The sequence below is a fragment of the Argopecten irradians genome, chromosome 3 (assembly GCF_041381155.1).
Source record: "Argopecten irradians isolate NY chromosome 3, Ai_NY, whole genome shotgun sequence".
Lineage (NCBI taxonomy): Eukaryota > Metazoa > Mollusca > Bivalvia > Pectinida > Pectinidae > Argopecten > Argopecten irradians.
This window is the reverse complement of record NC_091136.1, coordinates 52,399,158-52,543,336: the sequence shown is the minus strand read 5'-3', so window position 1 is coordinate 52,543,336 and position 144,179 is coordinate 52,399,158. Positions and strand designations below refer to the sequence as shown.

Here is a 144,179-nt window from a genome sequence, read left to right as displayed (position 1 = left end):
CACCCTATTTACATCAGTAGATCCTCACCCAAAACACAAGGAAGTGACTATACGTACACTACAAAACTGGGCAACGTTAATACCTTATTTAAACCTTGTTATGTTTACAAATGACAGTGAGATAGCAAAACAGTGCCGTGAGCACGGCTGGGCGGTATTGCCCGTGACACACGTTGGTGTTGACGGACTGCCAGTGTTAAAGACAATGTTCCAACAAGTGATGAACAACTTCAGCACTCCTTACTACGGGTTTGCTAATGGTGATATACTCTTCACGGATACATTACTAATGAGTCTGTCATCTTCTCTGAAGCATTTCAACCATGACGAAAACGTAATGCTGACTGGAAGAAGGATAAACGTTCCTCATCTGAGTACAAAAGAAATTGCATCTTATAAATACATGGAAAATGCTGCCAGAGAAAGGGGTAAACTATTTGTTATTTCATCTGAGGATTATTTCATCACAACTAAACATTTTGCATGGCACACCGTTCCAAATTTCGTTATAGGAAGACCAGCGTACGATAATTGGATTGTTGCACATGCGCGATGTAACCATTTAAAAGTTGTTGATACGACCAACACAATTCTAGCTATTCACCAAACTACTGACGAAGGAAATAAAAATGGGCATGCGCACAAATCGGCAAACTATAATGACGCGTTATTGATAAGTTTGCATGCTCCTCGTGACTACGTGAAGGGTTTTATCATATGTCTAGAATGGTACTCGTATGAAAACCTGTGCGGTGATATAGAAATTACGAGACGAGAAACGATTCCCCCGTCGTGTGCATGTTGAGATATAAGTTAAGCCATCGCAATGATGTAATAAAATTAAAACTAGGAGGGTGTTATGGCAGTCGGCAGCCAGTAACTCCAAGAGTTCTTAGGCAATGAAACAACTGTGTGTTATTTTAAAACGGTAATTTATTCACGTGATACATGGAATGGCTATTACATCTTACTATCTAAATAGTTGAATTGGACAATGAAATTATTATTGCTTTATACCTGTCGTTTTATTATTTCTGATTGATGTTTCCCACTGCCTTTGGTCAATATGGGGCCGCTGTGGTCAAGTGGTTATAAAAGGTGTCTCGACATCTTGCCACAAGCCTGACCGTTGGACGGTGGTTTTTCTCCGGATACTCAGGCTTTCCTCCACCAACAAACTTGACACGTACTTACTTGATCCTGACTGTTAATAGGACGTTACATTAACAAAACCCCAAATACTTTATAAATATAATATCCTTACCTTATATTACTTACGCAATATAACTTCAGGTGTTTTGCATTTAGTGTTACTGGCTGATTCACCATCAGTACCATGAATAGATTTTAAAAGAATCCCGTACATTTTACATGTCTTAGTTTGATACTTGTAAACATGGTTTGAGTTTTCATTTTGAAATTTTACGAGACTTTTTTTTTATTTTCAATTTTTGCTGTCATGCACATTCGTATGGCATACGCAATCATTTACATGCAAGATATTGTTATATAGACTATAATATATGCTACCTGCATTAGAGGGTGACAGCGCCTAGTGTCACCCCGAGGTTATCATTGTCACCCGAAGCGAAGCCGAGGGTGACACTGACATTCCGAGGGATGACACTAGGCACTGTCAGCCTCCAATGCAGATAGTATTCATTTCATTATACCAAAAGTCTAGAAACAAAGCTAGAACTACTTTTCAAGTATTTGCATTTGAAATATTTTACTTATTTTAGCTAAAGTAGAAAACTCACCGTCGACAGTAAAATATCTTATTATACCTCAAGTGAAAATCCTGCATTCTGATTGGTCGAGAAATATTCGGTATTTTACACTATCACACGGCAGGTAACATTAGAACAATAGGAAACAATAGACACGTTCGTAGCAACCCCCTAGCAACGGGTGATAGTGTGTTTTTGACAGTGCAAAATATTAACCGCCCGGAAAAAAATGCGCACTCGTTTCTTTTTTCGACGCCATCTTTGTTTTTTGAAGCGACGCTTCAAAATTTATCTGGAGCTATTTAGTAAAAGTATTGCCAAATTAGTCTGTTTATCAATAAAAATATCATATTAAGGACGGAGTCTTTTCGCTTACCGTCAAAGCGCTATATGTTGGTTTTATGAACCCGTTGGTGATTAGGTGAACGGAAGACATGCGATTTCAAGCGTCTTCATGACGTTGCTAATGTTGTAAACAGACGACGGGACGAAACCAAAATTCATTGAGATTTAAAAAAAAACGTCAAGATTTAAACAAACGCAGGAGACAAGACAACAAGAATTTTCACTAAATGCTTATTGTGAGTATTCTTTTTTATAATGCAGTGATAGCGCTACTGAGTAGAAGCTGATACATGTATGCTATTCTACTGCCGACGGTGACTGTTCGACTTTTGCTAAAATCAGTTAAAATATTTCAATATATTACAAATACTTGAAAACTAGTTTTCTTTCTAGACTTTTGGTATAATAAAATAAATACTACCTGCATTAGAGTGTGACAGTGCATATTATTATACCTCAAGTAAGAAACCTGCATTCTGATTGGTCGAGAGATATTTGGTATTTAACACTATCACACGGCACGTATAATTAGAACAAAAGGAAACAATAGACACGTTCGTAGCAACCCCCTAGCAACGGGTGAGTGTATTTTTGACTGCAAATAGTAACCGCCCGAAAAAGATGCGCACTCGTTTCTTATTTCGACGCATCTTTGTTTTTTGAAGCGACGCGTCAAAATTTATCTGGAGCTATTTAGTAATAGTTTTGCTAAATTAGTCTGTTTATCAATAAAAATATCACATTAAGGATGGAGCTTTCCGTTCACGTCTTTTCGCTTACCGTCAAAGTGCTATATGTTGGTTTTTATGAACCCGTCGGTGATTAGGTGAACGGAAGGCATGCGATTTCAAGCGTCCCGTGACGTTGCTAATGTTGTAAACAGACGACGGGACGAAATCAAAATTGAGATTTAAAAAACGTTAAGATTTAAACAAACGCAGGAGACAAGACAACAAGAATTTTCACTAAATGCTTATTGTGAGTATTCTTTTTTATAATGCAGTGATAGTTAGCGCTACTGAGTAGAAGCTGATATGTTATTCTACTGCCAACGGTGACTGTTCGACTTTTGCTAAAATCAGTTAAAATGTTTCAATATATTGCAAATACTTGAAAACTAGTTTTCTTTCTAGACTTTTGGTACAATAAAATAAATTCTACCTGCATTAGAGTGTGACAGTGCCTATAGTGTCACCCCTCGGAATATCACTGTCACCCTCGGCACACTAGGCACTGTCACCTTCTAATGCAGGAAGTATTTATATAATATTACCATTGTATTGTAAAAAAAGAATACTCACAATAATGGATTCAGTGAAATATTCTTTTTGTCTTGTCTCCTGCGTTTGTCAAAATTTTAACGTTTTTGTAAATTTCAATGAAGCAACGTCACGAAGACGCTTGTAATCGCCTGTCTTCCGTTCACCTAACCACCGACGGGATTAATAAAAAACCAACATACAGCGCTTGGGCGGTAAGCGAAAGGTGTAAACGGAAAGCTCCATACTTAATTTGAAAAAAAATGATTAACAGACTAATTTGGCAAATGTGTTACTTAAAAAGTCCAGATAAATTTTAAAGCGTCGCTTCAAAAAACAAAGATGGCGTCGAAAAAAGAAACGAGTGCACATGTTTTTCGAGCGGTTGATATTATGCACTGTCAAAAATACACTATGACCCGTTGCTAGGGGGTTATTACGAATGTGTCTACTGTCTCCAATTGTTATTATGCTAACTATCGTGTGAAATTGTAAAATACCAATTATCTATCGACAAATCAGAATGCAGGATTCTCACTTGAAGTATAATGAATAAAACAATTAACATTATTTATGAAAGGTTTTGCACAAAAAGCAAAATATATAAAGAAACATTATTGAAAGAACTTTAAGCAGGTAACAAAACAGAGGAGAAACGCTTTATTTAGTCCGAAAATTAGAGTTTAATTCCATCCATCGCATAATCAGCTATATTATACTGTATTATTCAAGTATAATAGAAAAAAAACTATGAATAACAACTAATGTACATGTATTTCAATTACCTTGCCTTATTCATTATGAAGTCAAAAACTAATACCAATTTCATTCCTTAAATAATTCTTCTAAAACTCCATCAATAAAGCTCCACTTTCGATGTTTAGCATTTTATTTCTTATTTGAAAAGGTATATAACCCATACATTTCTACATTTATATACATGTAAAGATAATATTTTTTTTAAATGTGTATTTTCCAATCACTGATTCTACGAAACACGTTTGAATAAGTATCTGATTCTTTCAATCGATTTATCATATAGATTCATCATATATAATCGGCATGTTCACAACACGTCATGTTTCACTGTGTATCAGAAGAAGCAACACTAGACATCCTTTGTAAATACAATGACGTTTAGTTAAACACTTCACATTAAATACTTACACAATCACGAATACAATATAAGAATGACGCTCAAGGGTGATTTTATTTTTTCTTGCCATTAAATTGACTAGAAACAACACATTAATTATAAAACTTAGTTTGAAATAAGACTTGTTTTGAATATTTCGTGTGGTGAACACTCTAATGTTGTCAATGAAATCTAAAATGCACCCAATGATAGAAACTGAATACTCCATTGTTAGGTAATACACGTGTTTTTAGTGCTTAATTTAAGCACGTGGATCATATTATTATGGCGCCTTCTCCATTTCCCGTTGACTTGTCCTACGTGTCCTACGAGAATGTCCCCGAACACAGACAAAGTGACGAACTGGTGATGTCGGTTAATTTCCACCACTCTACCTTCCGGATCACAATTAGGACCGTATCTTTGCACTCTGAACCTTGAGCGTTCCTCGACAGCGTAAAACTTATAACTAGCCCTCATAGCTCCTGTTATCGTCCAGGTGGCATTCTGAAGGGAACAGATAGGTACATGTGGTGATGAGGTATCGAAGACCGTGGGGCGATTGGTAAATAAGCTAGGAAAGGCTGGAACATCGACAAAAATTCGTTCGGAGCCTTATTCTGTGCGAAAAACAGATACATGTTGTTGATCTGATGCTGTAAAGTTCTGTAGTTGAGTCCCGTTTACATCATACATAAACAAATAAGGTGTACAACCAATGAATAGCACGTCATTGACGACAGAAAAGGGAATGCTGCATGCGAATTCCTACGGAAAGTTTTCGTAAAATACTATGACTGTTCCCATGGTCATTTTCCAAAGGCCTACTTCAGCTATGATGTAATTGCCGTTAAGGTTTTTCATACGTACAAACACTATGAATTCCTTCCAGTGTGCCAGGGAGTTTGGTTCCAGGGGTAAAACGTTGAATTTTTTTGGAATGCACCCCTCAAACTGTAAACTCGGATTTCGTAATTCTCGGCGTCAGCAACTGCGATAGAACTGTCGGGTAGAACAGCCATGTGAATGAGTGCACACTGGATGTGGTCGGGGCATGCGTTGAATTTACTGTATCTGTATACGCCCTCTGCCCAGGAATCTGCAATGAATACAACAACATTGAAACACTTTTGATAAACCTATGTACTGTATGTACATATTAATTAATGCACTGTTTTCTGTTTGTTAGAATGCGAAGATCATGACAAATCCAACAACTGGATGGATAATTCAAAGATATCAAAATGCAATATATACAATTGTAGAAACATTCAATACCAGATCCATTGTATAAATGTCCATCACGCCTGCAGTGACCAATCTGTTTTGATTTGTTGTTAACAAACTTTTTATGAAGGCAACTAATCTTACCAATTGGTCCTTCGAACATTTCCGTTGTGTCTTCGCTTCACAACGTTACATGTACCAACTAACTTGACTTTAATTTTTGTATGATTAATTTTTCTTGGGTTTCATACCAAATCTGGCTTTCTGATTGGCCAATACTTTTTTTGCATACATTTAAATCCGAGAATGGCGCGAAACCTCGACGTTATCGTGACGTCACAATAGAGACATTGACGTTGCGTATTGATTCGGAAAAATGCGTAGAAAAATCACTAGAACGGTACATTTAAACGCACTTTATTTTATCAAATAAAATATGAAATTAATTATAACTATTGGTGTCACTATTTAAAGTTATATTGCTGCTTATTTCACTGTAACGATATGTAAATTAAACATTTGATATTTAAACATTGACATGTAACTTGATGATTTAGCTCCCCAAAAGCATATGTCGGCCTATAAGAGAGCCGAAATCTAGGAATCATATATTTCTGGTTTTGAATAAAGCGCCTACAATCACCGCCATGTTCAGTGACTTCGGGTTTTGTCGGATTCCGAATCGTATCGCGTGGCTGACGTTCGACACGACCTGCACGTGGTGAGACAGGTAAATAGCGTAAGCGCACATATCTTTGTTTACGTTTTCCTTCTGGCTAATATGAGCAAATCATGCTGGTATATGTCCAAAGATTGAGTATTTGAAACATCCAATTTACACGTTGCCGTAAAATATTGTGTGTATCAAATATTGTAAAGTGCGAGCATTATTCTCTTTGTAGATAGAGTCTGCTGAGGTCGATCACATGTTTTGTTTATATGAAAAATTGTTGACATTTTCTCTTGGTTTCACAACTCTCGATTTACTTCGAGATTGTCGCGACGATGTTCGGAAGAGTTCGGAATGATTCGGCATCTTTCGAGCCTATTTTTCACGTGTACACGTTAAAAAGATTTTTTACTTTTATAATTAAATATACTTCCAGTGCTGCAACTTTATAAAAAGGTGGTAAAATTAGAAAGTTTGAAACTCAGACAGACGGAGAAAAATATGTATAACACTTAAACAGTTTTCAATATGACAAAAAGAGCGAAAGTTATAGACCATACAACTTTAAAAAAAATGGTTGCAAATTTTTCTGAGAATCCGCTAAGCGGATTCACACAGTTTGCAAACATCATATTTAATACCCCAATAAAATTAAAAAAAAAAAAAAGTGACATTAGAAGCCACACCAATTTGAAAAATAGTTCTTCGGAATTTTTGGGAAAAAAGGTGGGGCGAGAGGGTGTTTTGTTTTGTTTTTTTTTAATTTTCATTTTGGAAAATGGAGCGAAATGGAGCGAGCGGTATAAAAATGAGAATATGATGTATAAAAACATATGCACAAGGCCAAATCCATTATAGTTGTGTTTTATGTACATGCAGGTTGTAGCATTTTAGTTTTGAGAGTCAAATGAAAAGATATAAATAACATTTTTGGCCTCTGTGCTATTGAATTGTCTGAGAGACTAAGTTGTTGTCTGAAGAATGTTGTACAAGTTCATGTGCAAAGATCTAAAGATTTACAATATTGGGAACCTGTAAAATTTTACCACACCAAATAGAACAAAAGCTGTGCATTTGCGTACATGAAAATACTTTTTTTAAATGTAAGTTTAAAGTATACAAATGTGATAATTAGAATATTTAAGAGTCACACAAAATCAAATGTATATATATTAATATTAAAAGTGTAGATACAATCCTGGCTAGTTATTTGAGTATTGGCAGACTTCTCACAAAACTGTTCATAAGAGCAAAGCTCTTTCGATGCGCTTTGCGCGTCGAATATCGAAGCTCTGTTCCGGTAACATGTACGTAAGCAAAAGTAGTCTACATATTGAGATCAATGACCTGCATGCATGAATGACTAAAACTTTTTCGTACTTCCAGTTTAACCTGTTCCGGTTGTGCGTTGCTCCAGTACTGCCCTCCCCAGTAAATATATATCTAACTAATGCAAATGCATAACAGGAGTCATTAAAAAACTTTATTTTTTTAATTATTTTTCAAATAATAATAATAATAACACTTTGAAAATTAAAAGCTATGGAATGCAGTCAAAATATCTACCAAGCGAAGATGAGCACAAGGAATCATGATATCACATCACATCAACAAATGGCGCAAAATCATAGGATTTGCGTACGCGGCATTCCAGACCTTGCATGGACACAGAGAAATCCGAATCCTTAAGTTCATTTCTTTGAGTTTAGGCTAGACAATTATTTTATCATATACTGCTATAGTTTAAAGTACGTCCTTTTATTTCTAAATTATGTCTTCTAGCTACATGAAATAGAAACTAAAATAAACAAGCAGAGGTGATCGCTCTTCCCATGCCATGCATGATTCATATTATTATGCATCATATTAATTTAATTACATTAATTCTTGTTTTAGTTTCTGTGATCTTGCTTTCATCTTTGAAAATAAAACAATCAACACAAAAGCATTCTAAACTTGGAAGGAGATAAATTCTATGTATTGATGTTGTTGGCATGATATGAAGCCAAAGTAAAAAAAAAATAAATATTGAATGTGATGTCAATTATCAGAAAAGAATATAGGTTCGCGATTTTAAGTATTGGATTATCTATGACGCATGTAATTTTACGTCAACCACATCAATCATTTTCGTCATTTGCTTTTATAGAATCGAACAAGTCTTTAAACGTCCATTTACTCGGGCATTCTGTTACAGTACAGGGAATAACAACATCTCTGTCAAAAGTTCTCACAGTTGCAACGTAAACACCCGCCAAATTTTCATTCGTTTTTTCTTAATCTGGTTCCCTTTTGCGCTAATACTTTCGATTCAACCGGTTCAAGCGCTCAGGTGATTAGGATTTCGGCGTATCTAAAGAACAAACCAGAAACGGGAAGGGAAAAATGGACTTTCGTTCTTCGGATTTTCGGGCAGCTGAAATAGAGGCGGTACATTTTTTTCAATTTTTTTTCTAACTTTTCCATTGATTCATCAAATACACACCGTTTATGTCCTAATGTCAACTAATGAATATATAATTTGAAGATGTTAATGTTTGAAATATCTCATAGACATCAGGTAAAAAGACGATGTAATTGTAGAACTCTTCTTTTTTGAAATGTAAATATAATTGTTATTTTTTTGTTGTTCACTGGTGTATAAACGGCATTTTGTTACAGATATATTTCAACATGGCGCGCTGAAGAATAGTGTGTTCATTCGGAAAAGTGTTAAATAAGCGCTTCATTTTACCAAATCAAAACGATTACGTCACGTCTACTATAAGGCGGGTCAAATGGGATGTTGGTTGTGTTTCACAGACCTTTGCTATAGGGGATATTTGACCAGAAATAGAGGATATCTTTGAAGTAACAATTTTACCCAATTAACTATATCAACAAAGCAGCAATTGCACTATCGATGCGAGTTAAATGCTCAGTATAATCAATTAATGTGTCACAGTTTTTAGTGATAAAATAATAATGGGCTATACATATAAAAACAACGATCGGAAAAGAACATATAGAAGACATATATACCTTTTCTGTAACGTCTTCGTCTTCTGATATCTGGTTCCCTCTATCGTGTGTAATTAGTAACTTCATTGTCGTTAATTGTCCGATGAGGAGCACATGACGACATATCTCCTTGACCTTGAACGTTCTGTAGAGGGTCATTGTCTGTGTCGTTAATCTGTTGTAGCGTGGTGTGACGTAAGTGGAGATCACCTGAAGACCCCGGTAATACGATTAGTCATCTTCACCTAACATATCTAGGGTACTCAGTGTACCCAGTATTTCTTGAATGTTTATCCATTGAACTGGGACGTCATCTTGGTAGTTTACAAGATCAGTAAGCGCAGATGAACAGTATTAAAGCCTTTGTCTTTTTTATTCTGAATTTAACTGCGCGAGTATCTCCAGTGGCATAATACATATACATGTAACGATAAGAATGAGTATATAGTTTGAGACTGGAATCGTCGGTTATGCACGGCCTAGTTTTTTTATATAAAAGTGATATTCACAATTATGATGGCACACAAATGGTGAGGGTAAATGAAGGTTAAATTGATACAGCTGTTGAATAGACCAACAGTGTTTTAAGATAAGTCCTGTGGGAGATCACTTGTTGTTTTACTGTTATATACAAATACTAAGCATGCATGTAAACACAGCGGAAATCCGACACGTCCATTTTGGCATGAAAAGTCTTTTACGCAGCCTTGATTTCAGTCATGGTTATTTATAACGCTTTTACAACATACGCTTTTGATGAACGTAAAGGCAAATTAGACTTCTTTTACGTCCCTCTGTCTTGAATCGTAACCTCTATGAGGATCTTTTTGTATCATTAGATTTCAAATAAATACAATTTGTTATGTAAAACAATAAAGCAATTGGACCACATTGAATGGTAAAATAAACAGGCGCAACTTATCTATAGACAATGCACGAACATCAATAAGCTATTATCATAATGAATAATTAGAAAGGAATGTTGATATTGAATACCGAAAGATATAAATATCCTATTTAATCCATTTAAATGTCAATAAATCCAATATTTGTTATTACATTGTACATATATGTTGACAGGGATATTACTGTACGATGCAGTCGGATTGCACTGTAATGTAGGCAGCTTTATCAGCAGTTAGGTGGAGAAACTATAGGGCTCCCTAGGCACCGAAATGATTGACATAGATCTTTATTCTCACTACCGAGTCTCACAGAGGATCTGCTGACAACATTAAGGATCACTTTCAGGTGACATATCAACACTGACAACTTATACTACATCCACATCCAAACTTCTTTACCAAAAGATGAAATAGTTCGTAGAGCTGTCAGAATCATTTATGTATATAAAATAATTTCAGTTGGTGTACCTTAATTAAAAACATGTATATGAACTAGAGGAAGTATAAAGGTCATCAGAACGTGATATTGGAATAAGATATAAGGATCTGTATTTTGGTCATATTGTCAAAGCACACGTGTCATCACCTCACATATACACGACAGTACATTGGACACCTCCCTTAAATCATTCGCTGTCTATTCGATCTATAAAACACTCACCAAATAACAAACTAAGAAGTTATTTGAGATATCTGCAGTCGTCATGATTAATTCAGACTAGCTTAATACAGTGCATCGAGTTGAAATATCGCGGCATATACTCAACGTCTCTATTGCGAAAGTAAAGCATATTGAGATAATCTCTTATTCCGTATATCTAGTTCTATCATTAATGCCCAGAACAGAAAACACCACATGAAATTTTATGTACACTTGAACGCTAAAACGTTCAATGAAGAATGGTTGAAATTAATATTAGAGATCCTTCCTAAGAGATGTAAGGGATTTAAACTCAGTAAACGCCAAAATTGATCAAAAACATATATTTTTTATTAAACAAAACCAACGATCTGGTAATAAAACAGTTATATTGCATATTTTCAGCCTACCAGCTTACATATACACACTATTCATCCATTCCTTCCTACACTACAACATAAGGATTTCACCAACGTTTAACATTAAGGACAGTGCATACTTTCGTACAATTCATTTTACACAATGTAATGCGTTTTGTGATTAGGTGCAAATAACATTAAAATAGTTCAACAGTGTAACTTTATTCGCGTAAATGAAATATCGATGAAATAACTAAAGTCTTATTAGCTTGAATAGTTGTTTACTGGTGTATTCATACACTATGCAAACTTCAAATGAAAAAAAAGTATTGAGCACCAATGTATATGAATATGGACTGCAGTATATTGCATAATAATATAACATATTAATAATGCCATTCTAATTAATCTTAAATGGAAATCATACTTTTACTATTACTTTAAACATGAAACGTATACCAATAATACATCGTACGATTTATGCACAAACATAGTTCATGTAAAATGGTATATTTAATAGCATAATGGCAAGACCTTATTTAACATTGATGAACTTTATATGCATTGTGAAGTTGAGTATAACAAAGTGTTACATGATAAAACCATTGACAATACTCCATTCAAATCATTATCTATTCCGCAGATTGTTTTCCATGAACTAATTGGTAGAATTCTGAATGTGGGTTTTTGAGAAGATTGTCCGGAGAGTCCATTTCGGCCACTTGACCCTGGTCCATCACCAATACTCTGTTACTGTCCATTATGGTGTTGATACGGTGCGCAATGGTCAGTACCGTACTGTTGACGAACTCCTTACGGATCGTTTCTTGTATCAATTTGTCTGTCTCCAGATCTACACTGGCGGTAGCTTCATCAATACACAAAACCTTTGCCTTAGTGAGGAGTGCCCTAGCTAAGCACATGAGTTGTTTCTGACCTACAGAAAAATGACGCCCTTTCTCTCCCACTTCCCCCTCGAGTCCTCCCAACCTGTCGACAGGCACACGGAGATGACATCTGTCCAGAACAGCCCATAGTTCCTCGTCAGTATACGAGGAGGTGGGGTCAAGGTTCACTCTGACGGACCCGCTAAATAGGAATGGATCCTGAGGAATCACAGCCAGGTGGCGTCTGGAAAAATAAGTTTCAATATTTCATTCAATTGCAAAACAATGTTTATTTCTCACAAATATATAATTCATTAAAATGTATTATCCCGTTTTATATGCATTATATACGTTAATGCAACAAAGGTTAACCCTAAAGATGTTATGTTCTTAACAATATACATTCAAATGATGTGCCGTTAGTTGACAAATATATCAATAAAATAAACCCTTTTAAGGAGTGACAATTACCTGACATCCTTTAGATCCAGTTGTTGTATATCCACACCATCAATTGTGATATTTCCTGAGCTGATTTCTACTGTACGAAACAGTGTCTGGAAGAAGCTGGATTTCCCGGAGCCTGTCCGTCCCACAATTCCCACCTTTTCTGCCGGCCTTGTGCTGAACATGAGGCCTTTGAGGACGTTAGGTAATCCTTCGCGGTATTTCATGAAGACATTAGTATAGCTGATAACTCCCGCAGAAGGCCAAGCCGGGGACGACTGTAACATTAAACAAAAATATATTGAAATAAGATATTTCTGTTACTGAATTAACAAGATCTTTCATTTTGTAAGTCAACGTCCCTCTCAAACCTAATAATCTCACCAACATCATCATACTGATCTTTCTCTTCAATCCAACGAATCATATTACATATGTAAGGTTATTTCTCTCCGTATATCGTTATAATGACTCACCTCTGTTCCTTCCCATTGTTCGCTAGGCGTTTCCTCTATATACTGTTGGACTCTCTCTACACTGACCATTTGTTTCTCTGTTTCTGTGACACAGTTCACCATTCCGTTTAATAGTCCAGACAGAGAGAGGATATAGGATATGGCAAGTCCGACAACTCCTGAAATTAAAAATAATGTTTATAGATATAGAAATCGTTATTGTTTTCATTTCCATTTGTCTAACCAAGTATCTCTATCTGTATGTTACTTTGAATGTAATCTTTCCTATTTACAGAAAATATATGTTTATTTTACAACAAAGAACCACAGGGGAAAAATCAAATTTAATTTTAGATAATCATACCTGGATCGATGCCATACATATTGTGTTGAATTACAGCCAATGTAGCTATTCCAGTAACCATGACGATACCAAACATTTGAGTGCGGATCCAAAGCCACATTCCAAGATTATGGGATGTATAATGTGTCTTTAACCAGTTGCTCACGCGCATAATGTGCTGGTCTGTGAATCTGAAAAAATACAACAATGATATTAAAATAGTGATATATATTTAAGTATTCATTTTACAACATAGTAATTATATTACATTAAAATTAAGATAATTCAGTAGGTTTTTACAAAATAGTAATTATATAACATTAAAAGTAAAACTTTCGCTTGTTGTACATTATAGAAATTACATATCATTACTTTAGAAATTAATACAATCACTATTTGTAATCAATCAAAATCTGAACATTAGCACTTTAAACCAGTGGATACGTACCTCTCAGCTTCACGGAAAGCTCGAATAGTGACCAACCCAGACACTGTCTCCGAAAAGTGAGAGAAAATTGGTGAACGGTTAAGACTTGCAATTCGTCTGACTTCACGAGAGGTATGGCGATACTTTTCCTGAAAATGCATGAAGATACGTGATCAATACTGATCTTAAAATGGTTTAACATTTTAAAAATAAAAATTAAATTTGTCACTAACAAAGTCAAATTAACACGTGATATAACCATTGATGGTCAATTTCGTTTGTTTGAATGTTGAATTAAGAATTAACTGTATGACCAGATACTGATAATTGTGTCAAAGAGGTAATTTACCTGCAGCCGATGATAGATAGAGCCCATGGGTATGATGATAGCTATAAACCAAGGCATTCCGTAACAAACCATGGTTAGAGTACCAACAACGTCAGAAATCTGGCTCAGAACCACCATAACCATGTGACTGATCGAGTCGTCGATGGTTCCCATGTCTGATGAAAATCGGTTAAGTATCCGTCCAACAGGAGTGACGTCATAGAAGGACATTGGCGCCTAAAACAGAAGCGTGTTTATTAGAACCAAGATAAAAAGATGTCAAACTAAACTTGTTCGAGAATTAAAATATTGAAATATAAAATGGAACTCCAATAACAAAATAATTATCTTGTAGTTACAATTATATAATTGTATAGATAGTAACTTACTTTAAACATAGTGTTGAGTAGATTCCTATGCATTGTTCTAGCTATATTCATCCCACTGTAGGCAAACAGAATCTCCCTGGTAAGAGAGAAGAGGGAGTAGACAGCGGAGAGACACGCGTAGACCACCATGTAGTAGACAAGGCTTGTTTGTCTGACTGTATCAACCGGCATTGTGTCATAACGTTCGTGGAAACTGTAACAAAATTAATATGGTAATTTTTGAGGATGCATGAATATACTCTAGAGACATATTACAAATTAAAATATTTTATTTCAAATATAATTAATGTAAAATGGCAAAAGGCAATCTTTAAGTTTGTATAATTTCTTTTTAAAATCAGTACCTACCTGTTTGGTGTTGTCATGTTGTCATAGAAACATTGATATCCAGAGGAATTGACAACATCAGAGTTAGAGTTGGACACCCAGTGAGTCAGCCACCAGTCTTTCATAACCTCTGATACTGAAATAAATATCAAAGTCATCAATAAACAAAGTAATCATTAACCCCAATGTATCAATCCTATCATAAGATGCTCCAAATATTGAACATGGCGATATTGCAGAGGCTATTTTCATGTACTTCATTTTATGTTTTATTTCAACCGTGTCCAACTTACCTCGCATAAAGACGATGGACAGTATCATAGTCAGCGCAATCCATGTACTTATCGCTGCAAAGTAGGCTTTGTATACTCCGAACTTCACCTCTCCCGTTTCCTTGGTTTCATCTCCCAGTTTTCCGTCGTTTTCATTGTTGTCCTTTTGTTCTATATCCAGGCTTTCTTCTTTATCCGATGATTTACGCTCGGCAAATTTTACATCACTGAGTACCTCAGACGGGCGACCTAGTAAATGATATGGAAAATGGAATGTAAGAGATTTCATTTCACAAAAACATTGCAATCTTAACTCATATATCAGAAAGTAAATCGCAACAATTTTTTTTAATTTAAGACTCACCCATTTTGGATATTACTCCATCATCCATGACGATGACTAGATCGGCTTCTCCAAGGAAACTGGTGTGATGGGTACACAAAATTCTGGTTTTATTTTTCAATAATCCCATGATGCACTTGTCATACATATGTTGTGCCACGTGGGCGTCCACTGCTGCTAAGGGGTCGTCAAGGAGATACACATCCTTATCCTGGAAAGATAACATGAGGGTGTAAGAGGGGTAAGTAAGATATCTTGTGATAGAAAATTAAGCACTACAATTTACAAATTGTATTTTGTTCTGAAAATTAACCAATTACAATTTGAACATACCTGATATAGTGCCCTTGCTAACGCCAGCCTCGCCTTCTGACCTCCACTCAATGTAACACCGTTTTCACCAACTTCGGTTTTGTCGCCTGCCGGTAACATCTGCCAGTAAACGGGGAATAATTAAATCAAGTTTTATATCAACCTATTGTAATGCAATTATGTTAACATTATCACGACATAAACTGCGAAAAATACCAACAAAACAAACATAAGATACAAAAAATATGTATTAGAACCTCAATATCCTTCTTGAGAGAGGCAGCATCCAGAACAGCGGCGTATTTCTTTGCGTTGAAAGCACGACCAAATGTAACGTTATCTCTAACTGTGGCCTGTTGTATCCAGGGTTCCTGGTCCGTCAGAGCAAAGCCGTTTTGGAGGTTTGATACGGTGATGTTCCCTTCTTTTCTAGACATCTCTGCAAGAATGGCGTTCAGCAAGGAGCTTTTCCCTGAACCAACTTTGCCAATTACTCCTATGAACTGGCCCTGAAATGAAGCATACTTACGTTAATATATAGTATAAAGTATACCAAGAACACGTATTGTTTACGCGTTGGTATCATGGCTTTGCTTTAATCTTATCTCTCTATTCAGTCCCCTATAAAAAAACTCACCTGTTTTATATCCACAGAGATATCACGTAGACAAAGAGTTCCGGTTGTAGTGGTTGTCTCCCCTGAACTACTGGTAGACTCCTCTGTTGTTTCTGTTTTCTCGTTGCCGTCTTTCTTTTCACCTTCCCATGTAAACCTTCCTGTATTCACTGATATCACGTTTCCTGTTTCATCTGATTCTGTAACAAGTGATTTTAAATTAATGTTATAATTGTTTACTTAATCAGAAATCGGTCAGCGAAAATGCATTACAAATTTTCCTGATAACCTTATATAATGTTTTTCCCTTTGTTTGACGACACTTACCTTGCAATTTTGCGTAATAAGTTTTCAGGTCGATGTCCTTCAAGGCCACGAATTTCTCAATCCTTCCGAGGGAAATGACTGCTTCTGTTATGGCGTTGAAGACCCAAGGGAGATGGTTGAGTGAGCCTAAAAGTTTTAGGAACAGTGCCAGACTCGCAAACATTTTAGCGGCGGTCAGAGTATTGCCCATCATGGAATAAGCGCTGAATGTCAGGACAGTCATAAAGATAGGGGTCAAGGTCCACAAATATCCGGTGATAGCCCCAAGAATCTTTCTTTGCTTGATGATTTTTAACTCCGAGTCACGAAGCTTCTCAATCATCTTCTTGAAGTGGTCTTCCCACGTGTACAGCTTGATTATCTTTATTCCACCGAGCACCTCGTTCATCAACTGTAGGAGAAAATATTTTGAATCAAAGTAAAAGTAAATAAATTGAAATGCAAAAACATGCAAATAAATTTATAAAAAAGACGGAAATAATACAAATACATTTTTTATATCTTACCTTTGTTCTTTTGTCCTTTTCGTCCATCAACACCTTTCCGAGAGCTATCTGTTTCGTTGACATCATCTTGTTAATTGGGACGAGTACGAGAGCAACTACCAGTCCTCCCAGCATGGCGACCCCAACCAGTTGATACAGGATATACATACATATCATGGTCTCAAATGGCAGGCTCCAGAGAGCGTGAAAACAATGGCAGAAACCCATCATTCGGTCGGTATCAGTTCCAAGGAAATTCACAATCTCGCCAGTGCTGAATTTTGATAACGATACTGTGCTGATCTGTAAGGCTTTCTTATAAATGGATGTCATTATTGAAATTCTTACTCTGAAAAAGGTATGCATGCGAATGAAGTGGAATCTACTGTCTAGAAGAGCTTTTCCGAAGCCTGATAAAAACAATAAGAAGGCATAGCGATATCCGATGTGTGACGGTTCATCTCCATTTTCGAAAAATGATATCAATAAACCAAGAGATATTGGACCTGTTACATTAACAAATTCACCAATCAACTCTAGAATTCCACAATACACAAAGAATTCCATTGCATAAGCTTTGAATAACGCCTGAAGTAATGTGGTCTTTGTCTTCTTAGTTCTGAGATCATCGTCTGGTTGGAACCGTTTTGAGAACGCCTCCTGTACTTTCTTCACGTCCAGACTTTTCGGTAAGTGAAACATGTCCTCAGATGACAGACTGGCCGCTTTATGTCCTTTGTTCAGTATAGGATGTACCCAGTGATATGTCACCCTGGACAACAGGGACACTTCGTCCTCATTTACCGGGTAAGTAGCAAGGTCCGGCTTTTGTTTCTGTGATTCTTTTGGATCCTCGTCTTGATTTTCAGTTGACCACCTTTTTGAAAATCTATAGATGATGAACAGACTGATAAGAGCCAACAAGATATTGACTATGGTAGATGTTTCAAAGTGAAATGGATCTTGTGTATCGATCATCTCCGGATCTACGGGATTGTAACTGTGTAACTCTGTAATGGGTCCATTGATGTCCTTGTGGAATGTGAAGTTATCACCCATCTCAATATTTTCCTTGATACTCAAAGTGCTCCAAAACGAATATTCCATAGTCGTTACCTGGAAATATATTTCATCGTTATAATGCAAATGCCTCAAATAATGATATTTAAGGAAAAAGCTAAAAATTAGTTATTAATGAATGAAATTGATAAAATACTAATGATAACTTTATTACATACTTTTAGTGTAAAGTCCCAATGTTAATATTGGCTGGCTTTTTAATATCAATATATGTACATGTATATTATTATTATATATGTACTTACGTAGGTATTTCGTGCTGCTAATTCTTGTTTCTTTCTCGTGTTGAAGGCTAATAGATGTTTCTTGGTCTACACCAGCCAAGCTGAATGACCCAACTTCTGTAATTGTCCATTTTATATACCATTTTCTGGCAGAAATTCCGGATTTCAACACGCGGTTTGATTTACCTGGGTATGGAATAAGGGGAATTTATTTCCTCTATAAATAGATACTGTACTACTCTAGCTCGTACGTAGTGTCTGTGTGACGTAGTTACTGTACCTTTAAATAGATTGTCCACCAGATCGACCTATAGGTATATCAATGGAGATTTAAAACCGCGTGGACTGGGGACATGGTTACTGTTTACATGTGTTATTAGAAACTGCTGCTCCCGATACACATTACAAACGAAGCTTTCCTCGGTATTTCCCAGGGAAAGGTTAATGAAATGAAATTGTGAATAATCTTATGTAAAAAGCTGAGTGTAATATTTGATTTGATATGAGATTTCGAAGGTGTGATTCCTAACCCTAAGCTATTGTACATATTTCAAAAGCTCATTCATCCGTATGGCAACCTTATAAAAGCACTTATATTAGTTATAATAATAATTTACAAGGTAAACTGTTACGGCAAATGCTACGACATTTTCACCAATGGGTTCCTGCATATTTACTGGACGTATAAATATACTTATTTTTGTGTGTTTGTTTGTTGGTTTTGTAAATCTGGACAGTTACTTGCTGTTCAAGTGTTTATTCATTTAACTTGAATGAATTAGATATATTTATCAGGAATATAGTTTTATTCAACCACGGACCTATTAAATGATATACTGATATTTGTTTAACCGGGCGAAAAACGAGTGTAACATTTTGTTCAAACCACGTTCTGGAGGATATCTGACGTTTTTCAGCTGTGCATACTACATTGATCAACTGTATGATTATTATCATAATTAAATGCAATCCAACCTATCGTACGTTGTACACCTATATAGATCTGATGAGGTGTGTATAGCTTGTTGTTGTTACCCATATCGGTCATCGGGAATCACATGGAAAACCCGGGGAAAGTAATCTATTATATCCCAACGTCATTAACGGGGCCAAGTGGAGCTTCATTATATACCTGCTTAAAGTGGCATTAAACTACAATAGACGTGGGTAGAACGGTCGGCTATCGCGTCATCCTGGTATTAATTTGGTTTAGGATTTAAACGGATTAAAAATCTGAATGAATATCATTGCTTTATCTAATGCTAAATTTGTTGCGTTTGTCCAAACAAACAAGAAATTATAGAAAGTGTTTTGCAAAGTTTTATATAACAACTGCATATTATTAAGATTTACGTTAGAGTGAATTGGTAAACCTTTTGTATCGTGTACGTGAGTACTTAATGCATGTATATATGGAGTATACTTAAATCTTAAATCTGTGATATCTGTTCAATAGACATTTCCCTGCGAAGTTGAATGTACATGTATTCCGTGTACAGATACAAAATAAACAAACTTAATTTTCGCATAGATAACAATATACTGAATTTCCTAACCGACAAGCAGTCAGCATAAGAATCATACTAGCCTTAACATAGCCAGCGGTAGCATTATACTAGCCTTAACATAGCCAGCGGTAGCGTCATACTAGCCTTAACATAGCCAGCGGTAGCATCATACTAGCCTTAACATAGCCAGCGGTAGCATCATACTAGCCTTAACATAGCCAGCGGTAGCGTCATACTAGCCTTAACATAGCCAGCGGTAGCGTCATACTAGCCTTAACATAGCCAGCGGTAGCGTCATACTAGCCTTAACATAGCCAGCGGTAGCATCATACTAGCCTTAACATAGCCAGCGGTACGTCCTTAACAGCCAGGGTCATATAGCCTTAACATAGCCAGCGTAGCCATACTAGCCTTAACATAGCCAGCGGTAGCTCATACTAGCCTTAACATAGCCAGCGGTAGCTCAACTAGCCTTAACATAGCCAGCGGTAGCTCATACTGGCCTTAACATAGCCAGCGGTAGCACATACTAGCCTTAACATAGCCGCGGTAGCCCAGCCTTAACATAGCAGCGGTAGCTTGTGTAATATGTCGACATAACATAGCCAGCGGTAGCGTCATACTAGCCTTACATAGCCAGCGGTAGCGTCATACTAGCCTTAACATAGCCAGCGGTAGCGTCATACTAGCCTTAACATAGCCAGCGGTAGCGTCATACTAGCCTTAACATAGCCAGCGGTAGCATCATACTAGCCTTAACATAGCCAGCGGTAGCATCATACTAGCCTTAACATAGCCAGCGGTAGCATCATACTAGCCTTAACATAGCCAGCGGTAGCATCTTACTAGCCTTAACATAGCCAGCGGTAGCATCATACTAGCCTTAACATAGCCAGCGGTAGCATCATACTAGCCTTCAATGAAAACGGTATTAAACTATAGTATATCAGCTTTCATAGTTATGTATGTAGTTTGAAACTAGTTTTTTTACTAGGCAAATTATGAATTATTGAGAGAGTCTAAATCGCTTATATTTAGTGATATTAATTTAAGTATACAGTACTGTACTTCCACTGGCAATAAGAATCAATTCAGATTGAAAATTGTGTCAATCTGATATTTTATCATATCCGGCCATATCTTAACCGTCGACACTTACAAGCCTCTTTTGTATTGTCCTTGCATATTTGGATCATACTTAATTTATGTAATGGATCATTGATATCCTTACACTTTCAATTTGATTCAATTTAATTTAATTTAACTTAAGGGGTATTTAGACATCGTCGATGTAATTTAGAACAAACTAGCCCACCAGGTAACTGTCAATGAATGGGTGGTATTAGCGTGACTCATCAATGATCAGTGCCATGGACTTTGAAGGGGTTTACCTGGAGAAACCAGAGGAATTATCACTATCAAGGACATGTCATTCAGTAAAGTATTAACACTAGACCAGTGGAGAGTAAACATTCGTGGGGGTTTAAAATATGTAGACTGGTCAATATCGCCTTTTCATATCAAAACGATCTCCTACTGTCCATGTTCAATCACAGGTAACTTGATTTGATCTGTATTACGATGAACAATATACTTTTAAAGTGAATAGTCGGGCAAAGAAATCCAGTCTAAATGCGTTCATTGGCCTTCCAAAAGTTCTCACATATTAATACGACGGCCAAGTTCTGCTTAGTTTCGCAGTTCTGACCATTAAAGTAAAGAAAAGTTGAAAGCATTGAAAGCGAGGCTCCGTGGAAATGTAACCACGGACATAGTGAGCCGGGAGGACGTTTTAGAATTTCCATACTTTAAATTAATTTCTTCGTACGCAGACAGATTTTGACGAGATATTTTATTTTTCCATTTCATAAGAAATTATACTGGATACATTCACACCATTTTTACCGGCTTTCGCCATCCTTGCCCGACTGTTCACTTTAATAATGCATAACTGTAAGTCTTTTATTCAAACACATCAGCGTATTCTATACTTTTTTTCTAAAATAAATTGCATCCTCTACTGTATTGGTAAGACAATGGAAGAGATTAAGGAAATCTTTCACACTTTTGGGGAGAGACAGGAGAATCCCATCCCTTATGTTGTTAAACACTCGACTTTTTTGTTGACAAGTCTGACAACTTTAGAATCTTATGCCGACGGTTGAGATCTGGTGAATCGGGTGAAATTCCTTATTTCTTACTTGGTTTCCTACACGAATTGTCATCGTCATTGCATTCGTGATGTCATGCTACTTTTTACCGTGACATCATACATTTGTTGAGAAAGTGCCAGGATTTCATGTAACTATTCTTTACCCTAGAGTGCGTTAGAAACATCTCACAATGCAGATATCCCTGTCTGGAGTTTGAGGTAATTACCCTGTAAACAAAATGTCCACATCTATTTTAATGCTGACCCTGGTACTTGTTATTTGACTAAAGTGGCTTTCGGCTATGTTTTGTATGATAAAAGGTAATTTTTAAGTATGACAGAAATTAATTATGTACAGAAAATTCTTATCTGATCATTTAATTGTTACTACTCACAGTAGTAATGGGCAAAATGACAGGCGTAAGGAAAACCGCCTTAGTAAACATCCTCGCGACAATGAAGCTGGTCAGAATTCTTAAACAATACGATATTGGGCGCTTATTTTATTTTAGCGCCTTTCATGCAAGTAGAGAATATGATAGCGTTAATTGCTTTAAATTTGTGAAAACGTATTCAAAATAAGTAAATAACAGTATAGTTCATCATTCACAGGAAAGCGAAATAATGACATTACTGAATACAATAGTAAGTAATATTATGATATAAACATATGGGTGTCCAGCCATTAATTTCAAATATGAAAGCAAATACTGATTTCTTTCGCTTCAGTAGCAAATACTCATTTTCATGTGATAAGTTATCGAACCGAATTGCAGAAAAATAGTGTGTGTTAAATACCGTTTTACAGAAAATATAACAACAAGTAATCGTAACCTTTTTGTGATATTTGAAAAAAAAATATAATATAGAGCACGACTGAATTGATTCCTTGACAAATCTATGCTATTTTACAGAGTGTTATATCATGACAGACGTTTTCGAACTGTCATTTAAAAACGTGTGTTTTACCCGCGTTTGTTGTTTGTGCGATTATCTAGCAACGACTTATCGATTCCTTCGTTAATCGAAATCGATTGTCATTATAAACAATTTCTATTTTAGATGAATCTCATAAGGAAGTATTATTCAAGACGCACTACACAAGTTACAACATAATACAGGTTATCAGGTTGATAACAAAACGACCTTTTAATAATTAACATATATCTATCGACTACTATTCAGTGGATTTACCTATTAATTCCAGATACACATATATTTTATCTACCTAAAATATGTAATTGTTATCACGTGTAAAAAGTGCGATGACATTTTTTATCATGTCTTAATTCCAAATATCCATCAGTGAAGAAATGTTCTTTGTAATAACGTCATTTTCCTGGTTCTTGAATATAAAGTGTGTCACCCAACACATGTATTTTCTTACCTGTACACATAGCTACCCTCCTAATGTGAACACATATATCATGACGTCACTGTTGTGAAATGGTGACCTGTATTTTCTAACTTGTGCTACAAGTACGTCCCCATATATTGCTAACGAAAGAATCCGATGTTTCCTCTTGACCTCTATGACGGTACCCAGTGCTTCACAATTAGGTCCATACTTCTTTACTCGGAACTTCTCAGATTCATCAACGATGTAAAGAATGCCGTCAACACTGACTGATCCTGCCGCTGCTTTTGTGACGTTCGGTGGTGAACACAGGGGCCCATTCCAAAAGTCGATCACCATGGTCCCATTCAAACCCATATCATTCATGGGTGGGGTATCCAGTAAAATATGATCTGCTCCTGCTTCGGAGTGAAATATGGAAATCTTTCCTTGGTGGAACGTGGAGAAATTACTGAGCCGTGTGCCGTTAACGTCGTACATGAACAAATACGGGCTACACCCGACGAATATCACATCATTCACGACCACCATAGGACTGCAACAGGGAAGGGTCCAATAATAAAACTCATCGAAAAACTCAACCAACGTCTTTACCATCATTCTCCGCAAGTCCACCTCAGCAATCATATAATTCCCGTCAAGATTATTCATACGTACAAATACTATGAATCCCCGGGAGTGTGTTATATGTCTTGGTTTTAGTGGTAAGACACTCAGTTTTCTCAGTAAGACACCCTGCATGCTGAAAAGTCGTATTTCATAATTGTCTGCGTCAGAGACTGCGATAGAACCATCTGGGAGAACTGCCATGTAAGTGAACAAGCACCGGAAGTGGTTTTGGCATAAGTTAAATTGACTTGTCCTGTACACACCCTGTTCCCAAGAATCTGAAATTAATATTACAGCATTATCTTTTAAAAAGGTATTCTATGGCCAAATACTTACATGCCATACACATAATTATCTCCTTACAGATTTTAGAGCAGTTTGATAGAATATGTACACTTCCCACTTTCTAACAAATGTGGGATACAAAAATACACTTCCATACGAGTAGCATTTCGAGTTCACTAGACATTGCTTGGAATGGCATGCCATCTTTGGAGAAGAATAAGAATGGTTCGACTTGTAATTGATTATAATTATTCTGCCTTATGATATATGTTGTAAATATGCTCCAAACTATACATCTTTACTACTCTCTTAGAATCGTTCAAGATCACTTTAAATGAGGAATGTTTGGAATATTCATATATAAGCTTTAATTATGAAGCATTTTGATTGAAAGTTATTTGTATATTTTTTCAAGCAAATGCTCTTACCTCGCCTGTATCCTCTTATGGGACCTCTTGGTTCCCGCCATTGTTCAGGGTTTTCATATTCATTTCTTAATGACTGCCGGAAAACACATGGTGCTATAACATGAACGTGTTGACCTTCCTGTGGAGTGTCATCTGCAATGTCATCAATATGTCGTAACGTTATCTGACGGAGATTCACATCAACAATCGATGTGTTGTTCAACCCGTCTAGAAGGTTTCGGTATTGTGAGAGTTCATCTTCGACCAACGTGCCCAGGCTATCCAGAGTATGTAAGATATTCTGTACTCCAATCTCGTGGCCAGAAGCTTCGGGATGACCATCAATCAGGTCAGAAATCGCCGTTAAGCAATCTGCAAGTTCATCCAACTTCTGATTCTTTGCTAGAACAAATTCGGAATTTTCTTCTCCACTTACTGTTGTTAGCATGACGGAATCGAGGAAAAGGATAATAATAGCTAAAACTTGCATGATGTACATCCCATTCGCCCTGACTGCCGTTGTTATGTAATCTGTGATATTGTGTGGACCTATTGGTATACGAAATTATAATTAGGAGGTTGGTGTGTGTATAATGTATATAAACAAAATTATACAGACAGACATTTGTTTATTGTCTGTTGTCAACACAGGCAAGACATTTGTAACACAGCTGGCAACTTAGGTCTACATGATTTCTGCTTATGTCTATACTAATTCGGTTATTGAGCAGGTGATGTTTAGAAATATCACGTTCATTTGATGATCCGCCACCAGACCTGGGACAAATCAGCATGCCTGGCAAGTAGTTAAAATACTGGCACCTAGGGTTGGAAAGACCTTTTTAGAAGTATCATTATTTGATCTGTAGCAAGAAGTTGTCACTGTATAGTTTGTTAGTAAATATCATAAGAATCTCATTTATTTGGATATGAAGGTCCGATATTCTATCCGAGGGTCACAAAATGTAGTAAAACCCGAAGCTTGACAAGGGTTTTATTTTTTTGTGTGTTTCCGAGGGATTATGCATGGGATAAATCAATATCACGCCCGTAGGTATGAGAGAATAGTGATGTTAACTATATATTTAAAATAAAATATTGATTGATTGACTATATAATTAAGGATAAAATTAATTACATTTTCTATGTTAAGTTTGGAATCCAATGAAAATGCTTGTAACAAGCCGGTTTGAATTACAATGTTGCATAACGTCTCAATATTGCACATGAACCTATTTTCTTTGATTATTTAAGCATTGATGTCACTATTTTTTAATTTTATCGGGGTATGAAAAAAAAATTGTTTGCAAACTGTGTGAATCCGTGTAGCGGATTCTCACAAAAGTTTGCAAACAATTTTTTTTTCATACCCCGATAAAATTAAAAAATAGTGACATCAATACTTATAATTAATTTTATACTGTATTTGATAAAATGAAGTATGTTTAAATGTAACATTATAGTGGTTTTTCAAGGGATTATTTTTTTTCCGAATCAATACGCAACGTCAATGTCTCTATTGTGACGTCACGATAACGTCGGGGTTTTGCGCCATTCTCGGATTTTTTTTTCATAGTGGTATGCAAAAAAAAAATATTGGCCAATCAGAAAGCCAGATTTTGTATAAAAAACAAAGAAAAATTAATTATATCATAGTGAGAAATTTTGTTTGCAAACTGTGTGAATCCGTGTAACGGATTCTCACAAAAGTTTGCAAACAAAGTTTATTTCATACCCGTATGAAGTTATAAAATAGTAACATCAATGCTTATAATTATTTTTTTTTCAGACTACTTGATAACATAGAATACGTTTAAACGTACGATTCTATTGGTTTTCCAATGGATTATGTTTTCTAAATCAATACGCAATGTCGACGTCTATATTGTGACGTCATGATTACGTCGGATTTTCGCGCCATTCTCGGATTTTTTCTTCATAGTATATGAAGAAGAAGAATCTGCCAATCAGAGAGTTGGATTTAGCAGGAAAACAAATTAAAGTTAATACTTAATTAGTTCCCCTCATATAGACGGCAATTATTATTATCCAGCTATTATGTGAAGGCTTAAAGACCTACGTCGCCGACGAATGGTATTTTTTATCTATTGCAAATAGGAGTAGATTAATCAGTATTTTTCCACTGTACCAAAATTCACTTACTTTACACAATTACCACCATTGAAAAGTTTGAGTTTCTTGTTTCACAAATAATTACATACGAACCGAAAAAATTTCATGACACTATATGCCCGATATGGAAAAAGGTACTGATTGCACAGGCAACAAAAGCAAAAACAAATTATTTTATATGTTGTTGTTTTCTTTCGTGTTAATATATAGAGATTGAACAGTGTTTTGATTGCGTTAAAGGTGGTATGAACGCAATGGGATACAGACATATTCAATGTAGCGCGTTAGCGCTACATGTAGAATATGTCTGTATCCCATTGCGTTCATACCACCTTTAACGCAATCAAAACACTGTTCAATCTATATATTTACATAAATAAATTTACTTTTACGTAAAATTTAAAACGGTGATGGTTGCTAAGTTGGGTAACTACGGTAGTCAGGATGACCGAAGATATAGTTCCGACTGTTGAATGTTATAGCTGCAGTTTGGTTTGAAATACAACAATGACACTTTTCAATTATTTTCAACATATATTTTTTTTCAATTTGATACTATATCAATAATGTCCATTTCGAATAAAAATTAAGATAACCAAGGCGGAACGACTACCGGTATGTATCGTTGTCAGGGTAGGGATGCGGTCCGAAGTGGAGCGAGCCGCCATATTTGATTTTCAACCGAAGAAAGTGACTGTGATTTAGCCTTTTGATGGTATGACCGTTGAGCTGCTGAATGTTTGTCATGTATGTATCGGTCTAAGAACGCGATTTAGACTAAATTTTTCATAGTCATGACTTTTATTTTATTGTACGGAGGATAGACAAGTGTTTGCGTGTGTGTAGGCCTATTTTGAATGCCAAGACGCCCCCATTAAAGCTGATGATACTGTTTCGGATAGGCTACCTGTAATGTTTTTTTTTTCTGGAAACCTGTATATGATCTGTTAACCTATTGTTCGCTTAGACGCTCCCAGAATTGTTCACCGACAATAAGATGTTCTGTATACACATGTACAACTGACGTAACTATGGGATTCCCCGAACATTCCTTAGGAAAGTCCCCGGTTGTAGCCCTGACCAGCGATTCATTTTGTAGTTTATTACCGTTACAATGCTTGAACACATATTTTGTTTTGATGTCAAATACATATCTAATTGGATGTAATAAAAACTCTTTATTGTTATTTTAAAATCCGTCAACTTATGACGCAAAATCTTATCGAAGCGTGAACTAGAAGTAGTCCGAACCTGCACTGCTTTTTTATTCATACGTCATTGCGTTTACGCTAATTTGAACGCAACTCCCCTCCCGTTGACTATATAGGGACATATGTAAATATATATATTTATTACATAATTTGTTTACACCAATCTATATATGAGGAAATATAATATTTTCAACTATCATCCCGACCGTTCAATAAAACCTTGTTATATTGCACAGTTCGAAGTTATATTGCACGCTCCCATGGAAACGTTATATTGCACGGTTCGAGATGTTATATTGCACGGCTTTAGGAACACCTCGCTGTTGTTGTCTAGTTTTGTAGAAAACTTCCGAGGAATCGCGCGTAACAGTGAGTTACGTTATTATGACGTCACAAAGGTTCACGCTCAATTTCGCGCTAACTTAATGGATCTTGAATCAAGCACGTCATGTAGACGTTTATCGAGTAGAGGACTGATACGATGAATGAGTTAAATTAAAAGGCTGCATGCAGGTCTAATAATGTTAAAGAAGACAATAAGACATCCAAACCGGAGTTACAACCTGACGTTCGTGTGCTATACGTCAAACTTCAATAGGATTTGAAGTTTTTCTGTACAGTGCGGCGTTGATGATTTTGTTAAGTGATTGTCATATTCGTTTTATAACAATATTCAACTAAAAACTGGTGATTATGTAATAAAACAAATATTCCATGGGTTACTGTGCTCTAGTTCATAATATTTACCCCTCGGTGGTGGTAATCAACAAATATTATATTGCACTCGGCCTTCGGCCTTGTGCAATATAACATTTGTTGATTACCACCACATCGGGTTAAATATTATGAACTAGAGCACAGTAACCCATGAAATATTTGTATAATATACACGATTAAACATCAACTATAGTCCAAATGATAAATATCATTTATGCTCTGTCGGCGGTGGAGGATCTTTAATGTGCGGTAAATTGGTACATAATTTTTTTTATTCCTATATTGATTAAACTGTAGGTCAAGATTAACGATACCTCTTTGTGTTTTTTTCTCCTAATTTATCGGAATATCTAAGCAGGGCGAGGTGGGCGTCTCGTTAGAACACATTTTCACATGATGTTGTCGGAGTTATCTTTCTTGAATTAGAATTTTACAAAATGAAAGAAAACAAAATTGAGTGCGAGAAGGAATACAAAACGTTTTATTATGATACTTGTGACATTCATGTTGAATTAATTGACTCCAAGATGTGAAACTATCATATCGAGCTAAAGCAAACATAATAACAAAACATCTGAAATAGATATCAGAATATTAGAATGTGTTCACCTATCCAGGTAAGCATTGCTATTCCTCTCATACCTACACGTGTAATACTGGCTACGCCACAGCGTCAATAAAATTACTATTTTCTAGGTGCCATTTTAAACATATTTTTCAGAAACAAGGGTGGGTTAACTTTAAAAGATACAAACAACGGAATTTTCGTTGAAAATATCATGTAAATTTCATGTATGGAGAACCGAATTGCAGTTGCGGTTTTTTTCGAGTTCATTTTAAAATGGCGGAGAAAAATAGTAGTAAAATTGCAATAAAATGTCGAGGTATGAGAGAAAAATACTCTTCCATACGTGGATATGAATGATAAGGATATTCTTTCCGAGGGTCACAAAATGTTGTAAAGCCCTCGGCAAGCCTCGGATTTTACAACATTTTGTTACCCTCTGGTAGAATATCCCTTTCCTTTATATCCACATATGAAAGAGTCTTATAATCTGTCATGATATGGGCACTACGATTAATTGCTATATTGAGTCTAAACAATATTTTCAGTACATGACTGCAATTTACATGTATAAGAGTATATTATGTTAGGTCAGCTTGTATTACCTCTTCCCATACTTTGGTATCCCTCAATATCTCTGTTACTATTCTTGACATACATTTACATTTGTATGTAGAAAAATACTATCGAAGGATAATGAATTGACCATTATTGATAATGTTCTTATATCATATTGTAGCATACTCTAAACCTCATATTTTGAGGCATTTTAGTCCAACGTTTTAAAGCCTAACAATTTTTTGTGGATATGTGATTTTCCCCCAGTAAATCATCACTGAATGTTTTTAGGTATAGAATATAAGTACTTGGAATTTATACAAATACATACATTTAGGAAACTCAACAACCAGCGAAATAAACAAAGATACGTCATACGGACACACACGTTGGTTTACATTATTATGTCACCATGTCAATGTACACTCAAAACTATTTACTAGTATAGACAACATGACATGAGTATTGCAAGGTGAATATGCATGTATTTTCTGAAGTAAAGGAAACCCCAGTACAGCACGTTTATATCGAACACGCTTATAACGAACACACTTATAACGAACACGCTTATTACGAAGTTATTTCATTGGTTCCAGGGGTTCCTAATAATCGTGTTTTACTGTAATTTATTACATAACATTCTATTTACAATTAATTCAATATACGAACAATGTACAAGGTGTAATAACCGATTTAATTAAGAATCAATGTTTATCTAAGTAAAACAGATACTTTAATTTGAGTTAAATAATGGTACTATTACGTATACTTACAAGTATTCAACATCACACAAGCTATATCATAGTGCACAAGGAATTGCTTTTATTAGAAGAGTAAGTCGACTGTGCTTCAAAAATTACCAAATGAACCTAAAGTAACAACAGTTCCAAATCATTGAATGGTAAAAACTGATTAAAAGAGCGCACCTTATTGTTAATTAATCGTTGGATTGCAAATTATATTCTTTATAGATATCATAATGATATTTTCATTATGTAATTTGCATCCACCAATTGCCATGACTTATTAAAATGTTGTATTAATTAATAGGTATTGTTATATGCTAAAAATGGGAAAAATAATAATAATAGATAATTTAAAAGAACTATACGATTGATATAATACTACTGTAAAACTATGTAATCAGTCTGTTGTTGATTTATGACATACAGGTAAATAGAATAATAGCTAACATCTTTTTTCCATTTAAAAAAAAAATATCAAGCCAGATGATTGCCTATTCTGGCCTTCCATGTACTGATACCAAAACGCTGGTTGTTTTTGTAAATAACGTGTACTATAATATGTGAATTTCCACGAAGACATACCCTTGACATACTGCAATAGGAAATTACTGTATGTTGGCCAACTATTTGTGCGATGATGCCCGCTTTTGAAGATACTTTATAAAATAGCACAGAATGAAGAACAGATGTATTAAGTTTCAAAATATAACAGTTTCTTCGGGGATTTACTGAAACGATATTATATCACAATTTCACTAGACATTTTGGTATGCAACACGAATGGTTTGTACAATATATACATGTTTTAACATTGTGATATAACCACTTTATTCATATTTGATTTGTTAGGGAACCCAATTTAATCATACAATCAGTAACATTGTTTTCCTTTCCTGTGTGTCTCCAGAAAGGAATATTTGATATTGAAGCAGAAGAAGTCACGCGATCATGTCCAGCTGTAGGCCATATTACAGTGTCAGAATTCATCGTCTGAGGAATTCGTGAGTAGTATAACTTGATCATTCTGGTTAGAGTACCTCTGGAAAAGAGAAAATGATGCATAAAATAAACGAAACACGAACATAAAATTATATAGATATAAATTTCGATTTATCTTTCATTTCGGTCATATATACACTTAAATAAGACTGGGACCCCTATCTCTGAATTACGTGCTGGATTCCATAACTAGCTTGTGCGTGAGGAAAAGTTGACTGAAACCATAACTAACAAGGCTTTAAAAGCGTACTGTTAACAGCAATAAAACAACTCTCCCGATATCGGCGTTTTTGTTCTAATCTATTGTAAATAACAATCAAGATCTGGTGTGTCAGGGAGGAACGAAGTTTATTTGAGGTGTGTTCCGCACCTTCACAGTTAAACTGATTTGCAGTTACTTTTGACATTGTTTGTAAAACGACATTAAACATCATGGCCCAGGTCGTCTAACTCTACATTTAATCCCGATTTGTTACTAAAGAGAGGAAACAATCAATTGGTGATATAGGAGAGCTAGGGGAATATTACATCTGGATGAGTGTCACCAGTAACGCTGTAACACACACTACTCACGGGGTATTCGATAACCTTATCCCAGGCTGCATTGAAGGAGAATATCTTATTAGGAACCTATTGGGCTTCTACCGCCCTACCGCCTGTTTTAATTTTAATGTTTTCATTCGCATAAAAGAGTATTATTTCCAAGCAAACCGTTAATGATACGTTTATACAACCTTCTGTTTTGTGTATCGGACTTGTTAAAATCAGAAGATTTCCTTTTTTCAATTTATGAAAAATATTAGTCAACATGCAACTTTCATAATTCAATCACCAAATATAAGAGTGCATATGTGTATGAGTCATTAGAATATAATTAATCTTCATGAAATAATTATCTGATTTGATAGAAATTTATGATTAAACATTCGAAACAAGACAAATGCTTATATCATTCAAGTTCATCGAAGAGTGAAAGTAGTTTTGGGAGCTTAATAATAACATAATCGGTCAAAAGTCTTTACATTAAAAAACGATAGTATTCATTAAACCCAAAACGCTAAATCACTAATACACGATTGTGTTCGTCCTGGATTGTTTACTGTATTGTCTGCCTTCTCATTCCAGAGATCTGGTATCTGTATTACTGGATGTATCATGAATCATAATGATAGCTTCATAAGACACATGGAATGTGATATTCCAAAATAATGAAGGGACTCATATGCCCGAAATCAATAATAGGCAGTGACTAGTTTATATCAATATGTTTATATTGAATCAGCCTGTAAATTTGCTTGTTGAATCGGAAATGTTATTCCAGGAGGATACATATTCTGTTTCGTATTTCAAACATTATTTCAGTTGAATTGCCATTACAGCTCTCGGAAAGAACCCTGTCTTTGATAATGTAATCAGTAGTGCTCTATTTTGACATTTATATCATAAATATTTTTCGGGGTCACCTTGAATGCCACTGGATTCCCAAAGGTACCGTCTTTATTACACAGTTTTGTTATGTGCCATGTGATCAACTGATGATAATTTTAAAATTGTAATGTATCACGATAATTGTTATGATTACCTTTTGTATAGTTTCCCGGATTTCTTGCATTTTCCTCTCGTTTCGATGACAGAACCGAACCACGTAAGCCATGGAGATAATGCACACGGCACCAATGATACCGATCCCTATAGGAACGAGCACAGTGATCAGGTATTTCTTGTCCTGCAATAAACGGATTTGAAAATGTAAAATAAAATACAGGTAAATCATTTCATTGATTGCTTAATATCTATTGCAAACTGTGTACCGGTATTCTGATTCTGAGTGAACAGCTATCGTGAGAATATATTGATAGTTGAACATTTGTTTGTAAGCATAACGCCATATCTTCTAAGAGAAAACAATATTAATTTGCGCATAAACCAATGACGTAACAACATTGTAAGAATGGTAACCTGTTAAAAGAGGACGGTGATCATCACGATGCAAAGAAATAAATACTTTTCAACTTGTGAAACGTATTTGCTAAAGCTTTTTAATTAGAAACAGGGATTCAAATGGTCATGGTATGATTTTGCTCTAAATTTATGTTTTGCGCCATATGGATTGTGACTTTTTTACCATTCTTTAAACGATACTAGCTTATATCTTCGTTAATTCGATCATAAATCCTCACCAAATATATGTGATAAGCGAAGTAAAGCAATCGGTGATATTGAATAAAATATAATATCAATTTTAGGCCAAAGTTTATTAGATTCTTTTATTTTATACTATCATGGTCAAATATTAAAAATACGAAATACACAGTATTTAATAGGACTGAGGAGGCTGATTTAACCTGAAGAGAAAATTGGATGCAGACAAATTACTGAGAAAATTGGTAATAGCCCTGAGAAATCCACATAAGCGTTTGCATGTTAAATTTGTTTTTCATATTTAATGCGTATTCAAGAAAGCACAATTTAAAATGCAGTTCTATATATACATAATTGTTATCTTTAAATATATTGACTGCTTTCTTCAACAAACACCCACATTTTGGATCCAAAACTCTGATCAATAAAAAAACCACTCCTCGTCAGTGAAAATCATATCAGATTGAATAAGGAAATTAATATTGCAATCATGATAAAATTCGTTCTAAAAATTAAGATAAATTGTCGTCAATAATTGAGGTCTCTAAGGAATTCCATCCAATTTTGAAATGAGCTACGTCCTCTTCAGCATTCTTTAGGGTGCCCAAACAGAATAATTAAGTCATATTTTGAAAGCAAATTGGATTTACGAAGATAAAGTGCCAATTACTATAAACATTGACTGAAATGGGTACTATAGTTGATACAATTCAGAAATACATTTACAAAGGGAAATTTATTAATAGCATAATTTGCAATTTATTTCTTTAATTGTGAATATTATTATCGCCTACAATGCTGAACCCACCTTCCAAATCAGGCTTCCGAATGGTCCATCTTCGATTGGGACTGAAAGTAGAAACAGTAGCATTAAATATCATTGCCCAATATTGATTGTGAACACCAATAAATACGATAAGAGGAGAGGATGGAAATTTATACATGATACATGAAGAATGACTCTTATCCCAATGTATTGTGAAATTGCGAAACAAAGCCTGTAAGACATCCTCAATATTCGACAGCTCTTATTCATATTTATATTTATGGCACAAGGTATTACAATTTATTGATAAGGATGTAATATCTTGTCAGGTGATGTTGTTTGTCGTGTGAGATATTTCTTTCAATACAAGTCATGATTAATTCGGGCATAGCATTTGTTCTTCTCGAAAACAATGCTTTTGGAATATTCATAATTGAATAAAGTTAACAACTAAGGAAACATAGGGGTAAAAACACTACTCAGTGAAGGCTTATATTGGTATATTTTGAAGGCAATGTATCCAATCAAATATAATATATCAATTTGACCAGATATGATTGGTGTTTGCAAATAGATACTTAAGAATCAAACACGTATTTAAGGCATTTGATAAGATGATAAATTTTCTTTAAAATCGTGGGTATGTTATGAGTGCGTGACAGTGATATTTCTTAATTCAATTAAAGTTGATTATACATGTACTTATCAGCTCAACCCTAAGGACAAATGCAAGACGCTAATGCGAATATGAAAGAATGGAGAAATTATCTTAAATCAGTGAATTAGTCAATAAGATATCTTTGATTGCTTTGAGATATATATCAAGTCGCAGTTTTGACATACAGATATGAGACGTGACCATGAAATTCCTACAAAGTTCCAGATAATAATTTCGTGTCGTTGTTCGATTTGTTTTTGGAATTGATGATTGCATCCTGTATGAAGCAATATGATAAACAAAACACTTTTAAACGTTACGGATTTGATTCTAGATTAGATATTTTTTCTAAATATTGAACACATTAGCCTTAGACTGAGCCCATAAGTAAAGAGATTAAATCAAATGTACCTGATCTTACGTGAGCTAATGATACAATGGCCTAATTAGGTATCCTTAACACCAAGTGTTTCAATCATACTCAGAATTTGGATCATTAACAATCACCTAATCCCTTCCTAAATCAAGACAACCCTATCTGGTGTTCTAGAAATCACTGATAATAATCTGAGACCACTTCAAACTGAACTATTTGAGGTCACAAAAACATGCTTCACTATCTCTACATGGGTTCGGTAATGATTGAGTTTTATTGCACATGTTTTCTTGATGTGAGTAATAGACAAACGCAAAACTAGATCAATGCAGCCTAATATAAGTTTATGGCGATACGACTTAAAATTGTTACATGTATTTATACGATGATTTTCATAATCTTTCATTAACGATTATGAAAATTAAAACAAGTTCAGTCCATAAATAGATTTCAACATGTAATTTGTCGAAACATTGACAGCTAGCCGAACGAGGTACACAAAAGAAACAAAGAAGGAAAGAAAAACGCTTTGGCAAAGTATTAAACCCTTAGATAGATGTTGTGAATGTTGTGTATAAACAGCTGTTTTGTCCTTCTAGGACTCGTCAGCAATGGGTATGGGAATTGTAGACATTGTAAAAGTATGGCATTGAATTAGTTAGTTGACTCTTTCGGTGATTATAACGTCATGTTATTCCACACCGAAATATCCCGTATTTTCACATTACAGAGTTATCTACCCTAGCTGGTAAGTATTGATTGTGACATCATGTTTGCGATCGTAACGTCATACTTTTCGGAGAAATCTATGTGAATTGCGCTCACATAATAATGACGTAACAATAAATACCTACCCGCAACTCTGCAATATGCAAAGGCGGAATAACGTCACAAACAGGGAAGACCTTCCTGTACTCCATGTCACGCTTACTACGCATGCGTAAATATGTCGATGCTGGATGTCGGCTGTTTCCATAACATCGACACTATCCGACGGAATATAAACTTGATCCCTTGATTCAACATTATATAATTTCTTGTCTTGGTACACTTCTATAGCTGGGAACGGACATGAAAAGAATATGATTAATGCGTTCGAAAAAAGCACTATTGCGTGGGAATGAAATGATTATAGCATTAGAACCAAATGCAATGTTTGACATTTGGTTATGGCAGATGATACATTCTACAATAACATCTTAATCAATTTCCTTTGTAATTAGACATAAAAGGTATTTTTCTTTCTTAAATTAATTGACTAATTATTGATCACAGATAACGTTTGATGTAATACGATTGCACACATTCAAATTGAAATATTGAAACATAATAACACACTGTATTTAATTCGTATATATGATATCTAAAAGTACTTATAATGTTAGTTTTGCGGTGCATATGAATATAAACATTTAATACCACGAATCAGCTTTAAAGTTAAGGGAAAAGTAAAGGATAAGGTAACGTTTAATACGTTGAAGGTCATACCATATCACTATCATACCATTCATATCACACTAAGCTCAATGCTATTTGGTTTCCATGCAATGTTATTTCGTTCCCATGCAACTTTTCCAGACACCGTATTATTGCGTTCGAACAAAATATTACTGTGTTCGAACAAAATATCAGTTGCGTTCAAACGAAATAATATAGATCTTATGATTATGAAGTGTTTCATGCGCATTATTATTCCATTCCTAAGTAATATTACTGTCCGTGTCCAGCTACCGTAGGTTACGACATAGCCAAGGTAAAACAAAGCAGGTAGTTTATGAATATAAACCTCATTTTTATTGTCCAAATACAATAACATACAAAATAGGTTATTTCATAATTGCTAATTTTAAAAAATCGGTCAAGTAGTTTTCGAACTGTGCCTTTTATAAAAGTTTGAAAAACCACCATTTTGTTTTTCGACGATGGCCCAAAAAATTAAAAAGAACCAAACATCCAGTTCAAGGCATCATAAAATAAAGAAATAATCATGTTCTGATATAGTTACTCCAGTTTTGACTCAAGTAATCTATGATTAAAATAACTAAACCACCATTTCTCTTCGGGAAGAAAAACTCCAAGTACAATACTCCACCTTAAAGGACTGTTTATTTCAAAAAGACACTCTGGGCCGAACATTTCATTGAGATGTGTAAGTTTCGAAGCCTTCTGTCTCTATAGAAAACCCATGGTCATACTTCTGTGTATAAACAGGAAAAAGACGCATCCCGAAATCAATATTTTCTTTTTTTTTCTTTGTATGGTTGATTTACTTCTAACTAAATGTTTGAAGCTCTTTAACAATCACATAAAGACAAACATATCAGACTCTTGGGATTCCGTTGTGAAATCAATGTCATGATCAAATATCTTTGCCTCAATATTGTCTATAGGCACACCCTAGACATTGTCGATATTCACAAATACAATTGCAACTTATTTGATCTTTAATCGTCGCCATAATATTGTTTGGCAATTACATCCGACTTTACAGTCATAGAAAATATGTTTTGTTCATCAAAAGATACCAGTTTGCCATCGAACTCATAATAACTGTATCCATGCCCTGTTGGTGCCAAAGAGCGGTTTAATGAACTTGATTTCCGAATGACAATGGATCCGATTTCTCTTAAGACAGGAAAATCACGCAACAAGGCAATTGTCCCTTCGAACAGTTTGAATAGCTGATTTTGGATTTTTTTGTGTGCAATCTTTTTGAACACCAAAATAGCTTGGCAATATTTTGCTTTGAGCAAAGGGCAGTAAATGTAATTTACATTTCTATTCCGGCAGTTCGTTATCGTCCGAAGCTTGCATTCCCTCATTTTAATATCAATTTAAAAGAAAATTGAACTGTCACTTTCAATTTTTATAACTGACAAAAAAGACTGGAGGCCTCAAGACATATGACAAATGCCTTGTACGATTTTCCCATACCGAAACCAAACATAAACGAGAACAAAATCAATTCGCTTTCTGTATTACGTTTATTATCTATATTCCGCCACTGAATTAATTTCGTTGGCAATATTCTGACTCGAATGACAAAGACTGTGTGGATAGGCAGACAAACTGTATTTCCTAAATATGTTAATTTGTCTTTGTAAACGGTGCCGTTTGTCCACAAAAATGACTATATTAGCAGTAGGAAACAATTTTACATTCTGCAGTGGCAAAATCATAAGGCCAAAAGACATTTTATTTCTTAAGAAATCAACTATCCTGACTTCCAAGGCCATGACCAAATATATGTGTCTGCCAGAGGATTAAAAATCTAAGACATTTGCAGACAACATGAAATGTAAACACAGACTGTTGTTGACATTCATTTTTAGTGCCATTAAAGTCTTGTGTTGATTACAGTAATCTGATATTTTGAATTATATCAAAATGGTGGAGATGTCGTATATAGCGGCTGTTACATTTTGATCTACAGTCGTGTGCCAAAAGTCTTCGTAATTTTTATTTTTCCCTATATATTCTATGTATTTTTTACATTTTTTCTTAGATTTTTCCTGATCTCATCTAAATGCGGATTTTAATCAAATTTGGCATACTTGTAGAAAATTATCTACACTTTCAGTTAATAATATTTACATAATTTTCCTTTCTGTACTTTTTGAGAAAACCGTATTTCATTACCACGCAATATTATTTCGTTGCCATTTTGGTAAAAACAAAGAAGGAAATGACGTCATAAGTGTAAGTAGTGCGCAAAAAGATACATGTTTTGAAAACAAAACATCGGAAAATTATACAAAAATTATGAGCTGAAAGTGTAGATAATTTTCTACAAGTATGCCAAAATATAAAGACGCGTTGAATCAGCCTATTGTATAGTAGTTATCCTGAGTTAATAGTACTCTCACCCGCACTTCTCCCAGTCGTGTGACATGTAAAAGAGTACTGAATCGTCCTCGTGCCATTCAGCTATCATTTGGAGCCGTCCACGTTGAGCTAAAGTAGCTATTATTGTCTCTCATGGCTACAAAGGTGCCCATTAATATTCGCCATTACTGAAACCTTTCGATTGATAAACCCAGGTTTCTAGGAATGTCAGTCAGATTGCCACCAGAGATGGCAAAAGTAAGTGATTTTGATACATTAATAAATACGTAGAGTTTTAATGGTATACCAAGTCAACACGTTACCATAATGTCAATGTAATGTTCCAGAATCAGGTCGACAGAACGCGTTCTACTGAATTCAATATGCATCGATCACAGTGGAACGCATGCGCGATTATTTCATTTAGATTTCCCGAGGCGATCTTTCATTGTGGAATCTAAAGACTTAAAAGACATAAATACGAATGTTGAAAGACACTATAAAATACGATTTTACAGTCCCATCGGGAACACCACGAACTATTATGTGGCTTGTATCATTCAAACATTAGATCTAGGTTTAGTGGCCTAAGAAAGCTTCAAAGTACCAGAGAAGAAGAAAAACAACAACAACAACAACAACTTATCTTGGATTTGATCAATCAGAGGCGCCGTAGGTGTTAACACACTTAAGTGTGTAAAAATAAATGATAACCAACTGCTATGGAATTTATCCCATAGGTTTTCAATTGTGAAACGTGCATAGTTGTATAATAAAAACCAATTTACACCATACGCTGACAATTAGGCAAATGACATATTTAATTAGATATTGGTCACAGGAGTACTTGCACAACGACTACTGTTATTTTGTATTATGACGGAGTTTTATCTACAATTTTAAGAAGTCTTTTTTGTTATATTTAAAGAAGGCATTGAATGTAGTATGCACTTGGTCGAACGATAATTGGAAGTCTATTTCAAGTGTTCTGATACCGGCACTTTGTACAAAAGGTTTGGATCAACCAGGAGTGGTCAGAAGTATCTTCTGGCGTGTAAAACATGCATTAAGACCATCACGTTGTTCAATTAGTCTACAGGAGACATTTGTTCCATGAAGATTCGACCATGTGTATCAGTTGGGACATGGGCGGTTATTAATGTGTGTTACGCACGGTACCCTGATGGATGTGACCGTAATCTTCGTTATAGCCAAAAGAGGATTAAGCTTCTATGTATTCAATACAGGCTATTATGTCGTCGGAAAAGAATAGACGAAGCATTATAACTACATGGTACAGATCCTCCAGGGTTTCGTCGGTAAATTCTTTAGAACATTCGGGAACACTTTGGGATTTCTCTTGATTATAGGGTATTGTGATTCTATCGTAAACTTGTGTAAGGAGAAGCTTCGAATGTAATGCTTGTAGACATCGAGTGCCTGGCTAGGTACAGTTGGTCTCACAGTAATTCAATGAAGACATGTATAATGCAAGAAAATATTAAACTGAAGCTATAGTTCTATTCTGTTTGTTACTAGGTGATTTTTGATGTGGACACTATGTTTGTATCGTGTTTGATTTATTATGTTTGTATTAGTGTTTTTTCTTGTTTACAGTTTCACATTTATCATTTTGTAGATGGCGACCCTAATTGTGAAATCACCAATTGCTCTCTTTGAGAAATTCACTACTTCCCATTGCTTACGTTTACGTGTATTTTGTTTAACGACCTATGAACGGCAATGGTCATCAAAGATGCTCCACCGCCGACAGAGCATAAACGGTACTGCTTCACCGCCGACAGAGCATAAAAGGTACTCATCATTAAAGATGCACCACCGCCGACATCATAAAAAATAAACAATATTCCTCCTTTGAACTGTAATTTCTGTATAATCATGTAAGAATACGTTACATAAAAAAATATGAAATGATTTGTTTTGCTGTTGGTAAATGGATGCGCAATCAGTACTTCAATCCATATAGAGCATAGTGCCATGGACTTATATTTGGGACGTATTTTTTTAATTATCTTGAAAATTTTCATCTTGAAGTAAAATAAGAAGCTCAAACTTTTCAATAACGGGAATGGTTATTGTAGGCAACTTTTGTAACTGAGGTATAATATTAATTCGTCTGGTCTTGTTTTTAATAGAGAAAACGATGTTACTCGTCAGCGGTGTAGCATCTTTAAAGAGCGTACTAGGTTAGTGCGATGGAGGAAAGTCGAGATACCCCGAGAATAACCACCGACTACGCCCAGTACCTACCCCATGTTGGTTTCGCATTTAAAGCAACATTTTATCTATCATATTGACTTTGGAGTAGACGTAACCGCTGCATGTACATGACAATTATGTGAAATAAAATGAAATCCTGTGAAATGTTATGGAGATATAACACAAAAATCTGAGTGTACTCTAAATAAACCGCGAAGCGGTTTATGATGAGAGTACACTCAGATTTTTGTGTTATATCTCCATAACATAAAAAATCTATTCAAATTAATTCTTATAATTCAATTTACTAAAGATAATCTCTTCAACATTTAAAATTCATTTTGGGACTCTTTTGTCTATGAAATTATTACGCCGTCATCTCAGCCAATCAGAAGCGGCGTTAAAACGAACGCCATTTTTTCCTTTATGGGCTGAAAAGTAAATTTTTAAGCAATGGAAATGCAACAAAACATATTATTGTGAAATAAAATGAAATCTGTGAAACAGGCAACAAAATATATCTTCTTAGATGAACGGATTAAATTTTAAAATGATACGTTTCATTGTTTTTAAAGAAACTTTTCGTCCAAACAATTAATTGTCCTATGAGTATTTTGTTCATCACATCTATAATTTGGCACATTTTGACAATTCATAACACTCGGGTTTGCCTTTTAATTAGTGATATAGTTCCGGTCAGTGAATGCCTCACGTGACATTTAATATCAACAGACCTTTGTTTCATATTATTTGGTTTTTTTTTATATCAACTGGTTTTACTTTAGTTCGCTGGCGACTTCCTGAATAGTAATACAGCTGTATGGTACATCGATTTCAAATTGGAACGATATGACTGCATTATATATCATAGACCAACAATTAAAGACGAGACAAATCTAAAATCATTTCAAACTAAAATAAAATGAAATCTAGGGAAGCCATTTTATAACATTAGAACGCTGACACTTTAAATTGCATTTAAACATGCAAAGATGTTGCGTTGCGGAGCCAAAGACATTCGATTTGCGTTTGCAATAACGTTCCAAATTCACTCCCAATTAGCTTTTATCGTCGAATTAGCATATGAATAAGACAATCTAAATGCCATTAGTGAGTAAAAGTCAGCGAACAAACACAATTCTATATGCCATATAGGGTATATCTGAATCGATGGTTTACCGAGAACTAAGTTTTATTTAAAAGTCTATGCGAATTTATCAAACTGTTTATTGAATTCGCTATACGTATTGGACTGCAGAACAAATACTTTAACCGCAGCGTTCACGTTACATGATTGTGTAAATTATTGCGTTTCTTCATATAACTGGATAGAAATAGGACACAGATAGACCAATAGTTTCTGAAATGGGAAACAGTGGCAGGGTTTCGGTGAAAATACAAGAAGAAGACACTGCTAGTAAAATAAATTTTACATAACGAGTGGTTGTTGGATATGGAATTTATTCCACACGAGTGAGTAATTTTTCAAAAGTTACAAAAGACATTAGCTTTAGAGAATGTCTTTTGTAACTTTTAAAAAATAACTTACGAGTGTGGAATAAATTCCATATCCAATAACCACGAGTCGTGTGACCTGTTTCTACCACAATTATATCCGTTTTTAACTAATAGAAATACGACGAGGATAAGGTAACGTTGGTTTGCAAAGATATGCAAATAAGATGTAGTGATATTTTAATAAAAAAGGGGGTGGGGGCACTAATTAATATTCAAAAGTTATCTTTTGCTAAAGATTCCATTCATATAAAAGTCTTTAAATTGGGGAAAACTTTAGGATGAAATATTTCTCATTTAACGTATTACTAAAGTTATTTTTTTCAAGGTTACTTAAAATATAACACTCTTTGTCGGAATATAAAAAACATGCGCACGGCAGAGCCGTGGCGTTTACTTTCCGCCAAATAATCATTACTCCATTGTAGTCAAGTTCAAGTCCATTTTATACTAATTTACTCTACCAAAGTCAACAGTATTAAGATCCTTTTCCGTCAAAACGAGTAACGAAGATTATACTTCACATAAAAAACGTCACGTTTTTGACACATGCAACGACCTCGACGCATACTGTACGCTTTCCAACAGCAGTTTTGACGTCAGGCGGCGATCATAAAATACATTGTAGCCTGACGTCACGCGATTATTGATGACGTTTACAAATGACGACGTTGCACTGAGAAAAAAGTAGTTCGGTCAAAGTTCATCGTGTCAGCCAATCAGAATGCGCACAGAGTTTATACCACGTGTGGTATAAACAAATTGTTAATCAACAGCTGCATCGTTTATCTGATACACTGAAAGTTGAATAACAGCGCCTATAATTGTGGTAAATGACATAATCTTTGGTGTTGTCAGGATAAGAAACTCAGATGATATCATTGTTATTAGGAATAGATTTACGCACTGACTCATGAGGATAGTATAAACTAGTAGTAGTATGACATCTACGTACATAAAACGTATAATTTATTTTCGCATTTAGTATACTGTATTGTCAGCATTTGTTGTTGGTTTATTAATTTAAAGCACATATCCAACAACGAGAGACTAGAGAGTTGTGATCGTTTAAAAATATATCAATCGTCTTTATTTGGAGTACCACTATGAAATACTAGTAATTATATTGTCCGGTCTAAGTAAGCACTCCCTACGACTCAATCGGTATACTTCTGGGTGGTCATGATTGCATTTATATACCTATTTCGGACATAATCGAAATCTTATTTCCCGAGCAAATCGTCGGATCCCTGGACACCCTAGTAGACAGGCTATGTTCAATCAGTGTTCCTGCTAAACAATTTAATCATCGCCTCGCGTAATAATTTGACCGGATATGGATTTTACATGATTTTTTTTCTAAATAACAAGATTTGCAAAGACGCTGGTGACAGGACCCTCGACAATTATACAAATTGGACAGTCGGTTTATTTACGTGTCCAATGTAAATCGTGCTTTTACTCAGAGAGGGGATACGTGATTTTGACTCTGGCATAATTTGACCTGCCCTTAACGTGTTAGATAAATACAGTTTGGACCAGCGTAAAGGTCAATATAATCCATATGGGCCAGTTATAATCTGGTCATGACGACCAAAAGCCTCGGAAATGATAAACGATCGATTACAAGTGATTTATTTCGTACGTAGCAGGCTGTAATTGGAAAGACGAGGATGATGCTATATATATATGTGTGTTGGGTGATAGACAATAAAGCCCAGCCAGACTGCGTGATCTCAAGATGTATTTCACCGACAATCTGGTCATAGTATAACTCGGCTTTTGTGTAACTGTTTACATCCTTTTAAATATACATTAAGATACATATAAAGTCAACTGTGTTTGTGGTTGAGGATGTTTGGGGGTCAATGACATACGATAGTCAGTCTCACAGAATCGCGAAATATCAATCTGTTGTATAACGCTGAGAAGAAAGCATTCTTGAATTTGCATGAAAATGACACATTCAAACATGCAACAACAACAACAAAAAAGATTTCGTTTGAGGAAATGGGGTTGAGGTAATGCCTGCATCAACGATTGACTTTTTTGTAACGATATACTTTTCCAGTCAACAATTATTTTCTCATTAAAATATTTCATCATGATTTTGTTCGTATTTACGCCATTTGTATTTTGTTTAGAGTTTTGATTGCAATTATGGACTCATGACGTTACGTTCATTTGTTATAAGTCTGATGTATGTATATATACTGGGAAAATTGTTTGGGACAGGTATATTTTGTCTATTTATTGACACAAATTGCAGGCACATGTGTTTCCGTGAATTCGGTCAGCACGATATAGATGTTTGTAAGGTTAAAGTGGAGACATGTGTCATACAAAACCTCATTGTTTTAATATATTTAATACCACAAGAGACACTGCTTACCGCAGATTTCCAATTACTCTCCGAAAATATATCTTTTCTATATACCACTGCGTTCACACGTCTGCGAAGACATAATAAACGTTTGATATATTAGGGTAAGAACAACACCAAGGACATGCAGGCATCGATATCTACTGTAATTCCTTGATATATAGAAGCCAGAGAGACAGGTTCGGTTGTTTGACTCCGATAAATCATGACTCTTGTAACCTGTATCAAAAGATGGATGCGCCACCATATCCCTTCTCTGAAAGTTCTAAATATAGATGTGTATCAGAAATTGGTATCGGTCCAAACCTATAAGAACACGATTCCTTTCACATTCATGTACTTTTCTAAGTGATAATTGTCTTATTTGTATCCTATTACTAGAAAGAAAGTCCAAAAGTAAGACGGAAGTCTTTGTGTCTATATATATTTTATCGATTTTATACAATTGCCCAATATGACCTTAGGTTTTTGTAATAAAAATGATCGCGAACAGGTTATCATTAATGTGTACACCACGAATTATAAAACAATATCTCTTTACGTTGAACGAATTAATAAAATAAGGCATAACTATTTATGCTTTCTTAGAGCCACCGTTACTAGCCTTCCGCAGACGAACACGTGTAAAAGACCTTGTAGTGAGCAGCAAACTTCCTCCTCTTGCTCCTGTTGCACAAACGGGTTCATTCAAGACATGCAACAATAAACGGTGCATGATGTGTCCATACACACATTTGAATGTGCTATCAACAACAATGTATTCAACATCCGACAGAACCTGACGTGCAAATCAAGCAATGTCATCTACCTCCTCTCGTGTAGGAAATGCACAATGAAATACGTTGGGGAAACCGGTGGTCCACTCAACGTCAGAAACAACAATCACCGCTGGTCCATCAAATAGATCAAACATGACTATCCGGTTGTCAGACATTTCAACTTACCCAGCCATAGTTGGAAAGACATGCATGTGATTGCAATTGAGCACTGTTCCTACTGGACACAAAGCAAGCTTCGATCGAGAGAGAGACCCAGGATTACTTATCTACAGACCCGCTATCCCAAAGACATTAACGAACGATAAATATATACATTTGAAAAATAAACATATTCCTGAAGAGCCATCATGAAATGGTGAATGTACAAGAGGAAAGTCGTTGACTTTTATTTTTTATACATTTATATATATATATATATATATACAAATTGACATACACTTTTATTATCCTTTGCATATGCTATTCGACAAAAGGCAACTAATTTAGGACTTTGCTCTTTTGCCCACACACCGAGGCGACTAAATTTGCATCATATACAATATCGCCACACATTTTACGTCACACGTGGTACGCTTTCCAGTCATCGCTCATATTTTAGCGTTCTGCCGAACAGTATGGCTACATTTTTGTAGATTCGGCCTTCGGCTGCCACTTGCCGGAGGGTAAAATTGCGCTTCATTGTGCTGTTAAGTTAAATATTTGTTTAATTTCTTTGTCCCGCATTACTGTTCGTATCATATTATGTAATCCTGTTCGTTTTGTGTGTCTTGATGACAGGGGCAGATCGTCTCGAAAATTTGACAATTTTTTTGTCCACACGGTTGGAATTACTTCCTTGTCCCATGCTTTCTAAATATACATACATAAACTTGTATATAATATCATTTAATATGAATTCATTAAATGGGGTGATATCCGGATGTATTTAATGTTCCTTTAAGAATAAATATAACGTATATTGATAAATGATACAACCCTTACCAGGATGGTAATAACAACAGTTGTCATTGTGTATAAATAACTAGAATGTTTGCCTTTGATATTCTTAAGGCGATTGGAAGCAAATAGGAACTCGTATGTGTGACATACCTTGCCTGAGAAGAGAAACCGTATGTGTGACGTATTTTGCCTGTGAAGAGAACCCGTATGTGTGACGCACCTCTCCTGGGAAAAGAACCCGTATGTATGATGTACCTAGCCTGAGAAGAGAAACCCGTATGTGTGACGTACAATGTACTTTGCCTGAGAAGAGAATCCGTATGTGTGACGTACCTAGTCAGGGAAAAGAATCCGTATGAGTGATGTAGCTAGCCTAGGAAGAGAACCCGAGTGTCTTACTTAGACTTGGAACATAACCCGTATGTGTGATGTATCTAGTTTGGGAAAAGAACCTGTATGTGTATCGTAGCTAGCCTAGAAAGAGAACCCGTATGTGTGACGTACCTAACCTAGGCAGATAACCCTATGTTTTAATATCTAGAAACCCAGTAGGTGTTTTTACCTTGACCTGTACTAAGACTTAAGTAAGTGGAAAATTGTACTTATGGCTTATCCAGACTAAGATTAGAAGATTCGGTGTGGTAGAGTGAACTCGAAAATTTGACGTACCTAGACTAAGATGGTGGAGAGAACCCGTATGTGTTCGGCTCCTGGCCCGCTTTGCTAGCCACATATTTCTTACGACATTTGGATGGGGAGTTGTCCATGGAAATGGTTTCCTTTTGTTGCTAGACGACGCCACAGTAGACGTCGACACTGAATGAAAAGTTGTTGACGGTGAAAGAGACGTTGAATTATTTGTAGAAGTGTTGTTCTCCGTGACAGAGTGTGGAATTGCTTTGGATGTGACATTAATGTCCAGGGGAGCTGTAATGTTAACTGTAGTCTTATTGCTGTCTAAATCCATTGCCGTGTTAACCATCGAGGTGTTCTCCCGTACAATATCCGACTCAGTCGTCGGGCTCACACTATTAAGTCTTGGGGAAACTCCTGCTGCGTTGAGTGACGTGTCTTTGTTCGCAACAGTTGCGGCAGTACTGTTTCCAGATGAAACTGTCTTTGTATAATCAACCGTGGAACTTTTATTTTCTGTCATTTTATCGATAAAACCTGTTATGTTTTCTGCTTCTGGTAAAGGATTTGTCGTCAAATCCCATAGCGATGAGTTCTTTTTGATGGTCGAATGTGTTTGTGTCAGAAATTTCTTTGTGATCTTTGGCAAAATTGACGGCTTGTAAGAACTATCTGTTGAGAAAGCAGATGTTGTTTCATAGTTTTCTGTTTCATTAATCCTTTCTATCACACTGAACACAGTAGAGGACTCGAGGATGTCTGGTCGTGATGTGCTGTTTGTCTCTTTCTCTCCAGCCACTTCCGGTACAGTCTTTGAACTTATCCAAGATGGCAGCAACCACAGTTGGCATAACACGCTACACCACATATAAATACCCATGATTGCTCTTTCTTCCCGTCACCTCATTATTAAACCTGAAACAGAAAGTATTATGCGCATTACCATATATTTCAGAAATACTGAAAAACGTATAATCTTATATCTTTTACGGCAAAATTCATTATTAAATGTAAACCGAAGTGTGTACGCTTTTGATAACATTTGAACAAATTAATCTACATAAGCTATGCATACAACCTGTCGTATGTTTATCTTGATAATCACTATTATCAACTACAACAAAATTGAAATGCTAAAAAGAAATCTAGTAAACCTCGTTATGTTGATTCGAAAATATTCGAGTTCTGTATATTACATGTACAAACATTCTTGGCTAATGTGGTGAGTACAGGTCGAAATAAACACGTCTCTAATATTGTAGAAACTAAATCAGAACGCCCCCTTTATCAGTACCAACACAGAAAACCCATCAGCTGTCAATCCGCTAGAAGGACGCTGTCAATGTTAATGATTTCCAACGGAAGATAATTTGTATCAATCACTAAAACAGCGTAAGCCTAATTCTTTGCTATCCCTTGGTCCTTTACGTGACTTCCGGAGTCTATCTAGGTGTCCATTCATCGGAAATAGCTTCAGTTTGTTGTAGCTTATTTGGTTTACAAAGAAAATGTAAACACACACTTTCAAGAATTCTTATAGATTTCCAGGTGTACTTTATCCTGATAAATCCCTTGTTTCCCTCGAGAGTAATTATGACTTTATTAATTAGGGATTATTTGAAAAGATGTTTTATATTAAATATGATACATGTATATGATGTTATAGCACAGTAACTAGACAATGCTTTTATGCTGATTTTACATATATACTCCAATTTTTAGACCGTTTTTATAAATCGGTATATCAGCAAACTGAAGGCGAAGTTATGTTTACAGTAAAGATGATAACGAAACAATCAAAATTAAATTACATAAGAGGAAGATAAGTACACTGAACTAGTTTCGTCATGTAAAAACGATATTTCTTTATATGTAAATGTGTTTAGATAGTAAATGTTCATGGAAAACTACGATCCCAGTTTTTTGCCTTTCAATATTATCATGTTTTGTTGAAATGACGTCTTTTCCTTATATAGAACTAGAAGTTAAATCTATTTTTCACAAGTTCTTTAGTGATTGGCAGACAGACGTCAAACTCCATAGCTATATCCGTCTTTTTTTTATTTCTATTATCATTATTTTATTCATAGATCATGAGAGGCTTTGTACACCATGGCTACACAACGAATGCTGAATATGGTACAACTAGTACCCCGCTCAATAAAATAAAAGTACAAAGGTAAATACAGTGGTAGCACATTCAGTGATTCCACGTCCTCTCTGACTGTTCAATCCTGGCATCAGATAACATCGCCTTCGTAGGTTCACTTAAATTAATTATTCCTTAAACTATCTGGGTAGTCCTGTAGAATAATATCACGCTAGAAATAGGTGAGCGTTAGGCGCCATCTGAAATTCCAAAGAAGTAAGCCTATATAAGTAAGCCCTTGTGTGCTGGAATTGTCGATAAAGATTACAACTACTCATCCTCGTGTCAGGATTGACCACTTGCGTGCCCGCCAACTATCTGATAATACCTTATGCATAACAATGCAATCCAATGATTGTTTTGTACAAACATACATAATGTGATGGGACCACAGGCTGTATGACTCTCGGTTAGGGTTTGAGCAGAGTTTCTTGTCTCCTTAGGACCATTTCAGGTACAGTATGATCTACCAGATGTGACCGCAATAGTCTAAGCCTTGAACTGACTAATTGCCAATTTTATGTCACATTCTCTTACAAGTCTAAGGCAATTAGTGGTGCGAATGTGACGGTCAACAGACTGACAGTATCCCGATGTACTTCTCGCACATGTAGCGGAAATGATTCTGATAAGATATCTGAATGACCTTTTTGCATTTTCACACTTTTAGGGATAGTAAAAAGCAATCTATTGCGAAACTTTCAAGTTTTGATCTTTAACAGAACAACGGCTTTTTATATGAACTCCCCTGCATTTTATTTTTATTTTCAAAAGTAAGAAAAATGTGTACGATAATACAATCACTACCGGACTTTAGGAAATGTATGTAATACTTTACGGTAATTGATTTTTGACAAAATGCGTTTGACGAATTGCATGTTTCGGTAAAGAATGTCTGTTAATTGTACCTGTCTTATCATTTTATACATCATGATGTCACAGTAAATAAAATCAACTCAAGTACAAATAGGGAAAAAATAATATATTCATGTTTGCTGAAGTAGACATAAATAAACTTCCGAAAAACATTTCTTTTAATACAAGCAAATTATAAAAAAAATCTTAACTTTTGAGAATCTTAATCTTATTCACTTTTGAAAGTTGATTTAACATTTTAACTTGTTTCTCCTGAGGGGAAACGTCATAAAAACATGTATTTCGAAAATGCACGAATGCATATTTTCTATTTCAATTATTATTTGTTTGCTTGACAAATGGACTTGCAAAGAACAAAGAAGTCACAAATTTCATGAGTCAGCAATACATTAAACAAGTTTCTGTAGAATGATTTATAAAACACATTTCTGTGCGACTGCAGAAAACTGAACTCGTGAAAAACGATTAAACATCAGCCAACGATTTCAAGAAAATACATTTTGCTGATAAAACGCCTAATTTCTTTTATGTTTGCCTGTTTTTAACCTTCTTTTGATACGTATTCGGAGATGAATAATTTTTCTTGTCAAACTTATATACACGCCTTATCTCCTACAGGATTTAACTCACCAAATAAACCTTGGAGACAATTCCCAAAGGTTATAAGTCATCGAAAGCACCTATCTGAATCTTTAAAATAACACCAATCAAAGGAAACACCTACATATGTATCCGTAAACCTGAAAGATGGCTATTACCTGCAATATGACAACTACCCTTCCTCAGACTTTTCACATTTATATTACAACTGATTCATCTATTTATCTGATTTGCTGTAAATCAGTATAGCTGTATTACATCATTACTGGATATGAAGGTATGGATATTCTGACCGAGGTTCACAAAAATGTTGCAAAACCCTCAGCAAGACTTTGCAACATTATGTGATATTGAGAGAAGAATATCCATATCCTTCATATCCACATATAAAAGAGTATTTTGCTATCATACCTCAACGCATCTTCGATACTCCAGGGTTTCCGATCACGTACGATCTCTTCACCCCTGGACTATCTAATAGTAAAATGGGAGGCAACAGAACACAACATGTATTTTAGTTGTTTGATGTACATCAAAAGAGCCGTATATAACTGTACACTATTGTACACTATCCGATAATATCCCATTTTGTGTTTTACTTTACCCTGTGTCAGAGAAAATCATCTGAATCGTTTGATATCATCCAGAACGTTATCTGGTGAATTTATTGATTAGGTGTATGTCTGTGTATCTTTCGTCAGTTCCTCTTAAAGTGAATCAGTATAGTATATGGATATTTGGATTTGAATTTGGGAGCAAAGCCAAAGCACTTGAAATGGTTCGATACAAGACTAACCTGTATGCCAAAATTGTAAAACTATAAAAGTGCACGCCATGATCCGGATTGATATCAATAACATGTAAATGGCATTAGAAAGAAACCAGTGACGAACCGGTATTGAATTATGATTCCAAATCGAAACCGTACATAGTGCGACAAATCTAATTTATGTAATTCCTGGTAAAACCCATAGAACAGTACATACAAGTACAGAGTGATTTCATTTCTTAATTATTGCGTTCTACTGTTACCTTAACTATATTATGAAGGGTACATAAAAACACCAGTATTTAGTTTGATGAGCACTTTTAGACGATGCATTATGAACTATCAGTACACTGTAATCTAATTAATACCAATAAAGTGACAATCTGTCACCACGTGGTCACGTATTCCAGGAATAGTACAAGCAGGCGTGTAGCTAGGATAATTATAACTACACATTTACGCATGCAGATGTGACTATACAGACTTTAAACAACCATATAGTTATACCATTCTCCTCATATATAGGGTAATTCTACTCCTATTTATCAGTATTATCAATAGTCCAGAAGGAAGGAATTGTATGGATTAAAATCTTATTCTTTAAAGGTTAGGTATACAAAAATCGGGAAAAGTTAATATGTTTCCATTTGTTCTTATCTTTTTGGAGCTTTATGTTGTTGGTTTTGACATTGGATTATGGCCTTGGAGATAGCGACATTCGATTTCGACCTCTCATTGATGTTGTAGAGTTTGTCCTATATGAGGCAGAGGAGTATAACCTGACAACATGGTGTCGTTACCCTGTATTGATAGATCACTGGTGACACACATATCAACACTGTATATATTTGGAAAGTTAATGGCATTTTCTTGTAAACGTTCGATCGCTGTCGACAAAACGGCCAGCAGCATGCCGAAACTGATCAATCTTTTTCGAGATTTCTAAATCAGTCACCGCCAGAAACAATTGATATTTGTTCTAAAAATCAACATAATTTTACTCATATTGCTATGTTAAAATACATGTATTGCTGTTGATAAGAAGAATTTTGAACTAAGAAACTCTTTTGTCTTATTCCAATCGGTTAAATTTCTTCGTTAATCTGGCTGTATTTACAATTTCAATACAAATCATTCGGTACAGGATATTTTGATTATGAAGGCATTAATAGAAAAAAACCCACCCAACTGCATGTTGAAGTCAGAAGATAATGGTTTTTTTCTCTCTCTCTCTTTCTCTATGGAAGTGAAACACAATTCACCAGTTAGCAAACATGTGAGGATTCGCTTAAACACCAATATTGATACAAATGACATCCAATTAAGAAATATTATAGTATAGTCTTGCTGCAACTAAGTTATATTAATGTTAAACATGTATTAATGCATGAGGCAAACATACTGGAAATTCCATCAAATGCCAAAGTATGAATGTAGGGTGCAGGGGAAAGATGATTCATTTGAAACACTTGATGAAAAAAAATTGAAATCTACACTTTGTAAGTTGTTTCTTAAAGTTTTTTTTTACATCGCATGTGTTGATTCCAATCTGTGTATTCTTTTTTATTTAAGATATTAAGCATGTCATAGAGTATGACACAGGTTTGACAAATTTGTATTTCTCATTCATTTTTCATACTTAGTTATGTAATATACAATCATCAAATGTATTTGCAATAATTCAATTCCATGTATCTGATAATCAAAAATCACACCTTGATCGATGCTGTTATTCATGTAGCGAACTAACCTACATAATATTTTGTATTAATTTAGCACCATATTCTTATTTTCTATGACTAATACATACATATCTAAGTCTGATGCTTCAATCAAGAGCTTGCTATTTATAGATAGAGCACCACACACCATTATTAAGACGAAAACTGTAATAGTATATATAAGAACCAAACTTCTGTAGCCTTAAACAATAAAGGAATATGTTGTACAAGCAACCGCGTGCTACAAAATATGATATATAATGTTCAACAAAACATTAATATCCGCAACAGTCTGAGTCTGGCCAGCAAAACAAACGTCGATCGAAATCAGACGCACTAAAGTGACACAAGTTCGCCCCATGGGTCAAGAATTATCACGACTATGATTTAACAGTCTTTGGTATTAATCCTATTGAAGAACGTTCACATCAAGTCATCAATGAAACGTTTTATTTTTTACTCGATATCAAATGCGCTTTGTCAAAATGTTGGCCAGGGAAAGCTTTTGATAATTCTGTCTAAGCCATGTTTGGCTGGCCTTTTATCACCTAGATACTCCAAAAAATATCTGTCAAATCTTTTCTTTGAGTTCAGGTTCGTTATTACTAGCTAATTGATAGTTATTGACAAGTTATATTTAAAAGGCAGTAAGCTAAGATATGAAAACGAGTATCATTAGTTGGTTAGCCTCCGCCTTCCACTAAGGATGGGCTCTTTGATGGAAACGTGGTAGGCGTAGACGAGTGGTTTGCAAAAACACATTACTGAACAAAGCTGTGCTATTTTTATCTTTCTAGTGTTGAGTCGAAAATAAAATTGATTTAAATTGAATTAAGGGCATCAACGATCAAAAGTGTTTCCTTGAAAGGAAAAATTCTATTTTTGGAAACTGCTGAAATGTTTATTGTGTATAATGCATGGCATGTTGTGAAAGCAACAAAACGACAACTATATAGAAATTTCGTTTCTATATTGGTCATGTTAATGTAGAAAGTGCATTAAAATATCAAATGTGTGGTTAGTGGTATCCCGTTAAGACAGTAACACACGTCCATGCATTCGTGGGCCTAACAACGATGAAATGCGCGGTGTAAATAATGCCGTATTTGTCGTTTTACATCACTGTTCTACACGTGATACCAGGAACTCTCCTAAACTTTCCACTGATATGTCTAGACATAAATTTCCGACAACGTTGTAAATATTCCTCTTGCGACTTTACCTTACAATAAATCAAAATCATTGCGGAATAAACATTTTAAAAAAAGAAGATAGACGGAGATGAAACATCGTCTAGCAGATAGCGATGTTGGGTTGATCTCCCCGAGTAGGCGATGACATGAGGGTGACAAGCTGACACTGAGGGGGTGATGGATGACCATCCCAACTCCCTGGTCAAATGTGGTGGGTCGATCCGTTGTCACTTACCATGGCCGTAACCACGGCCGAGCCTATGTACTCTACCAGATGCTTCTGTCTTAACTTTAGATAAATGACATCACCCTAGCGACTGTTCACCAATATGTCTAAGATCGAAACGCCTGACAGTTTGACATGTTCTGCAGACATAGACCTGCTCTTCGTAATTGGTTTGTTACATCGTAGTATCGATGTCATTCTTCGTTTTAACAATGTACCTTGTAGCAAAAAATTCCTATCATATATCTCTAAGTGGAGAAACATATCTTGTACGTCAAGTTGGGAAACACTTACTAGTTGAGATTAATAAAATGACATCCATCTGCTTCAAACTAAACGCCCCCACTCTGTCATGTGAATCAAATCAGGTATTAGAAATAAACTATTGTACGTGTCGTTCATAGACGATGGTCGATAATTCTGGTGTTTTAAGGTAAAACCAGTACAATATACCAACTCTGGCACGATGTTCGTTGTATAATAAAAATGTACAATACGGTACCAACCAATAAAATGGCATCACTCCCCAAGTCCACGTGACTCTAAACCACGGATCAGGACTTAACAAACATGTATGGCAGTGGGTCGGAACTGCTACAGGAACTAAACTTTAACATGATATATACACAAGGGGTATTGTTTCAACATCGCATTCTATTTTATTATTAAGAAACTAAATAATCCATTTTGTGGCTTTATATATATACAGTATAGAATGTTATATACAATCTCTCTCCCTCTCTCTCTTTATAAATATACAATATAGAATGTTATATACAATCTCTCTCCCTCTCTCTCTTTATAAATATACAATATAGAATGTTATGTACTATCTCTCTCCCTCTCTATATATTTATAGTATAGAATGTTATATACTATCTCTCTCCCTCTCTCTATATTTATAGTATAGAATGTTATATACGATTTCTCTCCCTTCCTCTCTCTATATTTACAGTATAAAATGTTATATACTATCTCTCTCCCTCTCTCTATATTTATAGTATAGAATGTTATATACAATTTCTCTCCCTCCCTCTTTCTATATTTACAGTAAAAATGTTATATACTATCTCTCTCCCTCCCTCTCTTTATATTTACAGTATAAAATGTTATATTCTATCTCTCTCCCTCTCTCTCTTACTCTATATATATATATATATATATATATATATACAGTATAGAATGTTATATAATTTCGCTATCAACAAGTAAGCAACAGTGGTTTAAATCACGGGGACGTAGCCTTTTTATTGGAGTTAAATTTATGTCTGTAAAAACTTATCTCAGCATTGTGTCACGTGTAATGTACACAATCTAATGTATTGTTTTTATCATCAAAGAATTGATCTAAATGTGAAAGAATAGTGATTTTTGAAAAAGATAAATAAAGAAGTAAATATAAAAATTATATATATATATATATATATATATGTATTTATCATTGAAAGAAGAGACTCTGTATTTTTCAATACTGCCTCTATTGATTTTGGTAGTCTTGCCTACAGAGATTTTGCCTAGGACAGGCATCGCCTGTGAATCAGAATGTAATCTTTTCTTCATTTTGCCGTTCTCTTAAATTTGATGTAGATATTTCATATTATTGTCTGTTATGTTGCTATGAACGTTATAATACGGTTGTCATACCTTTAATGAGCCATTTTTATGTTTAAAGTCAAATAAACTAAACATTTCATACGCTATCTCGGTTCTGCTTTTGAAAAACACAAAAATGGAAACAACCAGAAGTCACCGTCGTAAGATTACAGATACATACATGTTACTGTTCATTTTTATCTATTTATTCATACTTCAGTCGCAATATATTATATATCAAACGTTACACGTCACTGCCATGTCTTTAAAAAGATGAATCATGGCAGTTATAACAGTTGCCTGTTTTGTAGCGCTGTTATAAATTCTAGACGACAAATCATATAATCACACATGACCTAGAGGTCTTCCTTACATAGCTAGACCGTCTCTGATCTGTCACATTCTTGCTTCCGATAGATAGTAAATTGAATTAGCTAACAATTCAAATATTGCACAATTGGTAATGGTTTCTGCTAGTTGCAAGTTTTCTCATTTGACTAATTGAAATATATGTAGTGTGGTAGAACTTGCAGTTTGACATTTTCTATATTAGAGCTATTGGCCTTGACTATGTCAGTTGTTTACAGGCATATACATAATACCTGAAATGAGACTTTTAACTTAAGAATTCCAATTATTAGCACACCATATGTCTAAAATCAAGTAAAGAACACAATGGTGTTGTCAAAAATTAAACATATATTCCAATTCAATTTTAAACTTAATTAAAATCAAATTCCAGAAATGTACGAAATTCTAAGACACCTCTAAATGTTATGGTCTATAATTTCAATAATTATCCTCAATCTATGCGTATTTACTTTTAGAATTTAATGATAACACCATATACTAAAATAACAGACCTAAACTTGAGCCGATTATATCTGTCAAAAATGGTTTCACGAGGCAGACATGTTGTTTGCATAAGAATAGTTCGTATGAGGCCATTTAGGGTAAATTGCGTGAAGAAGTTATAACAAATAACAATAATCCTACTTTCTGAACTATTAACGATGATGGTATTGATATATTTATTGGGATAATGTATTGCAAAACACGAAAATACCACTCACTACATTTTCAACACACAATCATAACCTGTGGTACACCCTTGGAAATGTCAACAACGCACCTGTTACATTTCTGTCAATTGGACAATGAACTTATTTTTTTCTGTGGAACGGTGGGAAATATGGCATATGATTGCTTGCTTAATCTATGCATCACAAACATATACTTGTAATTAATTGTCATGTTACATTATGTCTTACAATTAAAATCCGTAAACCGGAAATGGCTGCCCAATGTGTCATCGCAAAAATAAGATCATGTGTTAACGATAAACTCATATTGGGTTAACATTTGACGCTGAAATAAAGTGAAGTATAAATAAATAAAACACGGCAAATAAACATGCTGCTGTGATTAGTCGTTTCACTGGATATTTCCCTATTTTAATGACATAAACGGCAATATGGGCGAGAAGAAAGTGAAAGTAAAAAGCATGCCGACGACAGACACGTAATTGTGAATGCCGGCATGTGTTGATTGCAAAGTATTTACGTTATTTGTTATCGGGAAACGGTCATCCTTTGATATGTCAAGGGATTTGTTCAAGATTGGTATAGTTTCTGTTGTATTAGGTTTTTACTTCCAGCCACATGTTCCGTCCCATATTGCTTGTGTGTACGGCAAATGTGTCCGAAAGTCAAACGAAGTGTTTTTGGTTTACAAATATGCATTATAATGTTGAATTTCAAACAGTTTTTAACACCGACAAAAGTTTTATTTTTGTGCAGTTGATAGCTTGTTTGACAAATTACGTTTCACAACCTACAAAATGGCGATAGTGTCGTCCAATAGCCCTAAATAAAACCTATCATATTAGAGTAAGTGTTAGGATACGATATGGCAACTGTAGCCCTCAAATTGTCTTCTTCTCGGAAAAGGAGCCAAATAATTAGAAGTACATACGTAATCGGATAGAAGCGGGGAGGGAGGTTGTGGGGTTGCAGGGGTTAGAGTATATCATTTATATGTAGCATGTAATGGACATAAAAAACGAGTAATGCGTTTGCTACTAAAGTTATTCTGCTAATTCCAATTTCGATGACAAAATTGTTGTTTACATTAACACGAGTGCAATGTGGTTTTACAAATAATATATTTGTTCCTACAATATAGAATACATCATATAGATATGAATAAATATTTATCATTAACAGATCTACAATGACACATTTTTGTCCGCTTTTAAAAGCAATCTTAGCAATGGTTGACATGCAGATGCTGCCATACTTAAACTAATGGTGACTGTATACAATAGAGTACACGTATGGAATAGTTTAGAGGCGAGGTTGGTCCTCTGTCTCGACTTTAGCTTCAATACCAACATATCGTGACTTCCCTCAGCGAACTACTAATGTCTATGATTATACATCGACGATAAAAATATTGACGTCAAAAAGCACTCGATCGATAAGATCTACAAAGCAGAAATGTATCTAAATGACATTATATCGTGCCTATTGCTATATAATTGGGCAATGTCTGCAATGTTCTACTGCAGCTAACTTCCGAAACATTTGTTGAACCAGGTTTCGTCATTATGAAACAAACTTGATAAGAACGGCTGACTCGATACAGTGAGTTCTTGTTGTGGAGGAGAGATACAAAGCTTCAGAGATATTATACCCTTTATATTAATCTCATTGGGCATCCTGATATGATCATTTTATTTGTGTTAGGTCCTGTTCCCATGATATTGATAACACATGAAAGTTATGCAAAAATAGGATTTATATCAAAATTGAATCAAAGATGTTTAACAACAGTTTTTGCTTTCGATCTCAACAAATGACTAAAAAAGGTCAAATATTGAGTCATATTGAAATAACCATGTTCCATACGATATAACCCACATTGCAGTTTCATTCGATAATGTAATCGATGTTAAATAGTTGTATCGTACATGTAATGATGTGGCTGTCAAACAAATGTCTACATCTATCCGTATGTCCGTTGACAGTATACCTAATATTGATACATTAAGTTTAAATATATGTTAAATTGTCGAAAAATGTTTGATTCACTATGTGTTTTCCTATTTAAAATGTTAAAAAAACCTAAATGGTAATCAAAAATCAATATGACCATTTGTTCTTTTTACAATATATATTAAACATAATGTACATAATTACGAGTAACCTTTAGCTATGTGATTCGGTATCAACACGTTGACTGGCATACATATTCTGTAATGTTGATATAACGGCATTCTATTACATTATTATAATGCAGATTATTTTTAAGATGGAAAGGTTTCTCGCTTAATGTCGCTGGAATATTATCAAGTCAAGCGTTATTTTCACTACAACAGTAGATCTCTAAGTTAACATTTTTTTATAACAGCCAATCTTGTTGTGATAAGGAAGCTTTAAATCTCACATTAAGGAGAATGGAAAAGACGATAGAAGGTCCAAAGTATTCGCTGAAGGTTCATTAATAACTCACCGGAATGAGTCAGGTCGGTCGGTATCGTTTCGTGTTGCGGCTCTAGAAGTTCCGTGTTCACTATCACTATTGTTGCGTCGTTTTTCTATTGACTGAATCAGTAGAAGCGGAAGATTACACAGTGCACCGAATTGTCCTAGATTAATTACCTTAGTGTCGAGAGAGAATCATACAGATTTCTCAATAAATATGTTTGTCAGACACAGTGGGATAATCAATGGGAATTCCTGACTTCCATCCGAGAATTGCGTCTATGGGATGTGGCTGTGTGTTTTCATAGTTAACCTTAAATGCATTAATTCATGCAGAAATCCACCTCCAAACACTTGATGGAGACCATATGCAATTATTATGACGCATGTAATTAACTCCAGAGTGGCTGGAAGTGACTAAATGGTTTAAAAATATTTCAACAGTTGCCAAACGTAACTACGTCAATGCTATTGTTGCAGTATATTGCTGTTAAGATTTCCCATATTGATCCAAAAATACATTTTGCATCGCATTTTAAAGAAAAAAGTGTTGCATTTTATCTACGTTTGAAAGGTTAGCAACACTTAGGCTTTGAATTACTGAGCCGTAATTCTGTTCGTATATTCATATTTAGAGAGAAAGATAGAGAGAGGGGGGGAGAGAGATTGTATATAACATTCTTAGAGCGAGGGGGGAGATTTATTGTATATAACATTCTATACTGTATATATATATATATATAGAGAGAGAGAGAGAGAGGGAGAGAAATTGAATATGACATTTTATACTGTATATATATAGAGAGAGAGAAGGAGAGGGAGATAGATTGCAATATATTCGGAAATGAGCGTCTCGTGTCAATCACTCAAATTGACAACGACGTCAGCAGCGTCTGATGATCAGCTGTCTCACGAAGGGGCCGCGGGAGAGGCCTTGACGATATTGTCTGGGGTTAGTTTAGATATGATTGAACACTTCTAATGTTCGTTATTGCAAATGTCACTTTCGATACTTTCTCTGAATAGCGTCATGTTCCGCGATATTCTCAGCAATTTCTTCAGTATTGATATGGGGTTTGTTGATTAAGAGCTTATGAGAGGATAACCAATGCAACACAAAGTGTCAGGTATTTACATGATCAACCGATAGCGAAATTCGAGGGGAATGAAATGAGTTTATCTTTACGTAACTAGTAATTGGCTTCGCCCAATTTTGTCGAAATGCATTGGTAGTTGTTTTCATTAGTCTTCAGCTTGGTAGTGAGCAGATTCTGACGCTTTTACACGTTTTATAAGCCAAAGCCCGTGTCCTATTGGTGGCATTGATAAACTAACTTCGAGCTAAAATCTAATTACTAATTATTTCCGTCCTTGAATCGTGATTAAGACGAAGTCAAACGTGACACAATTAGTGCTAATTTTAAGACATTCAGATATCAATGAAGAAACACAGATCCCCAAGAAGTGAGATGGTAAACAAGAGTGGTTCCATGGCTGTTGGATACCCAATTAGCGTTGAATATGTTTACCAACGCAACTTTAAACGTGAAAAGGGTATTCTGAATTGCTAATCCATTATCAACGCACATATCTCGTATCTAAAGACTGGAATGTTTTCATCAAAATTTAAGTAATTCAGTTTTTATAGCAAAACTAGTTAGTGTACCATTACTTCTCGCTTATTATAACAAACATTCCTTCTTTAGATCGAATTACTTGCATATACATTTAACAAACTGACATTGACGTCATAAGATTCTTGTCTACATAGGATTCTTGTCTACATAATAAGGTCCAAAGTTGAATACACGAAGTCCATACTGCTATAATTAGATAACTACTTGTTCTTTATAATACTTATTATTTGCATTGAAGAGACCATTAAGTCATCATAATGTTCAGAACCAATAAGAAAGTAATTGAAGACAAGAAAAAGCCTTGTTAGGGGAGTAGAAACGCTTACCGGTATTCTGCAGTTATATAATAATAATGTAATGGTACTATGTATTATTTAGACTTCAACACCTCTTGGTTTCCGGGAAATGGGATCGGATTAGGTGCGCTTCAGTATAGACAATGTGCAACAGATTTTGCACTTTATTTTACATCTTGAATTGGAGGATATTGTTCTGTGTCAATGGGAATGGGGATGTTATACTTAAATTCACATTAGCGACTGCTGTGATATTTTAAAGTTGATTTGAAATGTGTTTTACCTAATATATTGTAGCAATGATAATGTCAGTGAATAAAAAAAATGCATGTACAAATAATAAACTGTTTGCTATAGCTTTAATTTCTTTCATATCAAACTTAAATTATAACATTATCATTTCTATTTGCACATTTCCTTTATTATGTTTTTAATTATTAGTTACTTCTTTGTTTGTCTGTAAAAATTGTCAGTTTTTCATGGTTTTCAATAGGGATTGGATACCGTTCTGGTTTTGTTATATAAACAAGTAGTGAATTCTAATACTGTAATTGACATCTGGAATAGTTCATCGAACTATAACACCAGATTTACGCTGGACGATTAATGCCGCAACGTTAGTCTGTGATCATATGGTTGATGGACAGACGACAATATGTCCAGCCATTGTGTTGGTAATTGACTACCGTCCAGTGCGTCTTAGGTAAATTAAAGGAGTAAATACATCAACGTAGACGTGACCTTACGATAATGGCACCTTATATACAGCATCCATTCTTCACCGTGACAATCCCGAAATCAAATTATCCGAGAATGCACCGAGGTTGTCTTTCCAAATAAAAGCCTATCTAAAGCAATAACTTGGGTGAAATAAAAACCGTAAGTGATAAACACAAGGCCATCAATTAGACGTATGTCCTATCAGCAACACAAGGAATGTATCTCGTTATCTTCAACATAGTAGAAAAGACATTCAATGTAACACCGTTATACCGACGAAATGCACATAAGTGTGATAAACAATCATTATTTGATAAAGGTTTTTGCTTCATATCAACGTAATACTTATATCCAGGTAACGAAATTATTAATGTTCCCTCTGCTTTTTAAGAAAGTATATCTGAGATATAGTCTATTGAGATACATGTATCTATCAAACGCCAAATTGGTATAAAAATGCATGAAAGGAGACATGCATATTCAATGTTATTGTCTTAACATAAACAAAGACGGATGTCTCCATTTGCAACATTAAAATAATTTTTTAATTAAAACAAAAATTGATTTAATGGAAAATATTGAAGCAATTGCGTTGCAAATATTTGAAAGGGAACTATAATTCTGAAATCAATGACCAGTAACAGAACAGGATTGGAATTAGAAGAAAAGATTTCTATTCATATTCTGTCTGCATACTATTGTCATGGAAATGTGAGTGTAGGGAGACGAAATATAAAATAAGGATTAACCAGGTATTGACTGAAATCAGTGCATGCGTGATAGGAAATCAATAGCTACAAAAATGTGTCATAGGAGCATTAAATCAACAACTCCGAAAATGTATCAACAACACCAAAAAAATGTGTGATAGGAGCATGAAATCAATAGCTCCAAAAATGTGTGATAGGAGCATGAAATCAATAGCTCCAAAAATGTGTGATAGGAGCATTAAATCAATAACTCCAAAAATGTGTGATAGGAGCATTAAATCAATAGCTCCAAAAATGTGTGATAGAAACATTTAATCAATAGCTCCAAAAATGTGTGATAGAAGCATTTAATCAATAACTCCAAAAATGTGTGATAGGAGCATTTTAAGCAATAACTCCAAAAATGTGTGATAGGAGCATTTAATCAATAGCTCCAAAAATGTGTGATAGAAACATTTAATCAATAGCTCCAAAAATGTGTGATAGGAGCATTTTAAGCAATAGCTCCAAAAATGTGTGATAGGAGCATTTAATCAATAATTTCAAAAATGTGTGATAGGAGCATTTAATCAATAGCTCCAAAAATGTGTGATAGGAGCATTTAATCAATAATTTCAAAAATGTGTGATAGGAGCAAGTAATCAATAACTCCAAAAATGTGTGATAGGAGCATTTTAAGCAATAACTCCAAAAATGTGTGATAGAAACATTTAATCAATAGCTCCAAAAATGTGTGATAGAAGCATTGTAAGCAATAACTCCAAAATTTGTGATAGGAGCATTTAAGCGATAGCTCCAATAATGTGTGATAGGAGCAAGTAATCAATAACTCCAAAAATGTGTGATAGGAGCATTAAGCAATAACACCAAAAATGAACTAATTAATTTTTTTCAGGATATTAAAAAAAAAAATTCTGATGTAGACTAAGGTCGCATTTCACTATCACTAAAAGAGATATAAAATGAGACAAGGTTGGGTTTATATTGATTTCAGTTTTAGATGGTTGAAGAAGCATTTCAAGGCTAGCAAACCAGACCCATGATTAAAACCTCATTTTATTGCCGTCAGTAGTTTTAATCGATGAAAACGGACAGTTAAATATCGTTTGAAACAGTAATTAAAGTTGAAGCTTGAGGACACATAGTGATTTCCATCTGATATAAATTATGCAACGGTTATAACAAATGCATATGGAATTTATTTTTGCAACCAATAATATGTAACTTTTAAATGTTTTGGGTAAGCAGTTGTACAGTATGTAAGATTTACATAGATCTATGGTAACTGACAGAACATCTTTATGATTGAAAAATAATAGTTTTGCTGTTTGAACTATTTTAACAAAAAATATTTTAAAGTTTATTTTACTTAAAACACTACTTGCTCAGATATTCATGATTATTCAGACTATTCCTTGCATTCAATTCTGTGTATTTTAAGTATCATAACCAAAAACAATACCATTATTTGTAAGGTATGACAATGTGTATTAATTTTATTTAACGACTTCCTTTTCAAAATAGAAATGTACATAATAAAACGCGTCCGCCATTTGTAGACTAATTCATATATCTAAATGGATATGAACCAATCAAAAGCTTCACTAGAATGAGAAAACACATATCCCATACCATATATACAATACATTTGTTAAATAAAAGTATACTGTATCTGCAAACCCCGACATATATCAATGGGAACTCTAAAGGTGAAATCGAAATTCGAGTGAACCATATATCTCATGACAGGTATATGAATGAGTAAAATGTTCCACATAACTACCCTTTCTTTCCGATTATTTACATCCACGGTTAAGTTAGCTTTCTCTTCCCTGCAATACAATATTACTGAAATGGAAGCCAGGGCTATCATAGAGATCAATGGTAGAGAAGAGATCTAGAAACCTCCCCTGTGTTATAGGTTGTCTTACAATGGCAGATAAGTGTGTAAAATGGCGACAATTATATGCATCGCTAAATAAATACGTTCAGTGAATCCTTGGATAGGTGAGTTGGTTCGAAATGTTACCTGACGATCATTCAGGAAAATATGATAAAAGATCGACGAATAAAATCAGTAAAGACCAATGTAGCAACCAGGATTGTCACGTTTTGTATGTGTATCTAGTCGTGGTAGTGATAGGGTATATAAAGATTGGCTACATCACCATATCCCAGAAGGATCTGGCATTATACATTAGCATTAATGATTAGTGGCATAGAGACGAACCAGTGGGATTTATGTCCAGTGATCACTCGCTGTAACTGTCAATCGAACCTTTACACAGACCTGCCTGGAAAAATTCTAAACGTTTTCATTCCAATGGTTTGTATTTGTACCGGTGGAACTATTCACCAACATCTCGCTAAAATGTCAATTTCGATAAAAACAACGACTGTCAAAGTACTAGAGAAAAGGAGAAAACAGACGACTTAAAAACTTACCCAAATATTCCTGACTTCTCGACTGTGAACCTCTTGACTAGAAAGGTGGTTCTGTAGTACGTAATATATTGCGGAGGGGTGCATGACAGACGAGAGCGATGGTAGAGACATGAAAGGTAGGAGTGATGCTGTAGGGAAGAGAGGGGTGATAGGTGATCAAGTACCAGCCAAGATATTAAACACATAAAAATGTTTCCTCGGGGAAAGTGAAAGTGATAAAGAATTTGCCGATGTCATTTTAATACCGAAAGGAACTAAAATCCATCTACTAACACCTACAGATTGTTGTAAACGTCTTTTATGGTAAAATAAAATATATTTGTTCTTAAGCTCCTACTCTTGAATTCTGACGTTGCCAGGAAATGCCATCTGCCCAACTTGTATCCACACTGCCATCTGAGTATAACTATTGAGGTGAACCAGATGAGCACTCACCTTCCCTAGTCGCAATATCCAAAGACAATTAATTTGTAAGACGTTAGCTAATATTTATAGCGCCGCAAAATGAATTCACGAGATTTTTAACCGTTTACAAATTATCTTTAACAATGTAAGGCTACATTTTTCTTTTGAATTGAGTCAGTCGATATGGATCCTTAAAACGCACAGGTATAGCAGTTAATTCGTTTGACAAATAATTCTCAGATCCACATGTAATTACAATGTACACTTGGCAGCAGAAAAATTGTCCTGAATGGATATGGATACAATAAAAAAATAGCATGGCAGAATTTACATGTTTTCATAAGAAGTCTTCTTAATTTCATTTCATTGATACATATTTCATGCTGATTTACTGTAACGATTTGTCGCTTAAACATTTAATATTTGAACATGGAGTGTAACTTGATGATTTAGCTCCCTAAAACATATGTCGGCCAATAAGAGAGCCGAAAAATAGGGATACTAGGATATAATCCTGGTTTTGAATAAAGCGCCTTCAATCACCGCCATGTTCAGTACCTTCGGGTTATGTTGGAATTCCGAATCGTATCACGTGACTGACGTCCATACGACCTGGTGGTCCAGGTGACTAGCCGAAACGCACATGTGTTTGTTTATGTTTTCCTTATGATTAATACGAGCAATTCGTGCTGGTATATGTCCATAGAGCGAGTATTTTTCTCATTCACACATTGCCGTAATTCAATATATTTTGTATCAAATATTGTAATGTGCGAGCATTATTTTCTTTGTAGATCCAGTCTGTTGAGGTCGACCACATGTTTTGTTTACGAAAAATTGTTGCAATTTTCAACTGGATTCACAACTTTCGTGTTATTTCGAAATTGTCGCGACGAGGTTCGGAAGAGTTCGGAATGATTCGGCATCTTTCGAGCCTATTTTTCACGTGTACAAGTCAAAGTTTTTTGCTCTTTTTTTTTCTTTAAAATACCTTCTGTGCTGCAACTTTATAAAAAAGTGATAAAATTAGAAAATCTAAACCCCGGACAGACGGGAATAAATGTGTATAACACTTAAACAGTTTTCAGTATGACAAAAAGAGCGAAGGTGATAAACCATGCAACTTTAACAATCAATGGATACAAATCATCAACATGTTATCAAAAACTAAACTAAGAAATAAAATGTAGATAAACGTTATAATATAAGCCGGTTGAAGACATGAGAATTCCGCCGAGTTATAAGACACAGATACAGACAGGTCAGCAGCTTACAATCAAGCACATGTAGGTACTATGTATTAAATACCAATTAAACACACGACAATAGACATCAAAAGAAATGGCACCATGACATATTAACGGACATTGTCGATCAATACCATCTATACAAACTTCTGTTGTGTACACAGAGGGATTTCCAAATCACCTCCGGGGAAGGTCTACCTCCCTAAGATAAGGTCAACAGAGCACAATAACAATAGCCTCTGTTTCGCCAAAAGCAAATTACAAAGGAACACAAGGAAAGTTTTTCTTCTATCATTAGGTTATCGTAGTGACTTAGTTTGTAATATTTATAGTCTCTAATAATTAAATCCAAGAAAAGCGAACGTTCTGCGTGTATTCCATGATCCAGACAAAATGCAAAGGTTGGCAGATTGTTACTGAAAAAGGCCTTCTAGAAAATAAAAAAACTCAGAATCCTTCCTAAAGAACTTCTAAAAATGACACATCATGATTATCAACCGTATTTGAATTTTGAATTTCGTTTTAAAACGGTATGAGAAAAACTTTCAAATGTCAAACATTGGAGGTGTCAATGACATTGCAATTATAATGCCGCCGCAAAATTCCGCGGCCGCTTTGGTTGCTTACCAATCGAAAACATAACTGACATTCCCTTCTATTTTGAGACGAGACTATCTACAATATCGTGACAATATGACCTATTACTGTGTTTCTGAATACCTCTTGATTCAATGTAGGAATAATTGAACATACCAACCAACATTAGGTAAAAATCAGCACTACATCTTAATATGGGCCTCAGGTATAACTACGTCAAGGTCGGTGTCATTCCTACACAAAAGCAGTGAATCATAAATGACTTTAAATCGGTACTGCTACAGGCATGATTTAATACATTGTAGTAGAATATACCGACCTTGAAAGTTGTAAACATGCGTTAATTTCAGTTGAAGGGTATTGTTTTGTTCCAAAGACAATGAAGTAGAACTTTCTGTGTCGTGTTACGGGTTGTGTCAGTCTATCTGTTACATTATTTGAATGACATAATACATAGGATAGCTGGAGTTATCCCTTGAGACTAAGGTAAACACGTTTAGAATTCTTTGTGTTGTTAGATCGATGCGATGGCATGTCACAAAATGAATCTTATACATAAGGTATGTCTCATTATGACAATTTAGCCTACCCTCTACCCATGTCAGTGGAAGGACTTTAGATATCATCTATACTCTATGTATGACTTAAACAGATGTTTTGTAGCTTTTTTGTTAATAATTAACCGTAACATTTCGTTAGCTGTCTGGCATAAGCAAATTACTTGCATCATTATATAACATTGACTTAGCTTCAATTCTTTTCATAGGATTGTTCTAAAATTTCATTCCATTTGATAGAAATGTAAAGGATTTGTTTGATATTCCTGTTCAAGAGGTTAAAACACTATGTTTCTCTTTCTCCAGTGAAATGGATATGATAATTACCAAATATTATCTTATGCTTTCTGTTCATCTTGAATATGTACTTCAATACAATGTACATTAGAAGTGCTCAAGTTCAACTCCTAAAGCTAGCGACAGGGTTATACTTTCTCGGAAAACACAGGAAGTATCATAATTTCTTTGTTAAATATTATAAAAATCAAAGTACTGAAAGTACTTAAGGGGTTGGATACCATTTTCCATATTACAGATGTGGTTATTTCTTTGAATAAATTCATACGTTTTTTCACAGAAAGATATAGTTTTTACATTTCTTTTCATTTTGATGGCTTCATGCAGCAGAATTTTTTGGTATTTTTCTTGATAAAAACAGGAGCACACAAATTAAAACTTTTATTCTTTTTCAAAAGTTACATAACAACATAACCAGCATTGAAAAGTCTGAGTTTCTTATTTTATTTCAAGATAAAAATGTGGCACTATGTCTTATATGGAATGAAGTACTGATTGCGCATGCCAGAATTAAAATTAATTATCTTATATTATTTTTTGTGTTAATTAGACATATATAGATACATGATTGATCACCAATTATCGTTCAAATGATGAGTATCGTCTATGCTCTGTCGGGATGGAGCGTCTTTAAGAATAAGGCAACAGTTCCAAAAACATAGAATTCATACAAAACTTATTGAACCAAATTCAGTTTTACCAAAAGAAGAATAGCAAAAAGTGTTTTTGAAATCAAACACATAACTATTTTGGAACGTTCTGATGTGCTTGTAGGATGTTGTAGAAAGAAAAAAAAAATTCAAAAACATTTCCATCTATCCGATTGAAAATTGGTATACATTGAACACCTATTTCTGACACAATTCTATCAAATTTTAGAGTTTACTCAGTAATATTTAAGAATTGAGTTACATGTATTAAACTACAGACAAATGATTTTGAGTGTGACTTTTAAAGGGAAAGTAAAAAGGATTAAGTGAAACGGTGCAATGACAATTAGGTTGTTATTAAAATCAAATAATTTCTATTGAAAGTTTAGCAGTCGATGTAACTGTAACTGTGGATGTTGATGTTACAAATTTATGGTAAAATTGGTTACGGTAATACATATGGGGAATAAAAAGCCCTTTTCCAGTCAGTTCTAGTCAAGTCTAAGGCTTCCATTTAGCTGAGACTGCGTAATTACCTCCCCTCTTTAAAGCAATAAATTGACTGTGTTGTTCCCTTAGGATTCCTATCTAAGGCCTCTGTGCTTTTATTAGGTGAGTATTTATGACCCCCCCCCTTCCTTTCTCCAAGAGCAGTGTATCCACCTGTGGCTAGATAGGGATTCATTGACCAGACGTATGTGACGGAAGCGGAGAAGGTCATCAATCATATCAATTTAGAGGTAGATGCATGGGGCCGGTACAGGTGTAATATATATACAGAAGGGCCTATACTTATACCTGTTGAGTCATTATTATATATATTTAATGAATATCTCTCCTACACATTTTCATTGCCTTTTAGTTTCTATCATCCAATGGCATTCTCTATGTAAAGCTGACAAATTAAGTCATAACATAACCTTGGACCTCTGCACCTTGGTTCACCATAGTGTGTTCTACACGTGTGGGAATTCTTCTGGGGATGTTATTTTCAGATATATATAAATATAATGAGGATTGCTCTAAGAAAATCACTATAAAACATAACAAAAATAAAAGATATACAAAATTAATATAAATTTTATCAGACTATGTTTTTTGTTTCAACCGTATCACGGCAAAATTGATAGAATGTGTATAAATGGGTCAAAACGGAAAAATCGTTTCAATATAAAAGTATTTATGATATTTCGTTGTGATGCAAACCTGCCAATCGGTTAAAATGTGTTTTTAGCACAAAGAGAAAGACTATGACAAAAGAACTATATCTTGCCTCGTAACGTTTCATTTATTGTAGGTTTGTGCTAAAATTGTCTCCCAAATTTTGCCAACGATCCCAATAGGGCTGAAAAAGGCGCAAAGGGCCTTTATCCAACCCCAAAAACCATAAGAACAATTATCTGCAATAATTTATTTTCAAATATTTACAGCCAGTGGTGAATTGATAGTATAAACCCCGTTGATTTCAACCAAAGGCTACTCAACTTTATTTCTCGATAGATTGAGTATGTCACGCGCAATTTGGAGCCGCGCGGATGAATTTATGATGGTCCAAATCAGATACTTGTTTTCAGTATCGAACGTACGTTCGATGAACATGTACATGTATCAAAATAGGTTTGAACACATATTATATGTACGTGTGTAAATACAAATGTAGAAAAGTTACATTGTTTATGTCACTACCTCTTTGAGCGTATGATAAATAAACAATGTTGAACAATGTACAGTTTTGCACATTCCGATGACGTTGCAATGTTTACATGTTGTGTGTCGGTGAGTGTGTGTTGTTCGCTACAACATGTAGATCTACATCCTATTTGTATTTTTAACATCTTTGGTTGTACGCAAATGGATAAGATATGTCAGGACAACATCAGTCTTTCAGTTGCATAACTTTAACCAAAACGACCTAGCACGATAATGCATTTTTGTTCACCTCGGGGGACAGACAAGTCCTGTACGTTATCTACTGTGAATCGGCGAGAGTAGGCCTTACATACACAATGTACGTTTGGGTGTTTCGAAATATCAATGAAACGGAATCCTTCAATTGTAGCTTTACAATACTTGTTATAGATATCTCTAATATTTACTGAAGTGTTTGAAACAACAATATAAATATAAGCTAACATTGTGAGAGTGGTAAACGTTTACAGTAGTGGGCCTACCTGTGTTTGTACATGTTCATCGAAACGACGTCGTCCGATACATTTGAAAATCTCCAAAATCCGGAAATAATGACATGGAACTATGTAAACATCCGTGTATTCAAGTAATTTCAAACGTGAACTGATTAAGAAGAACTCAAGTGATCACAAAATTGAAGAAACTCTCTGTTTGTCACACCTCCTTGACACAGGCGGTTTGAATCGGACGCCGCGTCACAACTACGTTAAATATCCTGCCACGTTATGAATTGTGTAAGCGTGTGTAATCATACGAAGTAAAAGATTAAAACCAAACGGCTTTGCACCATGGTGTTTTTACCAAAGATAAATAAAACGATTTATAGTTCCATACCGGGGAACCCCAGATATATGCATCATAAGACGGAACTCATTTTATTTGTATGTTCATTGATAAATTGGCGGGAATTTCCGCCACTTCGAGTGGCTGTTCCAAATGCCTGTCGGAACTAAACGATATAATTCAATTTTAGTCTTATAAATGCCATAAACACTATTAAGGGTAAATTTTGAGTTATGAAAATAATAGTTAAGACTGTAAATATAAGGATTAAAGTCTCTTTCTGGTGGTTCTATCGAAGGATAAAGTTGAGTAGGGTATCGATATAATAGTTAAGACTGTAAGACTGCTTCGCGGTCCATTCCAAATATCGATACCCTACTCAACTTTATCCTTCGATAGAACCACCAGAAAGAGACTTTAATCCTTAAAAGGATTGACTTACGTCTTATTTAAATCTATGATCATTTAACTATATAACTAAGTGCCAGAGTTGAACAAAAGTTGAGGACCCGGAGAAAGACTAACGGCCTACGATTATCAACTGACAACTTTTCTGCGAGTTCAAAACCTACGTGGAGAGTTGATAGGTATTAACCGTAGGACGATGGTCTCTCTTTGAGTTCCCGGATCCTCCGGCTTTTGTCGATTCCACGTAGAGATGGAGGACTAGTGGTTTGATACGATTGTTATTGTATAGAACATTGTGTATAAGTATTTTAACACACATCACTGTGTTCATTACTGTCACAATGTAGATAGTTCTAGTACGTTAAACATTACGATAGATAGCAGTTATTTATGACATCCCCCTGTGTGACTTCTCAGGCATCCCATGTGCTCATTCTGTCACATACTGTCACGTACGACGTCCAAACTTCAACTGAAGCGTGCATGCAAAGATAGCATATGGTTGCAATTTAAATCAATAGATCTCTGTTGTATTTCAAATGAACATGAAACAAAGGCACGAGACCAAATGTAGTCTCGGAATTGAAACACATTTTACCTCTAAATTCTGACAAAAATTATTTTCATTTGTTAAATGAATCTTTTTACTTCTCAATTTCCTGTGGGGAATAATTCAATGACAAAGGTCTCTTGAGTATTGTACGAAAGTTGAGACCTGTAAAAGATAGGAAAAGGTAACAACCGCCATGGGTGTTCCAATGACGTTTATATTACAAGAAATAGAGATACAGATAGTTCCTGCCAGATGATATCTTACATCATAACAATGTGCTATCGTGACATTGGTGAAGCACGACGCTGTGTAGTTACGTAAACCGCCTATATCTGATACATGTCTACCATGACCTATAGTCAAAAGATGTTGATTTTACTCGATCTTTAATCAGTCATGACACAGAACCTTTATTGACATAACTAAAGCTATCTAATGAACTCGCAGAATTATACCAGCACGTGCAGAACGGTTATCTGATGACGCCCGTTTCCAGGGAAAAATCACGATTGACACCTTCTGATACTTGATCAGATGAATTGCTACTATATTTTACACTTAGTTGTTTTTCTCCGATGTTGTCCGTGAACCATAAGATTTCTTACGACATTGCCTTTTTACCAGAAATCGTATTGAGTACAGACCTTTCTGGTGGTGTTGTTCATTTCATTACAATTATGCAGTTTAAAGAAAGCTTAGAAAATCTTGAAAATGACAATGCGAGACCTATATCATTATAATACTCAGTATATATTTAGCATTTATTAAATATTTTCTAAACATATAAAATTGAATGGAAAGACACTACAAAATTGATATATCATATAGGAATCTGTAATTACATGTGTGAAAACTAGTGGGGATGAGATTATGATTTAAATGTCAAAATTTCCTTTCACGTTTAATTGTGCGTTGTTTTCTCGTCAATATTTTCAATCTTGAGTAAACATCAATAGTGGATGACAGGGAAGACTGTGATGCTCATAATTGAGAGAAGCAAATACTAATTTGGCAATTTCACAATTCTCGGGGGATTTGTCAGTAATTGCACTTTACAGTACCACCCACAAGATTTTGTAATAGTCCGGTTCTATTTTGGATTCGGTTACAGTTATATCTGAAAATTCCACTTCCAATAAATTAATGTAACACACAGAGTCTATTTTAAAGCATCTGTTTACTCATAGGTTCGATGAAATATAATGAAGGCATCAGCCACCACTAACGTCATTTATATAAGCAATTAAACATGTTTATTTAATGTGCTTACCGCTGACAAAGCATAAACGAAACTAATTATTTGAATATTAACTAAAGTTTAATTGTGTATACATGTGTCTGATAAGCACAAAAATACATATAAAATAATTCATTTTGATCTTGGTGCATGCGTAATCTGTACGTTATTCCATATAGAATGTAGTCAGCCATGGATTTTTGTTGGAACGCAACGAATTATTTTTGATATTTTTATCTTAAAGTAAAACAAGAAGGTCAAACTTTTCAATGGTTATAATGATGTAAAGTAAGTAAGTAAAATTGTATTTTATAAGTATTTTTATCACATGTTTCGTACACCCAGTATACGGTAAACGTGTGACGGTTTTGTAAACAATATATATATTTTTTACATATCAGTATACACCTTGTATGTACAAACGAAATGTTTTGTTTTCCTCACTAGTTACTATACATCCTCTTTCACTGCCAATACTTGAAATTGTTGTAGTTTGACATAATTATTTTTGATACCAATAAACTATTGCTAATGACGACCAATCACTCATTTCAATTGGTTTTTAAGTTATCATTTCATAATGAAAATATAACATCGCCGTTTGTTAAGCCGCATCTGATTGGGTTACTTAATGGCGTAGCGATATCTGAGAGAAAGGAGTTCCTCAAGAAATTTGGAATTTCACTGGACGAGATTAGATTATTAAATAAGGATTAACTAAACCAGCGTTTTATGTTATGTAGTTATAGAAAACAAAAAAGTGTACTCCCAATTAAAACTAATACTCAGTTTAATTAGATATTTGTGTAATATTCTCTGCAACATAAACTTATTCAAATTTATCCGTAAAAAATATAAATTAACGTATCATATCCGTTCAAGCCATTGTACTACGGAGAGGAAACACAATTCTGTTATATTATGTAAAGATGCAAATGGTAATGTAGGAAAGAAATTTCATTTGATGAAGTTCATTGATATTGAATTCTTAGTCTCCGTTTTTAAAAGTCGGATTCGCGCGCCTACATGCCATAGGATTGGTTTCAATCACAAAGAAAATAAAGAGAAAGACTTCAAAATAATCTGGATAAGCACGGTAACAAGAAACCTAAAGAAATGGCTTAAAATATAGCTCTTTAATTTTTTTTATTTTGGAATTACCTGCGCAGGAAGCAAGAAAACCGTGTCTGTTACACGCAGCAATTATACTGCCAGAAAGCAGAGATGTGAAGTTATAAACAGGTTTAGGAACACGAAAACCTAGAGAATTCGAAGTTTTCCGGAGTCGTGTATCTCGCCGATGCATTATTAGTAAGAATTAATTGATAGCATAGGTTTACTTTCTGGTATGAACTGTTTGACAGTATTGTAAATATTGGCACATGTAAGGACTATTCCATGATACAGTGCGTCTTCATGTGGGGGTCAAGTATCCGACACGGCGAGTTTGATCTGTGCACTTGTCATAATGTGTAGTTACATAATTCATTACTAAAAGGTTAACCTTGCGTTCACAATTTAAAGTTATGTCCACTCCTAATTTCTAATGTGTGCTACGGGATTCATTCCTTATGAAATCTAACTGGAGAGTTATGTTTTTTACCCCCCCCCCCCCCCCCGCCCTTATCACGTAATACATAATATTATAATGGGATAAGCATGCATCATTATATAACATTGGACTCACCTTTACATCAGCCTCATATCTGCTATGACGCCGGACTTCATTGTCTATGTGTATACTGCTACTCTATAACCCATCATCACCTTTACTAGAACCAACAATAACGAGATAACAAGAATACATTAATTCCCTTCTCGTCTTTAGATGTTAGTTTTAAATAGAATAAATGATGAAATGCATGTGTAAGCATACCTAACTAAAGGTGTAATCATTGTTACTCGTCCCATGTCGACATGGATTGAGAAACAGTTGTACAGCTATTGAATAAGATATTACTATGGAATGATGAAGTGCATGTACGTCTGCATGCATAGCAATAGTGTTATGTTAGACATATACAATGCAAAATTATCCGAGTTGTGATGCCATGCTTTTCATTTTTGTTTGTTTACTGGATGTTAATATTAACTGTGCCAGTTAGTCTGCTGCTAAGAGCAGTTAAATATGCCATCAATCAACAACTGACAACTTGCAAAATTAGTTTCCTAGTTTCACACAAACTCTCACTTTCTTTGTAAATATGTCAGTGTGAGGCATGTTAATGTAATGTCTGAGTAGAGAACATAACTTTTATCTGGGATATTTACAGTTTTTGTACATCCAAGTTGAGTTCAGAAAGGCCACGGAACTTTATTGTGACAAAAAACTAATTCCGACATGGAACAATCACAATCTATTTCTACATCAAATTTAGACCCGGTTTCTATTTTGATGTGTGTAGTGAAAACAGTGAAACTACTTGTCGTGAACAAGTCTTTGTCTTCCATATTGTGTGCAACCTAAATCATGTCGGCAAATAGAGGGGAAAATAATGCTAATATTTTGTCCTCAAAGTTAAACTCTATCACTATTGATATTCTACCGTCCTCCTGACGTCCTTAGAACGACAGCCATACAGTATTTCATGAAAAGTAAAGCTATTGTTCCGAGAACAGACGTGTTTCTGAAGCAGACATTGTGGTTGAAAAAAGTAACTTCTTGACGGAGGAACGGATATTCATAGTAAGAGAAAGATATTACATTTTTAGAATCCAGTTTGTTAAATGATAGGGTAAACAGTATTCCAGTAGGCCCTATCTAATTACACGAAGATGGTCAGCTTTTTTGTGTGTGTGTGTGTGGGGGGGGGGGGGGGGGGGGGGGGGGGTGGGGGTGTGTGTGTGTGTCTCGTCTTTAAACAAAAGTTACTAGCTTCCTGTTGAGCTCGAAAGCTATCATCATGATTTAACCAGATTGCTATTGACTATGTTCGGTCGTGACATTGCTTGCCGATTTACAAAGTCGTTACGGCGACACTTTAAAAGGTATCCGTTTAAGTTACAAGTAATTATCGTATATGTTTCTCTGCATTGATTGGAAATTGTTAAGCTTATTCATCACATCATAATATATGAGATTATCCAGATAGAGTTGTTGCTGTTGTTGTTTTGTTTTGGTTTATTGTTTGTTTGTTTTTGGTTGGGTTTTTTCTTGGTTTTTTTTTTAAATTATTTTATTTTCTGGTATTGGTATTTGCATTCTGAATCCCAAATCACAAGCTGATTAAGTCTCAGTCACTTGATAACTAAATAGTCTGGTATACGATATGGGAGACAGCTTAGTAACTAAAAACTATGACACAATTTCTCTATATAACGATACGTTAACAAGACATTAAAATGGATGGTTATTAACAAGATGTCTTTATTCAATCAGCACATATTACGGCCATAGAAAGTGTACTTCGATCCAGATACCAATGTTGATATCGGGTTATGGTGGGAGTTTGGAGTTATTACAAAATGAATGCACTTTTACCCAGAAAGCAATTTTAAACTATAGAACCATAATAAAATGTCTTAAAACGATGATATCATTGTAATGGCAGCTCCTTTATCGACAACTCATTACCACACAATGGCCTTCGTGTCAACACAACGAGAACGGTTTACTCGACAAAACAATATTACATTTAATTGAAAAAAAACTATGTTAATCAAGTTCTGCAAATGCAGTTTATAAGAAAGTTAATTATTGCTCGCAGTGCCGCTGAGATGTCGACGCAAACAAAACATGTAATGGGAAAATCTGCATTCCTGCCATTTATAGTTATAAAGAATACGTTTTAAAATACATTGTTACATTGTGTTTTATTGCAAGATGTATTTATTTAGCTAACCGCATGTAGTTTTGCACAATTTTGTTTATATATCTCCAAAAGCCATACAGAAAATGCTATTATAATGATGAGAATAAAAAATCAATCACTTACAAAGAAAAACAACTTATTTGAGTTTGATTTGCGTTTAGGTTCTCAATTTCTTTGGCAATCAAATCATTTCAGATTTTACTTTTTGCGAAATAAACACACATCATATTGATAACTGACAATTATTGCGTACTGTTCTGTGAATGTCAAATCAGCTGTTACATACAATATAACGAACCTCGAATTCAATATTGACATGCTCTTGAAAACAAAGTCTTGACAGTGGCAGCTCAATTCTGATTAACTGATAAGATCACGGAATCTTGTTAACATTTAATGCTATGCATTTTCATTTGAAACCTTTTGCAAATTAAAAAAAAATGTACCCTTAAAATTTGGAATAATATTCGGTGCAGTGCATTATGCGGTTTTATTCCCTAACTGAAATAATCTATCGTTCATCGCTGAGGGCAATATTTAAAACAAATAACACAAAGTGCATTTAATTCTTCATCGATGGTATGTAACCTACTCTTGGCCAGTAATGTTTTGTTTTATTGTGCTTGATATTGTCTCACATTCCCCGGGGATACACATCCTTGTAAACATGTAAGAATTCCATCATGACGAAGGTTTACACCAATGGCCTCAATGAAAACCACAGAATCTATAACCTCTCGGACACGTGTATGTTTTGCCTCCGAGTTTCAAACGAAACAATTGTATACAGTGTCGTAGTTAAAACAATACAGAAAATAATGGAAATAAAACTCTTTCGGCATGGTGGTAGGCTTACCTGACAAGAAATGTGAGAGTTAGCAATGCATATCTCACATGTTCATTATTCATTTCTAAATAAATAGAGATAATTACAAATGTCCAAAATCTTTAATCTTGTGTAACTATTAGTTTTACATCTTATATTACAGTTCATATCACCGATGTTGACGACAATTGCCGAACATAACTTGAAAATAAGACTTTATTTTCAGATATAGGATCATATCTTTATGTATACTCGCTTCGATATAACCTTTCTTTGCTGCGTGAAGATGGTGTTTGTTAAGACTCTCTTGACGATTGTTATGTGATAAGTATTAATACCACCATCCGGTAACGTCCAGACATTTTCATTTCGCTCCTGTCTGCCTGCCATTCTTGTTTATACACAACATTATACGGCTGCTGACGAATACAGCCATTCCGTATATATGATTCCAGATAACCAATAAATAATTATTACTTCCTATTGTGATGCTGATAAAAGGTTGTCACCTATTTTGAGTCTGATGAAAACCTACAGATGCCGTCGTAAATTTCCGTATAATCTCAGACGGACCTCTGGCCGTGTATGTATTTATACAGCCGACCATTCCTTTATGCAAATATGTACTTTGCAAACCAAATAAATAACCAGATATATCCATTCGTATATGTATTATATAGGGATTGGATTTCGTTTTTATGTTTGCCATGCTTGTATGGAGCAATTCCTCTAAGAATATATTCTATGGGGCGCGTTTTATTTACACTCACACGACTTTTTATTTAAATTTTATGCAATAAAATCGTCATTTGAAAGTGACGTAATTATTCAATAAAAGTCGGTCAAAAGTGGGAGGAGCTTACTCAATTGAACAGCGAATGATGACACTTCACGTAAGGTAGAATTATTCATCCGCGACGACAAAAAAGTTCAATATTTTAGTGTAAAATAAACATGACAAACAAAGTAAATTTCAGAGATAATTTTATTTAATCAGATCAGAACTTTAAATATATATTCAATTTTGCTAAAAGTTAATATATAGCGTAATAACATAAAGAATTTGTACACGGCCACATGTGTGAACTCGGTGACCGTTAGGCTATTGTGCAGCGAGGCGAAGCTGACGCACCCTTACACACTTGAATTTGCCGAAGTTGTCAAAACACCGATTTTCAAGTAGCTCAATGTGTTTGAGATGTCGTCTGACTTGACGATATTACATCCTTGTGAGCCATGTGATTATATAATCTACGCTTAGATCCATGTCGCCATCGATAGATTTCACCTGTGTTCGATGGATACAATGTATTTGTGGTGATGCGTAACTGTCAACACGTGGATTATTAGCGGTGCATGTTTTATAATACACATGATTAAATTCTCAAAGAACAAAGACAAGAGGATATGTTTATAACTGACCTCTATCAGAGGGTCTCACGCCCGTCCACCTCAAAGGCTCGATCGTAGGACGAACATAGGCACAGAGGTAATGTTTACATTTGACACCCATCATTTTTAACAAAAATGAAAGCACGTCGCCCCGGTCGGGATATTTTTACGTTTCTTTATACAATTGTTAATTCAAAAATTGTTTGAATCATATATAAATATAAAACATGTATATATTGTTTACATTTTTCCAAAATTCTATGAAAAACAACAATATACACGTAATGTTGCGTCAAAATGTAAACAAAGCCATGTGTTTCTTTTAAAAAAAGTAGTCCTTTTACGTTGCACAGAACATTTTCATACGCAAGTTCAAAGTTCAATGTTACCATGCAGTTATGGTAAACAAAATCGGCTAGTATTAGCGTATAGTGACCAAGCCTAGCAAGTGTAAATATAAGTCTGTGGAAACTATTTTCGCAGGCATGTTCACTATGTGATATGTGAAATTTTTGCTTCAGTGGTTACAAGACCCATTAATGGAGACAATCATACTCAAGATGATACCAAAGAATGGGGATCGGTAATGGTTTTATGGTTCGTGTGTACCTCAGAGTGTCCATATTTGGGGGTACCATCATATTTAGTGATACATTCCTTGATTAGTCATAGCATCCTTGATTGTCCATACCTGGTGTTACCATTCTTGATTATCCATACTCGGTGATATCATCCTTGATTGTCATACTTAGTGATACCATCCATGATTATCCATACTCGGTGATATCATCCTTGATTGTCATACTTAGTGATACCATCCATGATTATCCATACTCGGTGATACCATCCTTGATTATCCATACTTGGTGATACCATCCTTGATTATCCATACTTGGTGATACCATCCTTGATTATCCATACTTGGTGATACCATCCTTGATTATCCATACTCGGTGATACCATCCTTGATTATCCATACTTGGTGATACCATCCTTGATTATCCATACTCGGTGATACATCCTTGATCCTTGTATACCATCCATGATATCCATACTCGGTGATATCATCCTTGATTGTCATACTTGTGATACCATCCATGATTACCATACTCGGTGATATCATCCTTGATTGTCATACTTGGTGATACCATCCATGATTACCATACTCGGTGATATCATCCTTGATTGTCATACTTAGGTGATACCTAATACCTCCATGATTATCCATACTCGGTGATATCATCCTTGATTGTCATACTTGGTGATACCATCCATGATTATCCATACTCGGTGATATCATCCTTGATTGTCATACTTGGTGATACCATCCATGATTATCCATACTCGGTGATACATCCTTGATTATCCATACTTGGTGATACCATCCTTGATTACCATCTATTCAATATACATCCTTGATTATCCATACTGTGATACCATCCATGATTATCCATACTCGGTGATACCATCCTTGATTATCCATACTTGGTGATACCATCCTTGATTATCCATACTCGGTGATACCATCCTTGATTGTCATACTTGGTGATACCATCCTTGATTATCCATACTCGGTGATACCATCCTTGATTATCCATACTTGGTGATACCATCCATGATTATCCATACTCGGTGATACCATCCTTGATTATCCATACTTGGTGATACCATCCTTGATTATCCATACTTGGTGATACCATCCATGATTATCCATACTCGGTGATACCATCCTTGATTATCCTTGGTGATACTTTGTTTCATACTTGATACCATCCTTGATTATCCATACTGGTGATACTCCTGATTATCCATACTGTGATACCATGATTATCCATACTGGTGATACCATCCTGATTATCCATACTGGTGATACCATCCTGATTATCCATACTTGTGATACCATCCTTGATTATCCATATCCATACTTGGTGATACCATCCTTGATTATCCATACTTGGTGATACCATCCTTGATTATCCATACTTGGTGATACCATCCTTGATTATCCATACTTGGTGATACCATCCTTGATTATCCATACTCGGTGATACCATCCTTGATTATCCATACTTGGTGATACCATCCTTGATTATCCATACTCTGATACCATCCTGATTATCCATACTCGGTGATTACCATCCTTGATTATCCATACTTGGTGATACCATCCTTGATTATCCATACTTGGTGATACCATCCTTGATTATCCATACTCGGTGATACCATCCTTGATTATCCATACTTGGTGATACCATCCTTGATTATCCATACTCGGTGATACCATCCTTGATTGTCATACTTGGTGATACCATCCTTTACATTGGTTGTACCACGGATACGAAGTAGTATTGACATTCATCTCTTCTATCAATCAAATTCAGATTTCTTTTAAACATTTTGCATTTACAGCTTTGAAATTTAAAATGAGATGGTGATCATTTTATCATCGCATTTTAGTCAGTTTATTGAACACTATATCAGTACACGATAAAGAGTGAAACAAAGGGAAGTCACTCTGTTGTTGTTATAAATCATAGTGGATGGTTTTGGATAAACTAAAATTATTTATTGTTTTAATGTTTTGCTAGAGATCACCGTAATGTTCATTGAACAAGAAAACGCGAATCAAACTTATAATGGTAAAAAGGTATATAGACTGGAACCATCAGCAGTAGAAATTTACGTATGTTTTTCATATAGACTTTCTTACAGTGAAAATATGTGGTTTTAAGTAAAGTTTCATTGAGACCAACGTTTATTTGTCAATAAGTGAATAGATATTTCTTTGATGTGTTTGACTAATACTATACGTATTCATTTAAACGACATCAAACCAATCAGCGGAGTTATGCTGCATTAGTTAAATACTACTTGACGTTCAGTAAGCGCACTACACTTTTAAAAATGTCATTTTAATTTCTGAAATAATACACTTACCGTCACGTCAGTGTGGCTACGTTACCTTGAGGTGCACCGATCCTGCCAAATCGTATCTGATTTAAACAGATATGCATAATTGCGTTATTCCGAATATAAACAAAACGCCCAAAACCTTTAAACGAACACTACTTTTGTGTGGGCGGAGTTATTATCGCATAGCTCCATGATATTTAATTTCAAGCCATATGCTCAGCATCACAAGTATAGCGTTCGTCGAATGATGTATCCAAAACCGGTAGAAGGTCCTTACAACACAGACAATTTAAAATAGATACTGTTTTACTCATAAAGAGAGTTCAATACCCGATATTAACATTTGGTACGACGTTTTATTGGAAGTTAATCGATGTTTCATGATCCAGGTATGTTCACACATTTGATGGGTTCTAATATTGTGTCATCTTAAAATCATATGGCAGTATTTTGGATCGTGTTCCATTTATACCTTGACTCGCTAAATCAATACGCGCGAGCCAGACATTCTTGCGGCCATAAACGATCTAATCCAGTATAAATTTTGTCATATTTACAACCACACGAAATTAACAAAACGTCAAAACATAATTCATCTCAATATGGCTTTGTGTTTTTGACGCCTCTGACGGGCAATTTGGACTTCTTTGTTATAAATATCGGTAATACTACTTTAAGATAATTCCATTTCTACCTTTATCTTAAATATCTTAAATCGTCTACCGTAAACATACCTATAAACTTCAAACCAATCTAATGAATATAAAAATGGCAAAAAGGTATATATATTTTTTTAGTATAAAGCATAAAATCACATTCTTGGTTTCAATGATAAAAAAATAGATAAACATTTCTTGTTACATTTGCGATAATGTCTTTGCTATATATATGTAATTCAAGATCTGTTAAAAACTCCCTACAGTAAACTAAAGTTGTTATGGTTTTAGTCCCTGTCTTATGCTTGATTCCACTTCATTTTAGACTTCCTAACCGTGTCCTAAAGACCATGGTTCTAACGTTTATGAATATAACAATAGATGGATGAATGGTGCGTATTGTCAAATGTCTTAAGATTTAATATCCGCCGGAGATGTCATATTTGCTCTAGTTTCCCATGTTATCTTGACGTTGATATTTCGTTGTAAGAATTCTTACTAAAGGTTACAATAATGAGCTAACAGACTTTATAAAACGATAGATGGTGTATTTACTTTCGTTTTGAATTAAGACATTAAACAAATTCGTAAATTCATGTCGTATCACTATACCACTTAAACCGGTGTTAAGAAAAGAAAAGAGGTAATGTCTAGAATTTAGGGTGAAACCTAAATCTTGACTAAATAGTAAACAACGGAAAAAAATGAACAACCGATGAATATTTCCCCACAAATGGTTTTCTGCTATTTTCTATTTCGAGGGACAGCAATATTGAATACGAATGAACTAGTAAACAAAGCGTCTTTCCTCTATCCAATACTTTTCAAATAATCGCGAAAAAAATCGTTGGCCTATCATCGTTTGGAATATGCATGAGTTGAATCATTTTGCGCCATATGACGTTTGTGAAATCACTACTTGTCAAGTAAAAATGATACCGACGGCTTCATGACCACACGCTTAGATAACGGTGATTTATTTTTCATTTATGTTCTACAAAAGTTCGTATTGTGTTGGTATCCTATCCATTATGGCGTGTCGTTAAAGTAGACATAAACAAATAGTTCCAGGACAGGAAACATGACTGGATAACATCATTTGCTTTTTGGTAACTTTGATCAGAAATCATGTACTTTTCATTTTATCATCACAAATTCGTGAGGACAAAAGTGTTCTCGCAGATATGTAATACTGTGATTATCTTTGAACTTCAATATGGAAATTGCAACGCTGTTTTTAGACGAATGCACATTGACATTTTAGAGTAATGAGGAAATATGATGTGTTGCAACTCCTATGCAGACAGAAAGAAAATAGTCTTAGCATTAAGGAACAACTAGAATTGGTTTCTGATCCTCGCACGGCTATTAAAACACTTCCTCCATAAGAGATAATCTTTTGACATTTCTGTTTTAGATTTAGTACTCCGATTCAACAAACACATCCATAGTTTAGCGTCCCGACCATCTTACGTTACCATGACTTCTCTGTAACAATGAATTCCCGTAATGTTCCTCGTACACTCGGTACCGTTTCCTCGTCCCATTAAATGTTGTAGACATATGATATATCCAAACAGTTCCCAAGAGAAGTTAAAAATAGCATTGGACTATTGTGTAAACGTAAATTGTCCATGCTTCCCTCACCACATCAGAAGGAAATATTTGAGTAGACTACTGTTGACTTATCACTAGAAACCAGATAAGAATTGTTGACAGGGGCGGCAGTGCTTGGAAAGTATATTATTTTTGGATATAATGTAAAATATAAGGACCATTCTTATTATAAATATTGTCAGGGACGACAACTCCTGCAATTGACACATTAATGAAAAAACCACACATAAACAATTGTTAAAGAGTATTTTTGTGCTCAGGAGAGCAACAGGTAAAAGCGTTGACAGTGAACATCTTAACCGCTATTTGTATTTTATGTAGGTTATAAAATGCCTTAAAATCCACACTCTTATTTTGCATTCTACTTTAACAAATGAAGGCTGTCCAACTTTGTAATATAAATAAAAGGATTGTTTATTATATAATAACAGAAATTACAATGGATGTTTACTGACAAACGTTACATTTTAGATTTAGTGTCCGTCTCTAATTGTCTTTTTAAATCAAGTCTGAAACGTTTAGTTTATCTCTGTTTACATGAAATGTCGTTGACTAAGTGAATGAAAGAAATATGTCACTTGACCAGCGCCTTCGTGACGTTGTCAATGTTGTAAGTACATGAATTAAGATTAACGAAAATGTCAGCACTGACACGAGTGCACGTGACAGACAAAAATCAGCACATCTATTAAATACTTATTGCTAGTTTTGCTATATACATTGCACTTACAAATTTTATGGCAGCTGATTTGTCGGTTTTACTGCCAAGGATTGGGTTCTGACATTTGCTAAAAAATTGATATAGAACGAAAATGTTGGGTTTTTTTATATTATAAAATAAATACTTTTTATGTAACTGTATAAGAGTGTGGCACTGGCTTCTGTATCCCGTTGGAATATCACCAGCATCCTCAGGTTCGCCTTGGATAGTTGTGAATTGATGTACGGCGGATGTACAAAGCTTTTTTATTTATTAAGAGAATCTGTGTTTTGGGTTTTTGCAGGATTGTAAGGGTGATATGATTACGGAATAGAAGGAGTTTTATCATTTTTATTTCTATAACATGCACATAATTCAACCCGGCAGTATCTATATTGGATATAAATCATGCAATTTATTTCATTCCGTGTTATTGTAAAACAAAACAAACATGGGACAGACGTGATTGCCAGTATCAATTTCAATTGAGACAGACGATGGTTTACTGTCTAATGTTTAGTTAGCTAAAACTAACTCGACAGCGACTGTGGAGAACTTGGCTATGGTTTTGTGTCGTAATTGTCTACAAATACAACTGAAAATATCTGGCAACTTAAATCCTATTTGGTATTCTGCAAAACTTTAAGGAGTTTGTTGACGGCAACTGGTTTTAGCTATATTGGAGTTGTTTTTCAATGAAGTTTGAAAACATTAAGAAAAACAAACAAACGACCATGGAGTCTCGTGCAATTGAAACTATATTTATGCATCTACTTTCAAAAGAATTTCAGAACATATCTTGAGTTTACTTCCAAATGTGCGATGTATATATATATATATACATTTGGTTTGTCGAATATACTATATGTTATATCTAATTTCGTACTTTTATTGATTCACAGAAAAGAAAGTTTTGTGTTTCCTTACTCAAGAATAATTTCGTTAATACATGTAACTTAAAAATTATCGATTGTAATTTGTCTTTAGATAAAACATCAATCACTTAATTTAAGTATTGATTAAGAAATAAATAAACTTATTTCCCATCGTATGTTTTTGCTATGAAATTTTGAATATTTTGGGACGTAAAAGAATAAATTTTCATTGGAGTTTCGATCGACACAGAAGTCAAGTGAAAACAAATGTTTTAAAATTTAAAACAAAGTGTTTGTTAAATTGGTATAAAAAAATATATAAAAAACACACATTTGAACTGACAGTGTCTGTTCCAATCCTTTGTGGTTTAATAAAAGATGTGCTTGAAGCAGCTAATTTCCAACGAATTGCAATCGTTTTATAAGAAATAAACATAAAAAGAAACGCATCAAATATCAAATAAATGACTTGTCGCTGTTTAACAAAACTAATATGATTTCACATTTGAGTTCATACCTAGAGAGTTCCTGCTGATATGTTTATATAATAGAAAAAGTATAAAACAAAAAACGATATCACCTACCTTATCGTATGTCAGAGGTAATAGTCTTGTGACCAATGTAGTAGCTTTTAACATTAATCCTTAAAGGAGTTTTAATCCGTCCGCTATAGTCCCGCGTGTGTTTGGAGCGTATGCTGTTGAATCATTGACGTTTTGCCTGCTTCACGCCAAACCTTGGTCTACAGTAGAAATAGATACAGTACGTCCTCTGATTATAATGTATCGAACGTGCACCGAACTTCGGAGCATCCTTGCACTTATTGGTTCGGTCAACAATCCGTTCACTAAGAAATAGGATGTGATTGTTGTGAACAACAAGATATTTATCTGGGGTAATATCTAAAAGGGGTTTTATTATGTAATGGGGAGATGTCACTGTCTAGAACATTCACAACAAAGTTTATACTGTAAGTATAAGGATACACCACTCATATCGACCACAAATAACACAAATGTCCGAGCTTATCTCATCCAAAACAACCCATTGTCATAGTGGAACTGATGGCACCACTCCAAACATCAATATGTTCTATTGACCAAAGATAACGGCAGTGTGTTTGAGGTTATTATCACCAGTAGATCCTGTTAGGAAAGGTTTTATTCACGAAAATCATGTCTAATTTTCCTACATATAAGATATCGATTGTGTATAACAATATAACTTTATCATACAGCTTACAGTGCCGATTTTTGGGATATTTCGAGCAATCCGTGTATCATTGATGTCCCCTCTTGTTACTCTTGTAATTACTCTAGTCTGTATCTCAACGTATTGAGTGCTTGCTTTATTGTCTTGATTTATTAGTAAATCACTACTACCTGTTTGATCTATTTGAAATCCTCCAGCTTCACTAATACAAAATTAAAAACCAACTTGATACCAGTTTTTAAAAGATTGATACGTTAGCTATACTAACAAGCTGTACCACTCGTTTGGACGGTAAATTTGTGGTATTTAATTAATTATGTAGACATTGGAAAATGGTGAAGACAATTATTGTTATTGGACATATTAGCTATGAACTCTTTAGAGTAACCAACATAAGCCGCACTACTCCACTCTGACAGAGAACCTAGTTAAGAAAACACTAATCAAATGGTTTATATTCCTTGACACGATTAACTGTTATTTCTTTCCAAGAAAGGTAAAATTCTAAATACGTTTGTTATCGTGTCACTTCATTATATATCACCCGAGACTTACGTTTTAAGATTAACTTTGGGAATTTCTTGATATAAGACAACGCAAGAAAAAGTTATATAGTCACACCTGTCCATAAAACACCGAAGAAACGGAGAAGTGTGACTAGTGGTATTTACACCTTTGACCTTATGAAGGACCTTTGACCTTATGTAGGACCAGCGAACGTGTTCTTATTATACAGTTAGTCTTTACGCGAAGGCGATCGCGATGGCAAGTTTTATTGTAATACATATGAAGTTACAGCTGTACCAATGACCATTCATATGTTTGACCCTTCGTCAATCTGGTACAGTTGTTCTTTTTCTAATTGTATGTTTGTAGATTTTTATTAGAGTCTCAATACAGGACAAATTCATCTCTCACTAATTGTAAATTATTACAGTATATTCCCGTTACTAAATATATCCAGCGAAGCCGGTGCTGCAGACATGTTTAAGTAGACGGTGGGGAAGCACTATCGTGAGATGCATTTATCGGCTTCACTAATAATTCGCGCTAGTTTGACACTTGCAGGACACACTCACGCCACCATGCCAAATCCTGAAACAGAAGACGTAATCAATAAAAACCTTCCTGCAACGAGAGAAATTAATTCCTGATCTGGAAATTGCAGCAGCGCCGGAAAGAAGCCCTGTAAGACTCGATATATCCATTTGTATTGTAGCATTAGCTAAACAAATTGAGCACGTTTAGGTCAACAAATTCCCTAACAGGGCGTGGGAACGTGCCTTTTAATTAACTTAGAGGAAATAAACTGTTTAATGATAACGATAACCGAAACTAATTACAGACTTTGATTATCCAAAACAGCACTCGACTGTTAACATGGGCATGGTCTCATAACGGATATGGGTTGAACGTTTTAGTTAAAGTTCTTGTTTCAATGTCTTATGTGTGTTTCGTGTGTCACGTGTACTAGCCCTGACAATATGACTAGCCCTGACAATATGACCGCTAAAACATAGTGATGATACTGAAATGCGAGGAAAAATAGTGCGAGGGGATTTTTATCAACTAAATACATATTGCATACGTAAAACAATAGCATAATGCTTATTAAAATAATTGTTATTCTGACGAATCATGTGATGAATATTATCCTTATAATTGAGCTTTATCTTAACGTTCAGGAATATTCAAATAAAGGTCCACCAAACATCGGATACAAGTGGAGCTCACAGAAGGCTAGTCGACAACATTATTAAACAATGCATTTTAGGAATTTGATATCGCGCTTATATCAATCAAAATTGTCCTTTTTGTTGGTCATTCCATACAGATTACCGACGCCATTTCCAAGTCAAACGCAAATTCATGCTTATTAATGCTCTTATAAAATAAAATGTCAAAACCTATCAAGCAAATGGTACCATCACCCTATATAGGATGGTTAGGCACATTTGCATGCTCATTTTGTGCTATGTGATTCATTCGAGTTGAAACATACATATTTGCCATATTTTATCAAGTCTTAAAGCAATTCAATGAAAACATGGGAACAGTGATAATCTTGTTTATTCAGTATACGAGCAATTGATCAGGTTATTCAATTCAACGGAATAGAACAATGCTATAGGCCTGTAAGACATTGCTAGATTGACCCTTGATATGAACAGTGCATGCTTCAAGAAATATACGTTTACATATCCTTATCATCTATATGGAAATGGTGTAATATTTTTATTTGAGATATGAATTAAAGATTCTCCACCGCCGACATAGAATAAATGATATTCATTATTTGAACAATAATTGGTTTATTATCGTGTATATATATGTCTAATTAACACAAAAAAAATAATATAAAATGATTTATTTTGCCTTTGGTGCATGCGCAATCAGTACTTCATTCCATAAAGGATATAGTGCGACGGATTTTTTTCGGGATGCAATTAATTATTTTTCATATTTTTAACTTGGAGTAAAAATTAGAAGCTCATACTTTTCAATGGCGGTAATGGTGTAAAGTAAGTAACTTTTGTAACTGAAGAAAAATAATAAATCGTCTTCTCCTGTTTTTGATAGTGAAAAAATACCATTTGTCGGCGGTGGAGCATCTTTAAGAAAAGAATTATCATGCATCTTAAGAATCCAGAGACGGTACTAAAATCATTGTGATATCCGAGGACCCTTGTGTCGAGTGCTGATTATAGTGTATAACGTGAAGATCCTAAGGATCGATAGCTATTGACAAGCTTTCAGGCAGACACTGCCACCAGACGGACACATGCCAATCTATACGCTGTAGGAAATGCAAATTTTCTCCATTGTTCATTGGTTGTGGTTTATGTTGGAACTTCCGGCTAACAATGTCGTGATTTATAATCGTGCCGGTAGAACTGCTCACTACTTCCTACCGAACATTTTACCTTGCTTGATGCAGATTCAAATCATAATGATTTATGTACATCCATGTCAAACTTCTTATTGTTTCCTGTTTATTATACAAATCCAGCCTGAGTATTGAGTACCCATTCTGGTGAATAGGCCTTACATCAACAAACCTAAACGTGTAAACGAATTGTTTTCCAATACAACAAATGAGTCGCTCTAGTTCTTCCTTTTACGAAACAACACGTGATACCGCCAACCAAAGCTCAAAATCGATTCATCGGAGACTAACATGAGGATAAAGTAAAGGACGGACACTACTGACGAAACATGCAGAAGATAAGACCTGGAATTCTGAGACTATCACTGACTTCACCAAAGATGGGAAGTCAAAATATTGGCCCGATTTTCATTTCTGATCGTCAATGACCACTGGGCAACAAGCATGGTCCACATCATATCCACTCCCTACACTTGTCCTGTTCTCATAACATCCTTAATGTAGATGTGGGTGTGTTTTAGGAAATGTAAACAACTTACAGTTATGCCACAGAACATAGAAAGTAGAAAATAACAAACATAGTCCCACTATCAAATCAATGCAGGCTATTTCATCTCGATTTGAATTTCAGCAGCCGTCGAACAGCACGAGAGATGAAAATTACCGATTATCGTTTGATATAATTGCTTACTGGTGCCCAGTCTGCAATAATGTTTTATTTGTTCTTGTATTTACTGTGATAGAGCAGTGTGATAGAACATTTTATTGATGTGGTTTTGACGCTGGTATTGAAAATTATGACCTTCAAATTATCACTTATGATAGAAGATTTAAAAATAAAAAATAAATGCTACGAAGATATTCCATCATTTAATGCTATTCGATATTATACAGTTGTTTCATGCCTTTTCTGTCAACAGTCAAATCTCTTTCCCGAGGTGTTGGAACCAACCCGATGAACTATTTCCCGAGGCCGGAAGCCTAAGGAAACAGTTCATCGGGTTAGTCCTAGCACCTCGGGAAAGAGTTTTGACTGTTGACTGAAAAGGCATGAAACAATTGTATATTACGCGGCCGCAACACTTACACTTGTGTAGCAATAAGTTGGAGAAAAAGAATAATTTATCATGACCTGCATTACGTTTGGTATATACATATTTCCTTGTAAATGCACACGTTCAGGATTTGATGAAGTCAAACGAATTGATAATTGTAATAGGTTACCATTACAGAAGTCCTCAAAACGCCCTCGTAGTCGAATCATTGCATTCAGCCTCCATCAAAACCTCTACATAGCAACATTTGGCGAAATTGGGGAATATCAAATGTTGACAAATCACAAGTCTTTATAACATTATCATAGCAACGCAGGTTTCCGAAAGTAGTACAAGTTAGCATATCTCAAATCTACTATTTGTCTAATTCTGCTACAGTCAGGAATTGTCTAAATTTTGACCAATCAGAATCCTGTAGATGGCGGTCTTGTTGTTTATTCGGTCGCAAAATAAAAAATAATCTACGTGCTCAACCCAATACCACTAATATGGAGTTTCATATATTCAAGCCGAATAAAACAGATCTTAAAAGAATGCTCATTTCTTGTATAGAGGATCTTACATGAGTGACTATGTAATACGACATTTATCAAACGAGCTCAAAGAATTGATATGCCACGAGCCTTTAGGCGAGTGATATATCAAATTAATAAACGAATTTCATAAATTTCATATTATATAGTCACGAGTGTAAGATTCTTTTAATCGCATAACTTTTATTTATAGAATCAAGTGAAACTTCTAATTTCGGCTCGGATATGTTTTCTGACTTCATTTTATTGTTTATGTCTTGACGTCACAAGGAATTTTCAGCCAATGAAAATCGATCCAGGTCATATTACACTTGTGGCATATGCAAAAATGTTACACGGGCAAAATCACTGGATATCTGACGGATTATGGGATAAATAAGCATTTCTTCATTAAATTCGTACTGTTTACAACGGCAGTCATCAGGCTAATAATAATAATCAGTGACTGTTAAATGACCTACGTAAGTAACCGCTAAGTTGTTCGACAATGTCTGTTATACCTTACCATCAGGAATCAACAGCCTGTTTTAATTGGTTGGTAAAGTGCATCAGAATGCACTTTTGAACGATAAATTAGGTTTTGATATAGTGTGTTACGTATTTGGACGTACAGATTGCAATCTTACTAACCACACAATTGGCATACTTAGATTGTGTGATGGAATAAGTTGATAATTAATTTTCCTTCCTCTGTCTTGCATCACGTGCCGCGATGAAATGAAACGCTAGTTAGGGTAATACCAGATAAGAGCGGTTAAGCCAATTCCATTTTCCCTCAACAGACACTACCTCCAGAAATTCAGGTTAATTGAAAGCTCAATGGAAAGTCATTTGCTTAATGGAGGAAAAAGGTGATGTTGTGATGGATGCTTGTGGAATAACGCGGTGTGTTATCGCGCAAATTGTACTCGAGTGTCGGCCATAGGGCTTCTTCGCAAGCAATTGTATCAATATCCACACTCTACTAACCACTTTTATGACAAATTAATCACATTTTGGCAATATCTTTGTAATGAAACATAGAAAAACAAGTACTTGGGGGAAGTTCATTAGGAAGGGTGCTATGCCATAATACCATTAGCAAGATTGATTAATAGAGGAGGATGAAGGGATCAAAATGGACGTTACCGGCGAGGTGAAACAGACAGAGTGGAGTTAAAACGTGAGATGTGGACTTGATTAAATGGACAACGGTATTTGCTGCCGAAATCCTAGTAAACACGTTTTACAAATAATTTTGAACAACATACCTCATAATTCATGGTTAGAATGTGATATTTGGTGTCTTATAAATTATAACGATTGGTTTAGCCATCCAGTAGAGGGAAATCTTTAGTCATTCATCTATGGATGGCAGCTGAGGTTATTGTGATATATTCTATATAATTTTAATGCTCCGTGAAACTCTTTATTTTGACAATGCTTTGTTAATTTGCTACTCCTCTTGTTTTGTATTTTTAGGCTATCATTTTACTCGAACTACCGGTGTTAATATGACATGTACCAATGAATTATCGAATAAAGTTTTTCAAGCGAAGACATAAGTCGTTGTATGTAATATTGCCTCTAGTATCAAATGTTTGTGCAGTTGTATGGCAAAAACATGGTAAGGTTTTGGTTGAAGGGACATAACTCTTATACGATAACTGGACTATTAACAATAAATAATGAAGATGCTAGAATATAGCATGACATCGTTGTTTTATTGTTCAACTCCAAAATTATTACCTCCCTTGATTTCCAAAACCATTAATTATGATTCCGATATAAAACACAATGCGCTACTCATAATCATATAGGTATTCTTATATTTCCGATACATAGTATACTTCAAATGCTAACCATGTATTACCCCATGTCGACACACCACCAACGTCAACTTAAAGCTATCTACAAATATACTATCAAAATCGTATTAACAAGACTAAAAACGCCCTATACCGATTGAATTATCAAACAGCTTTGCAGCTAAACCTAAATCTCTGTGTCACGTCATTCCGTTTCGATTGCAATATATGTCCAGCAGATCAAGTGTGAGAGTATGACCCTCGCAGTATGGGGCGTGTGTAAATCATATCATCGTCTGTATATCTATCATATCATTCAAATCAAATATACGGTATGACCAGATCAAAGTCTAAAATCGAATGGTAAACATACACCTATCATCGCCGACCTGATTTCAGGCTGTTTTAGCTGGTTGCTGATTTTATACACTCTTTTTTTTTGTTAACATGATGAAATTAAAATATGAAAATGTGCAGGGTCAAACTGCAGTACAAAACAAATGATAATCATTCTTATTACTACCTCAATTTTGAAGATTCCATAAATAGAATAACATACATGTAATACAATATTTAACATGACATCAAACATATGTGATGTGACAACTAGTACATGTACATACAACTATTTTAGCACTATTTATAGTTGCATTATTGTGCAAAATAATTAAGAGAAAAGAAAACAATAAAAATGATAATAATACATAAAACAAAAAATACAGAAAAAAATAAATTTAAACTTTTCGGTATGTATTTAAGCGTATACACAACCCAATCAATTTACTACATATACACATAGTAATATTAGTCATAATTAGACCTGATAATAAATTGAAAAATCATGTTTGATCATTATGAATCAGTTAGTCGTTATATCCCTATGAATAATTGGCCTATAATAAAAACCTAGATTGCTGATTATTTTATTTAGTAAATTATTCACTTCTTAACTTAGGAGCCAACTCATATTTGGAACAGGGGATCTTTTTAGGAAACGTAAAAGTGTATGTTAGATAATTCTAAATAAAAACAGTTACATATTATTCCGTGGATCCTTTCTGGTAACCACAAGAAAACTACAGTTACCGGATATCGACCTTGGCATATTCTTCTCCGTGATATGATGATCATATCATATGGTGTGACTGTCATAACTGATAACCGTCACATCTGTAAGAAGTATCGTATAAGTGACATTGAAGATAAAAAAAGAAGCACAGAACGAATTGTTGTTTTTGTCGACATCTAATGGATCAATTATAATATGCATTTAATTGTTTAGTTTTGACTGCAGTGTACCTAATTTTAATTTATGATATTCTATGATATTAATGAAGGTCAAACCTGTTTTAGCGACCACTTCTGTAGAGAGACTATCTGCTTAATAAGGCCACTTTTTGATGTCCCAAATGATCAAGTTCATCGAGACCACTTTGCAGCCCTTTTTTCCTCGTTAACTTTTATTCAGTGGTATTGTCTGGTATATAAGTACATGTAATCTCAGCGGTAAAAAGTCATTAAATGAAATGCAATAAATGTTGTAATCAATCAAACTATCTAACATTCTATCGTTTTACATTTTTGAAATGCGGTGATCAAAGCACAACTGTTTTTATATTAATCGTTAGACCTTAAATAAAACATTATAAAATAAAATACTCTTCAAACATACTTTATGCGCCATTTTCCATGAGCAAAATATCGATCAATGTATATAGATTAACGAAATTTCAAATGTAACAGTATAATACCACGACAACAAATTGTGAGCACGTCTTAGTATCATGAAGATTACCCTAGATCAGAATAATGTAACATGTATCATATAGTGCATATAGAAATGAACAACTGTTCTGATAATGATTTAGATCTTTTTCATAATACAATGATTTAATAGGGCCTAGTCCTATGTGAATAGATATATTATACATCAATGGTTATAGGATAATGTAGATACCGTCCTTTGTGTACCTTGCCATTGACATATTTAATTTGGGAAGCCAGGCCGGAAATTTAGTGGAAGTAGATATCCCTAAAAACTGGGACAAGTCACATCCTCCCGTCATATAAATAACGGTAGCCAACAACGAAACCTAGAATACGGTATCTCCTTTGTATATATACGCATTGAATTAGGTCGTGGTCAGTTTCCTTTGATAGAAGTATGGGAGAGAGTTTTCATCTGGTATATATACGATTTCAATTAGGTTGCTGTCAGTTTCTTTATTTTTTTTTAAATACAGTTTATCTTCTTTGAAAACAATGGACTTCTTTCCCTGGTATATACATGTATACGCATTAAATTAGGTTGTAGTAAGTTTTATTGATTTTTTTAATAAAAATGTAGTTTATCTCCTTTGAAAAAAATGGGATATAGTTTTCCTCTGAGTTTCCCTTGATTTAATATCAGTTATCTTTGTCATCCAGTTTGAGCATGATACTAACTAAATAGATCATGTTTTATTTCAAAAGAATGTATTGGCGTTGGCATACACACAAAACAATCGGTTTAAAATTATTCGTTTAAAATTTTACTTCTAAACGCTTTAATATAACTGATATGTAGACACATAAATCACATTGACAGTGATAGCGCATTTGGCGATGTGTTGACCTGAAATCTACGCCGTCATTCATACGTACGCATTTTAGTATCTGTGGCTCACTAAATACCAATATTATTGTCAGCACGACAGTAGCAGCAGACAGTGCCTCTTCAGAACAGCGTTTTCTTTCAAGATGTAACTTTTTCAGTATGAAATATTTTCCGATCCTGAATATATGCCAGTATCGTCATGGAAACACACCTTTGGGTACAAATGTTCTTAGTTTGTAACAGGGGCTGAAACCAATTATAGCATATTAATGAATATATTGAACATATAGAAATGTTTTGCAGAAGTGAAGTGGTTCATTAATTCTCACAATTAATCATTACCCCGTGTTCTTTTGTTTAACATTTAGTGTCGTCCGTGTTGGTACCGAAAGAAGTTTTAACTCTAAGTTACATAAGGTGATGTACACTACTGAATAATTAATCAGTAAAGGACATCAGAGATCATGTCACTTGTGTTACTTTCTTTGATGTTACTCCTGGATACGGTTCTCAGTACACATTTCCGTGGAGGAACGATCAGCTGGAAACCTCTGACAGGAAATACGGTAAGTCAGGACTAAAAATGTCGACATTATTGTCAACAATAAATAAAGATCTTTATGTCATTGTCTCAATATTGATAATTAAATTCAGCTTTTAGTTATTTGTTTTATTCATCGTTGCATGCTGTGTTTATTCGTTGCATGCTGTTTTATTACCATTGTTCGTTTCGTATTAACTAGGACTATTAGATAGGTTCGTCGGAACGTACATGTAGTTACCAATTTTGCCTTCGAAATTTTGTTTTAATTAATAAAAGATACTCATTTTAACGCTAGGTATAGCTCATGTTTATTCATTCGCTAACTAGAGGTAAAAGATAACTATTATGTAGTGTTTATGATGTTCTCATCGTCCAGTTCCACAATGTTAAATCTAGCATTCTTATTTAATTATCTCAAAACATGTTTGTGTTGGTATATTGACATATTGGTACTTTGTAAGATATTTGTTATATACAAATTATGGGGTTTCTTTTATTTCTATATTAACTTTACGCAACAGATCTTTAAAATGAAACACTAGTTTCTTGATTAATTACTTTGATCTTCTGTAATTGTACACAGTCGTAGATTACATTTGACAATAATTATATTCGTCTATGACGTGATTTTATGTGATGATTTATTTACGTATTGTTATTTAAAATCGATAGATTTCACAAAATAAGGTTTTGTTGTTGTTGTTCGAAATGTTTAAACCAATTCATTTTATTCTGATATCGATGTTAACTTATTACGTAAAGGCAGACATCTGATGATAGAAATCAATGTCTCAATATTTATACAAATAGTTATTTATCTTATTTCAAGTCATTCCATCAACAATGATTGAGTTTTGGTGGTTTATATAACTTGAAATCATTCACATTTGAACTGTCTAACGAAATGTTATTGATGAGTAGGAATTTGTTCCGCCCATTAATTTTTTTTAGGAATTTGTTCCGCCCATTAAATTTTTTCACATGTAGTCGTTATCGAAGCTGTATATTTTTATACTTTATAAAATATACTATTCTTTATAATCTACTGTCCTGTTCTTGAACATATAAATACATTTTTGAAAAGGTGGAGTTTAAGTTCAAGATGGGGTGGTCCCACGGGAAGGGACCGGGCTGTACGGCAGCAAAGATAGGTCAATTTGTTAGTACCTCATTTATATCTGACGACCCCTGGAAGTGTGTGAAAGGGTGTGGTGGTACAACGTACTCCAGACCTACCGTTGGGCCTGTGTATTACTACTGTACAGGGGCTAGTCAGGCGGAGGACTGGGAACAGGGCCAGAACTCCTTCAACTATACCTTTCCTGGCCTCGGTCCGTACACCATCAGGTAACGTCTGAGGATCATAGTGAAATATAATATCTTAAAATAGAAAAAGCATTAAATAATACAACTTTAATTATGTTAACTTCTAAACTGTGAGAGTTAAACGTATATAAAACGAAACAAAAACATCTTAGTTTAAACTATTAAGAGACTTGAAAACTATACCAAAACTGTAATGCTGATTTCTCATTTTGTAATTCTTGAACACATATTATTTCTTTAAAAGATCATTTATTCAATTTTGTTTTCATTAGTGCTTTTCTTCTGTATGGGTTTTCATGCATCATTGGTTACGTTTATAGATTGTAAAACAAATATTTTGTCGATTAAAGTCACATAAATCTTCAAGGTTGTACAATGTAAGCAGCAGGTATCTATTCATTGTATTTAGTTATACCGGTACGCAGTGGCGCCCTCTCAGTTACGGTCATAACGGCGATTGGAATCTACAAACAATAGTTGATCTTCACCAGCGGAGTGATACAGGCCGTCCAAACAGTAGCCCCATCACCTCCAACAAACCACTGTTTGAGTGAGTAGGTTTAAAATATCACTAGTAGGTTTCCATGAATCAAATACAACTGTACAACATGAAAATCAAGATTAACAATATCTTTTTTTATAATTGTTTTATTTTATTTTTTTTAACATATATATTAAAATTGTACAGATATAGAATTACATACAAAAAATAGCATGCAAAGTGAACATATATACACACACTCAGCCTGCACATTCATACACCTTAAGAAACAGCCAGTTCAATTTATCTTTCTTCTTAATTATAATTAACGCACAAAAAATTAGTGTATGGCCCATAATCACACCCACCATCATTGACTTACATGCAATCACACAACAACACATACTATTCTTGTCAAAAGATAAATACATGTGCATGCTCCCCTTTGTTGTACTCAGTACACACATATGCACATACATAGGTTTATAAACACACTATTTTTAGATGGTAGACAAGTATGCACACCTTAATTTAAGAATGTACTTAAATACATTTTGAATCATATATACACGAAGGATAAATTAAGACACAGATTAATGGTAGGTAACAATACAAACAAAAACAAAACAAAAAGAAAAAAATGAAGACCAGAGACAGATAAACAAAATAAAAGTATACAACATGTATTGACACCATCACAATGAGATGATCAGGAAGAGTAAAAAAAAAAACAGAAAACATGGACGAACAGACAGACAGATATTAAAACTTGTAGACAAACAGGATTGATAGATTTACATTGTACGTGTAGTATCAGAATGACAACTGATAACATGGATGGACATAATGACAAAACATGGACTGACAAAAGAAAAGGGGGAGACTACATACTGTGATATATAAACACTTCATTTCACAACGATTAGCCATAGCGAAGCTATCCAATTTAAAAACAAGAGAGATCTCACAAGTAATGGAAAAACATAAATTAATAAATAACATGTGATCAGGGACCTCCCAAAATATTTGGTGCTTTGCCAGGCTATGGACGGACATATAAAAAACCTTGTATGATATAATAATATGGATGTGAGGGACATATTAAAAATTGCATAAAAAAATAATAAATAAACCTTAAATGTCATATTCCTAACAATAACAACCATTTTTTCCAATCATTTTCAAATTTCATTTGAAAGGAATCGCTATTATTAAAAACTATGTAGTTCTGGATACTGTATTGATCTTTTATAACATTTACAAATGCATTGATGTTAAGTGTTTTATGGAGACATTTTGTTTTATAAATATAGTGCTTAATAATCAATAAGATTTCATTATCAGTCACATTAGCATGTGGTGAAATTACTCCATAGAATAGAGTGTCTTTATTCATTAAGAAGGGGATAAACAGGATTTCAATATCATAACAAAATCTTAATATAAACACTTCAGATATACGTTGTCATAGAAACTAAAATTACTTATTGGAAAAAATTAAAGATAAATGATTATTTCATATTTCCTTTTATCACATAACTAGCCATCTAGATTTATTCTGTTTATATAGTTAACTTATATTTATATTAAAAAAAGTTTTGTGATAAATATAATCTTACACTCGTGACTATGTAATATGAAATTTATCAAACTCGCCTAAATGCTCGTAGCATATCAAATTATTGAACTCGTTTGATAAATTTCAAATCATATAAGATTCTCTTTATCTATAACAATGGCGATTATGTTTAACAGGGTACAGTTCACCTGTCACCATGAGCTGAAGATCCCTATGGTGGATCCGGATGGTGATAACCTTAAATGTAGATGGGCTGTCGGAGACGAATGTGCAAGTGTATGTAAAAGTGTACCGGTGGCCAACCTTAACCAGGTATGTATGCTGTGGTAACGTATTTCACGTATTTGATATTTACACTAATTTTACACATTTTCTGTACACTGTCTATTCCTTTAAAGTATTATGTTAACACGGAAGCTTTACAATCGCAGGGGTTTTATTTAGTGTATTTCTGTGCTTCTCTAGACGTCGTGCACTCTTGTGTTTACGGCCGACAACACAAACTTCGTTACAAACGGATGGTATGCCGTCGCTATCACCATCGAAGACTTCCCAAAGTCGACCATCACTATAGGGGGAAACACCTTTACACCTTCCGACCCAATATCAGCTATACCAGTTCAGGTATGTCAAGTCGGGTAAAACATCACATTGTTCTACTCAATGACATCATATAAACCTGTTCAGGTAAGCCAAACTGAAGTCAAACGCCACATCATCCACGGTTACATCATCGTATCAGTTCAGGTATGGCAGGCTGATGGCATAGTCCTACTCAATCATCTATGCCAGTTACGGTTCGTTATAAATTTTTTTTAATGTATCTTTTACTAAATGTGAGATTTGTTTTCTTTTTATTCTAGATGCAACAAAATAATGCCTAGGTGATGTTTCCTTTCATTCTGAAATCAGTCTATTTTCAATATTTTTGGTATTTTCTTGTTTGAATTTTTATCTGATTCCATGACTTGATTAAGGATCAGAACATTACAATATGTCATACTTTAATATAATGTTTACAGTTTCTGATCCACGTGAAGTCGCAGCCTATACCCTGTGACTGGAAGCCAGAGTTCGTTAACAACACGCTGTCCGAAGGAAGCACGATCACTGTTGCGGCAGGAAAGACCTTTTCAACTCAGATGTTCGCAACCAATCCAAAAAATACACAAGCGACGTAAGTCATTATTCCATGTGTCAAGCCTGCTATGATATATCTCTAGGATTTTTTTTCTATAAAGGACAGACAACCCAACCCTATTTGGTGCAACTTACTACATAATCGACCTCTTGTAATGGACACTTGTCTTTAAACGCCACTTTGCTCCGTCGTTTCATTGTTATTTATTGACATTGTTTAAATGTATACTGCCAGCTGTATTAAAACAAATCTAAACATCCAGATTTTGGATTTTATTTTGATGATGATCTAGCCATATGTGGATGTCTTTAGATATAACAATATACGATAATCTTCCCCGTACATATATCTGGATGAAGCTGAATATTCTATCCAAGTCTTCGGTATGGCAGTAAACTTCTTAATTTCCCATCAAACACTAATTAAATGTAATTTAACGGCGTCCTCTCCTTCATGAAACAGCCTGATAATTTGTCTGTTATGAGTGATTGTGATATACAGTAAAGTCCTCCCCTGATAATTTGTCTGTTATGAGTGATTGTGATATACAGTAAAGTCCTCCCCTGATAATTTGTCTGTTATGAGTGATTGTGATATACAGTAAAGTCCTCCCCTGATAATTTGTCTGTTATGAGTGATTGTGATATACAGTAAAGTCCTCCCCTGATAATTTGTCTGTTATGAGTGATTGTGATATACTGATTTGTTGTTATTGTCTGTTTGGTGATGATGTGATATAAGTTAAAGTCTCTTTGTGATATACATAAGTCTCCGTATATGAAACGCCCTGATAATTGTAATTTAGTCTGTTATGAGTGATTGTGATATACATTAAACTCATGTACTCCACTTGGTTTACAGAATGCAAAGTTTGCAGTTAACTGCCCCAGCGGGTGTAACATACACGGGCCCTTTTCCCGACCCCAGTCGGCCACGCGTGTCCTATTGGAATATTACTTGGACCCCGAAACAGGCCCAGAAAGGCGACAACATATTCTGTGGGGTAGCAGAGGACGACAAAGGGTCAGTTAATGTGACTCGTAAGAAACATAAACTTCATGAGATACGTGCTGTTGTATATGCCAAAGAAATGTTGACATAAGGCATATTGTTTCATTATTTATTCCGATTAAGTTCGACAACATTTCATTTATGATAAAGTTCAGTACATCTCATGTCTACACGAATCTTTTGCTGACCATACTGTCTTACATCGTTAAAATACATTGAATAGTTTGTATTATAAATTTGAATATGCTACACATTGTGTATTCATATATATCTATTCACAGAAAAATCACCGACTCTCGCTGTTTCTCCGTCACTGCCTGGGGTAAGCCTTATAGATCTCCTATCTATAAAATGATTGTTTCATCGTGTACCTCTATTGATATCTACATCTGATTCTCATTTCATAAACTACGAGCGTTACTATTGCGAATAAAAGTGAAATGATATCATTCTAATTTTTATTTATGATTCATAGATGTAGATCCATGCAGCAAACAACCGTGTCTCCATGGTAGCACGTGCTCACGTACTGGGAGCTCTGATTTTTTCACGTGTGTGTGTGCTATGGGTTTCACTGGAGATCGCTGTCAGACAGGTAAGTATTTATCTTAAAAACACCATGTCCTCGAGATTCATCACTGCAGTATAAATTGTTTCATTCAATTTCTCTATTTTTAAAAATTTTGGTTCACAAAATATTTACAGACGAATAATAATCAAACTAATCATTTACTGTAAATGTAAGGATAATTGCATTTCCTTTTGAGATTGACACAATAAAGTAAAACTTCTGTTGAATTGATCAATATGTACTAAAGCGTTGATGTTTTGGCATTGATGTGTTTAATTTAATTAGGCAATAGCATCTCTGTTGATGTATAAACATTCTACTATAAAAATATGACAAGACGCTTGAGATTGATAACCAGTTAAGTCATCTTCAAAATACAAACAATACATTTTTAATTTTGATTATGCTGTGTCGTGTTTAGTATTATCCACATTGAACGCTATGACATTTTACTGATGTTTTATAGATATTGACGAATGCTTCAGCAATCCTTGCAAAAATGGGGCAACGTGCAAAGATCACGTGGCTAGGTATACGTGCGTTTGCCCAACAGGCTTCACTGGATCAACTTGTCAGAGTGGTAGGTAAATAGTGAAGACACTGTCAAGTGAACCATGCTCAAACATTAAGGCTATTGTATGTTTGGTTTTTTTCTAAAATTTCAAAATTAGCAATAACGAATATTTGATATTCAAAACATATGACTATTTTGCATTTGAATGATAACGTCTAAATTATTCTGATACATTATCAAACATAGTAATGTGTCTGTGGTCTAGTAAAATCCTAGAGAAAAAGTCACAATGGTGATGAACATTTGTACATTAGTGTAGTATGTGATATCGTTGTTATCATTGTGTATCGTATCAGCTCTAAATGTAACTCGTCCGAAAACAACTGAAACTTGAAAGAGATATTCCAAGTTTTGACATTAACCTTTATATGATTAAATACTAGAACTCGCTTCCATTCACGAATTCCACATTCCCAATGCCCATTGCATGTTTATATTTTCATCAAGTCGTCGATAATTGTGCGAGTGGGCCTTGTAAAAACCAAGGGACCTGTCTAAACGCCGCGGCCACATTCTCCTGTGTATGTGTGTCCGGTTTCACTGGTCCTACATGTGACATAGGTACGTATACTTATTTCTCCATCACTTCGCAGGGGTATACACCATATACACTAGGGAAATAATACTAATACATTTACATAATAATATTGTCAAACTAAAATGCATAATTTAAAATCCTGAATACTTTATTTATGTGAAAAGTTTTCGGTTAAATGCAATATAAAGTTTTCGTAACACAACAAAACCCAGCGCCCTACTCATCGGTCTAATCTACCACTAGTGGTCAAACTCTTGGTTTTGGTTTCTATGTAAGCATACATTGGATGACCATGGCTATTGAAATGGAATTTTCCGAATATTTCCGAATATTCGAGATATCATTGCTGAAAAGCGTAAAGGTTATTATCATAATCAATATAATTTTACCCTCATCATCCGTTTCTTAAATCAAATGTTTTATTTTAATATTCTGAGGCAGCAAATTGTCCTTCTGCAATGCTTTGCACGTTTGCTAATCACATCTTTTAAGTATATCACCTGGTATGCTCTACTGTAGATTGTTTTGTAGTAGAGTGACTGCTAGATTTACAGATATTGTCACCACATTCAACATTATATATATACCTGCATTGCTCTTTTACTTTTCCATTGCTTTAACTATGTTAGATCCCTCTGTGATACCTCCCACACTACTGATTAGTACTGGATCGCTAACTCGCATTTCAAATCTTGCCGATGTCTATGACACAGCCTTTCTATACATGGATATCAGCTTCACAAATCGCCATGCATGTCTCTTTAATCATTGTAATTAGAGGTTTTTTTATTTCTATTATTCCATTGAGAGTGTTTAGTATTTATCTACAGTGTAGGTTCACGATGGTATGACTCATTAGATATACGTAGACATTGTATAACAAAAAAATGCACGTGACCTCATTTCAATCCTAATATTACTGCCATCATGAACTGACCTCAATAACACACGTGACACCAGATATCGACGAATGTCTCTCCGCTCCTTGTCAGAATGAAGGCACGTGTTCCGATCACGTGAATGGCTACAGCTGCGTCTGCGCACTGGGGTTTACTGGTCTTCACTGCCAGACAGGTGAGATAATGAGTAAGCTTAAAATCTAAAAAGAATATACATATCATCTTCCATATTTGAGCATCAACAACTCATAGAATAATGTATTCATTTTTAAAAATTCGTTGTTCAATATCCCGTTCGTTCCGATAAGTTTTAAAATGGGTATGTTTCGAAAAAGAGAAATATTTGAATCTGCGTCGTCAACACTATGGCACCTTCTAGTTCTTAAAAGCCATAATTTGCTTCTGTTATCTGGCCAGACATTAATGAGTGCCAAAGTGGTCCCTGTCAACATGCCGGCACGTGTGTTGACCACGTGAACAGATTCACGTGCAATTGTGCTGCTGGATACACGGGAGCTGTATGTCAAACAGGTATGGTGTAAAAGTTCAGATGGTATTCTGCATAAAATATTCAATAACCATACTGAAACAAAGAGAGGTGGTGTCTCTAGCTGGGTTTTTTATTATCCGATATTTCGGTTTTAACCCACCTTTCAAATCAGACACAGCTTTAATTGGTCACTGTTGTAAGCCATCAAACGTTATACAAAATCAAACTTTACCTAATATGTAACATAAGAGCGAACGTGTAACTCAAAATAAAAAAAAATGCAGCAAACGAGACACAAAAAGATACGTGAATTAAGATATGACTAGCGAATAATTGTGAAAAAATAAATGTGTGTGTACGATTGTCAGTAAGGGTCCTTGATCGTGAATTTATGTATTTACGAATATGTTGAACTATGACACGAAAATTGTTTATCTGAAAATAACGTGGTTTGTAGTTAGCAAGCAAATAGTAAATATCTTCTCTTTATATATTAATTCCTATGGAGATGCACGTGTTTTTACAGATATAGATGAGTGTTTCAGTGCTCCGTGTCAACATGGTGGAACCTGTGTCGACAACGTAAATGGCTACATGTGTAATTGTTTGTCCGGGTATACCGGTCTCCAGTGTGAACAAGGTACGTTTTCATGTATCTTGTTAAACTTTAGATATCACTACAAAGACGTTAATGTGAACAGACTTATTGTTTTTCATTAGAAATGTATATCAAAATAGCCAGTCTGATTACAGAAAAGTTCCTAATCAGTCATGATTCCACGTGGACTAAGGCTTCAATAAAAAAAATCTCATTAGTGCTCGTCGCATCGGTTGTAAATTAGAGTTTATTCCCTCAACATTTGCATAGCATTGTACGTTCATTAGCCAGTTGTGTTCTCACGATTCTGACAATATTATACATCAAATCCGCTTTTTCAAAATTTAACATACAATCTGCCACTGTCTCTTCCCTATTTTGCCGTTTAGAGGGAACATTTATTTGTTATTACTTACCATTACCTTAGACATTGACGAGTGTCAAAGTTCGCCGTGTTTACACGGTGGGACCTGTATGGACCAAATCAACAGTTTCTCCTGTAGTTGTCCCTCAGGTTACACGGACTCCGTCTGTGGAACAGGTAAGGAAATATATATAAAGTCTTGCTGTGGTCAATTATATCTCCTCACGTGCCTTAGTAATATATTTGAGAAAATTCCGTTTGATAGTACTTAAATGATAATTCGTTTTAGTAGTTGGTGGATTTTTTCTTGTTCTTTAAACATGGAAATAAAAGCTGCTAGCATGCTGTTAAAATAGTAATAATATGCTAAAATAATCTTTATGTCGGAATGCACATAAATTCTAACCTTGAAAATTCAAGTTATTTTAGAGAAGCTACAGTATCATAGAATGGAACTATTAGTTATTTATATACTGATAACTGTTGTTCACGATTTCCATAGGAAATTATTTTGTTTGTCGTTTGTAAATCCTTTCAGATATTAACGAATGTTTGAGTAGTCCATGCCAACATGGCGGTACCTGTGTGGATAAGGTGGACGGGTACACGTGTTCTTGTGTCCTCGGCTACACAGATACTAACTGTCAAACAGGTACAATACAATTGGTCTCAATTCGTTTTGATTATCAAAAGTATGTTGATGTTCAATTCTATAAACGTTATCTATATATCAAAGGGAATAATTATTGGCGGCGTTAATTCATTTCGGTAAGTAAAACAATTTTATCCTGATTATAAAAAGATAAACCTGTGTACATCTTATTGTCCTTTTTATTTCCCTATCTTTTATATTCCTTTATGCATATCTTTATATACAGGTAATCTATTTTGGATTGAATGCAGCCGCACCTTTGAAATGAATGATATCGCGAGAATTGACTTTCAAACAGCATAACCGTTACTTCAGACTATCTGATTTACAAAATATTGTGTTTTTGTTGCAAGCTACATTTTGTTGTATTGCTTTACTTAGATATCAACGAATGTAAAAGTAACCCCTGTCAACATGGCGGAACATGTACTGATCACATGAACAAGTACACGTGCAGCTGCATGCCTGGATACACCGGACGAGACTGTCAAATAGGTATCGTAGAAATTGACTGAGGAATATTTATCTATTAGGCCTGGTTGAGAGGGCACTATTGCCTCATAGTATTGTCGAAGGATGGAATAGTGCCCGAACCGCAGGCGAGGGTACTATCCTATCACGAGAATTGTCTCGTAATGGGAGAGTGCCATCGCCTTCGACTCGGGCACTATTCCATCCCTCGACAATACTATGAGGCAATAGTGCCCTCTCAACCAGATCATGATAGAAAATAGCCTTTGTAGTATACAACATTACAAAATAATTCATTTACTATAAAAAAAATCTTAGAGGGAAATGTATTAGTTAGGTGTTCAGTTACAAATACCTACAAACAGATTATCACAATATTGCTTCTTCAACTTGTAGTATATTTGTTTACAGATATAGATGAGTGCCACAGTTATCCCTGTCAACATGGCGGCACCTGTCACGACCACATGAATGGGTACAAGTGTATCTGTATCCCAGGATATACGGGTGCCGACTGTCAGACTGGTACGTAAGCAACTGAAGTAATGTTTTTAATCTGCATAAGTACATATTTATAAAAAAAAGTGCTTAACAAGTAGATAAGAGAGGTATTTCAGACTTAAAAATGTCTATATTGTCGACAGAAGAAAAGGGTTATGGCATTATATACCGAAATTCTGAATCTACAAAAAACAACGTGAGATCATTACACCATACAAACTTGTACATGTATGATACAGATATAGACGAGTGTATCTCGTCACCCTGTATGTATGGAGGTACGTGTACTGACGTGGTCAATGGTTACCGGTGTACCTGTGTTCCCGGATACACCGACACACGATGTACTAAAGGTATGTTGTTATTATTGTTATTTTTTTAGCAATTCAAAAAAGTTTACATTTCAGAATTATGTATTGTGTTCTTTTTTTATCCTTCGTTGAATCACCTAGTCCTTGGTACAATTCATATTCCTTTTTATTCTTTTTAATATTTCATTCTGGATCTAGTCTTCAGTTCCCTGCATTTTTGTGCCATTCCCCTGAAATGAGTTAATAAGACATTTGTGGTTTGGGTTTTGTGTAGTAATGGCGATTTTGTCTTAAGCTATGACCTATGATCAGGTGTACATTGTCATCAAAAGAATATATAAGGATCAGATACCAGTTATTAAAACTTAATTATATTTTTGTCCCCAGCAATGAAAATGACACCAATAATGATTATTGATATAAGGAGTATAAAACAAAAATTAACAGATTTTTTTCTCTGACTCATGATTTATTTAGACAGAAACATATACACCTATCGGTAAACCCATTTACTGTCTTAGATGGCAGCAGTGGGGCCTCCGGATTATAAGACTTTTCCCTTGGCTCACTACTTGTAAGGGTATAACTGTACACATTAAACATTATTCTATATGTAATAAGAAATAAAAATAAGAAATTTTCCCTGTTTTTTCGAAAACCATTCCAAACCGCATATGCAATTGATTCCCCGCGAAACGCGTTTGTGGAAAATATTGATTTCGGCTTCGTCCGTCCGTCCGAGATGCTTTTCTTCATAACTCAAAAACTATTCAACGCAGCTCTTAGTAAAATATACTAAATTACTGTTTCTTTTTGTTTCCGGGCTATAACTCTAAACAATTGAATGCAGCTCCATGAAACTTTCTGTATATATCAGACAAGTGCCCTAGTTGTGCCATTTGCTGTTGCAGACCTTCAGTTTTTGGATTTTTTTCTGTTACCATGGAAATTCAGTTAAAAATACCAAGTTTCTTTTTGTTACCTGCTGTTGATTTTTTTCAGTTTTTCAATACTCGCATACATTTAAAGTTATACATGAGTAATTGTTACTTTGACCTTGATGTTTTTGGGTTTTGATACAAACTGCGGCGCGCTGGGGATAATGCCATGCTTTGCGGCTCATTGTTGTTTTTAGTATTCAATTTAAAATATTTTTTCCTTCTCAAAATCCTACCCAAACCACCTGAAAATTACTTAACTTTTGTAACATCTGAATGTAATCCTCCTGTATTTCTGAAAACCCTAAGCACATTTAGAGGTAAATCCGCCTATTGTAGAAAGGGTTCCCAATTTCTTTAATGTATGTTTCTAGTTTAGAGTATTGTCAGGTTTTGTGTTTTGTTACGCTTTCATGTTAACCTTAGTAACCCCAAATGAAAACCAATGATCAAAGCGAGGTAATTCTCATTCAGTGTCAGACTCAATTGCTACTGGAGATGGAGTTGATTCATATAATGAAGTTGAGAATATGTTTAATAATTAATTGCAAAACCAAACGCGCACTACCGCAATGCACCTTTTTGGTTATACAAAATGGTATTTTGGGTACGAGAAACATGGCAGACACGGTAACAACAATGTCAGCCATAAGCATGTATACAAAAATGCTTATGGCTGACAGGGTTGTTACCGTGTCTGCCATGTTTCTCGTCAGAAAAAATGACATTAACTAGTAACATAAATGAAATCGTAAATGGATTGTATGGTATTAATATTTAACTTATATGGATTCTTCATTATTTCAGACATTTACGAGTGTCAAAGTGCCCCATGTCAACATGGCGGAACCTGTGTGGACAAAGTCAACAGTTACCGGTGTATCTGTTCTCCTGGGTATACAGGCGCTGACTGTCAAATTGGTAAGTCTATATTCCATGGATCACCAACTATCCAATCGCAATAGTATTGTCTTATTAGTATATGTGTTTGTCGTACATAATGATTGGTTCGACCTTAAACTTGTGGAAGGAATCTGAGGTTGGAAACGTTTGCTTATGGAAGAACCGCTCTATAAAATCCACCTTTGACCTCCGCTTCCCGAAGAGGTTTTTATTTTTTTCATTTTTTTTCTGTAGACTCTTCTTGAGTTCTGTATGCATTTTTGACCTTGTGTGTCTTGATATGGGGATAGTTTGCCTAGCAAATTGTTGTCCACATTTGTAATTTAATTTTTTCTTTTGTTATTATTTTTTCATTACAACATTTATTGTACAGATATAGACGAGTGTATCTCGTCGCCCTGTATGCATGGAGGTACGTGTACTGACCTGGTCAACGGTTATCGGTGTACCTGTGTTCCCGGATACACCAATACAAGATGTACTACAGGTATGTCAATGTTATTATACTATTATACAAGTGTTTTGTACTTTATATGATTAACATTGTATCCTAGTTCATACCGTTATGTGTATCAAAATCAAAATGCAAAACGAAGTAAGATACACAGAAAAACATAAACAAATGAACTCTTCTACTCACAATTTACATAGTTTACTTATGTTTTAGTGTGATGCACTAAATAATACTGACACACGATGTAGTACAGAGATGCAAACAGAGATATAAACAGAGATGAAAACAGTGATGTAATACAGACATTATTAATTTCTATACTTAGATATCAACGAATGTAATAGTAATCCCTGTCGCCACGGTGGAACGTGTCTTGATCACGTGAACGGTTACACGTGCAACTGCTTGCCAGGATTCACAGGGATCAACTGTCAAATAGGTACGAAACTCGTTAAATACATTATAACATAACATAAAGTTGAATTATCAAAAAACATTATTTTAGATTGTAAATGTCCTTTGTTATCGTTACCTTCCGAAGGAGGATATTTGCGACAATATTATTATCTAGGAAAGGTTTTGATGATGGTGATTGATATCGTGTAAACTTTATGATTAAATGTAATTGTAAATCGGTTCAAATTGAAATGGATTATGTTAGTAGATGTATGAGCATTATCCTGTCATATATCCTCTGAAAATCAAAATAGGTCGACAGTACTTCAGGTAACCACCCAAGAATACATAACAAAACATAAGAGGTCTTAATTATGAAGTATAATGATAACACGAATGCATATTTTAAAATAAGTGAATCTTTCCGTATTCTATTTCATTCCACCAGATAGAGATGATTGTGCTCCTAATCCCTGTAGACATGGCGGTACGTGTGTGGACGGGGTCAACTCCTACAGGTGCTTCTGTCCACCGGGCTTTTTAGGAGCAAGATGTGACAATGGTAGCTATTGGGGTTTTTTCCGGATATTAATTGTAAAAATAAAGCATAAGATAGTATCCCAATAGTATTTTATTCGTATTCTATTGAACTATTAGGTTTAAAATTTCGAACATGAAATGTTTGATTTATTTGACGAGGACATTGGATTCAAAAAGCTTTATAAGATGTGGAAAATAAGAACTTATGCAGAGATAATAATTTCCACTTCTTCACATTAAAATGTTTTGGTTTTTTTCATTGATGTAAACGATCTTTTTATTATGATGATTTAAACAGATGTAGATGAATGTCTCAGCCAGCCGTGTCACAATAATGCAACATGTACAGACCTTATAAACGATTACTCTTGTTCCTGTTTTCCTGGATATACAGGCAGACTCTGTGGAATCGGTACGTGATTTTATTGTTCAGGATATTTTGAAAACTTTTTAAGCTATCAATTTTATAACACCACAAACATCCTTGCTTTTAATATCTTTTTTTCGTATTATTATCAACATTGGCACAGGTGTTTACAAATCGTAGCGTCCACTAATAACAAAGTTCCTGAGGATTTCCTCAATGTTTCTATTTTCCGAAGATAATCATTGCTTGAGAATGAATGTACCATGATCCTACTATAGTGGTACATGTCATGTGATTCTCAAATGTGAGAATTGACTCAACGCGAGACGGTATAATTAATAATGCCAGATGTACTAAATACCATTATGTTATATTTGTTTCCCAAAGGTGTATTGATTCCTCATTATTTTCCTGAAGTACTGAACATTATTGGGTTTTTTTTCCTGTATGGTTTTCTAACGATATTAGTCATTAATAGTGTAAGTACTACTTGATAGCATGGTGTTGTTCCTTAAAGTATACGGTTTCTTCATTGTTACAGACATTGACGAGTGTCAAAGTGCCCCATGTCAACATGGCGGAACCTGTGTGGACAAAGTCAACAGCTACCGGTGTATCTGTTCTCCTGGGTATACAGGCGCTGACTGTCAAATTGGTAATGCATCAATCGTCAACTATCGCAATACTATTGTATTGTTGAGTTCGTTGCCATCGAACATTTTAGATATCTTGCGGTAGGAATTTGATTTGAAAATAATCACGATTTAAAACCGCATTTACGTTAAGCCAGAATCTTTAAATGGATCAGTTGTTAATAAATTATTCATATAATAGTACAATTATTCATCGAGATATTTGATATTCATATATTAAGTTTGCTGTGCAGATATAGACGAGTGTACCTCGTCGCCCTGTATGTATGGAGGTACGTGTACTGACGTGGTCAATGGTTACCGGTGTACCTGTGTTCCCGGATACACCGACACACAATGTACTACAGGTATTACAATTGTAAATGAGTTTATGAGTAAATGAGCATAATAAAGTTGTTTCTGATCAGTTTGCATGATTCTGATTTCTGAGTGCTATGATAATAGGCTATGGCTTTGTATTCTTGACTAGTGACAATATCTGTGCCGTATGTTATGCTATATCTGCTTTCTATATTACTGTAGACATGGATATATTCGCGAGGGTTAATTTCGTGATTTCCATGTGCAAACAGTCCGCGGCGTTGTTATTTTCGCGTTAAATGGACATGTTAATTAACTTCTTGCAAACTACATATATCGTGTCATGTACATGTATATAGAAAATATTACGCCCTGGGAATTTTTCGCGCATATTTTCACATTTACAGTATTTGTATCTTGCGACTTCTCTTTACTTTAACAATCATTAAAAATGATATCTCTTTTTCATATATGTTTATGTATCTCCTATATTGACAAATACTACTTTCATAAAAGGGATGGATAAGGTTAAGATGTTTTTTGTGCCTATGTTTATCAATTCTTTATTTGTTGAGAGGGGTATATTCTGGTGAACATAATTTAGGTACCAAAACAAAACTGATTTTAAGATCATAATAGTAAGTACCGTTTTATATAGGAAACTCGATTTTAAAATTGACCCCTTTCCCTTAGAATATCCGTTATTATATCTACCTAGTGTATCTACATACCTACTAAATTAGAGGTGTGATACCTGTGAAGTGATGGAGAAGTACATTGTGGAAATAATTTGTGATTAATTTTGTGTTTGGCATAAATATAAGTGTCTGAATAATCCATCAGATATCAACGAATGTCACAGTAACCCTTGTCAACATGGCGGTACATGTACCGACCACATAAATAGCTACACGTGCAGCTGCATGCCGGGATATTCCGGACTTAACTGTCAAACAGGTAAGATCTTTGTATACAGATAACATGTATACTATTTGGTTGCAATGCATTCGTAAAATTCAAAGAAGAATAAAATAGAAATGAAAATGGTAAAGGTTGATTTATTTGTTTCTTTATGTTTATTGATGTTTATTTGAACATTGCAATGTTATAAAGATTCACTTACATTTCTAAAAATCACGGGTTTTTTTTTCTTCAGAGTCCATGCAACATACATGTATTATACATTTATTGTCCTGGCGATAAGGATATATGACGATTTGTTTACCTGCGGCAAGTCATCTTTCCCGAGGGGTAAGGGACATGACGATTTGTTAACCCAAGCCCAAGGGAAATATGACTTGCCGCGGGTAAACAAATCGTCATATCTCCCTACTCTCAGGACAATGAATTGTTTATTATACCGAAATAAAGTTTTTCTCGCGCCAAAATACAAGTCTTAAGTAAAGGCTTGATTTTAAGTTGTTTGGGCAAACGTTACAGCTATTCAAAATCAACTTTCTTTGTAACGTCATATAAACATTACATCGAGTGTTATTGTGATATTTGTATCTTTTATCATAAGACTATTATTAATTTCCTCTGTCAAAGGCAGACGGAAGCGTTGCCTGCCATCCTTTTTTCCGTTACACGAACGTCAACTCTTGCTAAACGTACGAAAGGCTCCGGATGGGTGAAACATGATTTTGAACATGACGTTCAGAGGGATACACGCTCTAACACGTGACGTCTCTCGACCAATCAGCGACTGAGATTCATTCGTGAGGTATAATGATAGATATATTTTTTCCAGATATAAACGAATGCCAAAGCAGTCCATGTCAACATGGCGGAACGTGTCAGGACAAAGTAAATGAGTATAGATGCACATGTGTGGCGGGATATACCGATGTTAATTGTCAAACAGGTAAAATTGATTTAAAACTAAACGAATTTGTTCAATTTCCGAACATTTATGTTAATTTGACAGTATTAAATATGTTGATCCCATCGTTAAAGGCACCAACCTAAACCGGAGTGAATAGCACAAAAATGCTTTAATGATGTAAGGAAACTGTGCTTTAGTACTCTGACCAATGCAAAGGTAACGAAGCCGTTGCTGGAAACATTTGAGGAAGTGTATTTCTGAATTTAGTCATGTAACCAATTGTAACAGTAAAGTTAACTATCTTCCCCAATCTAAACACAGATATAGACGAGTGTATCTCGTCACCCTGTATGCATGGAGGTACGTGTACTGACCAGATCAATGGTTACCTGTGTACCTGTGTTCCCGGATACACCGACACACGATGTACTACAGGTATGTCAAACCCACTGTTTCTCAGATAATAAATTAATTGAATATGTGAACAACATATTGATTTATATTTGGTTTGATCTCAATTTATTTTCTTAATATGAAATATTATGGCGATAGTTGATTTTATCATCATAGTTTATGATTATTTGATACCATTACCCTTCTTTTACCTTGTCATATTGTTTTTACCCAGACATCGACGAATGTAACAGCAATCCATGTCTCCATGGCGGAACGTGCCTAGATCACGTGAACGGTTACACATGCAACTGCTTGCCAGGATTCACAGGGGTCAACTGTCAACTAGGTACAAAACAACTTTTTACACACTATCAGTGTTGATTTAAAATGGAAGATATTCGCTGTACAGCAGCATTATCTAGTAATCAATTTTCAGCATATATTGCCTATTTGGTCACATTACGTTTCTCCTATCAATGACATGAACACTAATGGGCATAATTGATAAAAAGAAGAAACAAAAATTACACAAGTCACAATGTGTTTATCAGTATGTAACCCATTCGTTATTTTATTTTCTTCCACGTCATTCGTGTAAACTTTATAAATAAATGTAGACATCTATTTTGGTTCAAATGAAAATAGATTATGTTAGTACACTGTATATACATGGGCTTTCACATTTTATGAAACCGTAGTTTTAAAACATCAAAATAGTAATTTACTTTAGTAATCATACAAAATTAATTACGTAACAAAACAGAGAAAAACAGCTAAAAAAGGCCACCGCGGGGACAATACATACATGAAGAATATTAAATGAGCCCTCCTATCGCATGTTTAATTCCACCAGATATAGACGAGTGTGTCCCTAACCCCTGTAGAAATGGCGGTACGTGTGTGGACGGGGTTAACTCCTACAGATGCTTCTGTCCACCGGGCTTTTTAGGAGCAAGATGTGACAATGGTAGCTATTGTTCTGTTTTCCATATATTTTAATAAAAGACATAGTACAGTATCTGAATCGTATTCTATTCAATTCATTATTTATTTACATTTCGCACATTGACTTTCCTGACTTTTGGATTATCTTAAAAAAGCCATCCAATACACGAACCTTGCAAAGAAATTGAAAATAAAAAAAAAATTAAAAAAAAACATTTTTCAAAAATTGCATTGTCTACTTTTCCGTGTTTGACTGGTGTTTATGTTTGAAAATGAATATTTTCCTTGTAACAGATGTAGATGAATGTCTCAGCCAGCCGTGTCAAAATAATGCTACATGTACAGACCTTATAAACGATTACTCCTGTTCCTGTATTCCTGGTTATACAGGCAGACTCTGTGGAATCGGTACGTGATTTTACTTCAACTGAGAGAAGTATTGATCAGCAGTTCACTCCGATATATTTGACAACCATAATTTCATAAAGGATAACTTTAGTTTTAAATTTAAATGTCTTGAAATGATTTTGTTTTCACCTGAAAAATGATTTTAACATCGAACATTCGATGGTATAGATTTTCCGATAGAACCGGAAACACCAGCTAGAGAAGGAAAAAGAACATTTCCGACGACACTTTTACATATCCTATTGTTACCTGGTGTGTAAAAATGATAACCTTTTTGGTTACAGATATTAATGAATGCAAGAGTTCTCCTTGCCAACATGGATCGTGTACGGATCTGATCAACGGCTTCCAATGCACCTGTCTGTCGGGGTACACTGGTCGCATCTGTGACATTAGTATGTTTACGTCAGATCTATATAAACCAACCTTTGCCATAGATCAGACATATTACAATTATAACAATTACTGTAATGGTTGCTGAACTCCGTAAACATACATTTCAATGTGTATTGAGCACAATATGCCATATATAAATAACTAATCTCGGATAATAGAAAGAGTCTTAAGTTGCAATGTTTATTGTAAGAGAAGGAATCTTGAAATCGATTTTGAAAGTGTCAGTATTTCAGAATTCTGGTAGAATGTGATAATTGAAAATAAATTTTAGTTAATCATATTGTGCTTCAAAATGACCATTTAAGTCAGAAGTGATTTTTGAATTGTACGTTTGTACATCAGTAAAATGGATTTTGTCACACTCACATACGAATTTCTCAAACGTGGTAATTCTGTCAATTTTATTTGCAGATATTGATGAATGTTTCTCTGGTCCCTGCATGAACGGAGGTACATGTTCAGACCTAATTAACGCCTACAGTTGTACGTGTGCACCGGGCTACACAGACGCTCAGTGTAATACAGGTACAGTATTATATGTTAATGGTATTTTTTGACAAACAGGTTTTCTAACACGCAAGTCAGCAAAAGAATATAAATAGTGAGTACGACAATAGGATACGTGTATAGTTATTAAGTAAACAACACAATTAGCTATCCAATAATACTCAATAGTCAGCATAAAATGTAGAATACTATTATAAGTAACAACTTTATTTGTCCCCAAAATTCTTTGGAAAGGAATGATACAGGTGTTCATGATGTCTTAGTTGAAAAATGAAACATTTGATCATCAACAAGTGATAGAATAGTTAACTTTTACTATTAACAGAAGATTTAACTGTGGAATATACTGTCATTGTTCGCTATAGTTGACGATAGTTTCATTCATTATTAAAATTTCTGTTATTTTGTAGATATAGACGACTGTAATCCTACCCCATGTCACAATGGCGGAACCTGTAGGGATCGTGTTAACAACTTCACGTGCACATGCGCGAGTGGTTTCACAGGGTTTCAGTGTGATACAGGTATTCTTTGTATTTTGTGTGTTTACTACCAAAATGTATGTCCATTTCAAAATGTAATGCTTAAAGTGCAATGAATTACATAAGCACTGTTTACGATTTCGATTTTTTTCAAACATTGTTTTAATTAATACTTAGTACTAAAAAGTATGTTAGGTAGGTTAAACCTAATATGTTTATGTTACAGTAACGACCACGTACACTTTGTAAATACCAACATGAGATCTGTTGTCACTTTATCAATACGTTGACTAAAATGGTACCGGATAGTCAATTATTTTCACTGGTCAAAATTTTCGCGATTTGGACTACAGACAAAAAAATCAGATTTTCTTATTTTTTTCTTTTAAAACTGGTGTTTAGAAAGTGTATTACATGACATGGTATTTGGTTGTTTAGATATAGACGAATGTGCTAGTGGTCCTTGTCATAATGGGGGTACCTGTGTGGACAAACAAAACGGGTACGTGTGTACTTGTGGAGCCGGATTTACCGGTACACATTGTCAACAAGGTAAGTAAAGAAATTAATCGTTATCATTTATAAACAAGACAAATTGTTAAGCATGGGCTGATAGGGCAGCCTAGAATAATTGTTGGTGTTTTCCAAAACATCCTTCATTATCTGAAGCCAATTGTTACATATTATAGCAAAAATAAAAGTTTGGAGTAACATAAAAACAAGCAATGTCGATCTCAAACAAGAATATGGAATGTGGTAAATCCAAATACTTACTATAATTTGCCAACAACCACATCGACTGCAGCGTTTATATATCAGATGATTTGTTTCTGTTTCAGACATAGACGAATGTGCTAGTTCACCGTGTGTCCACGGAGCATGCGTGAACAGAGTGAACTCCTTCCTGTGTCTGTGTGACCCAGGATACACCGGTCATCTGTGCCAAACAGGTGGGAACTCTGGGAGGCGTAATGATTTCAATAAAAGTACTTTTAGTACAGAATCACAAGCATTGCTCCACGATTGTTATTTAATGTCTCGTCAAACGACAGGCAATGAATCTATTCGATTAGGAAACCCGGTCATGGCATTCCTTCAGTAACTTGATATTAAAGGATTTGTGCAGCCAAATTTTTTTTTTATAATACGTCAGGATATTGCTGTGGATGAATGAAAAATTAAGTGCCACCCAACGAATCGCCTAGCTTTTAGCGCTATCGCTTGGTTTTGGTCGTGATTTACGGGTAGTGTCGACTACGGTTCAGAGATAATGAGCTAGGCGGTCACGTGGTCTTGTGATGTCACAGTAGTCCGCGGCTACACAAGGTAAGCCTAGTACTATACATCTATACAGCACATACACGTATACGTTAGATCTACAATTTGAGTTTTTCGAGTAAATGGTTATTCTAGCTTTATGATTAAGATATTTTCAGTTTCAAAACATCCCATTTACACCATTTCAAACATTCAAACAAGAATATATCTAACTTTAGATTAGATAATCAGTCCAATTCGATAGCGATATCAATATGATGTTCGGATCAGTCTGGACTGAGATTTAGATAGCATATTATGTAAATTTCTGTGTAATAAAAAACAGTATAATGTAACGCTATCTTTTTACGAGTAAAATCCCAAAATTTAGCATGAATATATCTAGAATCCATGTTTTTTATTTCAAACTTCTGCCACAACGATGCAAACACGGCACAGTTTTTGAGTAAAAATAAAATATGGACGGTTATCAGTTATGTGATATTGGAGTAACAGTACCGAACTTATACCGAAAATAATATGTATATATATATTGTTGCCTTTGAAACTTTAACGTTTACTAAAAAGCAGAAATACATCAATGATATTTCTGATATATGTTTCTTAATTACAGTATAAGTGTAGATTTAAATTCATTATTTCAAAATTATATTAAATCCTTAAAATAGTATATTCATTGTCGATCCTTTTGTGTATCATACCGAAATTTAATAGTATGATATATGAACATTTATCGTATAATCCAAAATGTAACCACATATAGTGTTCAGATGAAAAATGAAATTACTTGTATACAGGCATTATAAATAGATATAATATCTTGTACCTTTTCAAAAATATACTAAGTTATATTAAAATAAGTATATTTATATATAATTAGTGTGGTAATGCTGTAACCCTTCTTGTATGACTATACATGTAGATTTGAAACGGTGAAAATACATGCTTAGAAGTTTTACTAATACCTTGCTATATAGATATGCCACGATTCCGTAATTACAGTATTTGACTGGAATAATGTTTAAAGTTTAATCTTTAGTTGAAATAGTCCTTAGAACCATTTTTGTTTCTGAATAAGTCAACTTCCATTATTGTTTTACCTGTGTACGACATATATATATCCTAGGTATAATCAGGGATATTTTATTTCCATTTGCTTTTACATCTTCATTTTAAAAATGGAGGTGACAATAAAAAACCTAGAGCATAGATATACGGGGTTTCCATAATTCAAATCACAATTCAATTAACAGATGTCCTAACCTGATTGACAGTAAGACAATAGCAAATACCCGATATAGTCCACCGAATAGCAAATTATTTCTACAATATGTTGAAACGTTTTACGGTATTGTAATAAATGTATCTCAATTTCTTCGGTTAACAACACACAACACAATGTTTGTAATGATCAATCATCGGTGTGTACGTACGTCAATACTTTAATCAAGGATTTCTTAAATTGCTACATGTACGTAAAATTTCATTTTACAGTCACAAACTTTGGAATTCACAATGTATCAAAGATACAGACTATAGAAAATATTATCTAATTAAAGCTTATTCGTTGCTGAACTCCTCAACAAAAAATCCGAAACTTTTATTTCTGTGTGGATTTTCTTTCATAATTACATGAAGATACCTGCTATTAGAGCATAAATTAGAGTATTTGAAACATCGAATTTCACTCTTTTAGTTGTTTACATTCGAGCCAAAGTTATCATACGATTAACTTCACTCAAAAGTAATCGTAAAAAAATCGTTGATCGGCTTTTCCTGTGACCGTCGATGTAAGTGATAGCACACCAGTTATATATATATAGTACAGCTATAAACCATGGACTATTGTGACGTCACACGGTTTAGAGCTAGAAAATATACATAATCGGGCGGCCAGAATTTTGGACCTCGATATCGACTTCTTACGGGTTATTCCGGTCGCACGCGGCACGGAGAGGTTTCTACAAGTGCTGATAAAGCCATTTCCAGCATAAACTGAAATTATCATTTTTGACTGCACAAATCCTTTAATGACTGTTATGAGTATGACTTGTATGGCCACAGATTATCCAAATAACTCCCAGTAAGTATGGATCATTATATTTAGCATCTGGATACATGGTTGGGAACGAATGAAGATTGACCTTATCTACCATAGAGATTACCACTCAATCACAACAACTCTGTCTTCTCATTTAAAATTCAGCTATCAAACATCGACTATGATGTATTTGCAGAAATCAACGAGTGCGTACCGCCGCCATGCTTGCACGGAGGAATATGTCAGGATGAAGTTTCCAATTTTACCTGTGTCTGTAGGGCAGGATACACGGGCCGTCGCTGTGAGACAGGTAAATTATCGTTTTATTTAGCAATTCTGAATTTTTCCAAATGTTTTATACGAGTGAAAATGTTATGGTAATTGTCCCTTCTAGTCTATGCTTTAAATAAAAATACAGTTTTTAAAATATCTTATACAACTAAAAAGATAAATTACATGGGAACTTTTTAAAGGAGATTTGATGGACCAATGATACAGAGAACACATCTACCACACAAAACTATAAACATAGGATAACACAAAACCAAGATCGGCTTAACGAAACTATGTTTTAACATATCTATAATTCATACTCAAAATCGAGGAAAGTAGAACAGATATAACGCCAAAATCATATATCACCGGATATATGAAAATGAGTCCAGGATCATGTGTTCCAGACTAGAAGTGTCTTCTGATTCATGGATGACTATACGCGATGACGTACGAGTCTTTCTTCAATACGGCAAAAATAAAGGACAAAATAAAGTATCAAAGATTCAATCATATGTTCTTCACTAAAACATTTGCTAGTAAATAACACTTCTGACAACACGTTAACTAAGCTTACATATGAACAGCTCGATTATCACCAGTAACAGATTGAACCTGCCATATGTAGCAATACATTTATCATCTGTGTATGTAACAATATCTATTTATTTCCAGATATAGACGAGTGTACGTCTGACCCTTGCCAGAACAATAGTACCTGCATAAATGGTAAAGACTCATACCAATGTGTCTGTCCAGTAGGCTTCACTGGCTTACACTGTGGCCAAAGTAAGTACAGTATCTAGAAAGGAACTAAAACTTCTAACGTTGCACATTACGAATTCCACTACTGCTTTATATCTTATCAGTTTCTTCGAGGACATATACATATCATAATCTTAAGACATTGCAAAAACATGCAAGGCATCAAAAAACATAATTTCGTAAAATATGAAGCGAAATTAGTGCAGTAGTTACATGTACATGTACTATCGTCGATTTTGATTGGTTAAACGGCGCAATAGTTTCTGCGAGAGAGAAAATTGTCCATCGATAAAAGGGGAATTCTTCAGGGCGTTTACACAGCAAACAATTATTAATGGTGTGGTGAGGGTACATTTTAACGTGGAATGTTATACGCGACAACTTGCATGAAAAATATTTCATATAATATCGCAATTTCGTCAGAAATATGCACTTGGTTCGTTTTTGAAGGCCGATACACGAAGAATGGAGATCGAGACATATCAATATAGGATACTTCGTCGATTTTTGTACATGATCTGAGTGTTGTCTATTTATTAGGAGAAACTGGCATGTACTGATGTACGATTTCGTTTCGTTTTAGATATTGATGATTGTAAAGGAAACCCTTGTTTGAATGGTGGCACGTGCGATGACGGTATCGCCAGCTTCACGTGCCGGTGTCCTGCTGGATTCTACGGTCCTCAATGCGAAAAAGGTCATATATCCAAAACGAGAGCACACAGTCAATTTCCCAGGGTTACCATTACTATCATTTGTGGCGGCTAGACAGAAGCTTATTGAACAGGCACAAAAACATCTATATTTTCAATTTTTGAAGAAAAAAAATCAAAATCAGACAATACCAGTAGATCTACAACTTAAGCTATCTGACTTATTAGTTGAACCTATTCTGTTTGATGGGTCAGAAATCTGGGGTTACGAGGATTTAAAGCTTTTAGAACAAACCCATCTTAAATTTTGCAAAAGAAATTTAAATGTTAGGGCTAGCACGCCTGGGTATATGATCAATGTTGAATTGGAAAGATATCTGTTAGATATAAAGGTTAAGCTGAGAATGTTAATTTTTTGGAACAACCTTTTGTTAAATGAAAATAAATTAAGTAATATTTTATATAGACTAATGGCGAGTTTAAACCGCAATGGACAAATACGGTTTAAATGGTTAGGTCATGTTAAACAAATCTTTAATGATACTGGATTCACATATATATTTGATAGTGAAATACAGGTCTATGAATGCAAATTTTTATAAGCATGAAGTTGCTCAACGTCTACGTGACACTTTTATTAAAGGAATAATTTTTAATACAACGTGATTAGCGTTTGTATTAATGTTATCCGGTTTATCATGATGTGTAGGACTGCAAGAGTAGGACTTGCCCTACAATGACATCTAGTGGTGACCTCTTAAACCATTTCATTCATAAACTTCCATTCATAAAATCCCTATTTATTGAATAATAATTTTTTGACCAATCAAAACGTTGTATTCCCTTTACTGCAGTTTGCAGTCACGGGAAGCTTGCCTTATGATTGGTGGAATTCACATAGCCTCTGTAGAATATACACACACATACTCCCTAACTGTGTCTACATGTGTATACATGTACATACAATCTACATCTGGTTGTGATACCTCTGTCCATCTTACGTAAACTGTTAATGATAATACAAATTGGAATTACTACATAAGACTTACAGACCTCAGAATTAAAAGTAAACAGTTCAGAGCTACTTTCTGTGTACATTATAATAATTCTTTAAAATGATTATTGATAATGCTGCCCTCATGTGTGCATGGTTTCACTATACATGCATAACTGTGCAACACGAGTCAAGAGTGTATGACAGAAATTCCTTTTTAATGAATATAAGACTTAAATGCTTTCTTTACTTTGATTATTGTTTGTTGTTTACTGGTGTGTAAACTGCATTTTTGTACAGATATTTTAGATGACGCGCGTCATGTTGAAATATTTACATTTCCGTTTTCTCTTTGCTATATAACCTTACCAACTGCGAAATCGTTTACACTTGCGTAAACGCAGTGGTTGCCGCGCAAGAATACACACACCGGAACACTGACTTCCGCAAGTAGTGTGAATGCGCATCCGGTTAGGCCTATTGTTTCTGTATGAAACATCTTCAATAGATTGCATGTATGAATGTTATGTAAATCTTAAATTATATGTCAGCAAATAAAAAATTAACAAATATTGTGTAAATGGGATGAAAAAAGATAAAGTCAATGTGGAACTATATTTTGTGTACTCTCTAAATTTGACAACATTTCCCGCCAAATTGAAGCCAGCTGTTCCGGGATTCCATCAATTGACCGGCTGTTCCAACGATCGTATAACATTGGGAAAACAGAGTTTTATTTTATTTAAACACTTGATTTGAATGAAATGGTCAATCGAAATGTAAATATAAGGAATAATTTTTATTGTTTGTTGTTTACCGGTGTGTAAACTGCATTTTTTGTACAGATATTTCAACATGACGCGCTGACGCGCGTCATTTAAAATATCTGTACAAAAATGCAGTTTACACACCAGTAAACAACAAACAATAAAAATCATTCCTTAAATATCTGTGCAAAAAAATGCAGTTTACACACCAGTAAACAACAAATAATAACAATTTTTCCTTCTATTTACATTTCGACCGACCATTTCATTAAAAGTGTTCAAATAAGAAAAAACTCAGTTTTTTCAATATTATACGATTGTTGGAACATCCGGTGAATTGGTGGAATCCCGGAACAGCTGGCTTCAATTTGGCGGGAATTGTTGCTAAATTCAGAGAGTACACAAAATATAGTTCTACATTAACTTTATCTTTTTCCATACCATTTATACAATATTTGTTGAATATTTTACTTGCTGAGATATAATTTGAGATTAACATTACATTCATACATGCAGTATATTGAAGATTTGTCATACAAATACAATAGGCCTAATCGGATGCGCATTCACACTACTTGCGGAAGTGAGTATTCCGGTGTGTATGTAATTGAATTTTGCTTGTTAAGAGCATTTTCATTGGCTTAAAAATTTACTTTATCAGCCCATAAGGAAAAAAATGCGTCGCCGTTTGTAACGTTGCTTTTGATTGGCTGAGATGACGGCGTAATGATTTCATAGACAAAAGAGTCCCAAAATGAATTGAGTAAAGAAGAGATTATCTTAAATTTAATTTTAAGGATTATTTTGAATAGATTTGTTTATGTTATGGAGATATAACACAAAAATCTGACCAATCGCAGGCCTGCAGAGACTTCCTTTGGTGATTTGCAGATAAAGTGAAACTTAGCAAAACCATTCAAGATACCGTTATTCGATCTATTTGATGTAATGTACTTCAAAGGAATAAAATACCTGCGCAAATGTAACATACAGAACTTTCATGCAGCTTTTGTTATGGCATAGTCTAAGGGTGAATATACCAAGAGTGGTAGTAACCCCTGGAGAATCGAGGATATGAGAGATGACAATACCATTGATTATATCTGTACTGTGTGTTTACATTTCTTAAAAGGTTCTTTGGTTCACTTTTATGCTTTAAAATTTGCATTGAAAATAACATTATAAATTACAAATATTCTGTAAATTAATATACCCACATATCATTTGATAAAATGAAAAGCCATTCATAAAAAGTGGTGTGTGCCTTTTAGAATAATAGCTGTGAAGTGTTATGGTATGTATTTAGGTGTGGACCACTGCTCTCCCTACCCATGCCACAATGGAGCTATCTGTGTCAATAACATTACCACCTATTATTGTATATGTCCCTTGGGATGGAACGGCAAAAACTGCGATACCAAAGTCAGCACCAAAACCGTGAGTATAGATACCATATCAACATTTCAGTCTGCTTTCATAATCAGAATGTGGACGGGACATTGCATCGGGCAAGACGTTTCTAATACCAAATTGATTGCATAAAAATTATACTCAGTTTGGAATGCATTTTCAACATTGATAAAAATGCATGTTTCCGTGTATGGCATTGTTACAAGTATTCTTTGACGTTCTTTGATAGTTTGAGTTACTGATAAAGAAAAGCTCGATCTGGAATGTGCCATTGCTTATCGACATAGAAACAAAACACTGGGATGTCACACCAACGTAGTTGTGTTTAAAATGAGTATGCAAATTAAGATTTTTGTAACTAGTTTATAATTTCTGTATAAAAGTCACACTATACGTAACTAATTAAACAAAAAGTCAAGTTAGATTCGACCTCAATAATTTGTAGATGTAGTTGAAATTATGTTATATCAAAGAATAGTTATGATTATAATGATTTCTTAATAACTGGTACAACAGTTGTTGAAAGTCAATACTTGTAAACATCCCTTCATTTTAAACTGGTTGACATAGAAGCTACGATTATTGCCGAACGGAAGTCGGAAAATTCATGACCCGTTCTCTGAAGAGTTCAGACAGACGTTACATAGTTATGGCAGTCATATGACGTTCTCAGCAACGACGATGTTCAATATGTATTAGATTTTTTATATCGAAAGTTTCCGAATCATTATCGCTCATCTTGACTTCGATTTTTGTCCTGTCTCTGAACGATTTACAACGGGATGCTTTCAAGATTCTTCTAAATCATGAAAAAATTAAGACAAAAACGGATATTGGAACTTTAATAGTACCGGTATGTTTGGTTTGTTTCAGACGTGCTCGCAGCTTGAATACGCAGACTGTAGATGTACTGTTTCTAACAAGTACTCCGCCATTGTTTCTAAGCACATGTCAACAAAACCAGCCGTCACTTCATCAACAATCATATCTTCTGTCGTCGGGGCATTGCTCGGACTGCTCAGCAGTCTATTGGGGTATTTTCTTATCCTTCAGTGTTGCTGTAAATCCTTACCCCAAATGACGTCACCTTTGGCATCTCCTAATCGTCTAAAGGTCAGGCCAGTTGACCCCGCTATCCCTCCATGGAAACAGGGTCACATGGGAAACCCGCCACCTCTACCCACACACGGCAAGGAACCCGCCACGTCTAACTCTGTCAATATCTACAGAACGACACTGAACTACAACTTCGGTACTAATAATATCAATAACGCTGTGACGGATTGGTAGACGGACATGGAGCTGGCATATGTTGTATAAGAGTTACTTCCCTTAGCCAGTGTAGTCTGAAGCAACCCCATAACAATATTAATATTGGAAAAAAGGTGACGTTGATTGGAGATCAGTGACACAGGAATGAAGCGATAACATTGGATATAGACACGTTAATTACATTTCTGTACTGAGAACAACAAACATCAATGTTATTTCTTTATCGATTGTTTGATAAAAATGTCTGACCTCTTTGATGTTACAAGATCTGCCCATATTTTCAGACTAAGTTAGTGAGTAGCTACTCTTACTGGTAGTATTTAAAAATTATTTTAAAATGATATTTATATGGTTACAGCGAAAACTGTAGTTTAATAGATTCCAGACTGTTTACAAAGTTTGCGAGAATTGTGTAAGATTAAAGACTATCCTTTATTTGGTCGATTCCTTTATTTGAGTTACTCGGATTATTTTTTGCATGATTTTGTATGTTTTTTATGTTCCTCTGCATAACAAAAGCAGAACGTGCATACAGATACATGTACTTATAGTATACATTTCAATTGCTTGTAATGAACAATTTTCGTTGTCTAAACAAATCACATTATAATCTTGAAACCCAAAACTGGCATGTCGTTGCTTACTGGGTAAAACATCCCACGAATATATAATAACATAAAAATGAGTGTATGCTATTATCATGGTTCGCCCGCGGTAGATTTGGAGTTCATTGTTATTTTGTGTGTTTGTTTTAATGATCAATAAAACAAAACAAAAATAATCAGATTAAATCTTTGATGAACACGATGTTGTGGCACTACACATTTAAAAAGATTTGAAATTTAAATCCTCAACTTTTAAACAATTTTTATTAGAGTTACTTCTCTTGGTATAGAAAAAAAACTTTAATTCGAGATGTGCACATTCTGTAAAACTCGATGCTTTATTTTTACACGTTGTCATCGATATTAAAGTCTTTCCTTTAGTCACATCGAATTGTAAAACATTGCATGAGTAAGTACATTTTACTTGGTGCACGTAGTGCAACAACTATAAACAAAATAGTTCGGCGAGGAACTAACTCATTGGGAGTTTCTTTATTGATTTCGGGTCTTATTTTCATATTTCATCCTATTTTATCCTATACGTTATAACTAACCACAATTTGTAGTTGTGAAGATATTACCAGAAGTCGATACAAAATGGCGTCAACAATAGGTCAAAAAATTACATATATTATTCAACTATCAAAATAATCCTCTCTTTCATAATTCGTCATTGATATGATCTGAAGAAGGCTATATTTCATTTATTTTTATGTATTTCACTTATTGACTAATAGAATCTTACATGGGTCTGTGAAATGGAGATATCCCTGTTTTGATTCTTCTCATCAATACTTAGTAGGGAAAATGGTGAAATTCCAATTGGTTTCCAGCTTTTTCATAGAGCCATTATCGCAGGAACGTCGTTATGAGTCAAAATTGATGACATCATCTACAATGCGCGCCGCAGTTACGCCGCACGTATTGATGACGTCACGTGATTGTCTAGCGCATGTGAGCTCTCTTACACCCCTCTGTGTAAGATAGAGATACCTTTTCCCTAGCAACCACGTGATATCCCTGTGAAGTATGGGAGAAAAGAGGTTCTAACATATATTGATAGAGGAAAACATTACCCTGGCTTAGGATAGCTTCATCTGTTGATATTCCTTTAGGGACAATATTAATATAACGGAAAAACAGTTCGCTCAATCTCTCTTTATCAGCAGGTACCTGTGATCGTCTTCCGTGTACATCTTAGGTTTAAACATTACTGACATTATTAAAGTTACAAAATCATTAGATTTACATAGATTTCTTAGGGGTTTTGACTTCCTACAAACGTTCTTATACCTGAAATTAGAAAGTTTCAAAATTACAACATTTAATTTGAACTATTGGCAATGTTTATCAACGTTAAAATATCGCCAAACACAACAAGAAATTGTATCTGTCGGCATTGACTGTTTACAACGGAAAGAACCGAGTGTATCTTTGATTTCGAAATCGAGGTCGCTGAAAATCTCATCCGGCTAGTGGATATAGATGTAATAACACCACTAAGAGGCAACTTTATATTTTATCGGTTACATTGGCCTGATTAAGCGTAATAGCCGACACATTTACAGCGTATCTCAGTGGCGTAGGAAGATGAAACGTAATTGGGGGGGGGGGGGGGGGGGGGGGAGGAGCAAGGTCCTCAATATTTGGACACCCCCTCCTCGCCCCGATGACGATTTAGAATTTTACGGGGCATTTTTTGTCTAAAATAAAGTACGAAGCTTTCGAGTATTTGATGGAAATATGACAAGAAGTGAGAGGTATTTTCACCCGTTAATTATGTATATATCATACGTGAATACAGGTGTACATGTACATTATTAAAGTTGTATGGTCTATAACTTTCGCTCTTTTTGTCATAGTGAAAACAGTTTAAGTGTTATACATATTTTTCTCCGTCTGCCTGAGTTTTAAACTTTCTAATTTTACCATTTTTTATAAAGTTGCAGCACTGGAAGTATCTTTAATTATAAAAGTAAAAAATCTTTTTAACGTGTACACGTGAAAAATAGGCTCGAAAGATGCCGAATCATTCCGAACTCTTCCGAACATCGTCGCGACAATCTCGAAGTAAAACGAGAGTTGTGAAACCAAGAGAAAATATCAACAATTTTTCATAAACAAAACATGTGGTCGACCTCATCAGACTCTATCTACAAAGAAAACAATGCTCGCACATTACTATATTTTGATATACACAATATTTTACGGTAATGTGTAAATTGGATGTTTCAAAAATTAATTTGTGGACATATACCAGCATGATTTGCTCATATAAGCCAGAAGGAAAAAGTAAACAAACACATGTGTGCTTACGCTAGTTACCTGGCTCACCACGTGCAGGTCGTGTCGAACGTCAGTCACGTGATACGATTCGGAATCCGACAAAACCCGAAGTCACTGAACATGGCGGTGATTGAAGGCGCTTTATTCAAAACCAGGAATATATGATTCCTAGATTTCGGCTCTCTTAAAGGCCGACATATGCTTTTGGGGAGCTAAATCATCAAGTTACATGTCAATGTTTAAATATCAAATGTTTAAGTTACATATCGTTACAGTGAAATTAGCAGCAATACAACTTTAAGCAAACATATACATAGTCTACAATGTAAGGTATATTTTTGCTTTGAATACATTAAAGTACACATAAAATTTAGATATATAGTTAGGCTGCTTGTTTTAAGTAAATCAGATGGAAAAAAGTTATATAACTAGTGACATATAGGGGAATGTCCATTAGACAGATAGAGACTATAACTAGGTATATATAGGGAATGTCCATTAGACGGATAGACACTATAACTAAGTATATATAGGGAATTTCCAGTAGACGGATATATCTTATATTAGACGGATAAAGACTATAACTAGAGATATATAGGGAATGCCCACTAGAGGGATAGACATTATAACTAAGGATATACTATGTTTAGGGAATGTCAAATATTGATATAATGATAAAAGAAATACACGTACTTACTAAGTCCGCTAAACATGCCTATATTATTAGTTTTTTCCCATTTTTTCTTTATTATAAAGTCTATATATTAGGCCACTTTTTTTAAAGCCTAATAATATTGGCAGGTTTAGCGGAATATAGTCCGCTAACCCTGCCTATATTATTAGGCTTTTTTAATATATATATTAGGAAAAAAAAAGTCTAATAATATAGGCAGGTTTAGCGGACTAAGCGGAATAGTACCTAATATCATGACAAATGAAAATAAAATAATGGTAGAAGCAAGTATAAAACCATATAATATAATGAAAACTCTTCTTTATGTCTGCAAAAACATGTACAGTATAGGATTATTTACACTTGGAAACTCTTCACAAAACTTCTGCATACGTAACGTTTAAACGTCACAGTAATCAGGAACCTGTAGTCGATAAATTTGTGTTTTCAGTCGATAGCAGATATGTCCAATAGACAGATGAGATTTCCTTCGATCGGATGTTTTGAATGTTCACGCGTCGCGCATGCACATAAGGATTGTTTACACTCGCCGAAAGATAATAATATGAAATAGTGACCAGGTCGTTACTATTTATTTCAGTTTTTCTCCATTTTGAACAAAATTGTTATACAAACTTTTAAATTTTGTTATTAACACAAAGTACACAACTTTTACAATTATTTTTAGTTCTATGATTCGTTTTACGTTTTATTAAATGAATTTTTAACGATTTAGTCCCTTTAATATAAGGATATGCTTTAGTGGGATAATTGTCCTGTCATCAGACTGGACTGTCACCTTTACCAAACGGGCCTAGACCAGTTACCTCCCCTAGTAGTGTCTATGGATCATATTAGACGTCTTTGATAGGATCTGGATCAAACCTTGATAAAAAGCAGTACCTATCAACGCTGTAAATCAGGAGAGCATGTTTTTCTAGACCCCCTAAACGTCTATGATCTGTATATATGTACACTAAGCCTAGGATAGGTTCAAAAAATACCTGTAAACTGTATTACTAATTTTCATCTCTCTGTCGGCTTCAAAAGGCCCTTCCCAAATAGCGGTATGATAGTGACATAGACATTCCAATCATTATATTGTAGAGCATTACGTCACGGTATGTGTGTTAGTAACGATTAACGCCAACCTTAATCAGTGCTGACGTTCACGAGGGTCGACATACCTGTGACTCCTAGCTACCGTGTGGCTTTATCGCACACCGACATCATGCCCTGGTCAGTAAAGATATCAAGCATGTCATTTCATGCATTTGTTATATATTCTATTAGAAGCAAGTGTTACATTATGTTAAGTTCGAGGTAAATTTCACAGGGATCTGAGAATTAGTTACAGATTATATAATCAAGGAGCCACCAGAGTGCCGTAAGACCATTTTTAGACGTTTTAGAGGTCTAGATCAAAAAGAGATAAATATCATATTCTACATGGTACTATATACGAGAAGGGTGGAAAGTTCACAACTTAAAATTTCTAACCCGTCTACCTTTAGCGGCTATAAAAACACATTTCTAGTACATCGTCATAAAAACGGTTACTACCGTTGGAAAGAGCGATAATTTTCCTTTCAAAATCAAACCGTTTTTATGGCTGTGTTTAGGTAAGGATTTCCCATGATATGATATACGTCCTTGGTTTAGGTAAAACACTGAAAATCATTATTATGCATGGCGAAATTTGTAATGTAATACATGAAATTGTCAATTCATACTATTTTTCAGTTAAAAAAATCACCAAATAGAGTACACGTATCTATCAAGTAGCTCAATACGTATGCCCTATAATCTACTCTACCATAACTTGTAGTAATTTAATAGATATGGTCCTTGGCACTAACCTGTTAACTTTATGTTGTAGTTCTCTAGTATGCCACCATATCTCTATCCCTATGATGGAATATGCGCCAATATACACGAACAGATTATTTTACGATATTTCTGGAACCTGTGCAGCGCTTTCTCTATAACAACTGATTGCGTTGATATTCGATTCTATATTTTTGGGTTTTTTTAGACAATTTGGGGACTCTGTAACTTATTTAATGTACGATTAACATTACCACAGGGCCAATAATATTGCATAGTCTTTGTAACTTATAATAATGTAATTTACGTTATTTTTTCTATAGCGTCAAAATAATAAAAACATATCCCTGTTATAAGGATGTACACCTCTAAGAAGTCAAAATTTTCTTGTATTAAATTTTTTTTCTCATATAGATTTTTGGAAAAAGGAGTTCATACCATAAAAGAAAATGGAAGAAAAAACATATGTCCGTGTGCTCGATTTTGAGCTTTTGTCACTCAAAGAGACCTAGTTGACAAAATATTGGATTTTATGGAAATTTTGCCGTTTTGACCATATAAGATAGAGATTAAAGCCATAATCTCCTAATGAGGTGTTTGATATGTATGAATGTATGAATGTTTGTAGAATTCATTTTCTAGTTGTCTTCTTTAAAAATATACCAGTTTTGATCAATTAGACTAATATTTTTTCTCAGAATAACATATGCTACCCCTACCCCTTAATTATATAAATTGTATGGTATTTTTCGATATTTCAAAAGCATTTGATAGGGTATGGCATCGTGGATTACTTAAAAAACTCTTTTCGTATGGTATCAGGGGAAATATCTATAATTGGATAAAAGATTATATAAGTGATAGAAATCAAATTGTCGTTATTGGTGATTGTTACTCAAATCCTGGTTATTTAAAAGCTGGCGTTCCTCAAGGGTCGGTTCTTGGACCATTGTTATTTTTGATATTCATAAACGATATATCTGAACATTTGTTTTCCTTATCAAGAATGTTTGCTGACGACACCTCTCTCGCGTATTCTTCAAATAACATCCAAGATATTGAACAACACATAAATCATGATTTATCAATTATAGAGCGCTGGTCAAGGGAATGGAAAGTAAATTTTAATCCTAATAAAACTGAAGTAGTTTTATTTAACGGTTCTCTTGAAAAATTAGATATTAATTTGCAATTTGATAACACGATTTTGACTAACGGTGGTTTACACAAACACTTGGACACTTGGGTATAACTTTGAATGAAAATATGAAATGGGAAACGCATATTACTAATATCGCTAACTCCGCCTCACGGCATTTGTCGGTTTTGCGCAAGTTGATATTTACATTAAAAGGGGAAACGCTGTCTAAATTATATACTGTGTTTATTAGACCTTTATTGGAATACGCGAGTGAGGTGTGGGATGGATGCACCAATTCAGATTCAGAAAAACTAGAAAAAATACAATTAGAAGCTGCCAGAATAGTTACAGGTTTAACCTCTTTCGCAAGTAGAAATTCATTATATATGGAAACTGGTTGGGACACATTATCGGAAAGACGGAAGCAGAAAAAAATATTATTATTTTATAAAATTCATCATAATATAGCTCCGTCTTATTTACATGATATTTTACCTGATAGGGTTAATGAAAGTACCGTTTATAACTTAAGAAATAATCATGATTATGTATCCCCTACGTGTCGCCTAGTGCTATTTGAAAAATCGTTTCTTCCCAGTAGGGTGAAGCTTTGGAATTCATTAGATTTGACAATAAGATCTTCAGAAACTGTTACAAAATTTAAAACCCTAATCAAACGGAAAAAGACTGTAGCAAGACGGTCAGTTGGAAACAGAAAACTTGATATTATGCATACAAGACTTCGTCATGGTTGCAGTGCGTTAAATGCTGATTTATTCAAAGTTAATTTAGTTTTATCACCATCTTGTCGTTGTTTATTTCCTATAGAAAATGCATTTCATTATTTTTTCCAATGTGACCAATTCAATGACCACCGTGTCATACTTATGAGAAAATCGTCTTTTTATAATACGAATATTAATTTGAGGTTGAAACTTAATGGTTCTGATACACTTAGTCCGAAAGATAATGAAAGCATACGCCTGACAATTCAAGAATATATAAGAAATACCAATCGCTTTGTTTGATCGAACAGCATTCACTGATTGCTAAATGAAGATCGCTGGCATTTCATTGTCAAAACTTGTTTCATGATATTTTTTTCTAAAAGAACATTAATGCCATAATGTATTTGTAAGATATATTAATTGTAAAATCATTTATATATCATTTTCCAAAATTCATGTTCAATTGTATGGAATTAGTCACGTCATGAATGTCAAATGTTGAAACAATTTTACATGTAGCTATAAAACGTAGGTGCTGGTATGGCTAAACAAATCAAATGTGACCACCAATACTTATTAATGTTTGTTTGTTTCTTTCTTTCTTTTACATATATGTAATTTGATATACAACCATTAATGCTGCTATTGTATGTTTGATTATGTAACATCATATACATTTGTATGGGAGAGGGCAATTCTAAGTTGTTTAACTTGTGCCTAATTCCTTTTGACTTTGTTCAAATAAAATATGTTTAAACTAAACCCCTTAATTTTGTGCTACAAAATGCACCATTTTCAGCCATTTTTGCCAAATTTAACCCTTTATAGAAAAAGTTATGGTATTAAACTTTTGTTATTATTTTGCATATCAATAGGGAAACGGTTGTTCTTTCTAAATCAGGAAGAAAAATTGGGGATCCTTGTGCTTACTTTTTTGCCCCATTTTAATTTTTGTTATTTTTCAGTATTTTAGAGTAAAAAATAAAAGTGCCCAAATTACTATTAAATGTAAAAATAAAGTCACAAAAGTGTATCGTTTCACATGTTAATGCTCAATATTTTAATTAATACGAAACGAACCTAGTAACGATTTGCAGCAAAAATTAGCTAAATACAGATAAAAATGCTGGCTCAGTGATGATTGAAGTAAAAACAATTTCAGTAAAAAATGGTTAAACTGTGGCTCTTCTTGAAGCGAAAAAGACACAATTTCAAAATGGCCGTCAAATGGCCCATTTCTTAAAATCCCCGTATAAAAAATCTACAAAAAATAGAAATGTAATTTTTTGACAAAATTTGCATCTGGCAACTTGCTAACAGATACTGATAAATTATATTTGAAAATCTCATAACTTCTTTGATGTATGTTGAAACGAGACTTCAACGGGACTGAAACCACAGAAGAATACATCCTTAATATAACGACTGTATGAATTTTCTAGTATCACATTTGAGCGCAGGTGCGTCTTTTATGCTTATTAAACACTTCAGAAATAATACTTCTTGAGTGGAGATTCCATTTCAATGCTTCTATATGGAATTTATCGGGTCGATATATTAAAAAGGTTATCTTTCATAATGACCATTTGACATTCTTTGTGACAGAGGACTTTGGTATGCACAAGACTCGTCGAACGGATTAGGGGAACTGTAGTTGTAGCATGCTGGATTAGAACGACTATACATACCCGGCCTAGTGTTCTTTCCGGTTGGAAATTAAAGACGACATCATTATCTGTCTAGAAGTCTTACTAGCTACAATATTGAAATAAATCTGGCAATACTTCAAACAAAGTATCTTCTAAAAATAACTAAGCTCAACAATGTTGAACCAATGCCAGTTTGAGAATGTAGAGGAAAACCAGTAGTAACCAGAAAACAAAACATCGACCTACGATCAGCATCTGGTCCCGCCATTATAATCAGGTATGCAAAAGTATACATAAAGTAGGTTCTAAGATCATATCACGTCATATTTTCTTTCAGTGTTATATAAAAACGAGATCAAATAGTCTCTGTAAATATATGCATGTGAAAGTTAAATCTTGCTCAACTGGAAGAAATCTTGTGCAAGAAGCAGATTTCTCATGTGGTTGTTAGATGGACAAGGATCTGAGAATTAGTTAGTGTCATACATTATGGACCCACAAGAGTGTCCATAGACCATTTTATAAGTTTTAGGGTCTAGATGTAAAAAGAAAATCGACAAAAGCGCAATTTACATATGTAGAATGCGATTTTACAGATTTTGATACAAATAGACCCCAACTCCATTAAAATATCTACCAACGCCTACAATATTTAATTTTAGTACCTGTATATAACATTCGTTTTTATTGGGGTAGCCCCAGTAATACTGCGAGGAGTCAGTTTTATCTTATTCAGGTTATGAATGTCCCCTACCTCTAAAGCTCTAGAAAATGGATTTTCTCTTATAAAAAAACTATTTAAAATCTACGGCAATTCCATTCCCTTTATCAAATGCCATTATCGGTACACAATATTTGTCAAATTTGTTAACCATTATACTTCCGACTCAATACTGGGATCTACACGAACATTAGAATCGATAGGCTGAGGCTTACAAAATTCATCTTATTCCGATACATGGAGTTACTCCCCTTGTTTTACTAACCTGAGCGAGGATATGCCGGTCTGGTCTACTGCAAGAAACGTCAGTATTGTCGAAGGCCAGTTCCATTCTTTTGCCAATATCGGTACAGCCTTTCACATTTTATTGAACATTTACTGTGAATTTATAAATTTTGAATGTAATTGGATATCGAGACTGTAGTTTATATTATACCACCCTAATCATGAAAAAATGACAAAATATTTATTGGAATTCAACCCTGTCTAATGATTATGCAATTAGTAGGAATCGGGGCCCCATATCACGATACGATCGAGATTCAGACTCAGATCACGAAACCGTCTTTTAGGTCTTTTCCGCAGTCAAGTGTAAGCGTTATCATGTGCAGTCTCGGTGCCGGCATGGCTCATTCACCTTGAAGAGATTCGCACAATTTTCGCACATGACATTTCGCAAAAAATTAAATTTCGAAATATTTTTTTAAAGCATTCCACTCAAGATTCAAAAAAATTTAATATAGTTTGATAATGCGAAAATTGTGTTCATCTCGTTTAAAGAAGGTATAAGACACCTTTTCTTGTATACAAAATAAAAAATTTATTATTACAATATACATACATGAACTTTATTCACATTGACAATGTGATAATGAGTAACAAAATTGGGGTAGGTATAGCACAGACGATGCGTGTTCGGACCGTATTGCCAACTTTAAGACACGGGCGTCTCTCTTCCCAAGAGGAACTGCAACTTAACTGAACATTGCCAGGTTAGTGTTATATTGCATAGCGTTTCCCGAATTACAGGAACCCATGGCATCGTTTACAGTTCAAAGACAATGCACAACACCAGTTGTGCAATGGTCCCAATCAGATCATTGTTCTTAGTTGTGTAGACTTTGTCGTTCTCGTGGATTTTTTTAAGTGTTTAGAAGCATTTCCTGTGGACAATGGATGGGCCAGATTCGTCGTATTCCTGTTTGCTGATCCACATCTGTTGGAAGGTGGACAGAGAAGCCAAGATGGAGCCTCCGATCCAGACGGAGTATTTCCTCTCTGGTGGAGCGATGATCTTGATCTTCATTGTTGGTGGAGCAAGAGCAGTGATTTCTTTCTGCATACGGTCAGCAATACCGGGGAACATGGTGCTACCACCAGAAAGTACGGTGTTAGCATACAAGTCTTTACGGATATCAACATCACACTTCATGATACTGTTGTATGTGGTTTCGTGGATACCGGCAGATTCCATTCCCAAGAATGAAGGCTGGAATAGAGACTCGGGGTCCCTGAACCTTTCGTTGCCGATGGTGATCACCTGACCATCAGGAAGTTCGTAACTCTTCTCTAGTGATGATGATGAAGCAGCGGTCTGCATTTCCTGTTCAAAGTCAAGAGCTACATAACATAATTTTTCTTTAATGTCCCTAACAATTTCTCTCTCGGCTGTGGTTGTGAATGAATAACCACGCTCAGTAAGGATTTTCATCAGATAGTCAGTGAGATCACGTCCGGCAAGATCCAAACGAAGGATGGCGTGAGGAAGGGCGTAGCCCTCGTAGATTGGGACTGTGTGGGAGACACCGTCACCGGCATCAAAAACAATACCTGTGGTACGACCAGAGGCATAGAGGGACAGGACAGCCTGGATGGCCACGTACATGGCGGGGGAGTTGAAGGTCTCGAACATGATCTGGGTCATCTTCTCTCTGTTGGCCTTGGGGTTGAGGGGAGCCTCTGTCAGGAGGACGGGGTGCTCCTCTGGAGCCACACGGAGCTCGTTGTAGAAGGTATGATGCCAGATTTTCTCCATATCGTCCCAGTTTGTGACGATACCGTGTTCAATGGGGTACTTGAGTGTGAGAATACCTCTCTTGCTTTGGGCCTCGTCACCGACATAGCTGTCCTTCTGTCCCATACCAACCATCACACCCTGTAATGATAAAGATTAGCAAAATCTTAAAATCACTTTCAAGTATAGTATTGATGTAACAAACTAACCGATACTCCAAAAATAGCTTTCAAACTCTTTCAGGATTTCAATATAATCGGCAAATAGATATTTAGTCGTGCATGTGAAGGAAACTGAAGTGTAACAATGTCCCTAGGACTCTTACAACCATGGGCAACACTATTTAACTAGTCACAATTAAATTTTTAAAAAGGCAAAAAATATCTGAAACATTTTTACTGTGTCTTAATTTACTTTATTATACGCTGAAATTATAAGCTAACATTAAGGTCCTAGCAGGAAGAAAATTTCTGTACACTTTAGCGAATGAATGGCCACCAGGAAGAAAGTGCTCGAAATATCGACAATGGTTGACCTTTGTTGACCTATACATTTGCTTTGGAGCGTTTTCGTGTCGACATCTTTCCATCTGTCGCTAACGCCGGCCGGCTTATACACCGGTACACGAGTACACATGTGTGTATTCAGTCGTCCGCTTTATCGATTGACGCGGGCAGCCGTCACACCTAACAATGGAGTAGCGTTTCTGAGAATGTCTCGTCACACTAAACGATCACCGACACCAACGGCGAAAAACTTAAAATGAGTAAATTTAATGTAATCAAATACCAAAAAGCCGAATACAAGTATATATGGAACATTACAAAACGTCACCAGATTTACCTAACCATGCCCGGAAACTAGGCCATGAACGTTAGTCGCCACCGGTACTTGTATGTATGACGTATGGACCAAGCCTATATATAAGGAACATTCCTAACATTACAGGATTGTCGACATTGGTATAGTAAAATTAAAACAGCTCACTAGATAACCGTGAATACACGAGTAGAAATGAAAGTAGTTCGCGAAGAACAAAGCCATTACCATAGTAGGGCGTGGCCAAACGAGACGTAACACGACATCACCTTCATTATTCCCCGTATTTAAACAATTTTATCGAAATCTAATATCGTGAACGATTAATCGCTTGCGCCAAGTGTACAAACTGATATCCGTGTAATTTAAAGCCTCAAATGAATGTACTTCATTTACAAAATGGAAACTTGTTAATGCCGGCTCGGGCAACGCCCATGTACATAATATTATAACATTCAAGTGATTGCTATATAGCAGCGAATTCATTCCGTAGCAAAATACCATTTATGCATTACATTATTTGAATGAAATTTCGCTAGGAATTGTTTGACACTCGCTAAACAAAATATGAAGCCGAAACACTGAAATTATCTAACATTAGGTAACAAGAATTTGACACACAACACATGAATATCGAGATGTCCTAAACATTTCTAAAACATTGTCTGCGTGGCTATTTTGAAATTATACATTAAATAAGGACTATATTTCAAAATGAACATTATAAAAATCTTCCGACATTGAAAATTTTGAAAATTGTAATTACCTGGTGACGGGGTCTTCCGACGATGGATGGGAAAACAGCACGTGGAGCGTCATCTCCAGCGAAACCGGCTTTACACATACCGGATCCATTGTCGACAACCAAAGCGGCTACATCATCGTCACACATTTTGATGTTATTAGATGTCTACCCCAAATTCTACCCAAAAAGATGTTCAGTGTGTTCCTCTCAACCGTCAACGGCAAAGTGACAGAATACCGGCTGTGTGCAGAGTTTTAAATGCACTCGAACTCGCCAGTTCAGCTGTTGGCACGCTCGATCTCGCCAATACCATAAAAGGAGATGTAGTTATCCTTATAAGGCAATACGACTAGAAAGCGTTTGGGCTATTTATATACACCATTCACCGCCTAGTTACACATGGGTGAGTAGCAGAGTTAGACGATAAGCCCCGCCCAATTTTTCGAGTTTTTCACCCAGGTAAAAATTAGATACAGATAAAAGTGTACGTGTGTGTATTGTGTATACTGTATATCGAAATTAGGATGTTTGTTACATTTTCATAATACATTACCATATAAAGATATAGATATACACCCCATATACAACAGAAAACAACGGAATACCGTACGGGACACTACCACTTAAAATAGACATGAGTCAACAGCCCGGTCGCCGTAATACGCTACAGCTTTAGACTAGCAGAATATGCAAATCTGTTGGGTTAAATATTTTTGCTCCAACCTTTAATGCCAGCTTAGGCAGAGTAAAAATGAACCGATCGCGTTAAGTTAAATACTTATTTAAATATCAGTGTTCATTTTTAATCTTAAAATTTCGCAGACTTAAGTCTGCCCGTTTTTGGTTATGTATTGAATAAGAGGTACATTAGTTGAGAAGGGAAAATGAAACTACCAAACTATATACAAAGTGGGGAGGTGTTATTATCATTATAAAGCACGTCGAATAAAGATAGTCAAAATTGATTATTTACTGGCTATTATCATAATAGCTTTTAAAGATGACTGCAAATACTATTGTGTCACGATATACTATAGACTCAACACAATATACATAATTATCGTCATACTTTAATTATGAAAATCACCTTATTGAAATTTTAAGATTATTTTAATTTGGCTCCTATTGCTGCATAACTTATATTTAGTTTTAATTAATTTTGATAATATATTTATACATTTTTTATTGACCAGGAAGTCTGACGTAGTCAGCGAATTTCGTCCTGTTTGTAGATTTCATTTTTTTATCTTTCAAATAACACAAATATTTCCCCTCGTAAAATCCAATGAAATTTAAAACTCCATTTCCTCAAAGGCTCTTTTATCCCAGCTTACTAACATGCACATTGGAACCTCCCATGTGGCACTTCTGCCAACTTCACCTTTCCCCGAATTATTTTGTATAAGTTTCATTGACAATACTGTAAATGTGGTCTCACTCTGCTAACATTAGTATTCCTTATATGTACATACAACTTGAAACAGGTAAGTTAAAACCGACCCTGCACGGTTAGCTTCGTTTCTAATTTGTCACCATTTCTTATAATGTAGCCAGAACGTGACCTCTCTATCTCTATCGATTGATCTATCTCGTGTATAGATAGATGGTCGCCATGGGATCATATTTTTGATATAAAGAAACGTGGATTCGTTTTAATGAGAAAATAAATATGTGGTATGAAGCTGACTAGCTAGTAACACCTGGCAAAGGTAAGGTCGGTCGATGACGCATGCTCGTAGCGGCTTTCCTACTGTGATTGCAAGTGAAAGTGTGCTACACAATGTCACACTCCGTTAATGACGTAAAAAGGTGAAAATGAAATATCGTACTCGTTTTCATTTCTCCACACATGTACGATACGCATCGTGTTTAGACATACCTAGTAGGTTGTTATTGAACTGACGAGTTTCTGGTTTATGTCATGTGTCAGCAAAACCTACAGGTATTGTTGTCTCGTTACTGTACTTACATATATACATCAGGTGATTCCGTACAATTAAGACACTTTGTTAAAGTCCCTTATAATAACAGGTAAATCAGACCGGACTTCGATGAGTATAAAAAACTAAATTACATAAAGGGGCCCGTTTTATGATCGAGCTAGTTCCGGGATGTAATGTAAACTATCGGTCATTCCCCTTCATTACTAGAACACTATTGTCAGCTTGACACAACGGCCACAAGATCAGAGAATAATCAAGTGTTACGGATTTTATAGCTTTGGGATTTTAAACCAGA

At 34.8% G+C, this 144,179-nt stretch overlaps 7 protein-coding genes across 8 annotated transcripts in view; 3 read left to right on the top strand and 4 right to left on the bottom strand.

The window, feature by feature from the left end:
• Positions 1-1,014, top strand: part of LOC138319007 (uncharacterized) — a 3,334-nt gene extending 2,320 nt beyond the window's left edge. For both annotated transcript variants that reach the window (XM_069261884.1, XM_069261883.1), the window contains exon 2: positions 1-1,014. This exon is cut by the window's left edge and continues 375 nt beyond it. In XM_069261884.1, coding sequence (XP_069117985.1) covers positions 1-805 — 805 coding nt within the window. In that variant the 3' untranslated portion in view covers positions 806-1,014.
• Positions 1,015-11,240: 10,226 nt separating this feature from the next.
• Positions 11,241-18,714, bottom strand: LOC138319006 (ATP-binding cassette sub-family C member 10-like). Its single transcript, XM_069261882.1, has 16 exons — positions 18,554-18,714; positions 17,250-18,344; positions 16,744-17,134; positions 16,438-16,616; positions 16,058-16,309; positions 15,822-15,920; positions 15,510-15,699; positions 15,167-15,394; positions 14,895-15,009; positions 14,547-14,739; positions 14,179-14,394; positions 13,851-13,978; positions 13,424-13,593; positions 13,081-13,238; positions 12,629-12,882; positions 11,241-12,401 (listed from the first exon to the last, which is right to left on the bottom strand). Exons 2-16 carry the CDS (start codon positions 18,333-18,335, stop codon positions 11,903-11,905), a joined length of 4,158 nt encoding a protein of 1,385 aa, XP_069117983.1. The 5' UTR covers positions 18,336-18,344; positions 18,554-18,714; the 3' UTR covers positions 11,241-11,902.
• Positions 18,715-23,301: 4,587 nt separating this feature from the next.
• LOC138320083 (uncharacterized) lies at positions 23,302-25,363 on the bottom strand. The gene is made up of 2 exons (XM_069263159.1): positions 24,872-25,363; positions 23,302-24,436 (listed from the first exon to the last, which is right to left on the bottom strand). The coding sequence occupies exons 1-2, from the start codon at positions 25,347-25,349 to the stop codon at positions 23,592-23,594; spliced, it is 1,323 nt and encodes a 440-aa protein (XP_069119260.1). The 5' UTR covers positions 25,350-25,363; the 3' UTR covers positions 23,302-23,591.
• Positions 25,364-29,370: 4,007 nt separating this feature from the next.
• On the bottom strand, positions 29,371-88,654 carry LOC138319004 (mucin-21-like). The gene is made up of 5 exons (XM_069261881.1): positions 88,234-88,654; positions 48,052-48,930; positions 34,730-34,770; positions 33,362-33,505; positions 29,371-31,819 (listed from the first exon to the last, which is right to left on the bottom strand). Exons 2-5 carry the CDS (start codon positions 48,893-48,895, stop codon positions 31,757-31,759), a joined length of 1,092 nt encoding a protein of 363 aa, XP_069117982.1. The 5' UTR covers positions 48,896-48,930; positions 88,234-88,654; the 3' UTR covers positions 29,371-31,756.
• A 9,529-nt stretch (positions 88,655-98,183) lies between these two features.
• On the top strand, positions 98,184-102,533 carry LOC138319729 (integrin beta-like protein A). The gene is made up of 6 exons (XM_069262867.1): positions 98,184-98,285; positions 99,348-99,610; positions 99,999-100,139; positions 101,826-101,961; positions 102,115-102,273; positions 102,513-102,533. Exons 1-6 carry the CDS (start codon positions 98,184-98,186, stop codon positions 102,531-102,533), a joined length of 822 nt encoding a protein of 273 aa, XP_069118968.1.
• On the top strand, positions 102,075-129,185 carry LOC138319003 (fibropellin-1-like). Its single transcript, XM_069261880.1, has 38 exons — positions 102,075-102,273; positions 102,672-102,826; positions 103,652-103,813; positions 104,083-104,123; positions 104,277-104,396; positions 104,839-104,952; positions 105,394-105,507; positions 106,445-106,558; positions 106,801-106,914; positions 107,400-107,513; positions 107,899-108,012; positions 108,374-108,487; positions 108,869-108,982; positions 109,370-109,483; positions 109,699-109,812; positions 111,516-111,629; positions 111,985-112,098; positions 112,391-112,504; positions 112,910-113,023; positions 113,300-113,413; positions 113,910-114,023; positions 114,255-114,368; positions 115,165-115,278; positions 116,072-116,185; positions 116,468-116,581; positions 116,775-116,888; positions 117,396-117,509; positions 117,782-117,895; positions 118,180-118,290; positions 118,703-118,816; positions 119,209-119,322; positions 119,719-119,832; positions 120,120-120,230; positions 122,796-122,909; positions 123,548-123,661; positions 124,221-124,334; positions 127,358-127,488; positions 128,335-129,185. The coding sequence occupies exons 2-38, from the start codon at positions 102,792-102,794 to the stop codon at positions 128,749-128,751; spliced, it is 4,434 nt and encodes a 1,477-aa protein (XP_069117981.1). The 5' UTR covers positions 102,075-102,273; positions 102,672-102,791; the 3' UTR covers positions 128,752-129,185.
• Positions 129,186-139,158: 9,973 nt separating this feature from the next.
• LOC138319002 (actin CyI, cytoplasmic) lies at positions 139,159-142,180 on the bottom strand. The gene is made up of 2 exons (XM_069261879.1): positions 141,963-142,180; positions 139,159-140,518 (listed from the first exon to the last, which is right to left on the bottom strand). The coding sequence occupies exons 1-2, from the start codon at positions 142,086-142,088 to the stop codon at positions 139,514-139,516; spliced, it is 1,131 nt and encodes a 376-aa protein (XP_069117980.1). The 5' UTR covers positions 142,089-142,180; the 3' UTR covers positions 139,159-139,513.
• Positions 142,181-144,179: the final 1,999 nt, after the last annotated feature.

Bases quoted from the DNA above. Each gene is read 5' to 3' on its own strand.
- LOC138320083 (XM_069263159.1), bottom strand. From the start codon at position 25,349: ATGTACATCATGCAAGTTTTAGCTATTATTATCCTTTTCCTCGATTCC. The intron at 24,437-24,871 runs GTAAGAGCATTT...TATTAATTTCAG, and splicing joins CATAAGAGGATACAGGCGAG to ATTCTTGGGAACAGGGTGTG.
- LOC138319003 (XM_069261880.1), top strand. From the start codon at position 102,792: ATGTTCGCAACCAATCCAAAAAATACACAAGCGAC. The intron at 109,484-109,698 runs GTACGTAAGCAA...TGTATGATACAG, and splicing joins GGGTGCCGACTGTCAGACTG to ATATAGACGAGTGTATCTCG. The intron at 120,231-122,795 runs GTGGGAACTCTG...ATGTATTTGCAG, and splicing joins CGGTCATCTGTGCCAAACAG to AAATCAACGAGTGCGTACCG.
- LOC138319004 (XM_069261881.1), bottom strand. From the start codon at position 48,895: ATGGGTATTTATATGTGGTGTAGCGTGTTATGCCAACTGTGGTTGCTG. The intron at 34,771-48,051 runs GTACGTCAAATT...TTCTACTTTCAG, and splicing joins TCTCCACCATCTTAGTCTAG to TCCCAATCGAAGATGGACCA. The intron at 33,506-34,729 runs GTGGGTTCAGCA...CGTTTATTGCAG, and splicing joins TCGGAAGCCTGATTTGGAAG to GACAAGAAATACCTGATCAC.
- LOC138319729 (XM_069262867.1), top strand. From the start codon at position 98,184: ATGTCACTTGTGTTACTTTCTTTGATGTTACTCCTGGATACGGTTCTC. The intron at 100,140-101,825 runs GTGAGTAGGTTT...TATGTTTAACAG, and splicing joins TCCAACAAACCACTGTTTGA to GGTACAGTTCACCTGTCACC. The intron at 102,274-102,512 runs GTATGTCAAGTC...TTTTTATTCTAG, and splicing joins TATCAGCTATACCAGTTCAG to ATGCAACAAAATAATGCCTA.
- LOC138319006 (XM_069261882.1), bottom strand. From the start codon at position 18,335: ATGGAATATTCGTTTTGGAGCACTTTGAGTATCAAGGAAAATATTGAG. The intron at 14,740-14,894 runs GTAGGTACTGAT...ATTTTGTTACAG, and splicing joins AACATGACAACACCAAACAG to TTTCCACGAACGTTATGACA. The intron at 12,883-13,080 runs GTGAGTCATTAT...TTAATGTTACAG, and splicing joins AACAATGGGAAGGAACAGAG to TCGTCCCCGGCTTGGCCTTC.
- LOC138319002 (XM_069261879.1), bottom strand. From the start codon at position 142,088: ATGTGTGACGATGATGTAGCCGCTTTGGTTGTCGACAATGGATCCGGT. The intron at 140,519-141,962 runs GTAATTACAATT...TTATCATTACAG, and splicing joins TCGGAAGACCCCGTCACCAG to GGTGTGATGGTTGGTATGGG.